Source organism: Podarcis filfolensis (genome assembly GCF_964270895.1).
Source record: "Podarcis filfolensis genome assembly, chromosome: 2".
In the NCBI taxonomy this organism is placed as follows: Eukaryota; Metazoa; Chordata; class Lepidosauria; order Squamata; family Lacertidae; genus Podarcis; species Podarcis filfolensis.
In genome coordinates this window covers 18,918,493-19,048,454 of record NC_139605.1, presented here as the reverse complement: position 1 = coordinate 19,048,454, position 129,962 = coordinate 18,918,493, and the positions used below count along the sequence as shown (strand labels likewise).

The 129,962-nt window shown below is 47.4% G+C and overlaps 6 protein-coding genes and 1 long non-coding RNA gene across 9 annotated transcripts; 5 read left to right on the top strand and 2 right to left on the bottom strand.

Moving 5' to 3' along the window:
* Positions 1–8,338: 8,338 nt before the first annotated feature.
* CCDC51 (coiled-coil domain containing 51) lies at positions 8,339–30,082 on the bottom strand. Of its 2 annotated transcripts, none has more exons than XM_083602099.1 (4): positions 29,914–30,082; positions 27,818–28,169; positions 25,062–25,226; positions 8,339–9,164 (listed from the first exon to the last, which is right to left on the bottom strand). In XM_083602099.1, the coding sequence occupies exons 2-4, from the start codon at positions 28,085–28,087 to the stop codon at positions 8,394–8,396; spliced, it is 1,206 nt and encodes a 401-aa protein (XP_083458225.1). In that variant the 5' UTR covers positions 28,088–28,169; positions 29,914–30,082; the 3' UTR covers positions 8,339–8,393. The 2 variants fall into 2 exon arrangements, with proteins under 2 accessions (XP_083458225.1, XP_083458224.1); XM_083602098.1 differs by lacking the exon at positions 29,914–30,082 and adding an exon at positions 29,683–29,766.
* Positions 29,986–34,506, top strand: LOC310758206 (uncharacterized protein; the record flags this gene model as incomplete). Its single annotated transcript, XM_083604134.1, has 5 exons — positions 29,986–30,033; positions 30,447–30,696; positions 32,087–32,142; positions 32,500–32,587; positions 34,310–34,506. The coding sequence occupies 5 exons, from the start codon at positions 29,986–29,988 to the stop codon at positions 34,342–34,344; spliced, it is 477 nt and encodes a 158-aa protein (XP_083460260.1). The 3' UTR covers positions 34,345–34,506.
* Positions 34,507–38,130: 3,624 nt separating this feature from the next.
* On the top strand, positions 38,131–44,978 carry LOC310757120 (uncharacterized protein). Of its 2 annotated transcripts, none has more exons than XM_083602314.1 (2): positions 38,131–38,597; positions 41,851–44,978. In XM_083602314.1, exon 2 carries the CDS (start codon positions 41,930–41,932, stop codon positions 42,884–42,886), a length of 957 nt encoding a protein of 318 aa, XP_083458440.1. In that variant the 5' UTR covers positions 38,131–38,597; positions 41,851–41,929; the 3' UTR covers positions 42,887–44,978. The 2 variants fall into 2 exon arrangements, with proteins under 2 accessions (XP_083458440.1, XP_083458439.1); XM_083602313.1 differs by having other exon boundaries at positions 38,131–38,764.
* Positions 44,979–51,519: 6,541 nt separating this feature from the next.
* On the top strand, positions 51,520–57,339 carry LOC310758205 (uncharacterized protein; the record flags this gene model as incomplete). Its single annotated transcript, XM_083604133.1, has 3 exons — positions 51,520–51,606; positions 51,810–52,463; positions 53,956–57,339. The coding sequence occupies 3 exons, from the start codon at positions 51,520–51,522 to the stop codon at positions 54,988–54,990; spliced, it is 1,776 nt and encodes a 591-aa protein (XP_083460259.1). The 3' UTR covers positions 54,991–57,339.
* An 8,906-nt stretch (positions 57,340–66,245) lies between these two features.
* LOC310757097 (uncharacterized protein) lies at positions 66,246–70,637 on the top strand. The gene is made up of 2 exons (XM_083602250.1): positions 66,246–66,713; positions 69,093–70,637. Exon 2 carries the CDS (start codon positions 69,149–69,151, stop codon positions 70,169–70,171), a length of 1,023 nt encoding a protein of 340 aa, XP_083458376.1. The 5' UTR covers positions 66,246–66,713; positions 69,093–69,148; the 3' UTR covers positions 70,172–70,637.
* Positions 70,638–76,313: 5,676 nt separating this feature from the next.
* LOC310756261 lies at positions 76,314–78,374 on the bottom strand. The gene is made up of 2 exons (XR_014544781.1): positions 77,647–78,374; positions 76,314–76,538 (listed from the first exon to the last, which is right to left on the bottom strand). It is a non-coding gene; the product is annotated as an uncharacterized lncRNA (long non-coding RNA).
* Positions 78,375–85,665: 7,291 nt separating this feature from the next.
* On the top strand, positions 85,666–129,213 carry LOC310758130 (lim and transglutaminase domain protein ltd-1-like). The gene is made up of 12 exons (XM_083604065.1): positions 85,666–85,736; positions 88,208–88,262; positions 89,320–89,438; positions 91,767–91,875; positions 92,403–92,520; positions 94,028–94,162; positions 96,082–96,221; positions 104,669–104,751; positions 105,586–105,674; positions 107,479–107,544; positions 127,273–127,458; positions 128,851–129,213. The coding sequence occupies exons 2-12, from the start codon at positions 88,217–88,219 to the stop codon at positions 128,927–128,929; spliced, it is 1,170 nt and encodes a 389-aa protein (XP_083460191.1). The 5' UTR covers positions 85,666–85,736; positions 88,208–88,216; the 3' UTR covers positions 128,930–129,213.
* The last annotated feature ends 749 nt before the right edge of the window (positions 129,214–129,962 follow it).

Genomic DNA, 129,962 nt, shown 5'->3' with positions numbered 1-129,962 from the left:
GCTGGGTTTCCCCAGCGACTCTGGGCGGCTTCCACAAAGACCAAAAATACACTAATATGTCATACATTAAAAACTTCCCTGAACAGGGCTGCCTTAAGATGTCTTCTGAATGTCAGGTAGTTGTTTATCGCTTTGACATCTGATGGGAGGGCGTTCCACAGGAAGGGTGCCACTACCGAGAAGGCCCTCTGCCTGGTTCCCTGTAACTTGGCCTCTCGCAGTGAGGGAACCGCCAGAAGGCCCTCGGCGCTGGACCTCAGCGTCCGGGCAGAATGATGGGGGTGGAGACGCTCCTTCAGGTATACTGGACCGAGGCCGTTTATGTCAGGTGACTTGTGTCAGGTGACAGGACATGGGCGAAGGGGCTTTCAATCCTAGCACATCTCTGGGTACCAACAGTGCAAGCTTTTCCTGCCTCCATTCTGAATCTCAGTTGCTCATTCTGACCCAGCCAAACGGCCCTTTCCTTCTCTCCATCCTGCCCTCTCTGCACCTCAGTGACTCAACCCAGCTTCCTGGAAAAGACACAGGAGGAGCTTAGCACACCCACTGCGAAGGTCTGTTGGCCCACAAGAAAAATCGGTTAGCTGCGAGAGCTGATAATGGTCTGAGCAACCCCGTCTCCCTTTGTCTCTGCTATAAGGGGGGGAACCCCAAGCTTCTGCTGCTGTTTGTGGTGGTGGAAGGGAAGCAGGGTGTTAGGCCGCCCTCTGCTCATTGCGGGAGAAAATGGCTGAGCTGCCTAATGTAAGTCCCTGGGGTTTAAGGGCTCGTAGCTGTAGGGCTGAACGTTGCCCAACCCCACAGCAGTGTCTAGGGCAGGACTACAGCCTAGCACGAGTGTACTTGTTAACGCCCTCTGAAAATCTTTATCCCAGGCAGCAGCAGGAGGACTCTTCAGAATAGCATTGTTATAAGTTTGGGTGGGGGGAGGTAAGCTGTATACTGGATCCTTCTAATCCCAGGATCCAACAAGTGTTAAAATATAAGCCAGGCTAGATTCCTGTGTTGAGGTGATCACCTGGGTAATGGGCCATTTCGTCTTCCAAAGCAAGTACAGTGGTACCTTGGTTCTTGAACTTAATCTGATCCGGGAGTCTGTTCGACTCCCAAAATTATTCAAAAACCAAGGCGCAGCTTCTGATTGGCTGCAGGAGCTTCCTGCACTCAATCGGAAGCAGTGTTAGACATTCAGCTTCCGAAAAATGTTCGCAAACCTGAACACTCACTTCCAGTTTTGTGGCGTTCGGGAGCCGATTTGTTTGACAACTAAGCCGTTTGAGAACCAATGTACCACTGCACAGTGGCACCTCGGGTTACAAACACCTCGGATTACAAACATTTCGGGTTGCAGACTCCACTAACCCGGAAGTTTGCATAAATCAAACCCTGCGTCCAGTCACGCTTCCCTTTGCGCAGCTCTGTTCAGAAGCTGACCTGGCAGGGAGCAGAGTAGCAGCGGTCCTGTCCGTGTGAGATGAGGGATAAATCAAGTCCAGAGACAGTTCGGTTCTTATCTCTAGAAGCGTTTATTTACAAGCCATAAATCAGTCTCCTCCATCGGAACTTGGAGGCATTCTCAGCCGTGCTTCCAAAAGCACACACTCGCAGCTTCTGTGCCAAGCTGCTGGTCAGCGAGAAGTGAAAGGAAGTCTGGAAGTCGTCACACACTGTGAGTCACTGCTCTGCGACAAGCTCCTCCTTCTACTCCCCCTCCTCCCCCTAGATACAGGACACTTCGGAGTTCTGACCCTGTCAGTTCCAAACTCCACACCCCCTCTTGTCCTGGATCTGGGGACAATAGCCAACAATGCTTTCCCCATACACAGACCCTCACAGAACTCCTCGTGCTTCTGGAAGGTCAATGGTTTTGTGAAACCATCAGCGAGGTTCTTTGTTGAGGGACAGTATTTCAGAGCAACTAGCCCCTCATGAACGCTCTGACACACATTTCGGAAGCGTATGTCCAAATGTTTGGTCCTCGCTTTGAATTGCCCTGTCTCAGCTAATTTAAGGCATGGTTGATTGTCCTCATGCACCACAACAGGCTGACAATCCTCTTCACAGATTTCCTCGACCAAACACACATAGAACTCCAGTTCTCTGCAAACCTCTGATAGCGCACTGAATTCAGCTTCAGTAGATGAAAGCGCTATGAGACTTTGCTTTCGGGACCTCCACCCAATCACTGAGTCCCCAAACTTCACCACTAGGCCTGACACTGATTTGCGGTCCTCAAGGTTAGCCCAATCCGAATCCACCCAGGCAGTCAGCTTGACATCACCCTCAGCTGACATCTTGAGGCAAAAGTCTTTGGTATCTTGCAGGTAACGTAGCACCCGCTTAACACCATTCCAGGCCTGCACACTAGGACTTGAAGCCTCTCTACTGAGCAGATTGACAGCAAACGCTATGTCTGGTCTGCTCCACTGTGACAGATACAACAGACTACCCAGAGCTGACTGAAAGAGTTCAGTGTTTTCGAACACCACGCGTTCTACTTGCTGACACTCCTTCACGTACCCAGTCTCCATGGGTGATCTGGCACCTGCACAATCAGACATCCTGAACTTCTCAAGCAACTGCTCAATCTTACCTTTCTGGCGAAGCAAAAAGCTTCCATCACTTGCTCTTGTGATCTCTACGCCTAGATAGGACTTGACATCTCCAAGTTGCTTCAGCTTGAACCGCTTACCAAGCTCCTTAGCAAACTTCTCTACCTGTTCACTTGTCCTCGTCATCAACAAAATGTCATCAACAAACACCTGTGCCACTTGCTGTTGCAAGCCTGAATCTCTAATGTAAAGACAACTGTCTGCAAGAGATCTCTTAAAACCTAGCTTTTCTAAGGCTTCATGTAGGCACATATTCCAATTCCTGGCAGATTGGCGTAACCCATAGATGGATTTGTGCAACCGCCACACAACGCCTGGCTCACTGACTTCGAACCCTGGAGGAGGACGCATGTACAACTCCTCCTGGAGATCTGAGTTCAGGTAGGCGACATCTACATCAAAATGGTTCACCTTCCAACCTCTCTGTGCTGCTATTGCCAAAAGCATTCTCAAAGTCTCCGCCCTTGAAGTCGGCGAATAGACCTCTGTGAAGTGGACTCCGCGTTTCTGCGTAAATCCACGCGCCACTAACCTCGCTCTGTACTGTGGCTCTCCCGCTTCTGTGGGTTTAAGACGGTAAACCCATCTGCAGCCTACAGCTTGCTGGTTAGCCGGCAGCTGTGTGAGTGAGAACACTCCTAGAGACTCCATTGAGTTCATCTCCTTCTGCATCGCCTCATGCCATTTGCTGGCTTCTTCCCGAGGCAACTTCTGAACATCCTCAAAGGATTCAGGTTCACACCTAGCCACACCAACTCAGACACTTGTGGCTTCATACCTTTCAGGTGGCTTCCCTTTGGTTGATCTTGCTGACCTCCTCAGCGTGAATTCTGGAACTGCGCCTGATTCACCTGGATCAACCCTCCTATCCTCTATGTCAGCATCATCCCCCTCTGACCTGCTGCGCCGTTTAGGGCGAACAGCTGGTTCTGCTGGCGAGGATGGTTCCCTTCTTGGCTCAGACTTGACAGAGACCTGTGGAGGGGTCCTGGGACTCCCCTTTGGAGAGATACGGAGCCTCTCCCTTGGAGATCCCGGCTCTGGACTCTGTGGCTGTGGACTGTGCTCATCAGCAACAGGTTCAGCCTCACCCTCTTCCTCTTCCTCATCTGATTCTATCAGGATTTCCGGATTTCCGTGAAGCCGCTTCCACCCACTCTGCTCGCAAAACTCAGCACTGCCACTAATAAGCAGCTTGGACTGGTTACCAGTAGCGTATGCGAAGCGCCACGCCTTTGAACCCGGCTCATAGCCTACAAAGATCATTTTCCTGGATCTTGGCTCACCTTTTCTGCGCATGGCCTTTGGAATCAGAACCCAAGCTGTTGACCCAAAAGTGCGCAGAAAATGTACTTTGGGATTTTTCCGATGCAGCAGAAAATATGGTGTGTCTCCTACACTGGAATTGAACACTCTATTCTGCAGGAAACATGCTGTCCTATAACTCTCAGCCCAAAAGCGCTGTGGCAGACCCGAGTCTGCCAGCATAGCATTCGCTGACTCCTGTAGCGTGCGAAACTTCCTCTCTGCAACCCCATTTTGTTGCGGAGAGTGGGGGGCCGTCAGTCGATGACTGATACCCTTCTGCCTGAAGAACGATTGCAGCGCAGAACCTGTAAACTCCCCCCCCCCCCGATCAGATTGAAAGGAAACTACTTTGGTAGAGAACCGTAGCTCTACTGCTGTGATCCAATCCCTGATCAGTGCAGCTGCCTCTGACTTCTGTTTCAGCGCAAACAGCCACGCATGTTTTGTAAAATCATCAACCAAAAGCAAAACCCACTTAGAACCAGCTAACGAAGGTGTCGGCATGGGGCCCGACAAATCTGCATGCACAAGTTCAAAGGGTTTACTGGTTTTCCTCTCAGACCTGGGGTATGAGCATGTTGTGACCTTTGATTGCTTACAGGCTTGACAATCTAGGTATTTGTCACATGCCTTGAACCTGCACCCAATAGTGTTGTCTGTGGCCTTCCTCACATATGACCACCCTGCGTGTCCAAACCTCCGGTGCCATAAGTGTATGCAATCATGGTGTGGTGGGACATTTGCACACTGCCCTTGGGCATCTTCCACTAGCCCCATTTTCCACCAGCCCCATTTTCCCACCAGCCCCATCTTCAATGGGCATCTCGACCAGAAAGAGCGTGCCTCTTCTCTGGACACTGTGAATCTTCTTCCCATTCCTGTAGAAGGAACACACATTGTTAGAAAACAAAACATCAAACCCAGCAGCCATAAGGGCTGGCACACTTAAAAGAGAGTGGGCAAGCTCTGGTACCAGAAAAGCTTCTACCCAATGATCTATGAAAGAGCAATAAAGAAGCCCAGTTTCAGTCAGTGGTCTTTGAGACCCATCTGCTAAAGTAACATAGCGTCCAGTTTTAACTGTCTTGCAGTTCCTCAACAGCCCTCTAGAGGTCACAAGACAATGCGACGCTCCGGAATCCACAACGAGAGATAAAGAGTGTCTCTGGCTGTTTTCCACAGATGCCATGCCGTTGCTCACGTTCCCATCGGTTGCCATGGCCACAGCCTCTCCCCGGCTAAGGCTCTTGTCTTTTCTCAGAGACGCAAGCGCAGCTGTGAGGTGATAAGACGCCTTGTCTTTGTTTTTCTCCTGGCCTGCTGCTTTCCCACGTCGTTGCTGGGAACCGGCCCTGGGAACCTGCTTTGTTGACATTCCACGCCGGCCAGTGTCCTTGCTGCCACCCTGCGCCTCTAGCGGACAATTGCGGACCAGATGTGTATTGCTACCACACCGATAGCAGCTTTTGGAAACAAAGGCTCTTACACAGTCCTCGCCACTCCTGGCTGCTGCCCCCCCACTCCTTCTTGGGGCGCAGCCTGCGGGCTCTTTCCCAGCCCTCTGCCTCTTCGATTCTTCGTCAATCAAGCGTCCGCTAATATATTCGATCGTAAGATCCTGCGGTGGCATCGTTTCCATCGTGAGAACCAAGTTCTCATAACTCCTGTCCAAAGAGCTTAAAAGCGTGTAAGCCTTAAGTTCATCTGGGAAGGGCACATTGAGCTGACGCAGCTTACTGAAGATAGTCAGCACCTGAGCAATGTGATCCCTTATCGATTCCCCTGGGGATAGCCTCTTCTCAAACAGAGAGCGTATCACATGGATCTTTGCCCCAGCTGTGGTCCTCTGATGAATCCTAGTCAGAGCAGACCAAATCTGATGACAGGTATGCAAGCCATCAATATGAGGGAGCTGTGATGCTTCGATCGCCATCACCACATGAGACATTGCTTTCTTGTCTTTCTTTGCCGCCGCTGCGGCCCTCTCTGCCTCTGCGGCTGATGGATTGGGTGGGGCCTGGGCTGGATCGGCCTGCGTGCATTCCCACAGCTGCTTTCCCTCCAGCCAATAATACATGCGCTTGCTCCAGTCCTCCCAATTGGCCCCATTCAGTCTTTCGAAGGGGATATTGAAGCTCTCATGGCCCTGCTGTGCGGCAGCCATCTTCCCCCCCCCCCCCGGGGCTTCAGCGTACTCACAAGTTTGCCAGCAAGCCGGACCTTTGAAGCAGCCGTTCCTTCTGGCTCTTGGCTCCTCTCTCCGGCATCTCCCACTGCCCTTCCCTGGCAGGATTACAGCAACACGTCGCTGGCAGCCTTCTCCCTTCTCACACTTATCAGGAAACGCGATACTTCCATAACCTTTGCATAAATCAAACCCTGCGTCCAGTCACGCTTCCCTTTGCGCAGCTCTGTTCAGAAGCTGACCTGGCAGGGAGCAGAGTAGCAGCGGTCCTGTCCGTGTGAGATGAGGGATAAATCAAGTCCAGAGACAGTTCGGTTCTTATCTCTAGAAGCGTTTATTTACAAGCCATAAATCAGTCTCCTCCATCGGAACTTGGAGGCATTCTCAGCCGTGCTTCCAAAAGCACACACTCGCAGCTTCTGTGCCAAGCTGCTGGTCAGCGAGAAGTGAAAGGAAGTCTGGAAGTCGTCACACACTGTGAGTCACTGCTCTGCGACAAGCTCCTCCTTCTACTCCCCCTCCTCCCCCTAGATACAGGACACTTCGGAGTTCTGACCCTGTCAGTTCCAAACTCCACAGGAAGTAGTACCTCGGGTTAAGAACTTTACCTCATGATGAGAACAGAAATCGCATGGCGGCAGCAGGAGGCCCCATTAGCTAAAGTGGTACCTCAGGTTAAGAACGGTTTCAGGTTAAGAACGGACCTCCGGAACGAATTAAGTTCGTAACCAGAGGTACCACTGTACTCTTTTCCAAACTTAAAAATGGTAAGCGTAATGCCGGTGGTCAACAAAAGAGGTTCAAAGACTCCCTCAAGGCAAATCTTAAAAAATGTAGTATAAACACTGACAACTGTGAAATACTGGCCTGCGAGCGCTCCAGTTGGAGGACAGCCTTTACCAAACGTGTCATGGACTTTGAAGACGCTCGAACGCAAGACGAAAGGGAGAAACGTGCTAAGAGGAAGGCACACTTGGCAAACCCTCACCGTGATCAGCTCCTGCCTGGAAACCTGTGTCCCCACTGTGGAAGGATGTGTGGAACCAGAATTGGCCTCAACAGTCACTTACGGACTCACTGTTAAGACCGTGTTCATGGAAGACAATCTTACTCGGCTACGAGTGATTGCCAAAGAAGAAAAGAATGGGCCATTAAGAGAACAGTGGAAAGGGGGCTTTGTGCAAGATTGCAAATGTCTCTCCGGTTTCAAAAGATGTGTGATAAGAAATCCCACAGGTGCGGTTTTCTTCATCACTTGCATTCCCATGTCAGGAAAAGGTGCACCTGGAGAATCCTGCTTGTGTGCTTGCTGTGAAGGGACGGGAGGAAGAAACTTCTTTTTTGAAAGGTGCAGGAGCCCCCAAGGTTTTAATACCTCCCTCAAATCAGAGAAAGAAGGACAAAGCTTGAGTTGAGAATTGCAGCGATGTGGCCTAGAAGTACAGCAGCAAGCTGGGGAGAGAATGAGTCAGGGCAGTGTTTGAGCACAATGTTTGATTTTTGTTTGAATCCAGGGCTGCGGCTATGGGATAATCAAGACCCTTTTGGGGTATTAATGCTGTGAACCTCTCCATCATAGGCTCAGGCCATCTATATGTGTGTAAATAAAACATATATCATAAAGACACCACAGTTTCTGCTGTCCCTCACTTCCAAGAGGAAACATGAACCCTGGGTAAATGCTTGCAACTGGAATCTGGCACCGCTTGGAGATTGAGTTGGTATGGAAAAGTATTTTATGGCACAGCTGGCACAGCTAGGAAGCATGTGTAGGCAGGTAACAGAAGATGCCTCCAGAGAAGATTAGAAAGAGGCATCATACACCTAGCAAAACCCAAAACATCCGACTAACCAGCTGGCACATTTCATTTTAGAAGATACCCACGTTAGGGTTTCAGAAGATACTGCAAGGCAGATTCTGGGAAATTGCAAAACCCGCATCCTTGCTAATTTGTTCTTTAAAAGTACGTCAAGTAAGGTTTTGCTAGCAGCCGTTAAAAAGGCTTATCCCGTTAGGATAACATAATATGGAAGCTGTTTTACCCTGCATCTGTCTCCCCACAAAAAGGAACTTGCAAACTTCATAAGCAGTCCGGAAAAGAACACGAGAAAGAGGTACAGATTGTATGTTTTACCACAATGCATTTGCACGCAGCTCTAGTCTGAGGTACAATTTCGGGAAATTGCCTTCAAACACAACCACACATTATCAAGAAGAAACCGCCAAGACTGAAGGGGAATGACTCTTTATTACTCCAACAAATTATTCTTCGCTGGGCTGCGGGCTAATTCCCCTTGAGCAGGACGTAGAGCATGGGGAATGTGATAGCAAAGACAGTACATGTGAAGGCCGTGCTGTAGATCGAGTTCCTCTTCATTTGCGCTTCCAGTCTCCTTTCCGTGTTGCACAGTTCCAGAACCACGTCTTCTGCCTCAAAGGTCTGGCTGCTCCCCTCCGTCGAAGGACCAAGCAGTGCTTTCCTCCCAGGTGTGGGCTGGGGTCCCCTTTTCACGTTCTGGACCTCGGCAGCCATTTGCCCTAAACTTTTTTCCAGGCTGCTAAGCTGCCGCTGCAAACTCTCGAGGAAGGAGCTCATCTGTTTGGAGTAGCTCAGCTGCTCCCTGACGGAAACTAAGAGAGGGTCTGTTTTTAGAGGAGTGCTTTTGGCTGAGGAATCCCCCGTCGCTTCCTGCGAGGTCATGGCCACCGCTTGTAGGATGTCCTTCAGGTTGGCAACGAGGTCACTCAGATCCCTCTGCTGGGAGTTGTAGGCGGAGGCCTGCTCCCTGATTGCTTCCTGAAGATTGATAGGTCCCTTTTGTGCCTCAAAAACTAAGGCTTTCAGCTCCTGCAGCCTAACTCGGTTGACGTAGGTAGAACCCAGGACCCCAATAATGGCCCCCAGCACTGAGCCAATGATAGACCAGTTCTTGGTTTTCTCCGCTCGCGTCCTCTCTTTCTCGTGGCTTTCCCTCACAGCGGCAGAGAAGAGGGAGAAGGCTTCCCGCTCAGACTCCTCCGCAGTTTGGTAGGTGCTCCGGTACCTCTTCTCTTCCTGCAAGGAAAACACACAGGCCTTGTTAAAAGAACAGCATGTTAGATGCCAGAACTACCTCGGAAGACTGGTATAATAATAATGTCAGGGAACTGTCATCGGAAGAACCGGTGGTGCGAGGGCTCCCAGAAGTTGAGAGAGACTTATCAGCGGAGGAGGGAACCAGCAGGGGGAGAGAAAGAGCTCCAAGGGAAAGTGAGTCGGAAGAATGGCTCAGAGACAATTCCAGCAAGAACAGTGGGGAGGTTTCAGGACCTCCTATAGGGACACCCACTCCTCGCCGGAAACTGTCACGCAGAGAGTCCAGAAGACGTGTTTCCGTTAAGGAGCTTTTATGCTGGAAGAAATTCCGTAAACGCCCACTGTCGGATTCTGCCAGCGACTGACGGAGCCATGCTTATGGAGCTCCGTTACAGACAGTGGTTTGTGGACTTAGCCAAACACTGAGGGACTAGGAACTTTACGCACAAGCAGCTCAACATCCCATCACAAACAACAACAACAACAACAACAACAACAACAACAATAATAATAATAATTTATACCCTGCCCTTCCCGGTTTAAAAAACCGGGCTCAGGGCGACTAACAATAAATTTAACACAATTGATGCAACAAAAACAACATAAAATACAGTATAAAACGTGAATAAAAATAAATTCGGAATTCAAAAATCAATTTAGGGGGGAAATGCATCCAATAAACATTAGATGATCACCAGGGCTAGCTGGCTGAATTAGTCCTATTTGGGGTAGCGAGGAGACCAGGGGAGAATTAGCTGTGGGATCCCAGAGCGGGTAATCTTCATAAAAAGGGGAGGGGGAGGGAAGGAAGGGGAATAAAAGATCAAGCTAAGTTCAAATTGAAAGCCAGGCAGAATAGCTCAGTCTTATAAGCCCTGTGGAAGGAAGTTAAATCCTGCAGGGGGGGAACCAGTATGTGGGGGAAAATATGGGCGAAACGTATGTAGAAAATGTTGTCTATAAGAATAAAAGAAAATTATTATAAATTAATTTGGAGATGGTATTTAACACCAGTCAGATTAAACCAAATAAGCAAGGAATATTCTGTGTTATGTTGGAGGGGATGCCAGGAAACAGGGAATTATGTTCACATGTGGTGGGGGTGTAAATATGTACGGTGGTACCTCGGGTTACAGACGCTTCAGGTTACAGACTCCGCTAACCCAGAAATAGTACCTTGGGTTAAGAACTTTGTTTCAGGATGAGAACAGAAATTGTGCAGCGGTGGCGCAGCGGCAGCAGGAGGTCCCATTAACTAAAGTGGTACCTCAGGCTAAGAACAGTTTCAGGTTAAGAATGGACCTCCGGAACAAATTAAGTTCTTAACCTGAGGTACCACTGTACAATTTTTTTTTTTTTGCAAAGGGTGTTTAAGGAGATAACAGAAATCACTGGGTTAAAGCTGACCGAAAGTCCAGAGGTAGCATTATTCTCAATTTACGATGAGGTGGAAGGTTTGCAGGCTATGAAGGACTTGCTCACAAATTTATTGACAGCTGCACGAATTATTATAGCTAGGAAGTGGAAGGGGCAAGCAGAATATAAAATGGAAGAATGGTATAAAGAGGTGTAGGGTACAGCTCTTAATGATAAATTAACACGTGCCATTAAGGTAAGACGGGGAATATGCAGGAGAAATGATTTCGAGGAGATATGGAAGGTGTTTGTAGAAGTTGTACTGTTAAAACGGAAAGGGGTCAAACCATCGCAAGAGGTGTTGAAATTTTGGAAGGTTGGATAGTTACAGTGGAATGGTCTCGGTGGTGGGGTGCACATTTTTATTCTTATTCATTTATGATTATTACTTTGTCAAAATATATAAATAAAGGAAGACTGTATGTGGCATAATCTGCCCCAGGATGGTACTGGGGTTGCCAGCTTTTCACCATTCCCTGCTTCTGTGCCTTTAACAAGAGCTTGATGTGTGCAAGAACGAACGCCACAGCGTTCTTGGTTTCATGCCAGGAACTGCTTCGCCTGTCAATTTCTCCCAATCAAGACTGCTGTCAAAGCTGTGGCTACAGGAGGTCAACTGCATGTGCATGTACAGGAAATAGCTGGCTTAGGTCTTTTTTTTATCTCTGGCAGAAAAGGGGCTAGCAAGATCCTCCTCTAGTGAATACTGGGGGATTACAAGGGAATATGACATCTTTGCCATCCTAGGCAGGAGCAATATAAAATGCACCATTTGTACCCTGTCTCTTTATCCTCAAGTCCACAAGCTCTGTTTGCACAAGCATTAATATGGCTCAGCATCACCCGTTTCATTCTCGAAGGGAATGTTCTCAAGATAAGGCTAAGCTAGACTGCGCGATGTTAGCGAAAACAGGGTGAAGTGGAGAGTCATCTTCTCTTTATTTCAGTGAAGCTCCAAAATGAAGAAATAAGCAAATGGAAAAACTAAACAAGTATTCCGTTATCAAAAGAATGTGGGATTCACAATATACAAAACACTGCTCCAAAGCCCCACAAACCCACCTGACACAATCAATAAACAATCGGAGGACGACACAGGCTACGAAATTAACCCCACCCAATGGACTAGAATGTGGTCTAAACCTTCATTTAAATCCATATCAGCAGAAAGAAAAGAAGAAGAAGAAGAGTTTGGTTTTAATATCCCACTTTATCATTACCCGAAGGAGTCTCAAAGCGGCTAACAATCTCCTTTCCCTTCCTCCCCCACAACAAACACTCTGTGGGGTGAGTGGGGCTGAGAGACTACAGAGAAGTGTGACTGGCCCAAGGTCACCCAGCAGCTGCATGTGGAGGAGCAGAGACGCAAACCCAGTTCCCCAGATTACGAGACTACCACTCTTAACCACTACACCACACTGGCTCTCAGAACTCACCCTGAAACTCACTTACAGATGGTACCTAACACCAGGGAAACTGGCGCTGATGCGCCCGGAAACCTCACCAAAATGCTGGAAAGGGTGCACCTCCACAGGCACATACCTCCACATGTGGTGTGAATGCCCTAAAACCCAACTCTTCTGGACAACAGTCGTACAAGAAATAAGCAAAATAACTAAATGGGGACTAGAAGTCACCCCAGAATTGGCCCTACTGAACATCTTCCAAGATAACAATGCCCATTCACGCTATAAAGAGCTCATAATCCACCTACTCTCAGCGGCCAGAAATATCATAGCCAGACACTGGAGGGACCTGTCAGGAATAAAACATGCAACATGGGTTTCAAGCGGTATGGGAAACTGTCTTACTAGAAAAGCTAACCAATAGATGGAAACTGACATGGGGAGAAATAGAAGAAGACAGCTTTACCTCCAGTATGGCTCCCCTTTACCACATACACAGCCCAACAAGACAACAACATGATCTCGATGTTAGAATTCCTGCTCCATGATTGCAGTCATGGGATTTTTGTCTATCACATAGAATCATAGAATCATAGTTGGAAGAGACCACAAGGGCCATCAAGTCCAACCCCCTGCCAAGCAGGAAACACCATCAGAGCACTCCTGACATATGGTTGTCAAGCCTCTGCTTAAAGACCTCCAAAGAAGGAGACTCCACCACACTCCTTGGCAGCAAATTCCACTGTCGAACAGCTCTTACTGTCAGGAAGTTCTTCCTAATGTTTAGGTGGAATTTTCTTTCTTGTAGTTTAGAGCCATTGCTCCGTGTCCGCTTCTCTGGAGCAGCAGAAAACAACCTTTCTCCCTCCTCTATGTGACATCCTTTTATATAATTGAACATGGCTATCATATCACCCCTTAACCTCCTCTTCTCCAGGCTAAACATGCCCAGCTCCCTTAGCCGTTCCTCATAAGGCATCGTTTCCAGGCCTTTGACCATTTTGGTTGCCTTCCTCTGGACACGTTCCAGTTTGTCAGTGTCCTTCTTGAACTGTGGTGCCCAGAACTGGACACAGTACTCCAGGTGAGGTCTGACCAGAGCAGAATACAGTGGCACTATTACTTCCCTTGATCTAGATGCTATACTCCTATTGATGCAGCCCAGAATTGCATCGGCTTTTTTAGCTGCCGCGTCACACTGTTGGCTCATGTCAAGTTTGTGGTCCACCAAGACTCCTAGATCCCTTTCACATGTAGTGCTCTCAAGCCAGGTGTCACCCATCTTGTATTTGTGCCTCTCATTTTTTTTGCCCAAGTGCAATACTTTACATTTCTCCCTGTTAAAATTCATCTTGTTTGTTTTGGCCCAGTTCTCTAATCTGTCAAGGTCGTTTTGAAGTGTGATCCTGTCCTCTGGGGTGTTAGCCACCCCTCCCAGTTTGGTGTCATCTGCAAATTTGATCAGGATGCCCTTGAGTCCATCATCCAAGTCGTTGATAAAGATGTTGAATAAGACCGGGCCCAAGACAGAACCCTGTGGCACCCCACTAGTCACTCTTCTCCAGGATAAAGAGGAACCATTGATGAGCACCCTTTGGGTTTGGTCAGTCAGCCAGTTACAAATCCACTGAGTGGTAGCATAGTCAAGACCACATTTTACCAGCTTCTTTACAAGAATATCATGGGGCACCTTGTCAAATGCCTTGCTGAAATCAAGGTAGGCTACATCCACTGCGTTCCCTTCATCTACCAGGCTTGTAATTCTGTCAAAAAACGAGATCAGGTTAGTCTGACATGACTTATTTTTCAGAAATCCATGCTGACTATTGGTGATCACAGCATTCCTTTCTAGGTGCTCACAGCCCTTTCTGTGTCCCCTGTTTGCATTTCACCATCTTCTCCTCTGAGTGCCCCCACTGTTTCTTTGTTCTTCCTTTTGCTACGAACATACCCATAAAAGCCTTTTTTGTTGCTTTTAACCTCTCTAGCAAGCCTGAGTTCATTCTGTGCTTTAGCTTTTCTGACTTTGTGTCTACACGTGCTGGCTATTTGTTTGAATTCCTCTTTGGTGGTTTCCCCCCTTTTCCATTTTTTGTACACATCCTTTTTTAATCTTAACTCAGTTAAAAGTTCTTTAGATAGCCACCCTGACTTCTTTAGGCACCTTCCATGTTTCCGTCTCATTGGTATTGCCTGAAGTTGTGCTTTTACTATCTCCCTCTTAACAAACTCCCAGCCATCATGAACTCCCTTTCCTTTTAGTATTACTGTCCATGGGATCTCACCCAGCACTTCCCTAAGTTTTATGAAGTCGGCTTTCTTAAAGTCAAGAAATTGAGTCCTAGTATGCTTGGCTGCTCCTTTCCGCTGTATAGTAAACTTCAGAAGAGCATGATCACTCTCGCCTAATGATCCTTCCACTTCTACCCCACTAACCAGGTCATCAACATTGGTTAGGACCAGATCTAAAATGGCTGTTCCTCTTGTTGCTTCTCCCACTTTCTGGACAATGAAGTTGTCTGCAAGGCCAGTGAGAAATCTGTTTAACCTTATGCTCTTGGCTGAGTTTGACATCCAACAAATATCCGGGTAATTGAAGTCCCCCATTACTACTATCTCCCTTCCTTTTGCATGCTTGGCCATCTGTTCCAGGAAGGCATCATCTATGTCCTCCGTTTGGCTTGGGGATCTATAGTAAACTCCCACAATGAGGTCACTGTTATTATTCTCTCCCTTAATTTTGACCCAAATGCTCTCACTTTGGCTTTGAGGTTCTAAATCTTGGATCTCTTCACAGGTATACACATCCCTGACATATAACGCCACTCCTCCTCCTTTCTTGTCTGGTCTGTTTTTCTGAAATAGATTGTTTCCCTCCATTATTGCATTCCAATCGTGGGACTTATCCCACCAGGTTTCAGTGATGCCTATTATGTCATATTTAGTTTGCTGTACCAAGAGCTCAAGCTCATCTTGTTTATTTCCCATGCTTTGCGCATTAGTGTACAGACATTGAAGTCCATTAATCATTCCCCCGTGTCTCTTATTTAAGGATTTTTTCCTCCCACCACTAGGTCTGCGTGCTGTTTGCTCCATTTGGTCTATGACATTTGGATGATCATCTTCATCAATCGATAGACTCCTACCTTCAGGAGCACTGTCTCCCTCCCCCACATTAGTCAGTTTAAAGCCCTCCTGATGAGGTTTCTGAGATTTTTGGCAAAAACATTCCTCCCAACCGTTGTGAGGTGCAGCCCATCGCTTGCCAGGAGTCCATCTTTAAGAAACTGCAGTCCGTGATCTAAGAATCCAAACCGTTCCTGTTTACACCATTTGCGAAGCCAGTTGTTCACTTCCACTATTTTTCCCTCTCTCCCTGGGCCACGTCGTTCAACTGGGAGGACAGATGAGATGACAATTTGTGCATTTAATTGCTTCAATTTCCTGCCCAGAGCCTCGTAGTCTCTTTTGATCTTCTGGAGGCTATTGCTTGCAGTGTCATTGGTTCCCACATGAACCAAGAGGAAGGGGTATTTGTCAGTGGGTTTTATGATTCCTTGTAGTCGTTCAGTTACATCTTGGATCTTAGCCCCGGGGAGACAGCACACTTCCCGAGACATCTTGTCAGGCCCACAGATCACTGCTTCTGTTCCCCTCAGTAGGGAATCCCCTATCACCACTACACGCCTCCTCTTAGGTCTGGTCGGGGTTCTTCCGTGAGCTGTCCGTTCCAAGGTCGCCTGCACATTCCCTGAGGACTGACTTTGCTGCTCGTCTTCATATACCTGATCGACTGTAATGAGGGAGAGATCCTCAAATGGAGTCTGCTTTTTGTCTTCCATGCTAGGGGAGAGGACCTCAAAGGTATATGTTTTGACTCTACAGAGTGGGAAGTGACAGAGACAGGATGTTTGTGTTACTGTGTTCCGTGAAGTGGGACTATTGTCCTTTGTTTTTTCTCTTTGCTGTCTGATGCTAGAGAGAGAGAGAGGGAGCCATGTTGCGGGGCTCCGTGTATGTTTATATGTAAATAAAGCAGATTAGCCAAAATAATAATTTATTATTATTTATACCCCGCCCATCTGGCTCGGTTTCCCAAAATGCTGAGTTGCTGAGGTCTGTTACCCAACTGTGCAAACTCTGCGGATCCCTATGTGTGCCGGTGTCGGTTGGCATCAGTCGCTGTGATGTTCGGGCAGAAGAAAGCTTTTGAAACTCCCAAGTGACCAGGAGGGAGAGAATATGCCAGTCGGGCATGTGTCTCTACCAGGGTCCTACTCGAGTGTAGGCCGAGCTCCTGACACCCACCAACAGCATACGATTCAATATGGCTAACTTAACCCAACAACCCCACGCACAAACAAATCCCACTATGGCCAACCAAAGACAATCACCCTTGGCCGCCCCAGCCTCTCTCACCACAAAGGAAACACAACAAGCGAACAGAATGAGAACCTACCCAAGTGACGCAGACACAAAGACCCCACGCATACACTAAGTAAAAGAACATAAGCTTTACCACCCCACCCCTTCTCTCCCGTCCCCCCTCTTTTCTTTCCAACCCTATACTGCATATACCACCAATGTCTCACAACAAATGTAACTGATCAGTAGAAAACACATCCTGAAGAAAGAGAAAGAGACGATGCGTGTGCTTTTGTAAATGAGGAGAATCTTTAATACAGTGGTAGCTCAGGTTACATACACTTCACGTTACATACGCTTCAGGTTACAGACTCTGCTAACCCAGGAATAGTGCTTCAGGTTAAGAACTTTGCTTCAGGATAAGAACAGAAATCGTGCTCCAGCGGCGCGGCGGCAGCAGGAGGCCCCATTAGTTAAAGTGGTGCTTCAGGTTAAGAACAGTTTCAGGTTAAGAGCGGACCACCAGAACGAATTAAGTTCTTAACTAGAGGTACTACTGTAAATAAAAATAAAATAAAAAAGAATGTGGGATTAAAAACAGGAAAGTAATCCCCAGATAAATTATACTCCCTTCCCCCTTTTTTAGACCAGGGGTGTGGATATTTTTGCTGTAGAGAAGCATGTGGTGGTGGGTGGGTGGTCAGGAGACAATGGCAGTGACGTGGCAAAGGTGTTTTTTCCTCGCTCTGTCTCTTTCTGTCGCTCTCCGTCCCTCTCTCTCTCGGTCTCTCTCTCTCTCACACACACACACCCCTGGCTGTGATGGGAAGGCACAATGTCATCCCTGAATGCCTTCCTCCTCATTGCAACCACGCTTCTTCCAGCCTGCCAAACGCCTCTTCTGACTTGCGATACTGGCGTACAAGGCAGCCTTGGAAATTACGAAGTTGTCCAAGTCTTTCAATAGACTGTGCATTGTGCTGTTGATTTCGGAGAGCTTGGTCTTTGGTTCTCAAACGGGATCCCCCCTACCTGACAATAATCTCAAGGATTATGGGAAAAACGAGAGAACACGCAGACTGTCCCCAACCTGATGAAGACACGGAGGGCAAGCTCAGGCAGGGAAGGAGGAAGGGCACAGAGCTGAGAAAAATACCCTAAAACTGCTGTGTGTGGTAAGTGGTTATTATGAAAGGAGGAGGTAATGGCGGGGCAGAGGAAAGACCTGCCTAGATTTGAGAGAATCCTTGTAATAGTACCTGGAAGAGCGGGGATAGGGCTCTCTCTTACTAGGTCCCAATGACAGCTTCTTTCCATTGCCCCATAGAGTTCAAAGGGAGCCACTAACAATGAAATCTGCCCCTACCTGCACAGCCCCCACCCTGTAGTCCCATGCCTTGGTCACACATAAGAGTGACCAAGAGACAGGTCCCAGGAACCTTGTTTTTCTGCTATAAATTATTATTATTTTTTATAAAATATTTATTGAGATTTTACAAAAACATAGGTTTACAGAATACAAAAAAGACATATAAAAAGAAAAAGATAAAAAAAGAAAACATACAAAAATACATAAAAAATAAAAAATAAAAATACAAAATATAAATTATTTCCAAACAATGGATGCATCCTCCACCCCGAGTTTAGCCCGTTATAGCAATGACCGTTTCACAAACCAGCTTCATGTTGGTACTTTCAGACCCTGCATTTAGGACTAATGCCTGCAAAAAATAGATCTGCGCAGCTGGGGAGGAACTCGCATCTGCTTGACTAGAAAGAAATGTCAACTAGACTATCGGGATCCCAGCTCTTCCCTCTTTTCTCATGACTACTCTTTTCCCCAGGGAGAACAGCACAGCCCTGGGCTTTTTAAAGAACAAGCTCAACGCACAGATGGAAGCGAAGGAGAGGTTGGAACGGCTCCACCACAAACATAAATGACACAGAAGCAAGGCAGGCCGCAGTCCTGGGCAGACCACTGGTCCATGCCCTCTTGAAGTTTCCTCTGTAGTTTTCCCTGGCAACATCAGGACATGAGGGAACCATTTACCGAAACCCGTATAGCCTGGTGGCTTGCTGGCTCAGGCCACAGGGTCGCACTTGAGTATTCCCAGACAGGGCTGGAAGAGACATTTGCCCGAAATCCTGCAGGGCCACTGCTAGTCAGTGGACACAGTGCTGAGCTTAGATGGACCAAGAGTTCTGACTTGGCAGGCCATTCCTCCCTAGAAGTTAAGTCACACTGGGCGGCATTCAGAGGAGACCCACAATGGAATTCATTAACATGACTAAGTTGTTGTTGTTTAGTCGTGTCCGACTCTTCGTGACCCCATGGACCAGAGCACGCCAGGCACTCCTGTCTTCCACTGCCTCCCGCAGTTTGGTCAAACTCATGCTGGTAGCTTCGAGAACACTGTCCAACCATCTCGTCCTCTGTCGTCCCCTTCTCCTTGTGCCCTCCATCTTTCCCAACATCAGGGCCTTTTCCAGGGAGTCTTCTCTTCTCATGAGGTGGCCAAAGTATTGGAGCCTCAGCTTCAGGATCTGTCCTTCTAGTGAGCACTCAGGGCTGATTTCCTTCAGAATGGAGAGGCTTGATCTTCTTGCAGTCCATGGGACTCTCAAGAGTCTCCTCCAGCACCATAATTCAAAAGCATCAATTCTTCGGCGATCAGCCTTCTTTATGGTCCAGCTTTCAGTTCCATACCTCACTACTGGGAAAACCATAGCTTTTACTATACGGACCTTTGTTGGCAAGGTGATGTCTTTGCTTTTTAAGATGCTGTCTAGGTTTGTCATTGCATGATGGCTAAGTTAGGTCCGTTAATTTCAATGGGTTTACTGTGACCAGTCTGCAAAGGGACTCAACACCTACTGAGGATCGCAGCCTCAGAACGATGACCAATTCTTGGTGGTTATGGTTCACCAGGATGGCCAAGCGGAATTGCCACATCTATCAGCAACACACCTCTTCACACACCAATCGCTGGGCAGACAGAGGTAAAACTGGGAGAATTCTGGTGCCTTCATGTCTTGCTTGTCCCAGAAGTACCCAGCAGGACATGGCAAGAAACAGGATTCTGGTCTCAACGGAGCCCTTAGTCGGATCCAGCAGAGCTTTATTTCAGAAAGAGACACGCCGCTTATCCTCTTTCAGAAGGGAGAGATTAAATTTCCTAATCATTATTATGGCATGTGTGTATTTATAGTGAAAAGGGTTATGTAACCGAACCTGTGTAGCAAGTCCTGGCCAGCCGTCAACTATGATGTAAAGAGAGGCTCATTCTGGAATTATGCGAGCACAAAAAGAAGAAAGGGAATTTTTTAACAGTATTGCATTCTTTTCGCCTTGCTGCAGGGCACGAAGGGATGAAAAGATCTTGTTCAAACTACCCCTCTGCCTGCACATCAGCAGAGCTAAAACAAACAGACTCTGGGAAGGGAAGGAATGTCAGGCCCACTGAAAACGTTTCTTCCAAAAAAAGAAGAGTTTTGTTGTCGAAGGCTGGCAAGCTGGCAGGAAGGCAGGGCACAGGAATCAGGGGAGAGGGGGAACCCACATTTTTAGCATTTTAAGACAAGCCAATAACAAATCATTTTAAATACATCCGAAGTAGGAAACCAGCCAAGGAAACAGGCAGATCATTAGATGACAACAGGTTTGCTGGAGCTGGGATGAAGGACCCTGCCGCTGTTGCTGGACTGCAAGTCCCATCATCCTTGACCAATGGCCAGGCTGGCTGGGTCTAAAGGGAGCTAGAGTTTGCCTGGAGGACTGCAAGAAGTTTCCCCATGCCTGTACTAAAGGAAGAAGCTTAATCGTTTCCTTCAGTAGTCGCTGTGCAATATGCTAGAAAGATACTCGCCCCTGAAGCCTAATCCCACCAGCCCAGCCTAAGTGACTAAGTCAAATGGAAGTGAGAAGACATGAAGTACAGTGGTACCTCGGGTTAAGAACTTAATTCGTTCTGGAGGTCTGTTCTTAACCTGAAACTGTCCTTAACCTGAGGTACCACTTTAGCTAATAGGGCATCCCGCCGCTGCCGCACAATTTTGTTCTCATCCTGAAGCAAAGTTCTTAACCTGAGGTAATATTTCTGGGTTTGCGGAGTCTGTAACCTGAAGCGTCTGTAACCTGAAGTGTCTGTAACCCAAGGTACCACTGTACTAGGGCAAATCGGCAAGGTAAAAATTAACAGCCTGCTGCATGTGATGGCATACACTCAAGAACTCTTAACAGAAACGTGTGAAATGGCCCATTGCCTGAGGAAAAAAACGTGCAGCTAGTCCCTAAAACCAGCTTCCTCCAGGACTGAAAAGTGCTTGACATAATGCAAGTTTTAAAGAAGAACAGTGGGTGGAGTCAGAGACCAAAAAAATGTTACCTTTGTACAAGAGGCTCGTTTCTTCACACATTTGCCCATTCCTCTATCTGCTGCCCATCCAGGCAAAAAAGAAGCAGTAGCAGAGTTCAAGGACAGGGCAAAAAACACTCAAGGAGGGCTGGTGAAGGGGAGGGTCTGGGGAGAGCCCCATGGGTCAGATGGAGAGATATGGAGGGTCACTTTTAGCCCCTTGAAGAGGAGTTTGGATTTGATATCCCGCATTATCACTACCCGATGGAGTCTCAAAGCGGCTAACCATCTCCTTTCCCTTCCTCCCCCACAACAAACACTCTGTGAGGTGAGTGGGGCTGAGAAACCTCATGGAAGTGTGACTGGCCCAAGGTCACCCTGCAGCTGCATGTGGAGGAGCGGGGAAGCGAACCCGGTTCACCAGATTACGAGTCCACTGTTTGGCCTCAGGTTCCCCACCCCTGGTTTCAAGATTAGAAACATACTGGAAACTGAATGCTGGGGTTTTCGGAATTGCCATTTCACCAATTTCTATCCAAATGAGATTTTGGTTTTAAACGCAGTGTAAGGTAGTCTCTATGGGAGTATATTGTATTTAATTATGGGGTATTAGGTTTTAAGGGGGCTAACCCGGCTGGACAGCAGGCTTGTTGGTTTTTGAATGTCTGACGTAGATTTTTTCAATTTTGTTGTTCTGTATGGGACAATGACAATAAAGATTATCGTATCGTATCATAATTTCTGCTCTTGCACAATGTAGTCAGGGGAATGGGAAATGAAACACCAGCAAGCCTCAATAGGCTTTCAGAATCCCTACAAAATGGTTTACATAGTTATCCCAGTCTAGTTTCTGCATTAAATAGCTTGAGAGAGCCTCCGCACTCTTAACATTCACAGCTTCTCCTCTAAGGAAGCGCTCAGGTTTTGTCCTCCAATGGGCCAAATCGGCTGCCTAGGATCTGCACGGTTAACGCTTTTGCTCTCCTGGTGATCAAAGCCATTCTTTGACCAGAAAGGATGTCCTCTTCTACTTTGTAAAGCAGACAGCTGGTGCTACATATATAACAATGTGATAAACGACCATGCCAACCCTTGCCAAAATATTCCATACCCTACGAACCGAAGGGGCTCACTGTCCTGGGACTGCAGAGCTGAATTAAAAGAGAAGCATGCTTTGTTTTTTTTTTTTTAAATAATATTTATTAAAATTTTTCAAAAATACAAAAAATATCACTTTACGGGACTCCCCCCTTCCCCCACCCCTACCATATTCCCCTTTCATATTGTTGGCCAAACAAGTTCCCCATTCAAATTGAAACTTAATTTGTTTTACAGTAAAAAAAAAAAAAAAAAAAAAAAAAACCCAGTGTTCTTTCCCCAAGACCCACCCCATGTCATTCCACAATTTCCATTTTTTAATAAAAGAAGCACCCCAGATAATAGAAACAGAAAAGGTAGAGAATAAAAAAAATATAATGAATAATAGACCAATTCAGCAAAAAATAACCAAGTTGGCAAGCCTTTGGAGTTTTAGTTCTCCCCCCCCTGTCCCCGGTTTAATTTCCCCCTGACCATCAACCCCTGGTGTCTGCCTGGAATTCTTAAGACCATAAATCACAACTTTTCCCCAGCTCCTTGCTGGCTTTTTCTTTTTTTAAAATTAAAAATAAATTTTTTTGAAAATCAAAATTATTATTATTATCATTATTTTTCAAAACTTTAACTTCAGTCTTTAATAAAACTGTAATAAAACTCCCTCCATTGTTCTTTCCAGGTTGTAGTCTGATTTCCCTTTGTTCCGCTGCTAAAACGTTGTAGTTCGAAAGTTTGGTAAGTCTGCAGGGATGGTTGTTATTCAGGGGCAAAACCTTACGTTCAGTCCCTTCCTTTCTTCAATAGAAAAATCTATTGTCTCCTTTAAAAAAAACAAAAAAGAAAACACCCTGAAGACGAGATGTTATTTCCGTTTTGCAGCTTTCCCAGAAGATAACCAGTCCTGTAAAGTTCCATTGGTGTTTTTCCACTTTCCCAATCCTTGTAATGTCCCGAAACTCCTCAAGGGGGATTGTTGTATCTTTGTTTCCTCTAATCCAAAAGTCAATTTGTTATCCATATTCGCCATTTTGTATCCAAATTTTAACAAGTTGTAGCAAATTGTATCAAATTTAACCAGCCAAGTTCTCATAATAAAATCCACTCCGCTTTTCGACTTTGACAGCTATTTTGACAGCTGTCAAGATCTCCGACTCCTTTCACCAGGCTCTCTCTTCAGTCACCCCGGTTCCCAGGGGGGGGGGTTGCGTTTCCCTTCTCCAGTTCCTCCTCCAGCACAGTTCTTGTAGTTCCCCATCGTGAAATTTTGGATTTTTATCAGCAATGCAAGCCTTTTTGGGTCTTGGTTTCCCCGTCCTTGTTTTGGAAAGTTTACAATAGGGAGGGGACTGACTTCCTTTTTGGATCCCCCCCGCTCGTATCCAATTCGAAAAAAAAATTTTTTTTTTTTCCTCCTTTTGAACCCGATTTCCAAATTTACTCACGGGTTGTTGTTGAAAAGTCCGAATTTTCAATGGAAGAAGTCAGCGCTCTCCGCCGAATGGCATGCGGCTTCGCTCAGCAGGGGAAGCAGAGAACTCAAGGCACCACGCTTCTCCCCGGCACCCGATCCGTAGCCTTTAAAAAGGCTCCTTCACGAGTCGGGAGGGCGCTAACGGTGCAAGCCGAGTCTCCATGTCCACGGCCTCCGTGGCCGTGGTTTCTAAGGGTCCCCGCATCGCCGGTGCGGTAGAACCCAGCCCCTGCCGAGCAGACTCCCTCCGGAGCTCGGAGGGAGTCCGCCATTCGGCGATGGCGCCAACCCGGAAGTCCAAAAGAGAAGCATGCTTTGGCCCCAACCACTGGCCAAGGAAATAAGGGCCACAGAGTGTTGCATCCTCGGCCTCCCATGAAAAAACAACACGGCAAGGGGAAGGCCACTGTGGCGCCATCCGCTGGCCAAGCAAGGAGCAGCTACAGGGAACTTGCTTCCCTACTCCACACCAGTCCTGGGACTACAAAACTGAAGGGAAGTTCGCTGTTGTCTCATCCATGCCCCAGTGGCGCTCTTGCATCTGGCTGTTAACCAGAAGGTTGGTGGTTCAAGGCCACCCAGGGACAGCTGTGGGCAGGATCCGTGCATTGCAGGGGTTCGGATTAGATCAGTGGTTCCCAATTAGGGGTCCGGGGAACACACCCAGGGGGTCCACGGCACCATCTCTTGCTGGGGGACTCACTTGCCTTGTTAAATGTACCACCTCAGATTACAAGTAAGGAATAGCGATAGGCCTATAGGTTTATAAATCACTGAATGTGTTAATACAAATGGATGCCATTAATACCACAGTTGTTATATAAGGGATTGTTATTTTGACTGGAGTGCAATTGAGATGAATAAGATTTTGGAATGCAGAAATAAAGGACTGTATTTTTCCATGTATAACACGCCCTGTGTATAAGACAACCCCTATTTTGGGGTACTCAAAATTAAGAAAATGGGGGGAGATTGCCCAGAGTAGTTAAGATTTTTTTTGGGGGGGTGGGCACCACATGACCGACGGTGCCAATCCTTTTGAATGTGGTGATAAGGAATCCAGTGTGGTGTAGTGGTTAAAGAGTGGTAGTCTCGTAATCTGGTGAACCGGGTTCGCGTCTCCGCTCCTCCACATGCAGCTGCTGGGTGACCTTGGGCCAGTCACACTTCTTTGAAGTCTCTCAGCCCCACTCTCCTCACAGAGTGTTTGTTGTCGGGGAGGAAGGGAAAGGAGAATGTTAGCCGCTTGGAGACTCCTTAGGGTAGTGATAAAGCGGGATATCAAATCCAAACTCTTCTCTTCTTCTTCTGAATGTGGAGATGTACAACTAACAAATCTATCTGCAGAAAAGCGGAATGCCCAGTGTTCAGCTGAAACACGCTTCATTGCAAATGAACAGATAAAAAGAAAATAACGCCACCGGAACCTATTTCTAAAATCCTATTGTTAGATTCCTGCCATTCTGCATGCAGAGTTTTAATATGCCTGTGGTGATTTGCTGATCACCCAAACTCTTGGCAGGCCTTTCAAAAAACAGTACCATCAGAAAACGGTTTTAGCCCCTTATTGAAAAAAAAACAAAGTAGTTCAACAACCATCAGCATCGTTGCACCTGCTGTTTTAGCAACGTTTAGTGCTTTTACATTTTCAAGTTGCGTTGAGGCGGTTCCAAAAGGAAGGCCAAAAAGTACCTTTGATAAATAAATGAAATGAACAAGGAGAATCCCAACCCTTTCACTCCGCTCCTGGACTCTGATACACTCTTACCTGCAGTAATTTGTGCTCCAGAGTTGCCAGTTCCAGATACTGAATGTCATCACGCGAGACTCGGTCTAAACGGTCCCGGATTTCCTTCAGCTTGAGCTGCTGGGCCTCCCAGGTTTCCCGAGATTCTCGTACAATCCCACGAGCGACCATGAACCTTTTTTCGGCCTAGAATAGGATGGGTGGGCAAGGGAAAGATGAGCTTGCCATTTACAAGTTGGGTAGCCTAACTCACTGAAGCTGGAGCGCTTGCATTAAACCATCGTTATCCACTCTGCGCCAGAGTGAAAGACAGAAAGGAGGGGAGTCGATAAGGTAAAAAAAGGACATGCTTTCTTATTTAATTAAAATGTGTTTATTTAAAGCAGCCTTTCTCAACCTGTGGGTCCCCAGATGTTGTTGGACTACAACTCCCATCACCCCTAGCTAGCAAGGCCAGAGCGCAGGGATGATGGGAGTTGTAGTCCAACAACATCTGGGGACCCACAGGTTGAGAACCACTGATTTAAAGTCTCCAAGGTCTCTGATGAAACACAATTTTTTTCTGGCCACATGGTGGCAGTTTTTGTGTTTTTTTAACTTTATACTCATACAATGGACTGCCTCGTTCCAACCAAATCTGATTACTCAATTTATTTGGCCCTTTTCCTCTTCCTTGTGCCCTTTGGACTTTTTCATTTCTTTTTTTTTTTTTTTTTGCTGTCCAACTAGGATTAGTTGTTGGTACCTTTATAGTAGTCTTTTTCAAATTGATTTTATATTTTATGTTTTGTACAGCTCCCCGCCTCCGGGTTTATCTTCTTGTCCTGATGCCCTTTTTGTATGTACTGCTATAAAATTTGTTTATTTAAAACATTATTAGGAATTATAGGTACCGACACCCCAAAAGATCAGAAAAGACTTGTTATGTATGGGAAAACAGCTGCTCGGGTGATATTAGCCAGCGTGGATAAAAATAAATGATTTTTTAAAATAAAGATAAAAATACTGGATTTTTTTTATTTAAATCAGATTTTTTTAATTTAAATCAGATTTTAAAAATAAAATGCTTTCGGAGGAAAAATCTTTGTAAAGATAGTTTTCTATCTGCAACATTATAGTCCAAAGGCTATTCATCAGGAAATAAGGATTTGTTTAAAGTTTTTCATGTGTGCTAAAACCCAGTCCAAGTTTTTTTTAAAATTGTTTAACCACATGGGTTAATAAACATGGATACATATGCTATAACGTTATTGTTTTAGTTAAATAAATTGTTTAAATTGTTATGAAGGAAATGGTTATTTTTCTCCTTCCAATAAAGTACAGCAGAAAAGTTGTCCACATATAAACAATAATTTCATAATTATCTGCCTATGTATTTCTGATAGTATAACCAAATCAGTCATTTTTGATGTAACTGTAAAAAACTGCTCTGGAAATTTATTATTCCAAAAATGAAACCTTCCTCTGGTTGTAAATATTAAGAGGATGCCAGCAAGGTTGAACCTTTCTGTAAAAAATGATTTAAATCAAGCCTTACAGACTAGTGATTTAAATGGATTTGATTTAAACCAAATACACCCTGCTATATTAGCCCAGAGATGGAAAGAAGACAAAGTCCCTCCCGGGAAGGAATGGCAAGCTATGCTGATGGACTATGCCAAAATGGCAAAGCTGATTGGAAAGCTCAGGAACCAAGAGGGCAAAAACTTTTAAAAAGAATGGGAAAATTTATAATCTATTTAGGAGACCCCCGCAAGCAGATGAAAACATTAGCAGGATTTTAATCCCACTTGTAATGTAACAAATACCATGGATAATATGGATTGATACAAAATATAGATTATGGAATTATATGCGGTTCTTAATGTTGATAATAAGACCCAGGGAGGGGGTGGGGCGAAGTCGTGAGATTCAGAGTAATCTGTATATATGAATATGTATTTGGCGTGTTTTAATTCTACATTTGTAAAATCAATAAAAAATAATTTCCAAAAAACATTATCTTCTCATCTTTCCTCAGAAAGTCTGCTAACAATCCATCAGATCAATTAACACTAGACAAATTAAGAGCGGTAGGCTTAAACAGCAATAAAAAGAGGTACTCACTAAATACTTTAAGTCAACTAACAACAATCAAAGAAATCAGGGATGGGTAAACGTCTCAGATATTGCTGGACTACAACTCCCATCATTCTTGAGCACTGGTCATGCTGGCTGGAGTCAGTGGGAGCTGTAGTCTCACAATATTTGCAAGGACTACATGTTCCCCATTCCTGAATCAAAACAACAGAAGAGGAGTGAAAATGCAGTTTATAAAAAGCTAGGGCGGGAAACAAGAGCACAGGGTTAACACTGGAATCAAAATGCACCCAATAAAACAGGCATAGGTAAACTCGGCCCTCCAGATGTTTTGGGACTACAACTCCCATCATCCCTAGCTAATAGGACCAGTGGTCAGGAATGATGGGAGTTGTAGTCCCAAAACATCTGGAGGGCCGAGTTTGCCTATGCCTGCAATAAAACAACTGAAAATTTAAAAATTTAACCAGAAGCCTTAAAAAGGAAGGCAAAAGGCCATTAAGCAGGTAGCGAGATGACTATTCTAGAAAAGGAACGAAAAAGCAGGGTGCACAGGTACTGAGAGGGGCCTCTCCTTAGTCCCAGCCAGATGTATTTCAGAGAACTTGCTAAATCTAAATAAGCAGGCAAGTCTGTACAGCAGCAAGCAGACCTTCAGATACATTTTATCCAATATGTACCAACGATGTTGTCATTACCTCCGTCACGTTTCCCTGGGCCTCTCGGACTTCGTTAAGTCCGACAAATTCTTCGTACTTGTCCCACCAGCTCTGGGAGGTTGCAGAGATTCTCTGAATGGCGTTTCTTCCCAAAACTTTCCCAGCTTCTGATAAGCGATAAAGAACATTTGTAGCCACTTCCACAGCTGTGTTGGCTTCAGGCCTCTTGGGAGCTGGAGAGCAGTAGGCTCTCACTATATGTAGCCGCATTTTGTGATTCCTCAGAGCTATCAAATTGTGATGTTGCATGTTGTTGGCTCATGGGTAGCAACAGACACCATATGACACGTCATCAAAACTGACCATAGATTCCAAGCATGGTGGAAAATATCTGCAAGGATACAGGTGCAAAGAAGAAGGAGAAAAACAATCACTCAGAGCCATAAACAGACCTCTTAAAACAATGTCCCTTCGATGCAGAATGGCCATTTAAGTAAGTATTTAAATTGACTTTGCAATATTTAATTGTCGCTTTCACTTCCAGGATCAGCAAATGTTTTCCTTGAACACAGAGAATTACATGGATCCACAGCATGCTTTGAAGGTACCAAAGCAAAAACAGTCTTGCATCATAATTTTTTCTTTTGCAATTGTCCAAATGAACACCTAAACAAGGGATGGGGAACCTCATCTTTTCCAGATGTTTACTGGACTCCCAACACATATCAGTCCTGGCCATCCTTGCCAATGATCAGGAATGACCAGATTGTAATCCAGCAACAGCTGGAGGGTACTAGGTTCCCCATCCCTGCCCTAAAGATTTAAACGTCAATTCCTGGTTAATAATGCTGAATAAATTGGACGGGGTATAGTTTAGAGTGTTTTGTTGGGAGAGGGGTTTGCTGCTGGTATTGATATTACTTTTTTGTACCTTTGTTTTAGATCTTATGTATATGTACAGTTTGGTTGTGGGGGGTTCATTAAACTGCTCCGATAAGGTACGGGCAACTGTGTGGCCCTCAGCGCAGTGGTTTAAAGGAGCTGCTCACACTTTTGGAGAAAGAGGTGATCCCATGCCCGCCTGTGAAGGAGGAGGGAGCCCTGCGAACGGAGTCTGTGGCAGGAACAAGCTGCCTTGTCTCTGACACCTCGTGGTCCAGGGACGAGGCAGCTTCTTCCTCCCTTTCAACGTCGCAATGTATCACCAGACTGCGACGCTGAAAACCTGACATGGCCCTGCCCTACTGGCTACTCCTGCAGCCAAGGTGTTGCGCAACATATTGCCCTGCTTTCCTTTGGACCACATCAGTAGGGCCAAGTGGTCTTCTCGTCTGGGCAGCTCAGGACCTCCAGACACACTGCCCAAGGTTGTACCTCGCGGAAGTCACTTTGGTCTGCTAAGTCAGCGGTTAGACTTCACCCTGGAGGTGCACTCCATTGTCAAGAACAACAACTGCTGTAGGCCACATTGGAAACCTGAAATTTAATCGAAACAAAACAAAACAAATTAAATAATTAAAAAATTCCTTCCAGTAGCACCTTAGAGACTAACTAAGTTAGTTATTGGTATGAGCTTTCGTGAGCATGCACTCTGTTAGCCGCTTTGAGACTCCTTAAAGGGAGTGAAAGGCGGGATATCAAATCCAAACTCCTCTTCTTCTTCTTCTTCACTCATGAGCACACGAAAGCTCATACCAATTCTTTCTTTTTATATGATCTTTTAAATTCATGTCTTTGTAAAACTCCAATAAATATCTTTTAAAAAAACAAAAAAACCCCCAAAAAACCCGAAAGCTCATACCAATAACTAACTTAGTTGGTCTCTAAGGTGCTACTGGAAGGATTTATTTTATTTTATTTATTTTATTTTGTTTCAACTACGGCAGACCAACATGGCTACCTACCTGTAACTGAAATTTAATGAAAGCATTTAAAAAAGTGGCCGTCCCTGTTCCCACTTTTGGGTGCTGGTCGGATTTCCAGCCCACTCGGCACCCCCAGCAGTTCAGGGCTCTGTTCCTGCCCCGCCTTTTCCTTGGGGGCGCTGCTCCCCTCCTCTCCCCTCCCCCCATTCTCGCCCCACTTTTGCTGTATGGCAACAGCAGCAGCGCAGGGTTTTCCTCCCGCTCCCCAACCCCCCGCACCTCTCTCGTTCTTTCCCTCTTCTTCTTCCAACTCCAGCTCACAGTCTACCATAGGACTTGCAAATGCCGGGCAAAGAGAAGCTAGAACACCATGACAAAGTCCGGGCGGATGTAATGTATGGGGGTCGCTGAAAATAGACGTAGAAGATCCGCGTATGTAGAGATAGGAAAAATAGAGTGACACGCATCGCGAAAAACGGGTAACCGGAAGTCGTCATAGGCCGTGAGTCGAGGACGCAGAGCGGTGCCACTCTACCCCCTTGATATCTCTATGGTGAGAGGTAAATGTATGGAAAGCAGGCGACTGGATCGTGCGGGAGGCCGAAACCTTCTAGAGGTGTTCTCTGTGGGGAATTCCATCTTTCAATCTGAACCAGTTATTCACGCTCAACTCTCCGAACGGACCGTATGATTTTTTTTAGGCGTCGCTCTAACCCTTTCCCCTTCTATCTCTATGGTCTCTCACTATATCCTTCTACACGTCGCTCTAACCCTTTCCCCTTATATCTCTATGGTCCCGCTAGCATTCTGGGCGTCGCTCTAGCCCTTTCCTCGTCTATCTCCATGGTCTCTCTAGCCCTTTCCGCCTCTATGGCAGAAGTGGTGTTTCCGGGCCGGGCGGAAGTGATTCCTTTGCGTCATACCTGCGACTGATTGGTGCTGCCCCTTTTCCTTTCCTCCCCGGCGTCAGGGCCTTCGGGTGTCGGAGCGAGCGGAGGGTCGGGGAGAAGCGAGCCAGCAAGCGAGGAGGCAGCATCATGTCGGGACGCGACGGTAATGAATCTCGGTGAAGGGGCAGTGATGGCGGGAAGGCTGCGGGCGGCCGTTGGCAGGGATTTGCTGGTGGGAAGGCAGTGGGAGGGGGCGCCTCATGGGTTGTGGGGCTAAGCAGGGAAAAGGTCTCGTTGGGAGGGACCGCGGCTTCGGGTCCCACTGCAGCTGCGCGCCTTCTTCAACAACCCGGCCTTAAATAACAGCAGCCACATCTCCTGGGAGCAGAGGGACACACACGGCAAGGGGATGGTGTTGGGGTCCGCTAATCGGGCCCAAGCTGCTTTGGTCACTGAAAAGCCAATAAATGCCATAGACAGAGAAGATTCCCCACCATCACTCGTTTATTCAGCTGCGTAAAACAGAGTGGAAGGTCTGTATAGTTAAATCCATGGTTTTCCCAGTGGTGATGTATGGAAGTGAGAGCTGGACCATAAAGAAGACTGATCGCTGAAGTATTGATGCTTTTGAATTATGGTGCTGGAAGAGACTCTTGAGAGTCCCATGGACTGCAAGAAGATCAAACCTCTCCATTCTGAAGGAAATCAGCACTGAGTGCTCACTGAAAGGACAGATCCTGAAGCTGAGGCTCCTGGCCACCTCATGGGAAGAGAAGACTCCCTGGAAAAGACCCCGATGTTGGGAAAGATGGAGGGCACAAGGAGAAGGGGACGACAGAGGACGAGATGTTTGGACAGTGTTCTTGAAGCTACCAGCATGAGTTTGACCAAACTGCGGGAGGCAGTGGAAGGCAGGAGTGCCTGGCGTGCTCTGGTCCATGGGGTCACAAAGAGTCGGACACAACTAAACGACTAAACAACAACAACAAAACAGATTGGAGGAGCCACACTCACCAGTGTGATGGTGAAGCCTCCCCAAACAGCATTTGTTCATACTTTTTATAGACATGGTCCTCCCTTTCCCCTTTTCATGGTTCCTTGCGCTGATCGAAACAGGATACCCTGCCTGGAGCTCTTGAAGGGGAGAATTGCCCGGCAGAGGGAGGTTTTCCTGAAAATCGCCTAGCAACATTACAAGGTCTTGACATATTTGTGGTTCACCCTCCTAAATTTCAAAGCAGGCAGTTTTATTACAGAAGCAAAATGGCATCAGTTAGGCTAACAAACAAAACAAAACAAAACAAAACAACAGGACAAGAACAGGCCTCTGTGGCTTTTCCTGAGACCCCACAATGGCATCTGCAATATCCAAAATACTCATATCCAAAACCCCGCGATCCTGCTCGCTTCAAGCAAAGAACAGTGGGAGCATTGCATAGGTTATGAAACAGGTGGCTCTCTTAAGATGCCACAAGACTCTCTTCTAATCGCCTGCCATTGCCCCACAGTCTGTCTCTTACTACCTCCCACCCCCTCTCTCCCTTCTCCCGCAGGTGGCAAGAAGAAACCTTTGAAACAGCCCAAGAAGCAAGCAAAGGAAATGGATGAGGTGAGAAACGTGTAAGGGGGTGTAGAGTGAAGGAAGGGTGGTGGTGCTGTGGAGAAACTGTGATTTGGGAATACAGGGAGGGGAGATTGTTGGTGAGACAGCATCTTACTATGAGTATTGTGGGCTCCACATAACTGCTCTTCCAATCCCTAATAGCATTATCCGTGGTCACTCCAGAATAAGCTGGCTAGGCTACTGTGTGTTTTGTGCCGACAGCTGCTTTTTGAAAGGAGTGCCCTTCTCCCCTTTTGGAAGGAAAGAAGGTGGAGTCCATTTTGACATCGTTCCGTTGTCATTGTGGGTTTATAATTCCAGTTCGTTGGTGTTTCACGCTCTTGCTAACAAATGTCCCAACAGGAAGACAAAGCATTCAAGCAAAAACAGAAGGAGGAGCAGAAGAAACTTGAAGAGTTGAAGGCAAAAGCAGCTGGCAAGGGTCCACTTAGTAAGTGGCTTTCTCTGTGTGCAAATGAAGAATTATCTTGAGCGATCTGACTGCTGGGCAGACGTAGACGCTGGGAGGAGCTCAAGGTTAGGGACATAGGGCTAACGTGCCAAGTCTAACAGATCCAACATGGTAGGTTGTTCACTGCTTTTAGAAACTTGTGCTTACACTTGCCTGGGGAACCTGCAGTCTTTCCTGTTTAATTTTATTCTCTTCTGTGCCCTTCTCCCCAAAATGTCTGAAGGCGCCGTTGATAGTAAATAGCAAAACATGTCGCTTGCCTCATAACTCGAGTCTTGGGTATCTCAATTAACAACATGTCTCATGCTAGTCCTACTTAGAGTAGAACCATTGAAATTAATGGACACAACTAATTCAAATCCATTAATTTCAATAGGTCTGTGCTGACTAGGACTAGCATTCGATTCAGCCAGGATTAGACAGATTCATGGAGGTAAATGGTTGCTAGCAATGTTGGTTATACTTTGTCTCCACAACTGGAGGCAGGAATGCTTCTGAATTCTGCTTGCTGGAAACTGCAGGCTGGGAGAGTGCTGTTGAACTCAGGTCCTGCTTTATGGGCTTTGAGAGGCAACTGGTTGGCTACTGTGAAGACAGGATGCTGTGCTAGATAGACCATTGGCCTCATCCAGCAGGCTGCCCTCATGTTCTTAATGTACTTTTGGGGGCAGTGTTCAGACAGAAGAACAAGACCACGTGCATATACAAGATGTCTCGCTGCCATTCACCACCTTGTGCCTTACAGTTTATATCATGCTGCTGATGCTGAATAAATGTGTGGATTTATCGTAGCCTTGGTGGAACCCTGCTGCTGCTCTCACCCCCACCATAGAATACCTTTCCCTTTGCAATAACTATGCTATTAGCCATCGCTGTTGTGTAATTTAAACACAGTGTTAAAAACAGTTTAAAATAAACTGCAGATGCTGGAGCATTAATTGAAACACACTCGGTGACCCATCCCAGCAGATGGCCACTGAACTGTCCAGAGAGACATCAAGGGCTGCCCAATATACTGTGTGTTGGGGTAGTCTATTATTATTATTATTATTATTATTATTATTATTATTATTATTATTAACATTATTGCTATTTGTTTAATTTATATACTGCCCTATACCTGGAGGTCTCAGGGCAGTTCACAGAACAAAATCAAAATATAAAACCACAAAATATATAATCAAAATAAAAACAACTCAATACCCCCCCAAAAAACCGCATTTTAAAAGGGCACAGGATGTCAATCAAATCAACCAACGACCTGGTTAAAAAGGGAACTTCCCTGGGGAGAGCATTCCACAGATGGCGAGCCACTGCAGAGAAGACCCATTCTCAGGTTGCCACCCTCCGGACCTCTCAAGGTCCAGCCTTCTGGTTCCAAGACATGAAGAGTAGTTGGCAAGTCCTGGTTAGATAGATAGGGCTTCAGTTAAATGTTAATGAGACAAGTGCCTTGCAGAGCTCCTAGAATCTTTTCTGGGAGTTCTTGCATACTGGACAGCTACCTGATTTTTCAGAGTTTAGACTGCCTTATGACGGTTTATTTCTATGTATATGCATTGGATGAGGAGAAAAGCAATTTATCCAGTGTGGTCCTTAGTAAGTCCAGGATGAGAGATGGACTTCTGGATTTTGCTTCTAGTACCACATGTTAACTCTCTTTCTTTCCTAAGCCTGATAGTAATGTATTTCCTTTTGCAGCTGGAGGTGGGATTAAGAAATCTGGTAAAAAGTAGAAGATTTGATGCGACTACGCGGCAAGAAAAGCATTCACTCTCCCTGGATGCTTGGCACTAGGATGGATTTCCAGGCTGATGTTGTGGGAAACATTAATTTGAGCACCTTTGTACATTTCGTTCAGACAAAATAAATGGCGCTTTTTTGGTTTGTTTGTTTAATGTCCGCTGAGTTTCTTTACTTGTGTTCTTTGGTTCCTGTGGTGGGTGACCAGGAGATAAGGCAGAAGTCCTCCAGATATTAATGGACTACGGCTCTCATCATTCTGCTTCAGAGACTGCAGAGTATTTATATTGAGCAGCAGAATAAAGAGATATTTAATGAAGGGGCATGCAAAACAGAAAAAGAGAGGATCTATTAAGGTCCTTAACTGTTTGTTAGAAGTGAGTGAGCTTGCACAAGTCTGGTTGGCTTCTCTGATAACGTAAGAACATAGGAAGTTGTGTTATACTCATTGAGACCACTGGCCCATCTACTTCATTACCGTTGACCCTGACTGACGCTGAGCTATGGCCCTTCATATCAAGCGAAGCCCCAGCTCTCTAAAGTCTCTGTGAAGATGACCAAGCGCAGGAGAACCAAAGCTGCAGGCTTCATATCCAGCTCCGCAGGCTGCCTGAAAAAGAAAAACTTGGTGACATCGTGGATGTCTTCATCCAGTGAATTTCAGAGAGAAGGCTCATGGATCAGTGCAAACTGGGCAGGACCACCAACAGGGCCTCCCCCTACCATTTAGAGCAGGCATGGCCAAACCTGGCCCTCTAGCTGTTTTGGGGTTACAATTCCCATCATCCCTGACCACTGGTCCTGTTAGCCAGGGATGGTGGGAGTTGTAGTCCCAAAACAGCTGGAGGGCCAAGTTTGGCCATCACAGATATCGAGGGTCTGAGATGGTTGATATTAGAGGAGACACTATTTCAGGTCCTCTTTGGTGATCACTTGTAGCTGAGTAAGATTGTCTTCCATGAACACAGTCTTGACAGTGAGTCCATCAAGTGACTCTGGTGGCGAATTCTGGATCCACACATCCTTCTACACAGGACTTAGGATTCCGGGCAGGAGTTGATCACGGTGAGGGTTTGCCAAACGTGCCTTCCTCTTAACACGTTTCTCCCTTTCATCCTGAGTTCGAGCGTACTATTTCAAGTACTTGAGTCCAAAACCCTTTAGAGTTTTCTCCACTATTACTAGCACCTTGAATTGGGCCTCATAGCTCACTGACCCCATAATTCTGATGGATTCCCTCCATCCCAGCCTGTAGGTCATATTTCGTTGGTCCCAGCAAGGCTGTGAGAGGGCATAACCATCCCAGATCTGTTCAGCGCGACCCCACTCCCCGCTGCATGCCTGTTGTTTGACCTCTGTGTCTTTCCCATCAATGGAGAAGACTACATCGGAGGGCATCTCAGTGGTGCAGACGGTGCTAATTTTCCTAGGGAAATGTCTGCAAGTGGTCTTGATGCTTCTGGCCTGGCCAGAAATCCATGCAAACCTCCATATTGGAGGGCTCAGCCAGGCTAGATGCTCTTTGCCCTTCATCCTACTGCATCTGTACTTTTTATGATGGATGTGCCGTGTTTTAGAAAAACAGGACATACAGCAATCCTACCAGCATGGGTTTAGCCAGTGGCATAGCTACCTGCTCCGGCACCCAGAGCAGCGATCCGCCCACGGGGGCAGGGTGATCCATGCAGGGGGGGGGGCGCCATGGCGATCCACCCAGGGGGCACCACGGCAAGCCACCCACAGAGTCCGCCTAGCGGACGCAAGTCCCATGCTGCCATCCCAGGAGAGACACGTGGCTTGGACACACTGCAGGCCAGCCCCCACGGTAAGTGCCGCCCCCCGCAGTGTGCCATTTTGTCACCCCCTCAGCGATGACACCCGAGGTGGACCGCACCACCTCCCTTCCTACGCCTGTCGGCGTAGCCAGGATTTTTATTAGGGGGCAGGCTTTATGGGGGGGAGCAGAACCTCAAAATTTGTATTGATTTTGATCGATTGGCTACGCCCATGCTTAACAAAAGCAGCACCCACAAGCTAGAAGGAAGCGTAAGTTCCAGGCTCAGGGAGAGGGAGGGGCGGGACTGTGGGTTCGAGGGGGAGGACCAGCAGCGTTGGAGCACGAGAACGGCACGAGTTGGGGGGCGCTGGGCAGGTTCCCCCATTCACACACACCCCGGTCAATGCATCTCTGCACTGTGTGGGCCAAAAGAACAGACATGTTGTAACAACCAGAAGACTATATGGGGAAGACTCTGCAGGGAGTTGGACTAGATGACTCGGGGGGGAGGGGTCCCTTCCAATCTATCATCCTTCGATTCTGATCTTTATTATTCCAAGGGGGAGACAGTCAGTTTCTTTCTAGATGAAGTTCATCAAGAATAGTACAGTGGTACCTCGGGTTACATACGCTTCAGGTTACATACGTTTCAGGTTACAGACTCCGCTAACCCAGAAATAGTACCTCGGGTTAAGCACTTTGCTTCAGGATGAGAACAGAAATCGGGCTCGGGCGGCTGGTGGCAGCAGGAGGCCCCATTAGCTAAAGTGGTGCTTCAGGTTAAGAACAGTTTCAGGTTAAGAACGGACCTCCGAAACGAAGTAAGTATGTAACCAGAGGTACCACTGTACTCTTCTCCCACCCCCCACTCCCGTAACATTAAACCTCAAGATAACATTCATTAATTTATGGCCTCGTTATTTGCCTCCTTTTTTCTGTTTTTCCTTGCTCTCCCAGTACTGGGTGAAATTTGTATGCTGCATTTTCAATTGGGTGAGCAGAGGCAGGAGTGCTCTCATATGTGCTCTTCTTGCTAAAAACACAACAGTCCAAATTGAGCCAGAGATGCCTGCGGTGGGTGGATGAGGTTATATTTGGAGCAACGCAAGTCCCCTTTCCCCTTCCGGCTGCCTTTAAGAGGAGATTAGATTCTATTGATGCCACCTTATTTCGCTTTAGCTCAGCATTTTAAGAGAAGCCTTCACCAGAGGTGAAGGGAAAAAACTTTGGAAATCTGGTTATTCCAAATTCTTATACTTTTTGTTTTTACTGCCCCCCACCCCCACCAGCAACTTGCCGCTTCAAAGGCTGCAAAGTTTCTCAGCTACGTTTTTTGTGATCTGTCTTTTGTTTTGTAAAGTACTGTTTTGTTTTCCAGAATATGGTTGTATTCTCAGGCACAAGCGTTTGAAAGCGGGGATTTCAAAACATTTATGTTTTCGGTTCTGATACCAACATTTACTACTATAAATTAGTAGAAATTTAGAAAACATCTGAAGGGAAGTTCAGGGAAGTTTTTAATGTGTGACATTTTGATGTATTTTTAATCTTTGTTGGAAGCCGCCCAGAGTGGCTGGGGAAACCCAGTCAGATGGGCGGGGTACAAATAAATTATTATTATTATTATTATTATTATACAATAAAGATTTTTTTAAAAAAAATGTTTTGTCAAAACTGAGAAAGGACAAAGGGACAGGATACCCTCCATTTCTCCAGCATGGTGAGGACAGAGTACACAACAGCATATTGCAAGACGTGAATGCATCTGTGAACGTATGTCATGGGAAGCGAATTTTCTGTCATTTTCTTTGAAGGCCAGACTATCATGAGATTCTGGGGCTGAGTGACAGCTGCTGCTTTTCCCTCCAGCCCGGAGCCCGTACCCTCCAACATTTCTCCATGAAAATAGGGACGTCCTACCATGCCCTCCTACATTTCTCCGATGAAAATAGCGACGCCCAGAGGAAAAGTGGGACATTCCAGAATCAAATCAGAAAGCAGGATGGCTTCTGTAAATCTGGTACTGTCCCTGGAAAACAGAGACACTTGGAGGGTCTGCAAAACGTTTCCCTTGAGCATGCCAAGAGCGCCTTTCCCGCCCTCGCGTGCCTTAGGCGCCCTCTCCTCTGGGATTAGCAAAGCCCGAGCTCCAGGCCTCTAATTTTAGAAATTAAACCGGGAACGGGCGGAGTGGAGGCGGTGGAGGAAGCGGAGGCGGTGGCGGCCCGACGGGGACGCACAGACGGGCGGAGGTGGCTGCTTGCTCTGCGGCCGCCAGAGGGCTCTTGCGGCGGCTGCTCGGCTCTCCTCGTCGGCTCAGGCCTGGGTTGCGCTTCCTAGGTCAGGGTCTGCAGCTGCTTCCTCCATTGCGAGCCCGGAGAAGTCGGTGCGCCTTTTGGAGAGGGAAGGTGCCTTTTGCGCACGCGGCTCTCCGGAGAAGCCACCCGGGGACCCCCAGAGCCGCGCCTGGTGGGCGCTGGGGGGTGACCCCCACCCGTGCGGTGGAGGCAAGCCGGGGAGCCTCCCTCCGAGGGGGCTCCCGCGCGTGTGACCCCCGAAGGCGACGCGGTTTGTTGCTGCCACTCCGGACCCCCTTTGACTTGGGCACCCAAGGAAGGAGAGTCTCCCACTGGCAGGTTAGCGGCCACGGCAGTGGGTGCGCGGGTGGGTTCAAAAGGGGTGTCAGCGAGGGGGGGGGGGCGGCGGGAGAAGGAAGGGGACAAACGCCGGTGTCGATGCAGCGAGGGCGGCTAGCTTGCAAAGCGGAGTCCACTCCGAAGTCAAGTCTCCGTCCGAGGGCCTCGCGCCCAGGTAACGCTTGCTTTCAACATCGCAGTGCGATTTTGCGCACGTCGCCTGTTAAAAAGAAGAGACGCGACGGCCAGATCAGCGTACTTGAGCGCGATTCTCTGCTTGTCTGCACAGGCTTGGCAAATGTGGCGCAGATAAGCCTAGTGGCCCCTTGGGGCATATGCTGTCGAGATGGTTTCATAGAATTGTGGAGTTGGAAGGGTCATCTATTGCAACCCCTTGCCATCCAGGAAACTCAGCTAAAGCATCCACGACAGATGGCTATCCAACCTCTGCTTAAAATCCTCCAAGGAAGGAGAGGGAGGGAGACCGCTTCACTGTCGCGTCAGAAAGTTATTTCTGATGTTTAGTCGGGATCCTAGTACTCCCTATACCAGCCTCCCTCTTCACTCCCTCTTCAGGGGTGGTCTTCTAGTCCCATTATGGGAGGAGATGCCTCAGGTGGTCTTCCCTGGAGGAGTGCCCCCCTCCATTTATTGAAGGCCCACCCCTCTCAGGTACGATTGGGCTGACTTCGCATTGTGGTCCCAACCTGAAAACATTCCCACTTTACCCATGTTCAGTAAGGGAGCTTACTGAAACAATAAGCTGAATTGTTAAGTTGTGATACTGCCTGCAGGTTTCTTTCAAGGCGGTTTTGGAATCCTGAGTGGCGCGTTTGTGTCAGTTCCGATATTTCCGCCTGCTCTCATTGTTTCGTGAATTGTATTGTTTGGTGGTTTTCTACACAACTCACCCTGGGATTGTTACTGGATGACAGGAAGGATAGAAAAATTGGTAAAGGAATCTGGAGCCGTGTTCAGGCATTATACTCACGGGTAGGTACAGAATGAAGGGACGCGGGTGGCGCTGTGGGTTAAACCACAGAGCCTAGGACTTGCCGATCAGAAGGTCGGCGGTTCGAATCCCCGCGACGGGGTGAGCTCCTGTTGCTCGGTCCCTGCTCCTGCCAACCTAGCAGTTCGAAAGCACGTCAAAGTGCAAGTAGATAAATAGGTACCGTTCTGGCGGGAAGGTAAACGGCGTTTCCGTGCGCTGCTCTGGTTCGCCAGAAGCGGCTTAGTCATGCTGGCCACATGACCCGGCAGCTGTACGCCGGCTCCCTCGGCCAATAAAGCAAGATGAGTGCCGCAACCCCAGAGTCAGCCACGACTGGACCTAATGGTCAGGGGTCCCTTTACCTTTACCTTTAGGTACAAAATAGCCCCCTTGTCGTGGATGCTGTGCACATCAAGGCGTCCCATCTTCTGGTATTCGCAGTATGCAAACATCTGCATATACCAAAGCCCTGCATATGCTGTGCTGTGTGCATGGATGCTGGGGAGAGAGGGGTTAATCAGCATGCATGGTGTCAGAACTATGGCTACACAGAGTAACTCCTGCACGCTGCTTGTGTTGTTGACTTATTTGTGAGCATAACTCCTGGAATAGGACTAGGGAGTAGTAGTTATTCTGGCTTAGTTAACCTGGAATAGAAAAGTGTCGTGCATCTGGCTTCATATGAGTGAATTTGTGTATGCATTTCATGCTGCAAGTCTGAGTATGTTTAGTTTTATTATTGGAGCATTTATTTTTCCGCCGCTTGAATGCAATAAAACTTCAACGTGGTTTGCAGAAAGAGAAAACGATAAAATTGCCAGTACGAAACAGTTAGAAACAGACAATTTAAAACATTAAAAATATTATTGAAATTAACAATAAGCTAAAAACATGTGTCTTTTACTTGGAAATGAAGCTGCGTATACACACACACACACACACACACATATGCTACCTGTAAGGAATATTCTTTGCCTCAGTGAATTCTGGGTGCGGTAGTTTACCCCTCGCAGAGTTACAATGCTCAGTGACCCTTAACAAACTACAGTGCCCAGAATTCATTGGCAGGGGAAATATCATTTGTAATTTAAAGGTATAGTGTATATGCAACCATACTTGGTCCTCAGTGTTATAGATGCATCACAGTGTGGGGAATATGTCCTTGTGGTGCTATGGACTCTGTGATCATCATCTGAAGACCTTCTTTATGTGCCTGCTCCACATGAGGTTTGGATGGTGGCAACACACAACCCTTTTTTGCAGCGACTTCCTGTTTGTGGAATTCTCTCCCCGGGGAGGTTCGGCTGGTGCCTTCATTACAGATATTTAGGTACCTGGCGGAAATATTCCTCCTCAACCAGGCCTTTGGCTGATTCATATTCTACAGCCTTTTAAATTCATTTAAAAATGAATGAATGATTGGATGTATATTTTTTTTACTGTTTTGTTTTTATTTTATGCTTTTACCCTGTATCTTGCGAACCATCCTGAGATCTTTCAAGCAAAGGGCAGTAAATAAATTTAATTAATTAAATAATTAATAATAATAATAATAATAATAATAATAATTTATACCCCGCCCATCTGGCAGAGTTTCCCCAGCCACTCTGGGCAGCTTCCAATTGAGTGTTAAAAACAATACAGCATTAAATATTAAAAACTTCCCTAAACAGGACTGCCTTCAGGTGTCTTTTAAAGAGAAGATAGCTGCTTATTTCCTTCACATCTGAAGGGAGGGTGTTCCACAGGGCGGGGGCCACTACCGAGAAGGCCCTCTGTCTGGTTCCCTGTAACCTCACTTCTCGCAATGAGGGAACTGCCAGAAGGCCCTGGGCACTGGACCTCAGTGTCCGGGCTGTACGATGGGGGTGGAGACGCTCCTTCAGGTATACTGGACCGAGGCTGTTTAGGGAAAACCCACCTGATTTGACTCTTCCTGCGTTGCAAAGGCGTGGGATCACATCTCGGTGGAGCAGCTCCCATACCGATCTGGGCATGAGTAGAGAAGGTCTCTAAATCTGTGTCAATATGCATAACATGAGCATTCAACGTAAGTGACTCTGACTGATCTGTTATTATGATGCTTCTGCAGGTACAGGGAGCCACACAGAGGAGGCTACAGTGCCATGGAAGGTGTTTTGCAAAGCCCGTTCCTCTGAAAGCCCTGCAAGATGCTGACCCCCAATCCTGAGTGCAGCCAGCCCCGCGAGAGCAACAACAAGACTAGAGGAGGGGAAGAGGTGATGCCTCGCGCCCGGCCCGCCGCGAAAGCCGTCCAAGGCATCCGCAAACGCAAGGACTTTGTGGTGTGCCAGCAGGGCGCTCCGGCAGAGGAGAAGCCCAACATCTGCATCGAGTGCGGGAAGACCTTCAGCCAGAACTCCAGCCTGGTCAACCACCGGCGCACGCACTCCGACGAAAAGCCGTACAAATGCCCCGACTGCGGGAAAAGCTTTGGGGTGAGCTCCAGCCTCAACCGGCACCAGCGGATCCACACGGGCGAGAAGCCCTACAAGTGCGGCGAGTGCGGCAAGCGGTTCAACGACAAGTCCAACCTGACGCAGCACCAGCGCATCCACACGGGCGAGAAGCCCTACAAATGCATCGACTGCGGCAAGAGCTTCAGCCGCAGCTCCCATAAAAAGCACCACCTGCGCCACCCGCCGGGGAAGAAGCTGGGCAAGGGGGGTGCCGCCGTGCAGGCGGACGGGGCCTGCGCAGCCAGTGCCAAGCCCAAGCCCAGGAGGAAGGTGGAGGTGCTGAACACCTGCACCGAGTGCTGGCAGAGCTTCAGCCAGAACGCCGACCTCATCAAACACATGCGCATCCACACCGGCGAGAAGCCCTACCAGTGCAGCGTCTGCGAGAAGAGCTTCAGCGTCAGCTCCAACCTCTTCCGGCACCAGCGGATCCACACGGGCGAGAAGCCCTACGTGTGCTCCAGCTGCGGGAAGAGGTTCACCGACAAATCTACCTTGGTGCAGCACCAGAGGATCCACACTGGGGAGAAACCGTATGCTTGCCGGTTTTGCGGCAAGAGCTTCAGCCACAGCTCTCACCACAAGAGACACGAGAAGATCCACAAGGCGGACTACCCCATACTGGCCTATTCAACCCCACTGAGCTAGCAGGTTGCCAGAGGGCAGAGCTTTCCAAACCGCACGTTAAGTGTGTCGGCCGCGGTGCGCAGGCGTTTCGCTGCGAACGCTCCTCCCAGGGATGGAAATCAGGTCCGTTTAACTTCCGGTTTGCTAGTGGAACTGAATTGCCATGTCGCGAAATGACGCCTGTCTGGAAAGCGTGTCACCGATGTTGAAAGTTTGGAAAGCTCTGTCGTAGGGGGGAAAGGGGGTTCCCTGCTGGGGAGTCTTTTTCAGAAGCACACAAGCCCCTTTGGAAGCTAGCGGGCGAAAAAGCCTGGTGGGGTGGGAATGGGACGGAAGGGGAGGGGAGCCCGCTGGACATCTCACCAATTGCCAGCTTACCAGCACATCAGCTGGTGATTTTCGGATCAATTCCGCTTTTTGAGATCTAGATACAGTGGTACCTCGGGTTACAGACACTTCAGGTTACATACGCTTCAGGTTACAGTCTCCGCTAACGCAGAAATGGTACCTCGGGTTAAGAACTTTGCTTCAGGATGAGAACAGAAATCGTGCTCCGGCGGCACGGCGGCAGCAGGAGGCCCCATTAGCTAAAGTGGTGCTTCAGGTTAAGAACAGTTTCAGGTTAAGAACGGACCTCCAGAATGAATTAAGTTCTTAACCCGAGGTACCACTGTACGTCTAGCCTTCCATCCCAAAGGGGACATATCTGGGCTAAACGGCAAAAGTGTATGGCAATGATTTTTCTCGATGGTACTGCTCCAGACTGCAAGTGGGTGTGGGGTGTTGTATTTTAAAGACCTCCCCATTGATCAAACGCCTTACTCATTTTTTTATTATTTAAAAAAGCACATTAGGAACACAAGGCGAGGTTGCTGGATCAGGCCAATGGCCCATCTAGTCCAGCGTCCTGTTCTCACTGTGGTCAGCCAGATGCCTGTGAGCAAACAGGACTTGAGATTAACAGCCACTCTCCAATCCTGGGTTCCCCAGCAGCTATTATTCAGCGGCACAATGCCCCTCTGAGAGTGGAGGTGGAGCCTGGGCATTTTGGCCAGTAGCCAAAGAGTATCAGCGACAACCTTTTCCTCTGATGTGCTAGTTTTCTGCAAATGGAAGGGTTTCAAAGGAATGCGGGAGGGTATGCAAAAATGTGACAAACCCCCACCACCTGCAGTCTGAAGTGGTCCAGTCTGTTTGGCGTGGGTTTGCTGGACATAGATCAACTCTTGGTCTCAGCACAGAGTCTCCCGACGTTTTCCTCCAGAACCGGTTCTGGCGGTGAAACAGCCTCACTTAAAAAACAGAGCTCTTACAGTGAGCGTCTCTGCTGAAGCCTTTGCTGCTTTTGGCTAAGCACAAAAGCTCCCTGCTATATACATTAAAAAGAACATCTCTTCTTAGAGTGATGCAGAGACTGTGATTCTGCTTTTCAGACTTTGAAACGGCTGCGCCCGTTTTTTCTTGCCACTTTGTGTAGTTTTCAAAGTAGGGAGGGGGCCCTTTGATCCCAACCAATAATAATAATAATAATAAAATTTTTTATTTATATCCCGCCCTCCCCAGCCGAAGCCGGGCTCAGGGCGGCTAACAACAATAAAACAGTACAACAGTACAACACAACACAACACTCTAAAAACATTCATTATAAAATTAATTCAAATCAAACCAATGGCAACCATTGGGCCAGAGCTCCGCGAAGATTGCCGAAGGAGGGAGTCAGGCTGTGCCCTGGCCAAAGGCCTGGTGGAACAGCTCTGTCTTGCAGGCCCTGCGGAAAGATGCCAGGTCCCGCAGGGCCCTAGTCTCTTGTGACAGAGTGTTCCACCAGATCGGAGCCACAGCTGAAAAAGCCCTGGCTCTAGTTGAGGCCAGCCTAAGCTCTCTGTGGCCTGGGACCTTCAAGATGTTTTTATTTGAAGACCGTAAGTTTCTCTGTGGGACAATCCAAGACTTACTCACCCGATGAGGAGGACTGAAACTATACTCCGGAAAGCTTCCCTGAAAAGGCAAGGTTTTGATCTACCTTTGGAGACTATCATTAGTTATATCAGGACATTGTGTGCTCTGCATTACCTTTCTGTAAGTCATATTTTATAAATGTTTGTCATTCAAAGGCTATCAGGTGTGGTGAAGCTGACCCTTTTGCTCTCCACAGAATAGAGCGCTACTAAGAGTGTACGGGTTAGTAGTATCTTGTCTCCTGGTTCCCATTCGTGTCCTTTCCACAAATATGCACCATACCTCAGTTATTTCGCCACCCCCTTTCTTCAAAAGCGTAGTTGGACAGTTTTTCCAGCTCCAGTGAACATAGGGTATAATAGGGCTGGAGGATATAGGGCAGGGTATAATAGGGCTGGAGGAACTTTGTCTCTCTGCATATTTAATTTGCATGCAATTAACACAATGTGCATAAAAACAACAAGCAGAGGATGCTCATTAATAGATTTAGCTTCCCTTGTGCTGCTGATTAAGTTTCTGGTGTTTGGCCTCTGAGATTCTTTGCAGACAATCAGTAGTTAGCGGTGGTCTCAGTTTTTACATTGCCACTTGGTTTAGTGTTAGGTTTATTAAATTTTACATATTGTGGCCCTCTTACAAAAAGTCCCAAAGTGATTTAAGGTAAAGGTAAAGGGACCCCTGACCATTAGGTCCAGTCGTGACCGACTCTGGGGTTGCGGTGCTCATCTCGCTTTATTGGTCGAGGGAGCTGGCGTTTGTCCGCAGACAGCTTCTGGGTCATGTGACCAGCATAACTAAGGCGCTTCTGGCGAACCAGAGCAGCACATGGAAATGCTGTTTACCTTCATGCTGGAGCGGTACCTATTTATCTACTTGCACTTTGTGCTTTCGAACTGCTAGGTTGGCAGGAGCTGGGACCGAGCAACAGGAGCTCACCCTGTCGTGGGGATTCGAACCGCGGACCTTCCGATCGGCAAGTCCTAGGCTCTGTGGTTTAACCCACTGCGCCACCCATGTCCCTTTATCACTGTAAAGTGATTTACAACCTAGTAAAAAGTGCCACGATAAAATCACACGATAAATGTAATTAGAAGCAGGTTTAACAAATAGGGCATCATGATATCATTGGCTTGGCCCAAATGTCTGGGAAAACAAAAATCCTCTTACCTGCTGCTGAAACGATGGCAAGGTTGGCAGTGAAAGGGCCCGTTCCCTCATCGTCACCCTCTGGACCTCCCTTGGAAATGATGTGCAGAATAACCTCAGATTATGATCTCAGGGTCTGGGCAGGTTCATATAGGAAAGGAGGTCCTTTAGATATAGGCGACATGAGCTTTAGAGGTCAAAACCAGCACTTTGAACTGAGCCTGGAAACAGTGAGCCTTGATGAAAAGTGAAAATAGGAAGAATGCACGGTGGATTACTTCCCCTGTTTTAGGCTGACTGAAGCTGCAGGAGTCATGGATGGGACACCCAATATTGTTGGGCTCAGACTCCCATCAGCCCCAGCCAACATGGCCAAGTGTCAGGGGTGATGGGAGGTGATGCCCAGGAACATCTGGGGGAGCCACATCTTCCTTATCCCTGCTGGAAGTATTGCAGCAAGGAGAATTCTTGCAAGCAAAACCCCTACGCTCCATCTGCAGCCGTGCTTTGCAATTCAGCATCCCCAAAGGACAAGTGGCCAGTAAGTAATGTTGTCTATAGGCTTTAAACTTGAAGATTTTTTTTTTTTAAAAAAAGCTATTCTACTGCCCTGTCTACAAATCTTTGTTTCTTAAGACTTGTATTCCACCTTGTGTTTTAATGTACTGGAGTATAGATGCTTGGGTGCAAACACTGCCATCAAGTACGAGGGCTGTGAACGAACAGTGGGCGGTGTTAGTGGTATACTCACAGGGACCACAAGGTGGCGCTGTGGAGGGGGCTTGACCATTTTTGTGTGGGAAACTACAGTTCTGTTGTTTTGCCTCCTCAATGGAGTTGCCGCTCGTGGTAAACTCTATGGCAGGAATGTATTTATTTGGGTTTGTTCCACCGGGCCTGATCAATGGTTTTCTTTAACTATTTCTCATTCTTCCATAATTAGCCGGTGCGTATATGTTATACTCAGGCATTCATATAGGAATTTCTACAAGAAGAGACCCTTCTGTGGCATAAAACTTCCAATAAATTACCTTTGACCTTTTTTTGGTTCATGCCTTGTGCCCATATGTAGCAACCAAGCAGTTGGCATTCTCCATGCAGCATCAAAAATAAAAATAAAAAATGGCTTGATGCATTTTGGGTTTTAGACCAGCTGTCAGAAAATCAACGACAAGTCCAACACCCCCCTGCCGCTCTTTGGCGTTTTTAAATTTAGCTGTACATTTTAGATTCAGAGACTGCTACGAATTAGCCGTTTGACACGATGAAATAATTTCTCTAAAATTATGAAGGAAGTATGAAACTGTTTTTTAAAAAGGAGACCCCTCTATTCCCCTCAGAGCTGCAGTTCCCAACGCTCCCTAGGAAGGGGGATTGGCCCATAAACCTCTGGGAACTGTAGCGCTGTCTTAGCACCCTGAACAAACTAGCACCCCCAGGAACTTTAGGGGAAACCATGACTGCTGCAAATGGTATGATGCTGGTTTAAATGTATAGTGCAAATGGGCCCTTACTTTTAGTAACCAACACTATGCGTCGGACAAATTTTCCTCTGAGCTGTTTTCTCCACGAGTATGCTTATTTATTAGAAGGTGGAAACTTAAAAAAAACCCAAGAACTGTAAAATACATGGAGTTGGTTTATTTTCCAATCTAGCTCAGATTTCTAAGAAACCAATGTGAGGAGCTTTAGGTTTCATCATAAATCGAATAGGTATTTAAAAAAATAAACAATCTTTTGATCCTTGGAGAATGTCCTTGTCATACTTTTTGCGACTTGTTGAACTCCATCTTTCACTCTGGATATTGACAAGCTAGAGTGTGGTCCAGAAGAGGTTGACCAGAATTAGGAGAGAGGTCTGGAGACCAAGTTCTATGACAAAGGGTCGAAAGAGCTGCGGATGTGCAGCTTGGAGGAGATTGAGGGGATACCGGATAGTTGTCTTTAAATATCTGAAGGGGGTGGTATATGCAGAAGATGGAGAAGACTTGTGCCTTGTTGTGTTGCCAGAGGACAAGACTGGAACCACTTGAGGGGAGGGGACAATAGAAAGGCAAAGTTGTTGTTGTTGTTGTTTGGATTTGATATCCCGCTTTATCACTACCCGAAGGAGTCGCAAAGTGGCTAACATTCTCCTTTCCCTTCTTCCCCCACAACAAACACTCTGTGAAGTGAGTGGGGCTGAGAGACTTCAGAGAAGTGTGACTGGCCCAAGGTCACTCAGCAGCTGCATGTGGAGGAGCAGAGACGCGAACCCAGTTCACCAGATTACGAGTCTTCTGCTCTTAACACTACACCACATTGGCAATACACACTGTGTGTATTACTACTTCCTGATAGGAGGCAGGGTGCCAGGAAATCCCAGTTGCAGTTGCTGAAGGAAGTGACTGAATAGCGATGTTGAGAAAGTCATGAGGCCTAGGCTGGCATGCACATCATGGCCTGGATTCAGCTAGCTTGGTGTGCCAGTTGAAGCCAATGCAAGGGCACACGATTAGACAGTGGAGCTTCCCCCCATGCGTCTCTGCACCTCACCCAAATATGCTCTGGGGGGGGGGGTCAGGATAACCATGTGCCCCTGTCAGACAAGCAGAAATGTGCAGGCGAAAAGAAAATCAGAATGTTTAGGGAAGTTTTCAATGACTGATGTTTTAATGTATTTTAAATCTTTTGTTGGAAGCCGCCCAGAGTGGCTGGGAAACCCAGCCAGATGGGTGGGGTAGAAGTAATAAATTATTATTATTATTATTATTATTATTATTATTATTATTCGTATTGAATTCCTCCCCATACACATTCTTGCCTCCAAAGGTTCCTGGGAACGATAGTTTAAGAAGGCTGGGAATTCTAGTTTTGTGAGGGGAAAACTATGGGGATAGTTAAATTCTCCAAGTATCTAACATGGCTTGCTTGGGACAGAGTGGGGGACAAACCTTCCTTAATCTAACAAACAAGAGTGGATTTTGCCTGGCCCAGGGAAAGCAGAAAGCTTCTGGATAAACCTAGAAATTGTAATTTGCTGTTAAGGGTTTTACACCCCAAACCACATCCAGATGCTTTTCTCCCCACAAGGGAATGAGAGAGCATGATTTTGAGTGTGTGTGTGTGTGTGGGGAGCCATTATGAGTTTGATTTTCAAAACAAGCCTCATGTAAATGGTACCTGCAGCTACATGTCTTGTGAAATTCTCGGCCTGTGAAGAACTCAAAACCTACAGTGGAAGCTGCAGCCCATTGGCACAGCAAACTTGCAGTAAACAGATTTAGTAAACACTCCTTTGTTTTTGGAATCCTCTTGAGGAATAAAAGGGACCGGGGGCCCTGAGGGAAGGCAATTTTTAGTGGACAATTGGCCTGTTCCAATATTGCTCTTCCATTCAAAATCTCCCAATGTGGCATTCATTCGTTCCCCACTTTCTTCACTAGGGTAGGGGAATCTGTGGCCCCTGAAAGTTGTTGGACTCTCGCTCCCATCATCCCTGACCACTGGGCCATATTCGAGGACCACCAGGTTCCCCATCCCATATCTGTTGTATTCAAGGCAGCTGGCAGCTATACAAAAGGATAAACAACACAAGGAATATAAATAAATGGCAAAGTCCTTTAAAAGACTAAAATGCACACTGTTCACTGACAAAGCAACCAATCGCACCTTTATTGAGATGCTTTTTAGATTTTGAGTGTGCCACTACTGAAAAGGCCCTGTCACAAGTATCCACCCTCCATACATCTGGTACACGTTTCTGCAAGTAACATAAAGTTTGAATTGAAATTGAAATACTTTATTGTCACTTGTACAACTTGTATACAGTGAGATTACACAAGCACCCCCCACTCAGCTCTCTCTGTCTTAATTCCCCTCGTTTACTGACGCACACCCACCAAACCCAAAAGTCAGTTACCCTGTTATCTTTTCATTCAGCAGCCTAAACAGCCCATGGATAGAAGCTGTTTTCTACCCTGTTGGTGCGACTAATCATGCTTCTATATCTTCTGCCTGAGGGCAGGAGATCAAGAAAGTTCCAGCCAGGGCGTGAATCATCCCTCAGAATATTCCTCACTCTCCTGAGGCAACGTTCTTCCACAATGCCATCCAGCAGATTCACTGGACAGCCCATAATATCTTGTGCTGTATTCACCACCCTCTGTAGGCACTTCCTATCAGTTGATGTCAAACCAGCATACCACACCGTGATGCAGTATGAAAGGACACTTTCTATCGTGAACTGGTAGAAGGAGATCATCAAATGTTGATTGACATCGTTCTTTCGCAATACTCTGAGGAGATGGAGTCTCTGTTGGGCTTTCTTAACCACCTGGGTTAAGAGAAGTTGACCTGTGGAGAGAATCGATCAACCTCTCGCTAATTTGTCATTTGAGTGGCAGATGCCAAAAATGTATAAGAACCCAGTGGCCCATCTAGTCCAGCATCCAGTTTTCACAGTGGCCAACCAGATGCCTTTGGGGAACCATCAAGCAGGTTCTGAGCAGAAGAAGAAGAAGAGTTTGGATTTGATATCCCGCTTTATCACTACCCGAAGGAGTCTCCAAGCGGCTAACATTCTCCTTTCCCTTCCTCCCCCACAACAAACACTCTGTGAGGTGAGTGGGGCTGAGAGACTTCAGAGAAGTGTGACTGGCCCAAGGTCACCCAGCAGCTGCATGTGGAGGAGCAGGGAAGCGAACCCAGTTCACCAGACTACGAGTCTACCGCTCTTAACCGCTACACCACACTGGCTCCCCACAAGAGCACTTTCCCTTCTTGTGGTTTTCCAGCAACTGATATTCAGAACCATTGCTTCCTCTGACCTTTGAGGCAGAGCATGGACCATTGATAGCCCACTCTTCCTGTTAATTTTTCTAGTCCTCTTTTGAAGCCATCCAAATTGGCGGTCATCGCCGCCTCCTGGGGCAATGAGTTCTGCAGTTTAACTATGCGCCGTGTGAAGAAGTACTTTATTTTATCTTCCAGCCATAGACATCACAGACTTGTAGACTTGGAAGGGACTCTGAGGATCATCTTAGTCCAGCCCTCTGCTGTCCCTTAGGAGGATCGAACCTGCAACCTGGGAATTATCAGCACCACGCAGTAACTAGCTGAGCTATCCTGCCATTGGACGTTCAAGAGTTCCAGTGTGATGAGAGAGTGAGAGAAACATTTCTCTCTCCACTTTCCCCAGCCACGCGTGTCATCTTATAAGCTTCTACCCTGGGTGAGCAGATAGCATCAGGAGTAATGAAAGCAGCCAGAGCTGGAGGCCTCTGGCGTCTTGAACGGAAGGTGGGGAGAAGGAGAGGAGAAATGTAAGGAGATCCTTGGTGCTAAGGAGACTAGGTGAAAAAGAAGGCACCCTTAATAGTTGTGTCCTGCTGCTTTTTGTATCTGTGCGCCCTGAGGGACCCCCGTGCTCTTGAGCTCACGTTCAGCTCCTTGGCTTCCTGCTGGCATCTGGTTTGTGAGGCCAGGGTGCCGGACTATAGATGGACCACTGGCCTGATCCAGACGCCGGCATCCCAGCCAGCCCTTGGCCTTCTTCCTCAAGCCACGCGATGGCAGCTGAGCGCAAAGAGAGGCTTGCATTCACCTTTCCAAAAAGCAGCCGGGCACTCACGCCCCAGCAGCTACTGCGGGACAATGTCTGCAGGGAGCGCCGAGGCAGGGAAATGAGCGTGGCGCAATAGCCGCCGCGTCCCCTACGCGGAAAAGCAAACCACGGCGCCACGGACCATCGCTGCCAAGGCTGCGCCCACTAGGGGGCTCTGGCATCGCCGGCGCCAGGCTCCTTTCTTTGTCTGGTCGGGTCAGCCTTCCAGCATTGAGTTTCCTGGGTCAGAGGTAGCTGCTGGCGGTGCTGCTGCTGCTGCTGCTGCTGGAAGCGGCCTCCTCCTGCTCCTGCTCGCTCCCGCGCCTCCTCCTCTCCGCCTCTTCCATTGTGGACGCGGAGCCCGCGCTCGGCTGCAGCCGCTCCTGGGGGGGGGGGGGCGCGGGTGGGACCCCCGTCCGCGATGCTCCTGCAGGCGCCTTAGGCGAAGCGGGGAGAGGCGAGGCGCACCCGGCGCGGGCAGGATCTGGAGCAGACGTCTCAGCCATCGCGCCCCGAGCCCGGGAGCCCATTGAATTGGCCGCACAAAAGGCGCCCTCTCCGTTTCTGGCCGACGTGGGGCAGGGGGTTTGGGGGTGGGGGTCCCGCCGCCGTCGCCGCCACCTTTGCCGATCCCCCACCGCCGCCGCCAGCATGAGCTCTGGCTTCCTTGATCGCAAGGTAGGGATGAGCAAAACCCGCCACCCCACCCCAGAAATTAAAGCAGGGCGACGTGGTGTGTATAGGGGGCCCCCCCGGATCGCCCGGGTCTGCTTCTCGCCTCGCGCCTCCTCGGGCAGCAGCAGCTGCGGGCCGGACAGAGGGGTTGATCTGGACCGCTGGGCTGGAAACCAGCCCCCCACTGCCCGCTCTCCTGCAGCCGCCTCCGGCCTGGCTACCGGCGCACGGACGGTGAGCTGCAGCTCGAATTCGCATGGGGTCGGGGCGGCTGATCTCTTGGGTGGCGGTGGTAGCGGGGAGTCGAGGGGCGAGAGTAGGCCTGAGCATGTGCAGAGTGCGCTTCCGCCACGCATTGTGCTCGTCGTGTTCCCAGGAACACCCCGGTTCCTGCTCCGCCGCGCGCAAAATACAGGCAAACGGTGGAATTGTTGCGGGTGGCAAGGCTGCCTGCGGCTTGAGCTTGGAAGATGACATGCACGTGCGAGGGGCAGCGTGTGTGTGTTTATAAATGGCTTCAACTTTCACAAACAATGATGCTGTTTGCGTTTATTTTGTGCTGAGGAGTCTCTTCCCCGAGAACAGATGGCAGCATATGGAGGGGCCCCGAGTAACGCATCCTCTCTCTCTCTCTCTCTCTCTCTCTCTCTCTCTCTCTCTCTCCTGTGTTTGGGATTAGAGGACTTGGAGAAGGCTGCCGGCATCTCCTGAGACATTAACTGCTTTGGGGAAAGGTTGAGGAATAATGCAAATGATGGTTGCTAGTGGAAGATTGCTCTGTGGAGCTAAGGGCAGGCTAAGCCTTTTCTCCTATTAAGGGCCACCCAAGATTCCAAAATCAAAATGCCACGAATAAGGCTGGCTCTGGAAGTGTGGCGCGTAGCTTAAAGCCCAATTCAGAAGCTGGCAGCCTGGGAGCTGTGTCCTGCCTCTTTGCCCAAGCTGCCTCCAGGGTCTGCTGCTTCCGCTGTCTGTCTTCCCCCTCTCTCTTCAGAGATCAGCAAGGCAGAGCGTGCAACACCGAAATGCGCCCTGTGTCCTTTGTGCCATTGCAGTCAGCTCCACTGTATGGAGTAATCCCGCTAGGCTAGGCAGTTGGGTCAGAAGTGCCGAGTGATGCTGGCATGCAATGGTTTTGGTCTGCACAGCACCCCGATTCGTGTGCCATTTCCAGGAGTTTTCTGAGCCTTTTCAATGGCACAAATGACTTGGGGGTTGGAGACGGAGGGTTCCAATTTAGCGTGCCTCTCCTTCCTGGCCCTAAGCACTAGAAATTTGCTTTCGAAAGGAATTCAGAATTCCAAAAGCGAAGCCTGCAGCTTTTCTATACTTCTGTGTCATCGTGGCACGCAGAGGTCCTACAGCTGTACACAAGGAGTTGGCATACGATGATCTTCAGAACCCGTTTTGGGGTCCTATAGTTTACCTGCTTCGCTAAATTCCTGATCTGCCTCCCCCTGTGAAGTCACCAGCAATTGTCCAAAGTAGGTTTTTGCCCACCTGCAGTTGAGAGTCAGTTCCTGCATTACTCTTTGATTATGGCATATTTTAAGAATTGGTGGAGGAAACAAGCCTTAATGCAAACGATACATATAACGTATATTGGAACCACCTGCTCTGGGTTTACATTTGGATTACTGGGGGTGGGATAAACAGGGTTGATGCTTTGCTGCTGTGAGCGTTGCCTCCCGTCCTTAAAAGAGCAACACGTTTGGTTTTCTGCTAGGTGAGAGGAAGCGACGCTATGAGCCACATGGAGGAGAACTTCAGCCCCGAGGAGGCTCGGTCGCAGCTGGTGACGAAGCGTAAGCTCCTTAAAATGCTGAGTTTAAGCCCCGGGCGCAGCCAAGCGTGTGGAACGGAAGTGCGGGAGAAGAAAATCCCTTCGATGACGTGGCCGGTGAAGCCGGTCCATACCATCAAGAAACGCAAGGTCTTCCTGGTGCACCGGGGGACCCAGACGGAGGAGATTCCCGACATTTGCATCGAGTGCGGGAAGGTCTTCATCCAGAACTCGAGCCTGATTGACCCTTGGCCGGTCCAGCCCGACGACAAGCCCCACAAGTGCTCCGAATGTGGGAAGAGCTTTGCCGTCCGCTCCAGCCTGAACCGGCACCAGCGGATCCACACGGGGGAGAAGCCCTACATCTGCCTCGACTGCGGCAAGCGGTTCAACGACAAGTCCAACCTGACGCAGCACCAGAGGATCCACACGGGCGAGAAGCCTTATGAGTGCATCGACTGCGGCAAGAGCTACAGTCGCAGCTCCCACAAGAAAAAGCACTTGCGGGACTCAGCTGAGGAGCAGCAGCAGCAGGAGCCTTGCGCCCTGCAGGCGGACGGCGCAGACTCGGCCAGCGAGAAGCCCAAGGCAAAGCAGAAGCCGGAGGTGCTGAACACCTGCAGCGAGTGCCTGCGCAGTTTCAACCACAACGCCGACCTCATCAAGCACATGCGCATCCACACCGGGGAGAAGCCCTACAAGTGCAACATCTGCGAGAAGAGCTTCAACGTCAGCTCTAACCTCTTCCGGCACCAGCGGATCCACACGGGCGAGAAGCCCTACGTGTGCTCCGAGTGCGGGAATTGCTTCACCGACAAGTCCACCCTGGTGCAGCACCACCGCATCCACACCGGCGAGAAGCCCTACGCCTGCCGCTTCTGCGGCAAGTGCTTCAGCCACAGCTCCCACCACAAGAGACACGAGAAGATCCACAACAGAGAGAACCCCTTGTTCGCCTACCCCATCCCGCTCTTTTAACAGGGTCGCTCTCGCAGCTGGAGCGGGTAGATAGGGAACTCTGTGCCTCGGGAAGCTGAACTAGTGGGTTTTTGTTGTCGTTCGAAGAAAGAACGCAGGAGCCGTCTTAAAAGATTGCGCCAGTCTGGCTTCAAACGCCATCGCAAGGTTTGCCGCTTGTGGCAGGTACTGGATATCAATGCCTTATTCTATAGGAACTGTGGTAAGATCCATATGTGGTTAGAGGCTACAATGAACGCTCAAAATCTGGTTGGCTCCGGTGCAAACGTCGATAATCCCAGATAAATTTTGTGCTTTTCTGAAAACATCCCAGCTTTGGGGATATAAATCGTTGAAGAGCAGGCAGATTTATGTGGCTGTCGGCACTAGCGGCTGTTCTGTCGGGCTGTCAGAAAATGCACTGGGTCGTCAGCGTTCAGTATCAACAAGCAGGAATATTGTGAGTTCTTAGGAATATTGTATGTGACGCTCCTGCAGCTCTTGCTAAGGTGCCTTCAAGATGTTTTGAGCGACTTGCGTGGAAGCTGTCCGAAAACATCTGGAGGGCAGCAATTTGGCAAAGTCTGCGTTTTAGTTTTATTAAAGGCACTGTAGGACTATTGATATCCAGTAACTGTGAGCGAACCTTCAGGTGGTTTTGTTGCTTTGGCTCACTGGGCCGAAAGCTTTCGTTTTTGTGGCTCTTCTAACTACCTACACAAACCAGGCCGCAGGTCCTTTTGAAGAGAAGACTCCTAGTCTCTATGCAAAGACTCTTTGAGTGATGGAGAATCTGCCCTTAGGAAGGTAATGCTGGTCGCAAATTAACCTCAGTAGCCTTTTGCTTCAGGGCTTCACTTTCCCAGCCACTGGATCACACTGTATTTTTGTCCACTGAGTCAGGAGGGCCCAAAAGTTGGTAGGAATCGCATAGCTTTCTACAGAGGATCCATTTTACAGTTGACTCTTTGGTAAGCTTGAATAGGTTTGAAGTTCTCTTGAGGCCTCTGTAACAAGGCACATTTTCCAGGCCTCGGGGGTTTTTCCCTGCCCTTTGCTGCTCATTCTCCACAGTGTGGCTGCGACAAATGGACATCTGGCAGCAGAAGAGCCACGTTATAGGAAGACAAATTTGTGCTGTGGCACTTTAAGAGACTAAGCAGTTTGTTGTGGCCTGCTACTAAGGCAGCAGACACCATCGGAGGCTCACACAGTGGGCTGTAAAAGGTGGAGGTGGTGTGTTTATCTGTGTGTGTTTTTTTGCATGTGTATGTATATATTATATTTATATATATTATATAGGTACACATGCACATGCACACACAAGTTGAAAAACCAAATTAATCAAGGAGAGGACTGGAAGTAGCGCAACGTGCTTGGATTAGTGGACCACCGAAAGGTATGAACGCAACACCGAATGAAAGGGAAGGCCGTCTTGCTTCCTTAGAGAGCTAGCCGCCTATAATCCTTATTCAAGCCCTGAGAAATCTCAAATCAGGTTTGTTGACGGATTCCAGGTCCTGTTTGGTTTTAGTGTATCGCAGCCCGACGGACAGAGATGGAGGGGTCCAGGACGGCTGCAGTGGTCACCCCATTGGTTTCCCTGTATGTTCCCATTTTGTCATGTCCTGAACGGTGTTCCTGCCTGTCCAGCCAGTGGTCCCCCGCTCCCCCTACCCAGGTGGGAGAAGAAATTGTTTGAATCTCAGCTCATCCATGGACCAAGTGGGCAGAGTCGCCACCTCTGTGCCTCTGCTCCTCCTCTGTTTTAAAAGGAAAGGAAAACGAAACACACAAAAGTTGAGAATTTAGGGAATCTCCTTCAACTGGGTAGTTGCGATGGCTAACTATTCGAGAAGAAAGGCAAATGTCGCGATCCGCCCTGCGCTTTAAAGAGAAAGTGGGGCTGTCAAATCTAGATCTAACAGAGGTAGCCTGATGCGAAACTGTAAAAGTAACACAAGGGGGAAAGTTTGGAATTAGCTGTCCATAGAAGACTGTTTGCTATATCCAAGTAATTTTTGTGGTTAGCTTTTATCCTTTCTGTAGGTGAACCTTTATGAAAATGTTTGTTATTTAATCGAGTGTCTGATAGGAAACCTAACCTTTGACCTATTGTAGCAGTTGATTCTACAGGTTAATTAAACACTTTGTACAATTGGTGCTTTTTTTTGCCATCCTGAATGAGATGGAGAAGGGACAGTTGTCGATGTGTCCCCAAAATACAGGGAAAAACAAAAACAAGTCAGCATTTCTCAATCACCCGTAAGTGCTGCATTCTGTCTGAATCCATTATTTGTTTCTACTGTATGAGTTTTTGTATCCCAGAAGGCAAACTCTTGGTTAATATAGAGGCGTTTAGAAAATTCCCACTATTATGTGTAGGGTTTTTTTTGCGGGGTGTGTGTGTGTATGTCCCTTCGTAAGAAGAGCTTTGCTGAATCAGACCAATGGCTTCTCTAGTCCAGCATCCTGTTCTCAGATTGGCCAACCCAGACGTCTATGAGAAGCCTATGAGAAGCAGGGCCTGAGCATAATAACTCTTCACCACCTGGGATTCCTGGCATACTGCCTCTGACAGAGCAGGGAGAAAAAGGTAGGAGACAGTGACTAGCAGCCTTAGCAATGAATTTGTCCATCAGTTAACTCTGTGCCGTGTCTTTCATCTCTCCTGAATCTGCCAATATCAGCTTCATTTAATGTCCGTACGTTCTGGCATCACGAGAGAAAGAGAAACTCCATCCACTTTCTCTGCACCGTGCATCATCTTACAAACTTCTATCGTGGCTCCTCTTACTCGTCTCTGAAACAGGCTTCGGTTTTGTTCAGTTTTCCTCCATCCTCTTGATCATTTGTGTTTCCGTTTTCTGAGCCTTTTCCAACACTACAAAATCCCTTTGGAGGCGAGGCGCCCAGAACGGTACACAGTATTCTAAGTGCAGTTGAATACAGTCATACCTCATGTTGCGTTCCGCTCTTCTTACGGACTTTTAGCTTACGAACGTGGCAAACCTAGAAGTGTTTACTTCTGGGTGCGCCACCTGTGCATGTGCAGAAGCGATCCGCGTGCTTTGTGCAAGTCACTCTAGTTGCGGACTTTTCTGGGTGCGAATGGCACCCCAAAACGGATTAAGTGCGCAACTAGAGGTACCGCTGTAGTCATATCATCATATTGGCAATTTTCTTTTTTCTTTTTGCAGTGATCCCTAGCATGGAATTCATGTTTTTCACTGCTGTCACACGCTGGATTGACATCATTGAACTTTCCGCTACAACCCCAAAGTCTCACTCTTTGTTAGTCACTGACAGTTCAGACCCTATGAGGATTTATGTTTAATTTGGACTTGTTGCCCCAATGTATATCACTTGTTTACATCAAATTGCATTTGTCATTTTTCTGCCCATTTCCTCAGCTTGGAGAGATCTTTTCGGAGCTGTTCACCATTAATCTGATACTATTAGCCAGCTTAGCTACCACATGCCTAACTAAATTATCAACAAGTTAAAAAGCTGAGGTCCCAGTACCAATCCTTGGGAGACTTTCTACGTAATATTTTTGAAATTCTTTTTAAATGATTTATAGGCCACTCATCTGACTGCGTTGCCCCAGCCACTCTGGGTGGCTCCCAACAAAATATTGAAAACACAATTAAAAAAAACCTTCCCTGTACTGGGCTGCCTTCAGATGTCTTCTAAAAGTCAGTCAGTCATTTATCTGTTTGCCATCTGATGGGAGGATGTTCCACAGGGCAGGCACCACTACCTAGAAGGCCCTCTGCCTGGTTCCCTGTAACTTCACTTCTTGCAGGGGGGGAACCGCCAGAAGACCCTTGGAGCTGGACCTTAGTGTCTGGGCTGAACGATGGGGGTGGAGAAGCTCCTTCAGGTATACAAGTCCCATTTAGGGCTTTAAAGGTCAGCACCAACACTTTTAATTGTGCTCAGAAACATACATCCTTCACTGGGAGAACTCGCATTTATTCAGACTTCCAGTTTTCCAACCTGTTACTGATCTCACCAGGGGTCGTCGTCCTCTTTCCCATGACTGCTAAGCTCACTTGGTGCCAGGAGTCTTTGGTGAGGTACAGTGGTACCTCGAGTTACAAACGCCTCAGGTTACAAACGCTGCAGGTTACAAACTCTGCTAACCTGGAAGAGTTACCTCGAGTTGAGAACTTTGGCTCAGGATGAGAACGGAAATTGTGTGCCGGCGGTGCAGCAGCAGCAAGAGGCTCCATTAGTGAAAGCATGCTTCTAGTTAAGAACAGTTTCAGGTTAAGAATGGACCTCCTAAACGAATTAAGTTTGTAACTAGAGGTACCACTGTACTTTGTCAAAAGCTTTTCCAAAGCCTTAAGTGCAAAATGTCAACTAGATGACCCATATGCATATGCTTGTTGACTCCATCAAAGAATTCATGTAAGTCCGTGTGGCAGGGCTTGCTCTTGCAGAAGCCATGCTGGTTGTGCTTCAGCAAGACTTGTCCTATATTCTTGGCAGTTTTTTAACAATACTGTCCACCAGTTTTCCTGGGTGTGTGGTTATAAGCAGCCGTTGCACAACTCCCCTATTGAAAGCATTTCTCGAAAACAATCCCTGCAGAGTTGTGTTAGTACATGACGCATTTCAGAATCAGGCCACAGTAATCCTATCAAGGTTTTGATCTTGCATTCACCCAAAAGTTCATTTGCAAGTTACAGTAACTGTGCAAGAGTCCTGATTCATTCACTCCTTCAGGCTGATCGTGGCCACTAAAGTGTAGATTGCTTTCTGTTTTTTAAGGGGTTTAGATAAATTAATGGAGGATAGTTCTGTCAAGGGCTATTAGCCACTAACTTCCATATACTGAGGTCATGTAGACCTTGGAGCACCAAACAAGCAGAAGGATGGCCATAGCTATTGGATGCTATAGTTGTGATCCCTGCATCGCAGGGGGGTTGGACTAGATGACCCTTGGTGTCCCTTCCAACTCTACAATTCTATGATAATGAACTCAATGGGGGCCTCTGGGAGGGCATGATGGCAGAGGAGTATTGGATTAGATGAGCTTTTTCGTCTGAACCAGCAAGGCAATCCTTTATGCCAGGCTTCCTCAACCTCGGCCCTCCAGATGTTTTGAGACTACAATTCCCATCATCCCTGACCACTGGTCTTGCTAGCAAGGGATCATGGGAGTTGTAGGCCAAAAACAGCTGGAGGGCCGAGGGTGAAGAAACCTGTTTTATGCTTTTATGTTCAGCCAAGTTGGGACTGTGGATTAGATTCCCACAAAGTGCAGACCTGGTCTTTCAAAGCTTTTAGTGATGAATATGGGCGAAATAGGTTGCCCAGGCTCCCATTATGTTTCATTGCTATTCTGTGCCTGTGTTCCTGCCCACTTTCATCAAGAGTATATCTACCAATAGACAGAGCACCCTCTGCCCTGTTTCTAAATGCAAGGATTTCCCCATTTTTTGATGATGGGCACAGCTCAACACACCAAAAATCTCCCCCTTAATGAATTGGGATGTTGCTCAGACAGGATCTCACAAGTATGCTTTGTGGACGATCTGGGGCTCTGGATTAGGATGTGTGTGTGTGAAATTTCACCCCCTCCACCCATCCTGTTACAGCATTTTATTTAGAGCACAGCAATGTGTATATGTAATTCACAACCCCCCCTTTTTAAAAAAAATAAATAGGTGATGTGGTGTAACGATTTTAAAGCAAGCCTCGCTGTTGGAAGTGAGTGGAGAGTTCTAATAACTTAATCGACATAGTATCTAAGCATTTCCCTGGTGAATGAAATTTTCATTAAAAAATAAACAAACTAAGGTTTGCTATTGTGCAATCTGCCTTTTTGTACCCATTTTATCATTTTTGTGTGTGTGAATCCCTCGGTCAGTCGTGTTGTTAATGGCTTACTTCTCCATTTATTTTAAACATGGTTGAAATAGGAAGTATCAACTCTCCTTTTAAAGAGGAACGTGAAATCCCACTTCTTGTCTGAGTATGTAGATGTTACTTGTCTTCTCCCTGGAGGTCTGGGTTGTTGTGTTTTTTAAAAAGCTTTACATTTAATTTTGCTGCAGCGGGAGATTGGCCTCCATGCCTCCTTTCTTGCTAGGTCCTTCTGTTTGCTTCCTTTCCCTGTCCGCTTTGGGGCATGGTGGAAGCCCTGATGGCTATAGCAGCAGGACGAAGCAAGAAAGCAGGCTGTTCTGGTGGCCTCATCTGCTACACCCGGTGTGGAGAACCTGTGGCCCTCCGGATGTTGCTGGACTACAACTCCCATCATCCTACGCTTGCTGAGGCTGACGGCACTTGTCATTCAGCTGCATCTGAAGGGCCAGAGGTTCCATACACCTGTAGTATAGCAACACCTCCACATTTGCAAGCCAACAGTTCTTCCAAGGCATCTCTTTCCACTGTGATGATGAGATGGGATACTTTTGCCAGAGCGTTTGGGGTTATGTTTTCATACAACATGTGAGGCGACTCTTCTCCTATAAATGAAGCATACACTGAACAATATGAAGTAGAAGCACATCTGAATAACTTTTTGCAGGAGCATCTCTTAATTGTTTGCCTTTGTCCGTGAGGGTGCCATCCATGATAATAGAAGCTAAATGGAAATAAGAGAGTTACAGATAGGTAGCCGTGTTGGTCTGCCATAGTCAAAACAAAAAATTTTTTTTCCTTCCAGTAGCACCTTAAAGACCAACTAAGTTAGTTCTTGGTATGAGCTTTTGTGTGCATGCACACTTCTTCAGATACACAGAAATAAGAGAGTTATGTGTACATAGCCTGAATAATAATAATAATAATAACAATAATAATAATAATTTATTATTTATACCCCGCCAGGCTGGCTGGGTTTCCCCAGCCACTCTGGGTGGCTCCCAGCAGAATATTAAAAGCATAATAAAACATCAAACATTAAAAACTTCCCTAAACAGGGCTGCCTTCAGATATCTCCTAAAAGTCAGATAGTTGTTTATTTCCTTGACATCTGATGGGAGGGCTTTCCACAGGCTGGGCGCCACCACTGAGAAGGCCCTCTGCCTGGTTCCCTGTCACCTCATTTCTCGCAGTGAGGGAACCGCCAGAAGGCCCTCAGAGCTGGACCTCAGGGTCCATGCTGAACGATGGGGGTGGAGACGCTCCTTCAGGTATACCAATCTCTTTCCTGACAAGATCCTTAACAAGATAGGCTCCAGCACTCAATGCCTCTGTTGTCAGAAGGACCGACATCTCAAAGACATAATGGTTTGTGCACATGTCTGCATCTGTACAAGTTCTCCTTCCCGTGTGTTGTGCGGCTCATATGCAGTAAAAAAAATAATCCTGGGTCCCCTGCAATAGCAAACGGGTTGGCCTTTGTGCATGCAACCCTTGACAAGAGGTGGCTAGTGTTTGGCTGGAACAAGCTCCTGTTCCTCCAAGGCAGATGGGAGCAGCTTGTGTCTCGCATGTCACCAGCTGTGTAGTGTGGCCTGCCGAGTGCTTGGGGAGCTGGCTGGTGGGCTGTGTGGGTCATAGTAAGTTTTGCAAGCTTTCCCAAGGGTTGCTGTTTCAGTCTTGAGCAAAGAGGTCTGGCACTCCGGCTGCCTGAGTTAGGTGAGCCAGAATCTGTCAGGTTTGGTCACGTACTGTAGAGCCCAGGGGTGGGGTGGGGGAACTTGTGGCCCTCCAGATGTTGGGACTTCAAATCCCATCAGCCCTATCCAGCACAGCCAATGGTCAGTGGTGATGGGGGGGTTAAAGTCCAGCAATGTATGGAAGGCCGCAGGTTCCCTACAGAGCTAAAGTGTGTCAACAAAACTATAGCTTATCTAAGAACTGTGACGTATGGAATTTTTCGCATGTTTTGAGATGATTTCCAAACCAAGCACATTTCTAATGGAGTGACGAAGTTGCTACGTTTGGGTGGTATCTAGCTAACATGTCCTATCAACGCAAGGATTTAAGGCCCCCCATTTTATCAGAATATATTATTTTACTTTTATAAACAAATTGCTTTTCCAGATTAGAATTTACATTCACATAACAACATAATATACTGTATATAAAAGCAAGATTCCAAATAATCTCCTGGACTTCCCTTTTCCCCTTTGTGGGGTCTTACTGTTAATCCTTTCCTTCTGCATCTTTTATAATAATATAACCTTTTATATCTCCATTATGTTCAAAGTTCATTGCTACACTACAAGTGTTATTCCAACCCCACTAACGATTTTAACTGTTTACAGTGGTTTTTAAGGTAAACTATAAATTTTCCCCATTCCTTATTAAAGTTTTGGTCCAGTCAGAATATCTTAAGGACTTAAGGAAATCATTGCTGGATCAGGCCAAAGGTTCACCTTGCCAGAATCCTGTACTGTATTTCACAGTGGCCAATCCAGGGCTTCTGTGGAACACACAAACACCCACTTAGTCTATTAATGTTACCTCTGCTAATCTTAGGAGGGCCAGGAAAGTAAACAGGGCTAGAGGAGAGAGTCTGAGGATGGAGTCTAGGTGCCTCTGAAGGAAACAAAAATGAGATGGATGGTATTTATTTTGAGCCAGACAGTGGTTGTGTGTACACACCTCATTTATTTAAAGCACACAGCCACCTCACAAAACCTGGTAGCGGTAGTTCACGCCTCACAGAGCTATAATTCCCAGGACCTTTAACAAACCATAGTCCCCATGAATATTTTTGGGGTGCGGTGACATGCTTTAAAAGTACGGCATGTATGCAGCCTGAGTTTGTATAACAGCGCAGCTCCTTACAGTTCACAGCTCAGGCCTGCTTTCAGTGCAAACTCTGGCATGGTTTTTTTAAAATAAACAAATGAAATAAAAAACCCGTCTTCCTTGCGTTCTCATCAGCGCATATGGCTGCACCTCCAGCATAGCGTATCCTCAGCATTCAGGCCCCTGCATGATATTACTGTCCAAACAGAAAACCAGTGACCCTGTTTAAATGTGATACGAAGCATGTGGATCCCAGAAGAGGTGCCTTAAAACACACAGAGAGGCCGTGCTTGACGTTGTGTGTTGTAAACCAGGCCTCATTCGGGCCTCTTGGTTTGGGCCTGTTAAGCTGCTGTAGCTTCTAGCCTCTGCCACAGATCCCCAGCATTTCCTTGCTCCATCCAGAGCTCAGCTGAGATTCTGCTTCTGTTGTTTTCCCCCCAAGGTTGAATTTACTTTGGGGGAGGTGGTCGCAAAAAAGGGAGGGGAGAGAATAATTCCTTCTTTGCCACCAGAGGGCCTTGGCTATCACTGAGGGAGGGCTTTGCTCTCTCACTCTCTCCTTAATGTCTTCTCAAAGATTTGAGCTTCCTGGGTCAGAAGAAGCTGCTGCAGCTGCTTCCTTCACGAAATCATAGAATTGTAGAGTTGGAAGGGCAGGATCATCTGGTCCATGGGTAGGCAAACTAAGACCCGGGGGCCGGATCTGGACCAAACGCCTTCTAAATCCAGCCCGCGGACGGTCCAGGAAACAATGTGTTTTTACATGTGTAGAATGTGTCCTTTTATTTAAAATGCATCTCTGGGTTATTTGTGGGGCCTGCCTGGTGTTTTTACATGAGTAGAAAGTGTGTTTTTCTTTAAAATGCATCGCTGGGTTATTTGTGGGGCGTAGGAATTTGTTCATCCCCCCCCAATATAGTCCGCCCCCCCACAAGGTCTGAGGGACAGTGGACTGGCCCCCTGCTGAAAATGTTTGCTGATCTAGTCCAACCCAATGCAATGCAGTCATCCCAGATGGGGATCAAACCAGCAACCTTGGTGTTATCAGCACCATGCTCTAACCAACTGAGCTATCTATTTCCTCAGTAGTTTCTTCCTGGGTCAGTGTAGGCCCTTGATCAAAGCCACACACAGTGGAGGTGGGGGAGGTGGTTGTATGCCCTTAGCTGGAACAAGGCAGCCATGAATTCCTGAGCGAGAGAATATGGGTAATCCACCACTAAACAAATACTTGGGGTTAGGTCAGGGTGCAAGCAGCATTTCCTTAGGGAAGGGGACCTAGCTCAGCAGTCCTACCATCATGTAGTCTTCAACTGGTGGGTTGGGACCTGCTAGTGGGTGGCAGTGGCCTTACCCAAGCTGGTTTGCAACAGCAGCACTATCCAGCATGCAGAACATACGCCAAATGATTAAAGGAAGGGGTCCCCGAATGCATGTTTGGTGGGTCTGAAAGCACTGAAGATACGTGCAACAGGACTGCCTCTTCAAGAGAGGGAGACGCTCAGGTATGGATTGCACCACTCTACCTTCTTGGGGGTGCTATAGTTTTCCCAGTAGTGATGTATGGAAGTGAGAGCTGGACCATAAAGAAGGCTGTTCACCGAAGAATTGATGCTTTTGAATTATGTTGCTGGAGGAGACTCTTGAGAGTCCCATGGACTGCAAGAAGATCAAACCTCTGCATTCTGAAGGAAATCAGCCCTGAGTGCTCACTGGAAGGACAGATCCTGAAGCTGAGGCTCCAGTACTTTGGCCACCTCATGAGAAGAGAAGACTCCCTGGAAAAGACCCTGATGTTGGGAAAGATGGAGGGCACAAGGAAAAGGGGATGACAGAGGACAAGATGGTTGGACAGTGTTCTCGAAGCTATCAGCATGAGTTTGACCAAACTGCGGGAGGAAGTGGAAGACAGGAGTGCCTGGCGTGCTCTGGTCCATGGGGTCACGAAGAGTCGGACACGACTAAACAACAACAACAACCACCTTCTTGGGGGTAAGAAACTGGGCTGTGTGTGTGCACTGTTTGGAAGCATCTGCGGCTGCATACACATGCCATACGTTCAAATCCCATCTCCCCACAAAAAACCCTGAGAGCCAGTGTGGTGTAGTGGTTAAGAGCGGTAGTCTCGTAATCTGGGGAACCGGGTTCGATTCCCCGCTCCTCCACATGCAGCTGCTGGGTGACCTCGGGCCAGTCACACTTCTTTGAAGTCTCTCAGCCCCACTCACCTCACAGAGTGTTTGTTGTGGGGGAGGAAGGGAAAGGAGAATGTTAGTCGCTTTGAGACTCCTTAAAGGGAGTGAAAGGCGGGATATCAAATCCAAACTCTTCTTCGTCTTCTTCTACTACACTACAATTCCCAGTACTATAGTTCCCAGGCTTCTTGAGGAGACGCGGGGAGCGCGCTTCAGACGTCGCGGCGTGCCCGCAGCAGCTGAATGAACGGGGCGAGGTATCCACGGCTGCTGCCACCAGATGGCTCTCGCTATTGCAGGCGCCCGCCGTCCCGCTCTCCTTCCTTGCTTTCTCCACTCTCGCTTTTGAGGTGGGGCTTCCCAGGTTAGGCGATTATGCTGTTTCCTGTCACCACTCCTCTGCCACACGGCGACCCCCAAACCCGGGCAGCGCAGCCCATCGACGGCTGCGCCTCCGCCTCGGATGGAAGCGATCGTGCGCGCAGGAGAGGAGGAGGAGGAGAAGCCTTGATCTCGCCGCCGCACCTGCGCTGCTGCGCTCCTGGATGCCCGGGCCAAGGAGCAAGGCGCCGCCCCGATCGCCTGCCTTCCTCCACCCCAGCCCTCTGCGGGATCGATGCCTGGAGGATCGCCGCCTCTGCAGGGCTCTCGCCCGGAGGTTTCCTTCCGCGAGCTCCAGGCACCGATCCGCTGACGGCGCCGGCGAAAGGGGCCCGCCCACAGCAGGACGGGAGAAAGGGAAAGGCATCGCAGAAAAGCGAAAGCCACGCCTTGTCCCTTTCGACCGGTTCGAGTCCTCTCTCTCCCTTCGCGGAGGCTGTCAGAGTAAGCGCGGCTTCTCTCTCCCCATCTGGGCTGCGTCTCATTCACAACAGTGTGCTGAATGCAGAGGGAAAGGGCACCTCTCTGCGCAGCGTCAAGTTCAGGCCCTGAGAGGGTCGCTGTGCCTTTAAGAGTTGCACGGAAGGCAGAATTCCGTCAGGTGCAGCTCTCTCCACCCCCCACCCCGCACGCGGGAGCAGCTGCTGCATCTGGTGGAATTATCCCTTCTGCAGGGCTGTTAAAGGGGCAGGAGCCTTTTCCCGGCTTGGGTACCCTGCACAGAAGTGGCAGCCCTGGCAGTGACAGTGGCTTGGACCAGATGGCATGGGGTCAGGGTCAAAGGAGGGGAAAGAGTTGGTTGATTGCAGAGTACAGCTGCCACCAGTTTTATTTAGGCTGGCCTCAACCAGAGCCAGGGCTTTTTTGGCTGTGGCTCCAATCTGGTGGAACGCTCTGTCACAAGAGACTAGGGCCCTGCGGGACTTGACATCTTTCCGCAGGGCCTGCAAGACAGAGCTGTTCCACCAGGCCTTTGGCCAAGGCACAGCCTGACCCCCTCTCTCCTTCAGTAATCTTCATAGAACTCTAGCCCAATGGTTGCCATTAATTTGATTTGAACTGATTTTATAATGAACTGATTTTAGAATGTTGTATTCTTTTACTTTTGTTAGCCGCTCTGAGCCCAGCTTTGGCTGGGGAGGGCGGGATATAAATAAAATATTATTATTATTATTATTATTATTATTATTATTATTATTATATTTGTCCCTTCCAAAACCCCTCTGTCTTTTACAGTTCCTGTGATGGGCAGATGTCAAAGCAGATGAATGCCAATGGCTAGGGCCATAGCTCAGAACACATACTTGCATGCAGATGGCCCCAGCTTCAGTCCCTAAGTAGGGCTGGGAAAGACTGGGAGACTCTGGAGAGCCGCCTGCCAGTCAGAGTAGACAATACGGAGCTAGAATGGAGCAATGGAATAAGATAGTTTCCTACTATGTGGCAGAAAATTGTGCCCATTGGATTCCTGCCTGACATGCGACTGCAGAATGCGCAGGAGCTGGATTTTGTGTGTGTGCTCTTTTAAATAAAAGGGGTAACCTTCCTATAAATGCCCAGTAAGGTCAAAGTGGGAAAGGCTTTGCTGAAGAAATGGGCTCGAGAAAAAGACAGTTTTAAGGTGCAGATGTGAGATTGAGATGGAGAACATTGTGGCCCGCTCAATGCTATGGGACCTCAACTCTCATCATTCCTTTTCCCCCTTCATTTCTTTCTTTATACTTTTCAAGTTTATACATTTCACTAATTTTATACATTTCACTAATTTTATGGATTTCACTAATTTAACCATCATTTTGACATTTCAAAACTTCACTTCCTTCCCCCTCTTTCTGCGGTTCCCTAAATTTGTTTCTAATATCTTCTGTCTATCCAAGTTAACTTAATTCACCCATTTATTCATCTTCCTTAAATATATACTCTTATGAAACGGCAGGTTATTACAACAATCCTGTCAATGTTTTTATCTGTTTACAATTTATCTGTAAATATTTCAATAAATCATTTCCATTCTTTTGCAAAACCAAAAAAAAGAAAAAAAGAATAAAATTGTTACCTTGATTTCTTATTCTTCCGTTAAGTTTCACCATTTCTGCCTATTGCATAAGTTTCCGTATCCATTCTTCCTTTTGCTGGGACTTCTGCTTCTTTCCATTTTGGGGCGAGTAACATTCTTGCCGCGGTAGTAGCATACATGAATAAGTTTCTATACATTTTAGGTAGTGCTGTTCCTATAGCTCCCATTACCCCTAACACCATTGATAACTGCTGGCTGATGGGAGATGGGGTCCCAGAACATCTAGAGGGGAGTAGGTTCTCAATAATAACAATAATAATAATAATAATACAGTGGTACCTCTGGTTAAGTACTTAATTCGTTCCGGAGGTCCATTCTTAACCTGAAACTGTTCTTAATCTGAAGCACCACTTTAGCTAATGGGGCCTCCAGCTGCCGCCACGCTGCCGGAGCACAATTTCTATTCTCATCCTGAAGCAAAGTTCTTAACCTGAAGCACTATTTCTGGGTTAGCGGAGTCTGTAACCTGAAGTGCATGTAACCTGAAGCGTCTGTAACCAGAGGTACCACAATAATAATAATAATAATAATAATAATAATAATAATAATAATAATAATAATAATTTTATTATTTATACCTTGCCCATCTGGCTGGGTTTCCCCAGCCACTCTTAGTGGCTTCCAACAAAGTATTAAAATACAGTGGTCTGTTAAACATTAAAAGCATCCCTAAAGCTCCATCCCTGATGCGAGCCGTAGGCAACATGTGAACAGCTCTCTCTCTCGCTCTCTGTTTATCTGAACAGGTGATGGGACTACAAGAGGGACTCTAGGGGGACTGTTGCAGTGAAACCTAAGTGAGATGCCTCCCAAAAGATCAAAAGGGAAAACGCCTCAGACCTCAGGTCAGAATAGGCGGCCGAAGGGTCGTCGGGCGTCGGATGACCAGGAGCACAGCCGCCTCCTGTTGGAGGGAAAGGGGGCTGGCCCCCCTGATAAGAAGGCGAGGAAGCGCAAAGGCCTCGCTGCCCCGCAGAGGACCTGCTCCGGAGAGAACCCCAACATCTGCACCGAGTGCGGGCAGACCTTTGCGCAGAGCTCGGACCTGCTCAACCACCAGAGGATCCACACGGGGGAGAAGCCCTTCAGGTGCCTGGACTGCGGGAAGATGTTCAGCGTGAGCTCCAACCTGAGCCGCCACCAGAGGATCCACACGGGCGAGAAGCCCTACCTGTGCTCCGAGTGCGGGAAGAGCTTCACCGACAAGTCGACTTTGGTCCAGCACGTCCGGACGCACACCGGCGAGAAGCCCTACCAGTGCATCGACTGCGGGAAGACCTTCAGCCGCAGCTCCCACCACAAGCGCCACCTGAAGAGCCCGCCGGGCAAGCAGCCGGGCAAATGTAGCCACCCTGAGAGCTCCCCCACTGACAAGGCCTCGCCTCCGGGCAAAGCCAAGAAGGCCCGGGCCTCGAAGAAGCAGAACTCCCCCTTCGAGATCCCCCACACGTGCGCAGAGTGCTGGCAGAGCTTCAACCAGACCTCGGACCTGGTCAAGCACATGCGCATCCACACCGGGGAGAAGCCCTTTGAGTGCAACCACTGTGGGAAGTGCTTCAACGTCAGCTCCAACCTGATCCGGCACAAGAGGATCCACACGGGCGAGAAGCCCTACACCTGCTCCGACTGCGGGAAGAGCTTCACCGACAAGTCCACCCTCACGCAGCACAACCGCATCCACACGGGAGAGAAGCCCTACACCTGCTCCGACTGCGGGAAAAGCTTCAGCCGCAGCTCCCATCACAAGAGGCACCAGCGGATTCACGCCGGAGAGAACCCCGTCTCTTTCCTGCCCCTGTGGCCTTACCCTAACCAAATGTACTGATGGTGACTCTTATCTATGCCGGCGTGTCGTTTGGCGGACAATATTTTTTTTGGGGGGGATCTCTGGCCCGGCTGCACCCCAAACGTGACCTTGCAGCACCAAACACTTCCCTGTTTTTTGTTATCACCTGCACTTGCTCCTGCAGCGGCAGATCACCAGATCCACCCTGGCCGGCCAAGCAGATCCCTGACATTCCACAACAGAACAGAGAGCGAACTTGAACCCCCAGCTCTCCCAACTCAGAAATCTGTCTTGAGTAATTTGGTGGATGTGATCGGAGCTCGTTCATAAGGGCTTTTCTTTCCTACTTCTCTTCTCTAAAGGACCACCTGCTATTGGGTCCTTCCTTTAAAGTACCCTCTTTTATTTAATATCATCTAAGATGTGCAGGTTATAGGTTTTTTAAAATATAAAAAACTCAGTTAATAGCAATATTATTGCAATGTAATAAACAAGTCACGATGCATGTGGTTTTCGTATTTATAATCAGCATTACAGTCCCGAGCAGGAAGCGTCTTGTCGGTGAGCTTGTTAAGAGTGTAGGAAGTAGATGAAGAATTTCTGCAAAGCGATTCACTTACAGTGCCCTCTTACACATGTCTTTCCCCCCACCCCAATAGAGCTCAATGGGACTTACTCTGCGCAAAGTGTGTGTTAACGTTGCTGCTTTAATGCTTAAGTGGCTTTGAGTTGCTGGCATCCATCTGTCTCGAGAAGCAATGGAGTGCACCTCCGAGGTATGTGTGTATGTGAAGTCAAACAGCTGTCGTAGCAGCACCAAAGTGGCTGCCCGGTGGCGCAAGCCTGAGCAGTGTGTCTGGAGGTCCTGGGCTGCCCAGATAACAAGACTCCCAGTCTCTCGGCCCCGCTGATGTTCTCCAAAGGAAAGCAGAGCAATATGTTGGGCAACAGCTTGGCCGCAGGCAGCGGTGGAGCAAGCCAATTGGGGGACTGGGGTGGAGGGTGTGTCCTGTGCCCTGGGGCGGGGCCAGCCGCCCGAGGGGGTGGGGCCAGCCAGGGCAGGACGTTCTGTGGGGCCTCCGAGGAGTCTGCCTGCCTCCTTCCGCTCAGTCGCCCTACAGCTGAGGAAGAGGTGGCAGCTGGACCATTTGGGGCAGCGCAGAGCCTCCGGGCGCCCAAGTCACTGCGTCACTCCCCAGAGAGACGCGTGGCTCGGGCATGCTGAAGACCCTACGGTGAGTGCCGCCCGGAATTTTGTCACCCCCCTCAGTGGTGACACCCAGGGTGGCCCGCCCCCACCGCACCCCCCTTCCTCTGCCCTTGGCTGCAGGAGTTGCCGGAAGGAAGGCTCCATCCAGTCTCTCCACTCTGGATTTGTTCAGGGTTTACTCCTTAGCCTTTTCTTCTGAAGATGTCCCACAAGGCAGCGGAGGTTTAGGATTAAGAGTTTTCCTTCCCCTAGGAGGGCTACCTTCTTGGGTTGACGAGCCCCATGTGCTCCTCACTTCCCTTTGCAGCGGTTCTCAACCTGTGGGTCCCCAGATGTTGTTGGACTACAACTCCCGTCATCCCTGAGCTCTGGCCTTGCTAGCTAGGGGTGATGGGAGTTGTAGTTCAACAACATCTGGGGAGCCACAGGTTAAGAAAGGCTGCTTTACAGCATGTGCAGAAACCGCCTTCTTGACCGTGGGACCCACTCTTAGTCTCGTCCGCTCAATCTGCCACAGCCTTGTCTTCACCCGCAGGGGAAGTCCCTCACTCATCAGTCTTGGGGACAACCCAACGACTCGGCCTGAGGGCTGTCTTGCTGGTGGGGCAGACACAGGGTGCGGCTCATGCCAGAGCTGGTGCTCTTGCCTTCCAATATCTGCAGCTGCCTCCATCTGCCTACTGTAGGCTTGGCCTGTTCTGTTCTTATGTGGACAGAGGCGGCAGGGAGAGATGTATTGGGGTGTGTAAGTGTAGGAAACTGCTGTTTGCATGGCTGAAATGCAGCCTGTTATGAATTTACTTCCCCATCCACTCTTGTCTCTGCTCCTGCCTCTGGGGAGATGGCCGTGGGGGAATGCCACCCTCAGGTTGAAAAAGCCCCCTCCCCACCTACCACCTGCGCAGGAACAAAAGGGATTGAGAAGAAATGGCTGCATGTGGGGGGAACACTTTGGAGTGGAACCGAAAGCGGATAATAGTTTCAGTTTTGTGCCACCATCAAACTGTTGAGGAAAGTTTGTTCCTTCTAATCCTGTCTTTGCAGAGCATTTGTTATTGTGGAAATAGCACCGTGTTCCTCAGCTATAGCAACAGCGGGTGCCCCGCAACAATAAGGTGAGCTGACGGGGAGTGGGCGAGGGGGTAGGAAATAGGTTATAAAAAAAACCTTCCTTTTGCAAAGTTTCATGAGTATGGGAATTCGCCTCAATTGGAGACAAAGGCCTGGCTGAGAGATTCTCCCTCTGAAAGGTTCAGGCGACACACCTTCCCAAGCGAGAATTGCTTTATTAAGATTTCCTGGACAAACATCAGACTGACAGAAAAAAATCACAGATGATTGTGATCTGAATATCTGTTGTCCCCTTGGGATCCGACATTTCCTTATTTATTTTTACCTTCATTATTGGAGCACAAACTTGCATCATCATTATTTTTTAAAGACTCTGCAAACCAAATGCAGATACCACTGATGGAGCTCTCCTCCAGGAGTGTTTCTGGCTTCCTACCCTATCTATAATCCCATTACTGTTTTAAGGGTAGGATTTGCCCGGCCACTGGCCAGTTCTCCATTGGAGCATATTGAAAGGGCCTTGGAAATGCAAGTTGTCCCTTGGTTCCCTCTGCCACCAGCAGGGTCATATTCATGTCATTGTTCATTGCATTTCTATTCCACCTTTCTGCTAAGGAGCTCAAAGCAGTGGACGTAGTTCTCCTCCCCACTGTATCCTTACAACAACCCTGTAAGGTAGGTTAGGCTGAGAGGCAGTGACTGGTCCAAGGTCACCCTGAGAGCTTCATGGCAGAGTGGGGATTTGAACCCCAGTCTCCCAGGTCCTAGTCCGACACCCTAACCATTACCCCACACTGGCTTTCATAATCACCTTGTCGCCCATATACATGGTACAATCTCTGGTTACCAGAATGCTCTCACCTACACGCAAAGAGCAGAATTCATTATTGCTTGTCTCGTTGAGTAACCCTTGGTAAGCTTCCAGTTAAACACCATTTAAAAGGGGCTACAAACATCTTCTTTTTCAAATTAAAACAAATGAAGAAAAAGTGAAGAGTCTCCAAAAATGGAAAGATGCAGCACACCGGATAGGGTGATTAAACCTGTGTTTAACCTGGGTGTCTCTTGTGTTTATGGAACTACTTAAAAGGTGAAGGGACCCCTGACTGTTAGGTCCAGTCACGGACGACTCGGGGGTTGCGGCGCTCATCTTGCTTTACTGGCCGAGGGAGCCGGTGTACAGCTTCTGGGTCATGTGGCCAGCATGACTAAGCCACTTCTGGCGAACCAGAGCAGCGCACGAATCCCCGCAACGGGGTGAGCTCCCATTGTTCGGTCCCTGCTCCTGCCAACCTAGCAGTTCGAAAGCACGTCAAAGTGCAAGTCGATAAATAGGTACCACTCCGGCGGGAAGGTAAACGGCGTTTCCATGTGCTGCTCTGGTTTGCCAGAAGCATGCGGGCCACATGACCCGGAAAAACTGTCTGCAGACAAATGCTGGCTCCCTCGGCCAGTAAAGCGAGATGAGCGCCGCAACCCCAGAGTCGGCCACGACTGGACCTAATGGTCAGGGGTCCCTTTACCTTTTTCAGACTTGAGCTCCTGCAGAAGCTCTTCCCACACTCAAGGCTTTTCTCTCTTGTGAGTTCTTATGTGTTTAGTCAGATTGGAACACTTTGAGAAGCTTTTCCTGCATTCGGTGCCAACGTTGGGCTGCTGTTTGCTGTAGGCCTTCTGAGGCATGGTGGGAATCTCCTGTTTATTTACCCTGTTGCCATAGTTCTGTCGCTGCACTTCCACTTTATTCTTCAAGGACTTCCTCAGCACAGGTGTCTGAGAGATGCTCCTCTGGGCCCTTCTTGGAGACATCTCTGGTGGCTTCCCTCAGTGTCAAGGTGCTTATTGTTTGCAGGCTTCTTCACTGAACTGGAGATGATGGCGCTCACTGCCCATATTTGGAAGATGAACCACAGGAAACGGATACAGCTGGCCCAAGAACAACAGATACAAGTCATTATTTAGCTGTTGTGGGACTCTGGCTCCCATCAGTCATTGGTCAAGGGTGATGGAGACATGGAATGTCCAACTACATTCTAAATTTGACTGCGGCTCCCATCATCCCTGACCACTGGCCGTGCTGGCTGGGGCTGATGGGAGCATGGAGTCTAACAACATCTGGATGGCCACTCAGGTCACCCATCCCTGTAATTAACAAAATGGGACCCGCTCAACAACGTTAAGAGTTGTGAGGTGTTAAAAACAAACAGACAGTCTGTGCCACATAGGACTGCAGCCTGAAGATTAAATTTTGGGAAGCTCCCTGTGCAAAAATCTCCTTGTGAGCAGAAATCTATCACGACAGCAGGGGGCCTTCTCAGTGGTGGCCTGTGGAATGCCCTCCCATCAGATGTCAAGGAAATAAACAACTACAGTGGTACCTCGGGTTAAGTTACAGGGAACCAGGCAGAGGGCTTTCTTGGTGGTGGTGCCTGCCCTGTGGAACGCCCTCCCTTCAGATGTCAAGGAAATAAACAACTATCTGACTTACAGTGGTATCTCGCGTTAAGAACTTAATTCGTTCCGGAGGTCCATTCTTAACCTGAAACTGTTCTTAACCTGAAGCACCACTTTAGCTAATGGGGCCTCCCGCTGCCACTGTACGATTTCTGTTCTCATCCTGAAGCAAAGTTCTTAACCCGAGGTACTATTTCTGGGTTAGCGGAGTCTGTAACCTGAAGTGTCTGTAACCCGAGGTACCACTGTATCTGACTTTTAGAAGACACCTGAAGGCAGCCCTGTTTAGGGAAGTTTTTAATGTTTGATGTTTTATTCTGTTTTTAATCTGTTGGGAGCCTCCCAGAGTAGCTGGGGAAACGCAGCTGGATGGGCAGGGTATGTATGTATAAATCATCATCATCATCATCTTAATAATCTTTCTCCATTTTGACCTGCAGGGGCAGCATTCAAGTGCCCCCCCACCTGCAGCGAGAAGTAGTAGAGTCTGCTCTAGTACTAGTCCCATCTCCTTCTGTTTCATAGGCCGGCCGGCCTGGTTTGTGGCCACTTTTTGGCTGCTGGTGTCAGGGGACTGCCATCGGAACAGGGAAGGGAGGCAGAGGGGCAGTTGGGTTACAGGGAACCTCCGAAAATCTTGAGAAGCAGTTCCTCTTCCTGTGGTGGGGAAAGCCACACCTCCAGTGGGGAAGAGGGAGAGGGACCAGAGGATGCTGCTGGGAGCCCCAGCGCTGCACCTCGTCAGTCTGAGGGTGGGGAAAGCCACACCTCCCGAGTAAAGGAGGGGAAAGGGCTAGAGGATGCTGCTGGGAGCCTCGGCACCACTCCTTGCCAAGCCCACCTTGCACAGAGGTGTAAAACACAAAGAAGGAAGGAAAAGGCTGAGGGTGACTAAGCTCTTATGTTTGGGGGAGGACCCGGAAATGACCACTCCCGGATTCTGCTAGCGTTTGAGGCAGCCATGAACTGATGGCTCTGCACTGTAAATAGTTTTTCACCAAAATAAAACCTGTTAAAGACAGGTCGGAGTCCTGCCTGGTTACTCACGAGCAACCACCACTGACATCTGGCCTGGCGGATGTGATGGATCACAGTTGCGTTAGCCTCTCAATATCTGTTTCTATTTGCTACCAGGCCCTGCAACCCACCCCCCCGCTTCCCGCCATAATACAGGGCTTGCAAGGCATAAGGGGTTTAGCCTAAGGTTCAGCAGGAAGAGTCTCCCCTTCCTAAGTAATTTTTTAAAAAAAGAGAGCTTCCTTTCCTGTTGCTGTCGCTTCCTTTGAGGACTCATGGAGGAGAAGACTATCAATGGTTACTGTGGTGATCATACAGGGCCCCCTGGACGTTTGACGGTCTATTGACCTTGTGCCACCCCTGCGATTGCTTTTTCCGCTGCCACCACCCTGTATCTCACGGGGACACACGGAGTCCAGTCAGTTGTTAACATTAACAAATAATCAAGTTTATTTTTTAAATGCAGGAACAAGCTTATGGTTACAGTTAATTTTTCTTGGCAGTTTCTTAATCTTAGTTCCTAACAACTTCAGACTGATTATCCCCAACTATCTATTTGACTCCACCCAACAATTCCTCTCACTCTCTCACAATACACTGCCTATTCCTCCCTCTTCCTTCTCCAATTCCCAAACCTCAACTGACTTTCAAAACCTCCCACTCTAGGTGGCGCATCGGAAGATGGCTGGCAATAACATCTCTCCGACCCACACAAGGTAATTTGGAGGCTATGTTGGGGTAATTAGCCTCCTTAACCCCCCCAGGATTGTGGGGGGGACGGCCCTTGCCTGCTGTGCCCTATACCACCCCCGAATTTGTGGGGGTGGGGGCACTAGGCACAAAGCCCTCCTGTGGGATTCTGGCACTCCTGGACGCCGTCCCTGATTCGCGCCGCTAGTTGCAAGCATCTTCGAAAGAAACAATTTGGACGAGATAAATTGCACATGCTTCAAGGAAAAAGGGGAGTAAAGACTGCTGACAGAAGAGATCTCTGATAACAAGACAAGAATAAAATATGAGAAGATACGTCAAGATACGGTATGACTGAGGGGGGGAAAAACCTGCCTTCCTTTTTCTTATGTGATTTAACAAGAATCCCCTCCCCGAATGAGTCAGAAACTAAGGACTTAAGCTGTGGATTTAAGGCTGTGTGGAGATAAACTTTCGAACCAAAGCAATGTTTCAAGATGAAGCTGGAAAGCTAAGAGTTTTGGAATGACGCAGTTAAAAATGCCGTCGCCATTTTGGGAGGCATTGTTGGAGCTCTTGGGTCTGGGAGGAGAAAGAGAGAAATAGAGTTGTTTACATATCGTGGATCAACTTCTCGGTGGGACTTAAGAGCGACAAATGCCAAATTTATGATGGAAAGAGCGATGTTATCTACGAAGGAGATATATGGAAACCATCTGGACTTAGTGGAGGAACGGGAAATCCACACAGGATTATTATTTTGCTTATCAACTTAAGGAGACTAACAGAAGAGATCGTAAAGGAAAAATAGAAATTATATGAACAAGATATGATGTGGAAACACCAAGATAAGACTGGATAGAATTATGAATTTTGTTTGGACTGATTGGGACTGATTTGGACATTAACGCAGTAATAAGAAGATGATCTGAATCCCCCTTTGGATCTTGAAGTATGGGTTCCCCCAACAAAATTTAAAAATTTTGCTTTGTAATTTGGAATTTATGTGATGTGATTTAATTTGATGTGATTGGCCAGTTAATAAAAATTATTAAAACAAAAAACAAAAAACCTCCCACTCTAACTTTTACTCCCCCCTTGCATTCCCACTGGCCAATCACATTCTCACTCATTTAACCCTTTCCTAATGACCCACCTAGGAGGCAAACGCCACAGTTACATTAATCCGAAAGCATAGCTCCGCATTCCAGTGGCTGGATATCGCAGGAATCCTGGAATTGTAAAGTTGGAAGGGAACCCGCACGTCAACTAGTCCAATCCCTGGGAATGCAGGAATCTCAACACGCGGTCCCCCGTCCAGTTTGAAACCATACCAGACCCTGCTTAGCGTTGCAAATGCGCTAGTGGTTTTATCGCTGCACCAGGAGAGAGTTCCCTTGGCCTCAGGTCCTGCTTGCAGCATCCCCTCCGGAATCTGGCTGGCCACTGGGAGAGCAGGATGCTGGACTAGACGAGCCACTGGCCTGATCCAGCGTTGCTCTTCTTACCTCCTTATTCCCCTTTATCATTTGCTATCTCAGCCACTTCTTCTGCTGCTGCTGTTCCCCAACCTGCAACGGCAGGCAGGGAGACTCTGAGCCTCAGCACCATTTCAGCAGGCAGGGCAAACAGCTGTATGATGGGAGAGAAGATTCATTCGCTTGCTTAGCCCCAGATCCCTTACAGCCTTTCCTGCGCAGTTTAGAGCACATTTGAGAGAAACCCTAGTTTTGCAAGTTCCCTCCTTCCCTCCTCACACCCACTTCGGGACCTCTCCAGCAAAAGTCACTTCTTGAAGCGGACATAGAAAGGTGGGGGACTTCTTGACTCAGGAAGTTCAATTCTTGATATCCTGGTCAAGGGAAAAGGAGAGAGAGAGGCGGGGGACATAGAGAGTGGTCTCCCCCCTTTTCCCTTCCATCATCAGTAACCAGAGACCTCTAGTGGTCACACAGTTGGGAAAAACCATTTCTCGCCATCCGACAGCACCACAGACAACTCTTTCCACCAGCATAGACCAATGATTGTCTTATACGAAGTTATTTATCTTTATTTTATTTTTACATTGACTGGCAGTGGCCCTCCAAGGTTTATTCCACCTCTACCTGAAGATGCCATTGGGATTTCAACTTGGGATCTAACCATCTGACTTTTGGAAGGTCATCTGAAGGCAGCCCTGTTTAGGGAAGCTTTTAATATTTGATGAATAACTGTATTTTAATATTTTGCTGGAAGCCGCCCAGAGTGGCTGGGGAAACCCAGCCAGGTGGGTGGGGAATGAATGAATGAATAAATAAATATTTTTATTCTGCAGGCCAAGCAGATGTGGAATCTGGGGCTTAATCTAGCCCACGTTTCAATGCTCTCCAACTTAACATTCTATGCCAGTGTTCAGTCTGGCAAGTTGCGAAGGAAAAATGTGTGCCTCTGAGCATGTGCAGATGGTTCTTGGGGTATCCACAAACGCGACTTCATATAAGAATGGCAGCACTTCTCAGCAGGCTTAAGCGTGGACACTATTTACCCCCCCAAATAAACCATGGGGTGAACCACCTTTACCCGTTGCTCTCGGTGCCGAAGAATTCTGTGTAACAGGAAAGTGTGCATATTCCGAGAGAACCTGCCCTAGTAAAAGAAATGTATGCCTTTGATCCAGTTATAATAATAATAATAAGACAGGGGCAGGAATGTGATTAGGGTCAGGTAGAGTCACTCAAAATTTTCCTCATTTAATGGAATCTGTGAACTCAGAAATGAAGATGTGGGTAAAGGCTGAATTCAGTGGAGATTGTTCTTTCCGCAAAAGCATGCATAACTCGTGAGATCGGCAGCATTATTCGCTGAATGAAGGATTTTGGCACACAGCAGAAATGGGAATCTTATGGTCCTCTTATGGCTGGGGATTTGGAGCCTAACAACAACTGTAGGCCTGCATAGTCCCCATCCCTGCAGAATACAAAATTCAGGATAAGCAGATCAAGAAAAAAAAGGCAGCATCTGTCGCCTGAGTTTGTTCAGATGATAACCATATTGCGGTTTTGGTTTATTTATATATTGCTTTTAGGTCCAAAGTCCCCTGAAGTGGTGAAGAGCATACCAACAGAAAAGAAGTATACAGTCAAACCTTGGTTGTCAAACGTAATCCGTTCCAGAAGCCCGTTCAGCTTCTGAAATGTTCAACAACCGAGCCTCGGCTTCCGATTGGCTGCAGGAGCTTAATGCACTCAAGCGGAAGCCACGTCGGATGTTCGGCTTCCAAAAAATGTTCAGAAATTGGAACACTTACTTCCGTGTTTTCAGCATTCGGGAGCCGAAACATTCCAAAATGGAGGCGTTTGGGAACTGAGGTTTGACTGTACAGTGGTACCTCGGTTTAAGAACAGTCTTGTTCAAGAATGATTCGGTTTACGAACTCCGCAAAACTGTAAGTAGTGTCCCGGTTTGCAAACTTTACCTCAGTCTAAGAACGGAATCTGAACGGTGGAAGGGCACCGGCAATGGGAGGCCTCATTAGGGAAAGTGCGCCTTGGTTTAAGAATGGTTTCGGTTTAAGAACGGACTTCCGGAATGGATTAAGTTCGTAAACCGAGGTACCACTGTACAACAAAAGTACAACAGATACAAGAAATCACTCAAGGCAATACAAAATAGCACAATCACAAAATACCCACCAATCATTCTGGACACGTGCTCGTGAATTGCGTTTAGGCTCTCCTCAGCATTCCAACTCTCACTTGGAAGAGAGGTTCATTTTTTTCTTTCTCTCTCTTTCACTGCTGATTATCACCCAGGAGCAAATCCGTCCACAACCCACGAGAAGGGCCCTCTTCCTGGCCTTTTCCCTAATGGGGTACCCAAGAGCCCATATAGAGTCCTTTTGTAGGTTCTCTATCGGTAGGAGAAAATAACAGAGGCCAACCAGAGAATATTGAGAAGCAAAACAGCTAGTAAGCCTGATCTTTATTAACTGTTGCAACAGGGTGCTCACAAACCACACGCTGGGGGCAGGAGGGACCCCGAACCATGTGTGTATGCCCTTATATAGACTTTTGAACTGCCTACCCTGTAGCCCAAGACCACCCCTCCATACAGCATACATACATCAGAGAAGGAGTGTAGCCCAAGACCACCCCTCCATACAGCATACATACATCAGAGAAGGGGCGGACTACAACAGAAATCTGAGTGTGTTGTTTTTATCTGTCTGCCAGGTTTCCTGACTGGATTACCTGGGCATCCTGGCCACTCTTTTGTTATGATAACTACTCAGTTTCTGAATCCAGGTCACAGGTCACAGGCTCACCCTATTCATATCTTAAATTTGCCCTTAAGACAGGATTTGTAAGCAGAGAGACAATGGGGAGTCTCCCCATTTCCTTAAACCTTACAGAGAAATATTTGAGATCATTTGGGAGAGACAAAATGGTTTCAGGACTTTTTCCTGTACAGTGGTACCTCTGGATATGAACTGGATCCGTTTCGGAGCCCCGTTCGCATCCTGAAGTAAACGCAACTCACGTCTGCATGTGCGCGGGTTGCGATTCGCCACTTCCGCGCATGTGCGTGATGTCATTTTGACCGTCTGTGCATGCATGAGCGGCGAAACCCGGAAGTAACATGTTCCGTTACTTCCGGGTCGCCGCGGAGCGCAACCCAAAAGCGCTCAGCCTGAAGCAACTTCAACCTGAGATATGACTGTACTGTTTCAGACATGCGGTTTATATATTTATGTATGTGTTTGCTTGGTACGTTTATTTTATATCTTAGACCTTATAATTCTCATAACAGGAGAAAACCAAAGGGGTTACTCCCCTTTGGTGTCTCTCCTTTCAGGACTGCCCAGTTGTGGCTGACACACCATCAATTGTGGCCTCCAAATACCGTATTTTTTGCTCTATAAGACGCACCAGACCACAAGACGCATCTAGTTTTTGGAGGAGGAAAACAAGTAAAAAAATATTCTGAATCTCAGAAGCCAGAACAGCAAGAGCGATCGCTGCGCAGTGAAAGCAGCAATCCCTCTTGCTGTTCTGGTTTCTGTGATAGCTGTGCAGCCTGCATTCACTCCATAAGACGCACACACATTTCCCCTTACTATTTAGAAGGGAAAAATACGGTAAATAGCTTTCCCTGCTGCTGTGTTGTGGATACGTATGCCATCAAAACCTGGAAATTCTGTGGACCTCCCAACATTTTACAGCCCATTTGCATTGCCTTCATTCACGCTAGCTAAGGAAAGGCAGGTTATTGTGGGAGAAGGACAGGATCATGGAGTTACGGGGAAGAGAAGCTGACAAGGCCGTCCTTGTGGTGCCGGCAGATGGCTCGCTATTATCTTCCACGAAATGCTGCAACCTTGGGATTGTTTTCTATCCTCTAGTACAGATTCTCAGAAGATGCCTTAATTGCCATCACAGTTCCCAGAAGGGGCACCCTGTAATTTCTGACACCCTAGTAGAACACCCTCTAATTTTAAAGCACGGCATCATTTGTTCTGCCAGTGAGTTATACACAGTCTTACACCCCCAATATTCATAGCTACAGCCCCCTATTCCAATTATCCTGTTTTGTTTAATTAACCTAATGACTTGAACGCTGAGCCGATTAACTGGGCGTTCACCATACAAGTTTGCTAAACGGGCTTCATTAACTTCTTCAGTAAGACACTTTCGCAGACTCAAAACAACAGGTTAACCACACATCCATAAATGAGAATGAAGGTGACCACCAGAACAAGCTCAAGGGTGGAATCTTAGCTCCAGCCCATAATATCTGGAGATAATCTATAGTAGTCAACTAAGTTTTACTCAGAGTAGACCTGTTGAAATCGGTAAGACCCAATTTAGCCATGCTCATTCATTTCAACGGATCTGCTCTGAGTAAAAGCTGGGCCCCACCTGGACTATACATTTAAAGCAGTGTTATACCACTTTAGGGACGCGGGTGGTGCTGTGGGTTAAACCACAGAGCCTAGGACTTGCTGATCAGAAGGTCGGCGGTTCGAATCCCCGCGACGGGGTGAGCTCCCGTTGCTCAGTCCCTGCTCCTGCCAACCTAGCAGTTCGAAAGCACATCACAGTGCAAATAGATAAATAGGTACTGCTCTGGTGGGAAGGTAAACAGCATTTCTGTGCGCTGCTCTGGTTTGCCAGAAGCGGCTTAGTCATGCTGGCCACATGGCCCGGAAGCTGTACGCCGGCTCCCTCGGCCAAGAAAGCGAGATGAGCGTCGCAACCCCAGAGTCGGCCACGACTGGACCTAATGGTCAGGGGTCCCTTTACCTTTACCTTTATACCACTTTAAACAGTCATGGTGTCCCCCAAAGTACTGTTGCACGGCACCCCAATCTCTGAGCGGCACAGAATTCCAGGGGCTCCAGATGCTTATCCAGGGTTTGGTTTCCTTGGAATGAGGGACAGTGAAGAGTGCGGTGCCTTAATGATTCATGGTTTATTTTAAGGTTACCAGATTTTTTTTCAAAGAATTAAAAAAATTGTTAAAAATAAAAGAAGTAATACCTTCTCTTCTGTGGTCTCCTCTATCGCACAGCCTTCCTCTGGGCCCTGGCCTGCTCTCTTGGAGCGCTAGCCGCCATGGAGTAGCCTCGGGTTGGGCCTGGGTTCGGTCACATGTCCTTGCCCTCCTGGTGCACTCCTACCTCTCCTCCTCAGCGGCGGCGGCAGCGGCGCAACAAGGTCGGGGCTCCCCTCTTTTTTCTCCTTCCTCTTTCTCTCTCTTCCTTCTCCTTCTCCTCTCCTCCTTCTCCCTGCATTGGCTCCGGGGTTTTTCCTGATCCCGGAGCGCCACTGGGCAGTCGGCCAGGTGGCCAGGCGCTCTCGCTCCCGGCTCAATTTGGGTCACGGACGGGAGTCAGCAGTTCCCCCAGTTGACGCGCTGGGCGTCCCCGGTTCCCCCTTGGCAGTGGCAGTGGCAGTCTCAGCAGCTCGGATCCAGCCTGGTAGCACAGTTGGCTATGGCTGGCTTCAGGAGCTGATCGTTGCTGTGGTGCCCGCCAATTTGTCTCACTGGAAGTCCCCATATGATGCGTCTTGTGCTGTTGAACCAATCACGCAACATTCATTCCCTTCTAATAAATCTACAACACTTAAAATATAAATCCGGGGACATTAAATGAAATCCGGGGACATTCCAGGGACGGATTTTGTCCAGGGACAGATTTGTAAATCTCGGGACCGTCCCCGGGAAACAGGGACGTCCGGTAACCATAGTTTATTTACACATATACAGTGGTACCTCGGGTTACATACGCTTCAGGTTACATACGCTTCAGGTTACAGACTCCGCTAACCCAGAAATAGTACCTCGGGTTAAGAACTTTGCTTTAGGATGAGAACAGAAATCATGCTCCAGTGGCGCAGTGGCAGCAGGAGGCCCCATTAGCTAAAGTGGTGCTTCAGGTTAAGAACAGTTTCAGGTTAAGAACGGAACAAATGAAGTACTTAACCCGAGGTACCACTGTATATAGGATGCGAGTGGCGCTGTGGGTTAAACCACAGAGCCTAGGACTTGCCGATCAGAAGGTTGGCGGTTCAAATCCCTGCGACAGGGTGAGCTCCCGTTGCTCCTGCCAACCTAGCAGCTTGAAAGTACATCAAAGTGCAATTAGATAAATAGGTACTGCTCTGGCAGGAAGGTAAATATAAGGGCAGGCACACCTTTGTTTGGGGTCCTCCTCCTTTCCTGCATGTGAGGGGAGCACCCTGTTGCAAGAGATCAATAAAGATCAGGCTTACTACCTGCTTTGCTTCTCAATATTCTCTGGTTGGCCTCTGTTATTTTCTCCTACCAATAGGGAACCCACGTAAGGACTCTATATGGGCTCTTGGATACCCCATAAGGGAAGAAGCGCAGATTTTGTTTACAACAAAGCAAAACAAGCTAGAGCTTCAGGCCCCACTATATTGGGCCCCCCAAAAAAATTTAAAGGGAAAAAAACCTGGATGTACATTTCCAAAATATAAGATAAAAAACAAATGAAATAAAACCAGCAGACAGCAACAGTGTTTTGTGTTGTGTAGGCTCCTATTTGTTATGTGCAGATGGCTTTAGATAACCTATTAGGTTCATAAATTACCATACAGTGGTACCTCAGGTTAAGTACTTAATTCGTTCTGGAGGTCCGTTCTGAACCTGAATCTGTTCTTAACCTGAAGCACCACTTTAGCTAATGGGGCCTCCTGCTGCTGCCACACCGCCGGAGCCCGATTTCTGTTCTTATCCAGAAGCAAAGTTCTTAACCTGAAACACTATTTCTGGGTTAGCGGAGTGTGTAACCTGAAGCGTATGTAACCTGAAGCGTATGTAACCTGAGGTACCACTGTATAGCATTTATTCAACACAAAAAACAGTGGCAATTTGTTGTTGACAAAGGACAGCTGGACATATAAAGGGCCCCATTTCCTTCAGTAGCTTTAGGGCCTCATCAAACCTAAATCCGGCCCTGCATACCCCCCCACCCCCTTATGTAAAAAGAAAACAAGGACACACGAATGTAGACTATGAACGACAACAATCCAGCTGGGAGAAGTTTATAATATTATGCCTTCATGCAGAAAAGCGGACAGAGGAAAGTTTTTCTGCCCCTCTCTTAACACTTGTGAACTTGTGAACACCAACGAAGCTGGAAGATGGATTCAAAGTTAACAGAAGATTCTGTTGGAAGATTTGGGACACATAAAAGAAAATACTTATTTATGTAGTGTACAGTTTACTATGGAACTTGCTCCACAGGAGCCACCAATTTGGATGACTTTAAAAGAGGATGAGACATATTCAGGGAGGAGAGGGCTTTTGGGGGCTTTGAGCCAGGATGGCTAGGCTTTGCCTTCACATTTGAGACACTTGCTGTATCTGTTGTTCCCCCCGCAGGGAACTTGGATGCACTCCAGCACTGCTCTGCTCAAACACCTTCTGTTTTGACTTCATGAGTGGATTTGCTGCTAACGCTTATCCTCTAACGCCAAGGTCTCAAGGAGGGGTTGGTGGTGATGGTAAGCTGAGATCAAGCCACGCTCCTCCCTCCTCTCTTCACTTTCGCTCTTCATTCCTGGCTGGAAGCACTGAACTGCTGCGTTGGTGCTTTTTCTCCGGAGTAGAAAAACAACCACCTGGACGTCTCCGCTGAGCATCTACTACGAAGAGGTAAGCAGAGCATCTTTCATTCGTTTCTGTTCCTTAGAAAGAGGGTTTGGGAAAAGAAAGAACCAGCTGGGTCCAGGAACTAAGTTTTGCAGGCTGAAATTCTAAGATAGTTAGCAGGCAGGAGCTCGTTCCAGCAATGATCCCTGGAGGTAACTTGGCAGGCCGTAGAGCAACAGTTTAGCACACCTCTCTATTTCATGAGGTCAATGTGAGCAAGTGAAATGTTGAGGGCTAGTAACTTGCAGGCTTTTTTTTTTTTTTTTTGCTAAGCTACAGTAGACACGAGACCAGGGTGGATTTGATTTAAATCATGATTTAAATCACTAGTCAGTAAGACTTGATTTAAAATCAGAGGCTCACTATGTCAGGTTCCTACTGGAAGACCGGACAAATGCTAGAACATTAGCAGTGGCAAAGTTTTTATCGGTGGTTGCAAGAACAAATGATCCCTATATTCTAAACAAAATGCTTGTTTAACCTGGAGGTAGGCTGTATGAATTGTGTATTGCTTTGTAATGATTTGTTGGGTCTCTGGACCGTAATAAAGATTGATGGTGATGATGATTGATGATGATGATTTAAATCATTTTTTTTTTTTTTACAGAAAGACTCATTCTTGCTGGTATAATCTTAACATTTACAACCAGATGAAGGTTTCATTTTTGGAATAATAAATTTTCAGAGTAGTTTTTACAGTTATATCAAAAATTAGTGATTTGGTTATGCAGTGGTACCTCGGGTTACATACGCTTCAGGTTATATACGCTTCAGGTTACAGACTCTGCTAACCCAGAAATAGTACCTCGGGTTAAGAAATTTGCTTCAGGATGAGAACAGAAATTGTGCTCCGGCGGCATGGCAGCAGCAGAAGGCCCCATTAGCTAAAGTGGTGCTTCAGGTTAAGAACAGTTTCATGTTAAGAACGGACCCCCAGAACAAATTAAGTACTTAACCTGAGGTACCACTGTACTATTAGAAATACAAAGACAGGTAATTATGAAATTATTGTTTATATTTGGACAACTTTTCTGCTGTACTTTATTGGAAGGAGAAAAAAATCATTTCCTTAATAAGAATTTAAAAAATTTAACTAAAACAATAACATTATAGCATATGTATCTATGTTTGTTAACAGATGTGGTTAAATGATTAAAAAGAAAAAACTTAGACTGAGTTTTAGCACACATGAAGAACTTAAAATAAATCCTTATTTCCTGACGAATAGCCTTTGGACTATGCAGTGGTACCTCAGGTTACAGACGCTTCAGGTTACAGACTCCGCTAACCCAGAAATAGTCCCTCGGGCTAAGAACTTTGCTTCAGGAGGGGAACAGAAATTGTGCAGTTGCATCGTGGCGGCAGCAGGAGGCCCCATTAGCTAAAGTGGTACCTCAGGTTAAGAATAGTTTCAGGTAAAGAACGGACCTCCAGAACGAATTAAGTTCTTAACCCGAGGTACCACTGTAATGTAATTTAAATAGAAAACTATCTTTAGAAAGATTTTTCCTCCAAAAGCATTTTATTTTAAAAATCCGATTTAAATAAAAAAAAATCCGATTTAAATAAAAAAACCCGATTTAAATTTTTTAAAATATCATTGAATTTTATCCACCCTGCACCAGACAGTGGCTGAATGCATCTCAATGCATAGAGAACACACAGACAGACAGGCAAACCGCTTTCCTAACTATATAGCAGATACATACATGGGATGTGCTTCAAGAGGTGCTGTTTTCACCTCAGTGAATGTGGATGCTGGATGTGAGCCCATGTATAGAATCATAGAACTGCAGAGTCCAACCCTCTACAGTGCAAGAATATGCAGCTGTCGCGTATGTGGATCGGACCTGTGACCTTGGTGTCATCAGCACGACGCTCGAACCAACTGAGCTGCAAGGTTTCCCTGAAGCATCAGTTAAAAGTCTTATGAAATAAATAAAATAAAGAAATTAAGGGCAGTTATGAATGTCACACTGGTGTAAGAGCAACATATCGGGGATGGGGAATGTGTAGCTATATAGAGATCGTTTCCCCGTCAGTCCCAGTCAGCATGGCCAATATATGCTTTAGTAAGGTAAAGGGACCCCTGACCATTAGGTTCAGTTGTGGCCGACTCTGGGGTTGCGGCGCTCATCTCGCTTTATTGGCCGAGGGAGCCGGCGTACAGCTTCTAGGTCATGTGGCCAGCATGACTAAGCCACTTCTGGCGAACCAGAGCAGCGCACGAAAATGCCGTTTATCTTCCCGCCGGAGCAGTACCTATTTATCTACTTGCACTTTGAGGTGCTTTCGAACTGCTAGGTTGGCAGGAGCAGGGACCGAACAACAAGAGCTCACCCCGTCGCGGGGATTCGAACCGCCGACCTTCTGATGCGCAAGCCCTAGGCTCTGTGGTTTAACCCACAGCGCCACCCGCGTCCCTGTTAATATATGCTTTAATGTACATCTATTATCTCATCCCAATTCTGTAGGTTTCCAAGATGGGAGAAGGACAAGGATCAACGCAGCCTCCAGAAAATCTGAATCGTAAATATCAGTTCTTTCGCAGAACCACGGAATTGTAGAGTTGGAAGGGGTCCTGAGGGTCATCTAGTCCAACCCCCTGCAACGGCAGGAATCTCAACTAAACCATCCATGACAGAGGACCATCCAACCTCTGCTTAAAAACCTCCGAGGAAGGAGGACTTTCTGAGGGAGTCGGTTCCACTGTTGAACAGATGTTGCCATCAGAGTGTTATTCCTGATGTTTAGTCAGAATATCCTTTGTTATGGTTATATGTGGCCACTGACCTGTATTTCAAATGTAGGGAACTTTGGGCCCTCCAGATATTGTTGGGCGGCAATTCCCATCAGCTCCAGCAAGCAAAGCCAGGGGCAAAGGATTATGGGACTTGTGGTTCAGTAGCATCTGGAGGCCCAAAGATCCCACAAACTTGCTGTATATCAAAGTTAGCCTGCTCTCCTCTGGTGTTCTGCAGGACTCTGTCCTATCACCAGTGTTAGGGGAATGGAGACAGTTTCCCCCTCACCTATCAGCCAGTTTCCATCACTTGTTACGTTGCCATTATCGTTCTTGAAATAAGCCTACAGTTTATGTTCGGATGACTGGATATTGGAGGGGGGCGCAATGGCCTTAGCTGCTGGGGTGGAGCTTCCCTAAAGAGGTAGCAACTATTGCAGGAGGATGTGAAAACCATGCCACTCCCATCACAAGTTCTGTCTACATGTGTCCAGGAGTACAGCGGTACCTCGGAAGTTGAACAGAATCCGTTCTGGAAGTCCGTTCGACTTCCAAAACGTTTGGAAACAAAGGCCCGGCTTCCGATTGGCTGCAGGAAGCTCCTGCAGCCAATCAGAAGTCACAGAAGTCGCCTCAGATGTCTGGGTTCCAAAGAACATTCACAAACTGGAACACTCACTTCCGGGGTTGTGGTGTCCAGGAGCCAAAATGTTTGACTCGCAAGGCGTTTGGGATCCAAGGTACAATTGTATTCTTGTTAGATCAGATCAAAATCCTGTTTGCTCCGGCACTGTCTCACTGTCTCCTTCTCTCCCTTCTTCCCTTTTTCTGCTGGACCTGTAGGACTTTCTCGACTGAATATTTCATGTTTGTTCATACTTTGTCCATGGGTTGAACGCGATAAGAAATCAATGCCGATAGACTTGGCAGAGTTTAAGGAACTGGATGCCTACGCACAGAAGGTTTGCTTTCTCTTATTGTGATATATTCAGTGTGGAATAATAGTCCAGCAAATAATCTGCTAGGATGCTCAGGTTTTCAATGGGCATTTGGAATTTGAGAGTACTTTCAAGTAATCACTCCTGATAGGAGGCAACTTATTCTGTCCACATCGAATAACAATCATTGTAAGTCACAATACGGTGCTCCCATTTTCTGCATGGTTAACATAAAAAGTGCCTATACACGAAGGCTGCAAACACGCCCCCCCCAGAATCCCGCAACTGTTGTTTATCCCTCATAGAGCTAAGATTCGCAGCACCCCTTAACTATTGTTCACAGGATTATTTGAGGGCGGGGCTTGTGCATTAATTGTACAGTATGGTGTGGAGTACGCAGTTATACAGTGGTACCTCAGGTTACATACGCTTCAGGTTACATACGCTTCAGGTTACAGACTCCACTAACCCAGAAATAGTACATCAAGTTAAGAAATTTACCTCAGAATGAGAACGGAAATCATGCTCTGGCAGTGCAGCAGCAGCGGGAGGCCCCATTAGCTAAAATGGTGCTTCAGGTTAAGAACAGTTTCAGGTTAAGAACAGACCTCCGGAACGAATTAAGTACTTAACCTGAGGTACCACTGTACTTAGATATTTGCCAATAACATTACTTTGGCAGCTGCTTTGCTTTTAAAATTAAGGTGATAACCAGTGCTATTTTTCTAGAAAAAGAGGTGCCAGAATTTACCAGGAACACCTTCCTTGTTCTCTTAAAATGACAATGGCACCCACTTGAGAGGTGCTGGAACTGAATTCCTGTGAGTTCTGGCTGAAAAAAGACTCAAAAGTCAGGTGAGAATCAACAACCGTGGTTGTGACTCAGTGCTGATTCCCCAATCCTGCCAGGGCTGACTAAGTAGCCAGGGCAGTGCCGGATTTACATATAAGCTAAACAAGCTATAGCTTAGGGCCCCACTTTCTTAGGGGCCTCCAAAACATTTAAAAGAAAAAAACACACACCTGGATACACATTTCCAAAATATAAGATAAAAAAACAAATAAAATAAATCCTACATACAGCAACAGTGTTTTGTGTTGTGTTGTGCAAATAATGGGCCCCGCCTGCTAGCCTGCTCCCTAAAATATCACTGGTTTGCTCATTTCTATATATAGGGGACAGTGGTACCTCGGGTTACATACGCTTCAGGTTACAGACTCCGCTAACCCAGAATTAGTACCTCGGGTTAAGAACTTTGCTTCAGGATGAGAACAGAAATCGTGCTGCGGCGGCAGCAGGAGGCCCCATTAGCTAAAGTGGTCTTTCAGGTTAAGAACGGACCTCCGGAACAAATTAAGTACTTAACCCGAGGTACCACTGTACCTACATTCTGCATGGACTGGTTGCATGACAACATGTGCAAATGGCTTTAGATACCCATTAAAAAGGTAAAGGTAAAGGTATCCCTGCCCGTACGGGCCAGTCTTGACAGACTCTAGGGTTGTGCGCTCATCTCACTCTAGAGGCCGGGAGCCAGCGCTGTCTGCAGACACTTCCGGGTCATGTGGCCAGCATGACAAGCTGCATCTGGCGAGCCAGCGCAGCACACAGAACGCCGTTTACCTTCCCGCTGGTAAGCGGTCCCTATTTATCTACTTGCACCCGGGGGTGCTTTCGAACTGCTAGGTTGGCAGGCGCTGGGACCGAGCAACGGGAGCGCACCCCGCCGTGGGGATTCGAACCGCCGACCATGCGATCGGCAAGTCCTAGGCGCTGAGGTTTTACCCACAGGACCACCCGCGTCCCTAGATACCCATTAGGTCCATAAATTACCCTATAGCATATATTCAACACAAAAAACAGCGGCAATTTGTTGTAAACAAAGGACAGCTGGACATATAAAGGGCCCCATTACAGGGCTGGCTGGCTGGCTGGCTGGCTGAATGCTTCCCCAGAACCCTACACATGTACAACCCAGACATCACAAAGGGGATTTGGATCGTAGCTGAAGATTGTGGACATTGTATGCAGACTGGAAAATTGAAAGGTTAATCATGCTTCTCCCTTCAGAACTACTTTTACCGAGGGCTAAGTTTTTGGCAAATTTAATAACTGATTGATTGATTGTTCAGCTCAAACACATACACTTAATCGTCTGTGCAATCCTGCACATTTTGACTCAGAAGGAAGCTCCACTGAATTCAATAGCACCGAGAGTCTTGTAAGTGCCTGTACAATTGCACCCTAAATTTTCTTTAAACAAGTGGAAGCCTTAGATAGAAGGAAGGAACTGAAGGAAGGAACTCCTCCATATTAACTGCTACCAAATCTATTTACCTTTTGTGAAACAGGTGAATGTCAAGGATAGCGTGGAAAACCTGGTGAGCGTCTTGCTCCAAAAAGCCCACAGTGACCTGGAGAAAGTCCGAGCCATTTGGGTGTGGATTTGCCATCATATTGGTAGGTGGAGGTTCCATCCTTTGCATTCTGGCGTTCTTTTGCCTCTGACAACTGCCCACAAGTCCCCATCCCTTACCTTAGTGTAGATAAAATCAGTGCTCTACAACACAAGCAGCAAAGCTGTGTGTTGGTGGCTGCTTCTTTTATTTGGATAATCTGCAGTTAGGCTTGTATACACCATGCCTTTAAAGCACATTCAAAGCACATTCTTTCCCCTCAAAAGAATTATGGGCACTGTGGTTTGTTAAGGATAGCTGGGAACTCTGTGAGGGGTAAACTATAGCACCCAGAATGCTTTGAGGGAAAGAATGTGCTTCAGATGTGCTTTAAAGGTATTGCGTGCGCATAGATGAAGACACAATGAAATAGCTTTTCAATAACTCCCTGCCTGGACCACGTTGCTTCAGCTGTTTTTTAAAACCTGGTGTCTCTGCCACACTCACACCACGTGTGACTGTTGCAGCTCCTTTTTCATTGTGCGTTGCAAACTTTGGGGTGACATTTCACAAATGTCTTTATTTCTCCAGAATATGATGAGGAAGGCTGCCGTGACAGAGAGAAGCTGGCTTTAAAGCCAACCGATGTCCTTCGGTCAGGAAAGACTATTTGTTCTGGATATTCTCTACTCTTTGCAAAGATGTGCAGGTAACTCTTTTGGCCTCAGCCATCATGGCAAACAGCTGTTACTTGGCAGGGACGACGGGAGACCTGCAGAGCCACAGGTTCCCCACCCCAGCACCAAACTACGAATGCTCCTGAAACAAACTTTGATATATAACTTGATAGCTCAGTTGGTTAGAGCTTTGTGCTGATAACGCCAAGATTGCAGGTTTGATCGTTGTATGGTAGGGCTGCCATATGTTTGGAATTTCCCGGATATTGCCAGCATTCATCCATCGAAAATGGCGTCTGGGTGAATTTTTGGGAAGTCGCTTTAAAATGTCTGGGGAAACCCTGTTGCATGGCAGCCCATAGTGTTGATTATTTGGAGATTTTCCCAAAAAAGCTGAACAACTTTGCCCCCCAAAAAGCTCAACAACCCTACCACATGGGACAACTGCATATTCCCGGACTAGAAGAAGGCATATACAGTGGTACCTCAGGTTACATATGCTTCAGGTTACATACGCTTCAGGTTACAGACTCAGCTAACCCAGAAATAGTGCTTCAGGTTAAGAACTTTGCTTCAGGATGAGAACAGAAATTGTGCTCTGGCAGCGCGGTGGCAGCAGGAGGCCCTATTAGCTAAAGTGATGCTTCAGGTTAAGAACAGTTTCAGGTTAAGAACGGACCTCCAGAACGAATTAAGTTCTTAACCTGAGGTACCACTGTATTCACTGGAAATCCTGCTTGGTCCCTCCCCACCAAACACTGTGTGTACATTTTAAAACCCCTTCTTGCTGCCTGAAAAGCATCAGCTAGATTCCTCTCTCCTTCTTTTCAAAATATAAGCCGATTCTGCTTATAACATGATAAAAATTTTATTAAAAAAAAGATTCTGCTTATAACATGAATTTATACACCAGTGCAACATACAAACTACCATGCCTTTATAGCAGGAGTGAGGACCTGGGCCTTCCAGGTGTTGCTTAGCTACAAGTCCCATCAGCCCTAGCAAGCTTGACCAATGGCAACGTCCGGAGAGCCAAAGATTCCCCCTACCTGTGATACGCAAATGAACGAGACAGGCTGCAGCCACGATTGGGCCTGTTAGCACTTACTGGCTTTTCTGCAAAGGAAAGTACAGTGGTACCTCGGGTTACATATGCTTCAGGTTACACACACCGCTAACCTAGAAATTGTGCTTTAGGTTAAGAACTTTGCTTCAGGATGAGAACAGAAATCGTGCTCTGGCGGTGCGGCGGCAGCAGGAGGCCCCCATTAGCTAAAGTGGTGCTTCAGGTTAAGAACAGTTTCAGGTTAAGTACGGACCTCCGGAACGAATTAAGTACTTAACCTGAGGTACCACTGTAGTGGTCTCATGCGGAACTTCTGTTTTCTCCATAAAAATCCCACTCTCCTTATCTCTGTTGTGGAACAAAATGAAGGATGGCCATTCCAGTCCAATAAAACAAAACAAAATAAAAGCAATGAAAGGAGCCAGTCCCCTTGGCAACAAGGGTGTTCCTGAATACCTTTCTTTCCCCCTCAGTCTTGCAGGGATACGGTGTAGGTATTTGGTTGGCAGAACAAGGAACATGAAGAGGCACGCCTGGAATGCTGTTTATCTTGATGGAAAGTGGCATCTTCTGGACTGCACATGGGGAAGATGCGGGATCCTCGGCAGGTACGTTGCGGGGAAATAGAAAACCAATCATAGTGTGGGGCACCATGATGTACAGTGGTACCTCGGGTTACATACGCTTCAGGTTACAAACTCTGCTAACCCAGAAATAGTGCTTCAGGTTAAGAACTTTGCTTCAGGATGAGAACAGAAATTGTGCTCCGGCGGCACGGCAGCAGCGGGAGGCCCCATTAGCTAAAGTGGTGCTTCAGGTTAAGAACAGTTTCAGGTTCAGAACGGACCTCCGGAACAAATTAAGTTCTTAACCCGAGGTACCACTGTAACCTGGTTGACTTCCTTTGTTTCCCTGGGTTTTCTGTTTGGCTTGGTCCACTTCTTGGGCTTTGAGATTGGATGGCCCCAGGGCTGAGCATTATAAGCTGGTGGAATAAGAATCACTGTATTTTTCGCTCTATAAGACGCACCCAACCATAAGACGCACCTAGTTTTTAGAGGAGGAAAACCAGGGAAAAAAATATTTTGAATCAAATGTTGTTGAAGTGGAAGGAGGAGGGAGGATCAGGCTAAGGATCAAGCCGGTCCATCCGCCCCTTTGGGGAAGCTGGATCTGCTGGCCGCCTAGCAGCGTTGTCCCTGCTGGGGGGATCGGAGGAGGCAGGCGAGACGAAGCAACACTCTTCAGCGAAGCAGGACCGGGAAAGGAAGGGAGCCCTTATGGAACCCCTTCTATTCCTCCTCCCACTTCGCTGAAGAGGTGCTGCGCTGCTCTGCTGAAGCCAGCAGAGCAAGAGGGAGAGCTGCGCAGTGCCTCTTGGTCTGCTGGCTTCCCAGCGAAGCAGAATGAGGGACGGAAGGGGCTCCGTAAGCGCTCCGTTCCGTCCCTCCTCCCGCTTCGCTGGGAAGGCAGCACAGCAAGATGCGCTGCGCAGCTCTTGCTCTTGCTCTGCTGGCTTCAGCGACAGCTGCGCAGCCTGCATTCGCCCCATAAGCCGCACACACATTTCCCCTTACTTTTTAGGAGGGAAAAAGTGCGTCTTATAGAGCGAAAAATACGGTAAGCCATTGGCATGGAGCATCACAGTGGCGGGGGAAACAAGGGAACTCCATCACCCTCTATCCTCTCAAATGGTTCATTTGAGTATGTTTGACTATGCGTGCAAGATTTAGGGGTTCTGGAGGTGGGTCATTCATTGCAACGCAGCAGACTTCCTCAACCTAGTGCCCTGCAGCTGTTTTCAACTCCCATCGCGCAGTCCCGGATTTATATATGAGCTAAACAAGCTATAGTTTAGGGCCCCGCTCTCTTGGGGGCCTCCCAAAAATGTAAAGGAAACAAAAACTGGACGTACATTTCCAAGATAAAAGATAAAAAACAAATAAAATAAAACCTACATACAGCAACAGTGTTGTGTTTTGTGTTGTGTGGGTGCCCATGATCTAAGTAACGGGCCCCCCCTGCTAGCCTGCTCCCTAAAATATCACTGGTTTGCTCATTTCTATATACAGCTGGACATATAAAGGGCCCCATAACCTTCAGTAGCTTAGGGCCTCATCAAACCTAAATCTGGCCCTGCCATCACCCCTGACCATTGGACATGCTATCTGGGATTGATGGGATACAGAGTTCAGTATCATCTGGAAGGAATCAGAAGGCTAGTTTAGAATCTCCCCCAAAGCCTAAACTGTGGCTAATGTTGACTATGGTTTTTTTTAACAAGCTAGCTTGATACGCTATGGTTTGAATTTGTCAGTCCATCCGATGTGGGCGAGAAGAGAAGTTGTAGGTGCTTGAAACCAGGAGCTAGTTTCCAAACCTTTCATAGCCAAGAGAGGGAGGAGGTGGGGGAAAGTGGGAGCCTGGGGCTCACGTTGGTTCATTCTCAGCATGCTAAACTGTGGTTTCACTTGCCATCTGAACTGTGCCTGTAAGCGTTCTAACACTGCTCCTTGTCCTTTTGCAGATGCAACGACTACTACTTCCTTACGCATCCTGTTCTGTTTGTTGAGAATCACCTCCCGGATGACCCCAAGTGGCTACTTCTCAAACAGATAATGATGTGTGCAGCAGTTGCATTTATTTCCAAAAGAAAGGCGCAAACTTAAGTACAGTGGACGCTTGGGTTGCGGACGTGATCTGTGCAGGATGCACGTTCGCAACCCGCATCACTCGCAACCCGCCTCTGCGCATGCACAGGTTGCGATTTAGCACTTCTGTGCATGTGCAAAGCGCGATTTGGCACTTCTGCGCATGCGCAAAGCACAATTTAGCTCTTCTGTGCATGCGCGACCGCCGACACCCAGAAGTAACCCGTTCTGGTACTTCTGGGTTTCGGCGGTCCGCAACCGAAAAAACGCAACCTGAAGCGTCTGTAACCTGAGGTATGACTGTATGTTGGAAATCCTCATGTAAATTTCTGATGCTCTTGAAGAAAAGCCCTGCACTTCGCTGGATCATAGGTCAACGAATAGGTGACAGAAGAAACATTCTAGGCTTTTGATGGGGATCCTTTTACTCTTTAAAATTTATTATTATTATTATTATTACTCTTTAAAATCAAGGTGTGTTTGTACTGTCTGATTTGCTGCTCTCTTATACTTGTAAATCTTACTGTCTGAAAATATAATCCTTTCATTTTCATTTCATGCAATAAACCAATTTTTCTTTCTTCCTCCTGTGTGTGAACTTATTGAGACATAACATTAAGCATGAATTCATAACAGACACGTGTTTAACTCCAGTAAAAGATCCTAAAACTCTTGGGAGTATGCATAGAAATATGTGTGCGTGATCGACATGCGTACAGGTCCAGACACACATTTCGTAGCAGTATGTTTTCCTGAAGTTATTATGAGCCTTTTAGTATGAGGGTGAAATTTTCTGCACCGGACCCACTCCCAAACTGCTTTCTGTTGCATGAAGAAAACATGACATTTTCCAGGCACTACATTGGCTCCCGGTACGTTTCCGAGCACAATTCAAAGTGTTGGTGCTGATCTTTAAAGCCCTAAATGGCCTCAGCACAGTATAACTGATGGAGTGTCTCCACCCCCATCCTTCAGCCCAGACACTGAGGTCCAGCTCTGAGGGCCTTCTGGCGGTTCCCTCACTGCGAGAAGTTACAGGGAACCAGGCAGAGGGCCCTCTTGGTAGTGGTGCCTGCCCTGTGGAACACCCTCCCACCAGATGTCAAGGAAATAAACAACTACCTGACATTTAGAAGACACCTGAAGGCAGCCCTGTTTAAGAAAGTTTTTTAATGTTTGATGTTTTATCATGTTTTTAATATTCTGTTGGGAGCTGTCCAGAGTGGCTGGGGAAACCCAGCCAGATGGACGGGGTATAAATAATAAATCATGATGATGATGAAGTAGTCAGAAGGGGAATATCCACCCCTCCTCACATTTTTTAAACAGCTTCTGTATTTGGCTAATTTTCTTACCTTTTAAAAAAACAATTATTTTTCGCTCTTTCTTACCTTCAGGAGCTTCCCCCCCCCAAAAGGAAATTGAGCAAGATAAAAAATTTCTTCTTTTAAGAGATCAAAGGTGCTTAAATTTTCCCAAAGAAGGTTTATTTTGTTAAATAAAGATCCACATGAAAGTTTTTGAATTTTGCTTGAATGGCAAACTCACGTGGAGAGACCTTGATAGAACACGGTTGTTTACAAAGGCACATTTCAGCAGTATTGGGTGCCTGTTTCCTGCGGCAAGGCAAGAAACCTTCAGCTCCTAAGGTCACATTTTGTATCTTTAGAGCAGGGATGGGGAACGTCCGACCCCTGGGAAAATCTTGCCCCCACTTCAACATTTGGGCCATGTGACCATTCTTGGCAAACCATGGCCAACCCCCTCTACACCTGCTATTATGCAGGTATGGGTGGGGCTTGACTGAGAGGGTGTGGCTTTCCAAAGCTGCTTTGTGCAGCTCCCAAAACATCTGCCAGCCTGTTGGTTGTTAGGGGCCTCTGAAGCAATGCAGAAAGCAGGGACCCATTGCTAAGCAGGATTGGTCCCCCCTTCATATCAGCTGATCTAAAGGGAGAATGAGCCTGGTGTGTTCGGCTGAGCCATGGCGCTCCTGGCAGAGAGCTCTCTGGTGTGCCGAAACTCAGCACTAAGCAAGATTGTGCCCACGCCCCTCCTTAGGAAAGGGGGAGATCCTTCTTAGTGCTAATTCAGCAGAGAGATTGGGCATGCCAGGCTCCCTGCAGGGAGCTCACAGGCACTCCTGAACTGAGCCCTAAAAAGGAAGGGGAGAGAAGTCGCTTCTCTTTCCCTTGAAGCTCAATCTTGCTGTGCTCTTAAAGAGAGAGGTGGAGGCTCCCAAAGGCTTCTCCCCCACTCCTGTTATGCCTGATCTAATTGCAATGCTAAAATCGGTCCTTGTAGTCCTTTTCCCTCTTCCCTTTTAGATCTTAAGGAACGCGGGTGGTACTGTGGTGTAAACCACTGAGCCTCTTGGGCTTGCTGATCAAAAGGTCGGCAGTTCGAATCCCTGCGATGGGGTGAGCTCCTGTTGCTCTGTCCCAGCTCCTGCCAACCCAGCAGCTCGAAAGCACGCCAGTGCAAGTAGATAAATAGGTACCGCTGTGGCGGGAAGGTAAACGGCTTTTCCGTGCACTCTGGTTTCCGTCATGGTGTTCCATTGCGCCAGAAGTGGTTTAGTCCTGCTGGCCACATGACCCATAAAGCTGTCTGTGGACAAACGCTGGCTCCCTTGGCCTGAAACTGAGATGAGCGCTGCAACCCCATAGTTACCTTTTACTGGACCATCCAGGGGTCCTTTACCTTTACCTTTTACCTTATGGAAGTGAAAGGGATTTTGACCCACAGACAGATGCTGATAAGGATCTAGAACATAGAACCAAAAAGATCCCCCATCCCTGCTGTAATTAATTCAGCTTATAAGGTATCTAATTACTAAATATATCAGCTTATAATTATCATAAGTGTTATTGGCCTAAGCCATGGGTAGGCAAACTAAGGCCAAGGGCTGGATCCGGCCCAATCGCCTTCTAAATCTGGCCCACGGACGGTCCGGGAATCAGCGTGTTTTTACATGAGTAGAATGTGTCCTTTTTATTTAAAATGCATCCCTGGGTTATTTGTGGGGCGTAGAAATTTGTTCCATTTTTTTTTGTTCAAAATATAGTCCGGCTCCCCACAAGGTCTGGGGGACAGTGGACCAGCCCCCCGCTGAAAAAGTTTGCTGACCCCTGGAAGCGGACCCCTGAGTTTGTTCATAACCTAACCTAACCTATTGTGATGGCCTCCAATTTGGATGGTATTAATAGAGGGTTTTGGGACGTGGGTGACACTGTGGGTCAAACCACTGAGCCTAGGACTTGCCGATCAGAAGGTCGGCAGTTCGAATCCCCACGACGGGGTGAACTCCCATTGCTCGGTCCCTGCTCCTGCCCACCTAGCAGTTCAAAAGCACGTCAAAGTGCAAGTAGATAAATAGGTACCGCTCTGACAGGAAGGTAAACGGCGTTTCTGTGCGCTGCTCTGGTTCGCCAGAAGCGCCTTAGTCATGCTGGCCACATGACCCGGAAGCTGTACGCCGGCTCCCTTGGCCAATAAAGCGAGATGAGCACTGCAACCCCAGAGTCAGTCATGACTGGACCTAATGGTTAGGGCTCCCTTTACCTTTAATAGAGGGTTAGGCAAATTCATGGAGAAGTGAGCTATCCATGGCTATAAGCCAAGGAGGCAGCAAGGCTTCTGAATACCAGCTGCTGGAGATCACAGGAAGGGAGAGGGCTCTTGTGCACGGATCCTGCTTGCAGTTGCTGCTATCCCACGGGCCACTGTGAGAACAAGATGCTGTTCTTATGGAGGAGAGGAAATGAGCAACAGAGACACCTGCCGTATCTTTGTTCCCCCACGCAGGAGCTTGGACACACTCCAGCTAAAAACATCTAATGATTTCTGTTTGTTTTCACTTCGCAGGTGCCATTCCTGCTACTCCTCTGTCCTAATTGCCAAGGTCTCAAGGAGGGGGGTGGTGTTGGCAGCTTCAGATCAAACCATGCTCTGCCCTCACCTTCACCCTCACTTTGGCACTTCGTTCCTGGATGAAAGCGCTTAATTGTTCAACCTGCAGCAATACGTTTTCCTCCAAAGAAGAAAAATAATCACTCGGACGTCTTCTACATCAAAAAGGTAACCAAGGCATCTTAATTTGCTTCCGTTTCTTTGAAAGAGGGTTTGGGAAACTCAACAACTGACTGGGGTTGGGAACTGTCTAATTACTAGTAACTAGTGAAATTTGAAGACTGGGATTCTAGGCAGGAGCTGATTTTAGGCACAGTCCCTGCAAGGTAAGCAACCCAGTGGAAAAGGCGTTGACGCTTACACAGTTAAATAAAAAAGCAGACTTCTGACTGTAAAGAAAACAAATCCCTTGTCTTATTAGCGTACAAAACGTAATAGGATCATTAAATTATATTTGAGTGTACGGTGTAGAACGTATACTGATGTTATCTAGAAAATGTAATTCATGGGAATTCATACAAAATAAAATATTTGAAAGTAAGGCACCTTAAAAGGTAAAGGGACCCCTGGCCATTAGGTCCAGTCGTGACCGACTCTGGGGTTGCGGCGCTCATCTCGCTTTATTGGCCAAGTGAGCCGGCGTAAAGCTTCCGGGTCATGTGGCCAGCATGACTAAGCCGCTTCTGGCGAACCAGAGCAGCGCACAGAAATGCCGTCTACCTTCCCGCCAGAGCGGTACTTATTTATCTATTTGCACTTGATGTGCTTTCGAACTGCTAGGTTGGCAGGAGCAGGGACCGAGCAACGGGAGCTCACCCCGTCATGGGGATTCGAACCGCCGACCTTCTGATTGGCAAGTCCTAGGCTCTGTGGTTTAACCCACAGCGCCACCCGCGTCCCTCTAAGGCCCCTTACACATGATTAAATTCAAAGGTGATTTTACATTTCTTCATGACATAGACTAGCAAAACCATCATTTTCAAGACACAAGCCTAGCAGATCTGGAACTAATACCTGATGATCTGATAAAATCGAGCGTCTTTACTTGGACTTTGTTACTTTAACTCACGTGCAACTACTCATTCTACATGCCTATTTTATATTTGTGTTTTTCACCTTTTGATTTCCTCCTGTTACAACTGTCCTGTCTGTTTGGGACTGAACCAGGGATCTTCTGCTCTGCCACTAAGCTACAAACCTTTCCCTAAAGGCAGAATTCAGTGCAGTGGCTGAAGCTCAAACGACAACATGATCCTCAGGCAATTGCCTTGCCCTCTACAACATCCTTTTTTGTGTTCCCACTCCTAGGGATAGTGCCGTAAGGTTTCAGACCATCTTCCATTGCCATCTTGTGGGCAGTAGGAATTAAAATAGGTGTTTGGGTGTTGTTTTGTTTAAAAAGAAGTACAGTGGTACCTTGGTTCTCAAACACCTTAGGACTCAAACAACTTGGAACCCAAACACTGCAAACCCTGAAGTAAGTGTTCCGGTTTGCGAATTTTCTTCAGAAGCTGAATGAGCTCTGTTTTGAGTGTTACGCTTCCGTTTTGAGTGTTACGCTGAGGTCTGTCTGTTTTTGCTATTTATTTTACGTTTTTGTTTTGGAGGCTCTTTTTGTTTTTGTTTTTGTGACTGTGCGGAACCCAGTTCAGCTACTGATGGATTGACTGTGTGACTGCAGTACATTGTTTATTGCTTTCATTTTATGGCTCGATGGTCTCGTTAGATAGTAAAATTCATGTTAAATTGCTGTTTTAGGGGTTGTTTTTAGAAGTCTGGAACGGATTAATCCATTCTGCATTACTTTCTATGGGAAAGCATGCCTTGGTTTTGGAACACTTTGGTTTTGTAACGGACTTCCAGAACGGATTAAGTTTGAGAACCAAGGTACCACTGTATTCATTCCTTTTTGTAAATGGCTTTGGTATTTACCTTTAAGGTCAAGTGGTATATAAACTTTATAAACCTAATTACAGTGGTACCTCGGGTTACAGGCGCTTCAGGTTACAGACTCCGCTAACCCAGAAATAGTACCTCAGGTTAAGAACTTTGCTTCAGGATGAGGACAGAAATTGCGTGGCGGCAGCAGGAGGCCCCATTAGCTAAAGTGGTACCTCAGGTTAAGAAAAGTTTCAGGTTAAGAACATACCTCCGGAATGAATTAAGTACTTAACCTGAGGTAGAAGATAAAGGTAAAGGTCCAGTCGTGGCCGACTCTGGGGTTGCAGCGCTCATCTCGTTTTATTGGCTGAGGGAGCCGGCATACAGCTTCTGGGTCATGTGGCCAGCATGACTGAGCCGCTTCTGGAGAACCAGAGCAGCACACGGAAACGCCGTTTACCTTCCGGCCAGAGCAGTATCTATTTATCTACTTGCACTTTGACATGCTTTCGAACTGCTAGGTTGGCAGGAGCAGGGACCGAGCAACGGGAGCTCACCCCGTCACGGGGATTCGAACCGCCGACCTTCTGATTGGCAAGTCTTAGGCTCTGTGGTTTAACCCTCAGCACCACCCGCATCCCTCTTAACCTGAGGTACCACTGTAATAAAAATGGATATGCTCCGGGGGGGTGGGTGTCAGGGTGAGGAGATGCCTGGCCAAAACATCAAGCTTGCAGGTTGTCTGGTTAAAAAAATCTCCCTACTGTTAGCATTTGGAGCTAAATGTTGGCAGAAGCTGAATGGAAGCAGAATCCCTTTTGGAGGAAAGCACTTGACCCTGGCTACAATCAAGAAAATGAGAGACCTAATATTTATTATTGGAAATATCTGTGTGATAGGGAAGATTCTAGATCTGTCTGGCTAAGGTGGAGGTGCGATAAGCATATGTTTGGTCTTGCAACTCAAACAAAGTGTGCTCCCATTATGTATCGCATCATGGAGGAGGAAGGGAAGGAATAAGGAGGTGAGATCAGCAGCCTTGTGATTGTCAGTGTAACATCGAGGGCTTATCCACACTTCCATTTCCTCTGCTCCTTCCAGGTATGGTCCGTGCTTTATAGCTCTGTGAGTGCTCTTTTTTTGCCCCAGAACATTCCCCTAAAAACCCGCTCTTTGGTGCTAATTCAGAGCAAATGTCAATCTGCAGAAAACCCAAACTGACGTTTGTGCAAGTTTAACCTGGCCAGTCTTTACAATACAGTGGTACCTCAGGTTAAGTAAGGTACTTAATTGGTTCCGGAGGTCCGTTCTTAACCTGAAACTGTTCTTAACCTGAAGCACCACTTTAGCTAATGGGGGCCTCCCGCTGCCGCCGCGCCGCCGGAGCACGATTTCTGTTCTCATCCTGAAGCAAAGTTCTTAACCTGAAGCACTATTTCTGGGTTAGCGAAGTCTGTAACCTGAAGCGTATGTAACCTGAAGCGTATGTAACCTGAGGTACCACTGTACAATGTCCCAGAAAGCATTTGCAACTCAATGAAGCATCAGATGTCTCCCAAACCAGTGCTCTGTCTCACCTGGCCAAGCACAGCTCCACTGCCAGGATGATGGAAATTGCGATATATGCTTTCATGTGCATCTTGTCTCATCCCAACAGTAGCGATTTTGTAGGCTTTCCAGGAGGAGGAAGATCAATGGCGTTTGAGAAAAAAGATCTGTACGGTAAATATAACTTCTTTGTTATGGCTATAAAGGACCCCTGACCATTAGGTCCAGTCATGGCCGACTCTGGGGTTGTGGCGCTCATCTCGCTTTATTGGCCGAGGGAGCCGGCGTACAGCTTCCGGGTCACGTGGCCAGCATGACTAAGCCACTTCTGGCGAAGCAGAGCAGCGCACGGAAACGCCGTTTACCTTCCCGCCGGAGCGGTACCTATTTATCTACTTGCATCTTGATGTGCTTTCAAACTGCTAGGTTGGCAGGAGCAGGGACTGAGCAACGGGAGCTCACCCCGTCGTGGGGATTCGAACCGTGACCTTCTGATCAGCAAGGTTTAACCCACAGCGCCACCTGCGTCCCTTTGTTATGGCTATATTTTAGTTGTGGGGAACGTTTGGCCCTCCAGATGTTGTTGGACTACAACTGCCAACAGCCTCAGCAAGCATGGTCAGTCGCGAGGAATAATGGGAGTTGTATATCATAGTAGCAGAGAAAGCAGTTTTCATGAGAGCCCGTCCACACCTCTTGAGATGTTCTGGGAACAAGGCTTGCATGGTAAAGATTAGATACACCATACATTTAATGCCAAGGCCAGCCCTAACATTAGGCAGTGAGAGGGCCATTTTGGGCTTCAGATACTCCTGGGTGGGTGGAGGGAAGAGAAGACACATCCCTGCATTCTATTATGTTTGCCCTACGTCCACTAGGTTAGCCTGCTCTCAGGTATGGTAAAGGATTTTGTCCCATCACCACCGTTTGGTTTTTGCAAGTGGAATGGGGTTTCTGTATGTGGCATGTGGGTGGGTACATTTTATCCATCACCTCAAGCAGCCCTGTTTGTGTCACCATCATAGTTCCCGAAATGAACCTACAGTTAACGTCCCGGTGAATGAATACTGTAGATAGGTCTGAGAACAGATCAAAATCCACGTCTTCCATGTTTCTTCCTAGATTATCCTTGGGATGAATGCAATGAGAAGTCGATAGAAATAGACTTGACGCAGTTTGAGGAAATCGATGCCTATGCACAGAAGGTATGCTGTCTCTTATTGTGATATATTTACAAGTGGAGTAATAGTCCTGCCTATCAGGGTTTTCTTTAAACGTGGATTTGGATTCTAAGAGTACCTTCAAATGTGCTCTCCTGAAAAGAGGCAGCTTCTTATGTCCACGTTGAAGGTCACAATGGGAAGCATCATGAGTCACAAGACTCTGTTTTGCGCATGATGAACACAACAAAGGGACTGTTCACATAGGCTGAAGACTAATAATAATAATAATAATAATAAATTTATTATTTATATTCCGCCCATCTGACTGGGTTTCCCCAGCCACTCTGGGCGGCTTCCAACAAAAGATTAAAAATACATTAAAACACAAGTCATTAAAAACCAGGGAACCAGGCAGAGGGCCTTCTTGGTGGTGGCGCCTGCCCTGTGGAACGCCCTCCTATCAGATGTCAAGGAAATAAGCAACTATCTGACTTTTAGAAGACATCTGAAGGCAACCTTGTTTTAATGTTTGATGTTTTATTTTTTAATTATTATTATTCATATTCTGTTGGGAGCCACCCAGAATGGCTGGGGAAACCCAGCCAGATAGACAGCATATAAATTTATAATGATGATGATGATGATGATGATGATGATGATGAATCCAGGAGTACCCCCAACTATTACCTGGCTCCTTCCAGGGGGAGTGCAACCACATCCAGAACAGGAAACCTGTCAATTTCTAGAACACCCACCAAGATACTCCATCGCCCCAGGATTCAAACACAGTTTATTGTCCTCCATCTAGTCCACCACTGCATCCCGACACTGACCCATTCTAACTGCTACCAAATCTATTTACCTTTTGTGAAACAGGTGAATGTCAAGGATAGCGTGGAAAACCTGGTGAGCGTCTTGCTCCAAAAAGCCCACAGTGACCTGGAGAAAGTCCGAGCCATTTGGATGTGGATTTGCCATCATATAGGTGATTTGTCACACAATAAACTTTTGTTATTTCATTAAGGGAAAAAGACATATGTTCATTGAACTGATTGCTCACTCGCATCTTCTGAACGTTTGTAACCCACACGTGACTCTAGCAGACCCTTGTTCACTATGCATTTCATGCTTTGGGGTGATATTTCATAAATGTGTTTATTTCTCTAGAATATGATATGGAAGCCTTCTATGATGAAGCCAAGAGGACCTCAGAGGCAGCAGATGTCCTGCAGTCAGGGAAAGGAATTTGTACAGGATATTGTGGACTCTTTGAAGAAATGTGCAGGTGACTTCTTTCAGCCCCAGTTATCGGGTCAAGCAGTGGTTTCGTGGCAGGGATGATGGGAGCCACAGGTTCCCCAACCCTCCTCAATGGTTTGAATGTTCCTGAAGCAAATTTGCATATATAGGGTTGTGTTGAATTAAGCTTTGAGCAGATCCACTGAAATCAATGGACTGTTTCTTGGGAGAGGGGGCGGGCAGGTGTGGTGGACACCCTGGTCCTGAATGGGATAACTGGACCAGGTGCAAAGGACCGCCATGCTTATATAGCAGGCATGCAGAACCTTTGGCCCTCCAGACATTGCTCAGCTGCAACTCCCATCAAGCCAAGCAAGCTTAGCCAATGGCCAGAAATGACGGGAGGTATATTTCAGCAACATCTGGATGGCCAAAGATTTCCTACATCTGTAATATGAAACAAAACAAAATAAATAAAATTATATTAAAAAATTAAGAAATTCCTTCCAGTAGCACCTTAGAGACCAACTAAGTTAGCTATTGGTATGAGCTTTCGTGTGCATGCACACTTCTTCAGATACCACACAAAAGTTCATACCAATAACTAACTTAAAGGGACCCCTGACCATTTGGTCCAGTCGTGACCAACTCTGGGGTTGTGGCACTCATCTTGCTTTATTGGTCGAGGGAGCGTACAGCTTCCGGCTCATGTAGCCAGCATGACTAAGCCGCTTCTGGTGAATCAGAGCAGCGCACGGAAATGCCGTTTACCTTCCCACCGGAGCGGTACCTATTTATCTACTTGCACTTTGACGTGCTTTCGAACTGCTAGGTTGGCAGGAGCAGGGACTGAGCAACGGGAGCTCACCTTGTCACGGGGATTCGAACCGCCGACCTTCTGATTGGCAAGTCCTAGGCTCTGTGGTTTAACCCACAGCGCCACCCGCGTCCCTAATAACTAACTTAGTTGGTTTCTAGGGTGCTACTGGAAGGAATTTTTTAATTTTTTAATTTAATTTAGTTTGTTTTGTTTTGTTTCGACTACGGCAGACCCACACGGCTACCTACCTGTAACTTGTCATATGAAAGAAAGAAATGAGGCAGGCTGTGGTCACAGTCGGGTCTGTTAGCACTACTGAGCCATGGCTTTTCTGAAAAGGAAAGTAGTGGTCCCAGGTGACACTCATAATAATTCTATTTTCTCCATCAAAATCCCACAATGCACATCCCTAATGAGGCAGACTGGACAGGACAAGAACAAGTGTGAAATGCAATGAGCTGGGAAGGCTGTTGTTTGGCTTCTGAAAACAGCAAAGTGAAGGATGATCTTGTTCAAAAAGAAAATCAGTGAAAGCAGCCGCAGTCCCTTGATCACAATGGTGTTCCTGAATACCTTTCTTCCCTTCTCAGTATTGCAGGGATACAGTGCAAGACCTTGTCAGGCTACTGCATAGGGTATGGATACAAAGCAGAACAGGTCATTGAGGAATATAGCAGTCATGTCTGGAGCACTGTTCATCTCGATGGAAGGTGGCACCTTTTGGACAGTACGTGGGGAAGTGGCTGCGTGGATGAGAAGGGCAACTTCACTTTCAGGTATGTTGTTAGGCAGAAAGAAGAAGAAGAAGAAGAGTTTGGATTTGATATCCGGCTTTATCACTACCTGAAGGAGTCTCCAAGCGGCTAACATTCTCCTTTCCTTCCTCCCCCACAACAAACACTCTGTGAGGTGAGTGGGGCTGAGAGACTTCAAAGAAGTGTGACTGGCCCAAGGTCACCCAGCAGCTGCATGTGGAGGAGCGGAGACGCGAACCCAGTTCCCCAGATTACAAGTCTATCGCTCTTAACCACTACACCACACTGGCTCTCACCAGTGTGGGACACAACAAAGGCATAGCTCAATTCCGTTGCTTCTAGATAACTTTCCCCACCCCCCTTAGACTACATCTCAGAGTTGGTGATTTGACAGCCACAGGGTTGACTATTATATTCCAGCTAGAATTATTATGAATTATTATATGCATCTAGAATTAAGCCATTGGCATGGCGTGTCACGGTGGCAGGGAGATTATGTAAACTCCTCCAACCATCCATTTATCCTCTTGAGTGGTTCTAGAGTGTTACATTTACCCTGGTGATCCTGGAAGCTGGGTTGTTGTTTGTCAACCTAGTGCTGTGTTGGACTACAACTCCCACTGTCCCTAGCTGGGTTTGATGGGATTTAGAGTTTGGCAACATCTAGAGCAGCGGTTCTCAACCTGTGGGTCCCCAGATGTTGTTGGACTACAACTCCCATTATCTCTGAGCTTTAGGGGTGATGGGAGTTGTAGTTCAACAACATCTGGGGACCCACAGGTTGAGAACCGCTGCTCTAGAGGGAATCAGATCAAGGAAGGGCCATGATGTTGTTGTTGTTTAGTCATGTCCGACTCTTCGTGACCCCATGGACCAAAGCACGCCAGGCACTCCTGTCTTCCACTGCCTCCTGCAGTTTGGTCAAACTCATGTTAGTAGCTTCAAGAACACTGTCCAACCATCTCATCCTCTGTTGTCCCCTTCTCCTTGTGCCCTCAATGCAGACCTTTAAATGTGGCTAATGTTAGCCATGGTTTGTTTAAACAAGCTAGCTAGATAAACGATAGTTCGAAGACGGCTTGTCAAACCATAGTTAACATAAAGTGCTGTTTGCCGGATTTGGGTGAGACAACAAACTTTGGTTAATCTAAACCAGGAGGTCGTTTCCAAACCCTTTGCAGGTGGGCAGGGATGGAGGGGGGCGGGAAGAGTGTGAGCCTGAGGCCCGCTATGGCTCATTCTCAACATGCTAAATTATAGTTCTACTTGAAATCTGAATTGGGCGTGTAAATATTCCACACTCATTCTTCAACAGCTTTGCCTGCTTCACCCTGGTTCTGATTTCAGAAACGTTATGAAAGACTGCATGATTCCGCGGTCTTCTTTTGCAGATACAGTGAGTTTTACTTTCTTACCCATCCTGCTCTGTTTATTGAGGATCACTTCCCAGATGACCCCAGGTGGCAGCTTCTGAAACAGACATTAAGGCTGGAGATGGACGGATGTGACGGCTAAAATATGCCTGAGTTTTATTCTGTAGGACTGACTGACTGGAAGATCCACAGAAACATCACCTGCTGACACATGTAAAATCGATTAGAAGCATCTATCCAGAACACAGTTGCATTGGCAATCAGTCTCATGTTTTTCAAAAGGGAAGGACTGCGTCACATAAGCCAATACCCAAACAAAGCAGAAGCACTGGGGGAAATCTGCGTATTTGGCAAGTTAATGTTTTTAGAGACAATTGCGCTTCTGACACACACACACACACACACACACACACACACAATTTATATACCGCATTTCTCGCTATATAAGACGCACCAGACCACAAGACGCACCTAGGTTTTGGAGGAGGAAAACAAGAAACAAAATTTTCTGAATCTCAGAAGCCAGAACAGCAAGAGGGATGGCTGCGCAGTGAAAGAAGCAATCCCTCTTGCAGTTCTGGCTTCTGGAATAGCTGCGCAGCCTGCATTCGCCCCATAAGACGCACACACATTTCCCCTTACTTTTAAGGAGGGAAAAAGTGAGTCTTATAGAGCAAAAAATACGGTAATTGTGCTCTCTCTCTATATATATATATATCACCTCTGTTTCTTTATTAGTAACCTTGATGTCAAACCAAAGTGACCTTAGCAGCCGCTTGCCAACTAGAACAGAATAATTACATTAGTGAACATGTTTTTATGTTGCTTAGAGAGGGCTAAGAAGCAATCAAGATGGCTTGTGGCAATTCACATTCACCACTAATGTGGACTTTTGCTACTTGAATATGTCGAAACTTTGAGCCTGTGCAAGTGATGGATGTCCCCATATATGTGAAGAGGACAGTATTGAGGACAAACTTTGTTTTGGGACAATGTTCTAAGATCCTGTGTGAGAGATAGTCTCTTGGAAAAGATTAAAAATAAGCAAAAACAGGAGTTCATTGGTAACTGGGAACCTCTAAGAGTTACTTTAAAAAATTAGTGTTGCAATCTGAATTTGGTAGCAGCCTTTGAATAAGCTCTGTAAATAAAGGTTAAATGGGTCAAAATAGATATATATACATAGATGCATATTAATATTTTATTATGATTTTGCTGTTAAATTTAGGTAATAGGTTTATTAGAGTGAAAAGATTTTGAGAAGGACAGGAAGTCAAATTTATGAAGATATATGCTTCTTTGTTGGAATTTTTATTTTGATGAGTTTGATTTACAGACTATAAAATGTCTTTGATGTATGGATGTAACTACAGTTAAGAAAGCATCATCAACATCATCATATTTTTTAAAAAAGATCCTGTGTGATAGAGCTTTATTTTTCATTCCATGTGTCGTATTAAGGCCCATTTTTGGAGAAGGAATTTGGGGAGAAGAAGGCAATTTGAAGGAGAAGGCCCATGGGAAGGGGAGACCAATTTGGAGAAGGGTCGCAGTGTGAAGAAAGGGCAGCAATCCAGGGAAGACTTAAACAGCAAAAATCCAAAGAGGCACCTCCTTCTCTAGGGCATTCCCAATTTTTGCTTGTTATATTGTAAGGATCCACAGCCCAGTTCTTTTGTGTGAGTTCACCCCCTGCCCCTAGTGTGTTTCGTGTGGATTGGGCTAAGTAGGGGAATTCCATCCCCCCCTTTTCAGGGTTTCTCCTCACAAGGAAGAAAACATCCTAAGTTGTGCAACATTTGGTTAGGAAATAAAGATTTGAACTTGTATTTTTTGTCTGCTTGGTTATCCTGGTGTCCTGAAATTCACTTTGGGTACGGAAAATAGCATGCTGACGCATTTGGGTCACTTATAAAAAACAGTGTTTGCGAAACAAAGCAGCGACTGGGTCCAGGATCCTTCTGGTTACTGGTAACTGGCGAGTTTTGCGGGCTGGGGTCCTAGGAAAGTTAGCTGGTAGAAGCTCATTTTAGGAGGGAATCTTGCAGGAGGAGGTCACAGAATAACCATTCAATGTACTTCTCTGCTTAATGAGGTCAGGGTGAGAAAGTGAATTGATGAGGGCTAATAACTTGTAGGGTTATTTGCAAAGCAACAGTGGGCCCTGAAGTGTAGGTGGGTTTCTGTGAGGCAAGACACAGCGATGGCAGCAAAAACCTTTACTGAACTAAGAGAACTGGACAACAGGGTCAAAGCAACTGCTTATAGACATTTCTGAAGGCCTGGGCCACTCCCACTCCCAACGTGATTGGCTGTCTAAACTTCCAAGCTGCGAGTCATGACTCAGAGTTTAAGGGCCAATGGCAGAGGCCCAAATCCTGAAATGTTCTGTGATTGGATACCATGTATCGAATCAGAACACAGGAGCTCAGAATCCTTAGTCCAGACTTAATCTCAGGGAAAACACAGACCACTGAATACATAACAGGCCCCATGGCAGTTTCAGGAGACTGGCTGACTATTGATTTTATTAAGTTGTGGGTGGACATAGCAGTCAACACAGAGATTTCTCCAAGTAGTTCTTAAAAAGTAAGCTGGAACTGAACTGACCTGCAAACAGCTCAGCCGGCCTGCTTTTATAGGCAGCCGTCTGTCAACATAGTAACAACAACAACCCAGGGTTTCCCACCTAAATTAACTTACGTGGACCTGAATGAAAACTATATACACAATACCCCTGGTGGCCAGGGTGAGAACTTCAATACATAACAAATTTGTAACCACAAATCTCAAGAACTGTCCCACTTGCTGGATTTGAGCTGAGGGATCCCCTTGTACCCTTGGAGATCTTTCGAAAAGCAAAGACACGTAGGATTTTGCCTTGATAAGAAAAGAAACAAGAACCAATGATGAGGGAGAAATTTGTTCTGGGACTGAGCCCCTGTACTTCCTCCTACTGCTAGCACTCAGGCATGTGCTAAGTACAAAGATCATGCCCTTTTGGACTTCCAAAGGATGGAAAAACCCTGCATTTAAAGGGGTAAAGACACAGGACAACAATGGGATGGGGAGGATTTCATGCGGACACCAATATGTTACAGTCAGACCTCAGCTCCCGAATGCCTCTCTTTGAAGAAGAAGAAGAGTTTGGATTTGATATCCCGCATTATCACTACCCGACGGAGTCTCAAAGCGGCTAACCATCTCCTTTCCCTTCCTCCCCACAACAAACACTCTGTGAGGTGAGTGGGGCTGAGAGGCTGAGAGAAGTGTGACTAGCCCAAGGTCACCCAGCAGCTGCATGTGGAAGAGCGGGGAAGCGAATGCGGTTCACCAGATTATGAGTCAACCGCTCTTAACCACTACATCACGCTGGCTCTCAAGGTGTCTTAGGGACTCCACTCCAGATTTGGGTAGGGTTTAACCCCCTAGCCATTTCTTCTCCCAAAGATGTCTCTCAAGGCAGTGGAGATGGAGGACCAGAGTTTTCCTTCTCTCTTACTCAGAGTAGGCGCATGGAAATTAATGGACCTACGTTAGTCATGGCCATTCATTGCAATGTGTCCGCTCAGAGTAAAAGTTAGTTGTGTGTGAGTAATGCAATGCATACATGTTTTATGAACTGCCCTGTGATCTTTGGATGAAGGGCAGTTTGTTTGTTTGTTTGTTTGTTTGTTTGTTTATTTATTTGATCGATCGATCAATCTTAAGATTTCAGGGCATTCACAAGATAAAAATACAAGGTAGAAGCCCAAATAAATAGTTAAAACAAAAACAAAACAAATCAATCAATCAATTAACAATAAATGAAATAAATGGTGGAAATTGGCCTTTAAAGGTGTGCTGGATTTCTGCAGACCCTGCCTCGTTTGTTTAATTGGTTGTATAATCTGATGGACGGCGGCCTTGTGATTTGCTGCTGTTCCATTATCTTGCAGTTCTGTAAGGGAAATGGGATTCTTGGATTTTGCTTCGTTCTAAGCTATGTTTCAAACTGTTACCCAAAGACACCGCCTGCAGGTGCACATGCTGCTTTTGCTGTGGGTTGCAAGAAGAAGAGGAGGAGTTTGTGAAATATACTCAGAGTCGCAAAGTGATTTCATGCTCTTTATTCAGCTCATAGTGGTGAGGAGGAATGAATGAATGTCCCCTCAAGGTATCTGCTTTATATACATTATTTACACAATGGGCTGCACATGATTGGCTAATTCCGGAATTCTACTGTAAGCCAATCAGGTTGTGGATTCACTTCTATCTGGAGCATGATTGGGTGGTTCCTGCCAACCAATCATATTGCTGCATTGTTCTAGGACCAATCAGACTGCTGCCTTTTGGATCCTATTGTTCTAGGACCAATCAGACTGCTGCAGTTTGGATCCTATTCAACTCAGTACATAACACCCCTCCCCTCTAAGTTCCAGTCCTGCCCGGGAGGTCGCATTCATAGTCCTTGAGGTACGCCGGTGGCCTACGTGTGCGTTGCGGCCTGGGGTGTTCCCTGGTCCGGGGTTCAGGTTCTGGCTCATGTTCCAAGGATGCTGGCTGTGATGGGCCTGTTTGGTCTGGTGCAACCGGCTCGCTCAGTCGTGGTTCTGGTTCCGGTGTCCTTTCGGCCTCGCGGGTCCTCTCTGTATTTACTGATTCTGCCTCTCCTGCTGGCCCCTCCTGCTCTATGGGCCTCACTGCCCCTCTGTTCCCTTGGGACTCCTCTGACCTTTCCTGGTTTTCTCCCGGGAATCGTCGCCGTATCTGGTCGCAGTGGCGGCGCCAGCATTGCCCCCCATCCGTTAGCACCTCGTACGACACGGGACCAGTGACCCTGGTGACTGTGGCGGGTACCCATGCTGGGCCTGCCCCAAAATTCTTTGCGTACACTGGGTCCTGGGCCTCGAAGGTCCGGGGGTTCCTGCCTTCCCCCACCACTACCTCATCCTGAGCTCTATCGGGGTGAAGGCGGTCCAATCTGATTGCAAGGCGCCGACCCATTAGTAGTTCAGCGGGGCTCCGGCCAGTCGTTGAGCTGGGGGTGCTGTGTTGTGCTAGGAGGAATGTGGCAAGGCGGTACTCCCAATCCCCTTGCGTCATGCGGCGAAGGGTGTCCTTGGTGGTCCGCACCATGCGTTCTGCTTGGCCATTGGTGGCAGGGTGGAATGGCGCCGAACGGATGTGGCGGATGGCGTTCTGCGCTGTGAAGGTTTGGAATTCTCCTGACGTAAATGCAGTCCCGTTGTCTGAGACGAGAGTGTCAGGGAGCCCGTGGGTTGCAAACAGCCTGCGTAGTACCCGGATGGCTGCGGACGTAGAAGTGGACGGTACCAGTGCGACTTCCAGCCATTTGGTGTAGGAGTCCACCACTATGAAGAATGTTTTCCCCTGAAAGGGGCCAGCGAAGTCCACATGCAGGCGTGACCATGGTGCTCGGGCGGACTCCCAGGACTGGACTGGGGCCCTTGGGGGATCTGGGCGGGATTCTTGGCAGGCCTGGCAGTGTTTGACCCAGGCCTCTATCTCTCCGTCAATCCCCGGCCACCACACATAACTCCTGGCAAGGGCCTTCATTCTTACTATCCCTGGGTGTGTCTCGTGTAGGGCTGTGAGGACCCTTTTGCGGAGGGGCTGGGGAACAACGACCCTGCTTCCCCATAACAGGCACCCCTTGTGGGCCGACAGTTCATGTTTGCGGGTTGTGTAGCCGGCAAATTCTGGCCCGGGGCTGCTGCTGGGCCATCCCCTCCACACCCAGTCCAGGACCCGGGAGATGACCCTATCTTTCTTGGAATGGTGTGCAACTTCTTGTGCCTGAATGGGGCGGTCGGGAAGCAGCTCCAGGCTCATAACCTCTTGTGCAGGTGCTGGGTCAGGGCCTGTTTCCGGTAGTGGTAGCCTGCTGAGGGCGTCCGCATGGCCCATCGCCTTCCCAGGGCGGTGAATCAGTGCATACTGGTAGCTGGCAAGGAAAATTGACCACCTGAGGACACGAGGAGACAGCACTTGGGGGGTCTGCTTTTCGGAGGCAAACAAGCCAAGCAAGGGCTTGTGGTCAGTCACCACGGTGAAGGGCCGCCCGTACAAGAAATCATGGAATTTTTTTACTCCCTTCACGATTGCCAGACCCTCCTTGTCGATTTGCGAGTAGTTCCGCTCGGTTGCGTTGAGTGTCTGGGAAAAGTACAGCGGGATCCCATCCTCGTCGCCAGTGAAATATACTCAGAGTCGCAAAGTGATTTCATGCTCTTTATTCAGCTCATAGTGGTGAGGAGGAATGAATGAATGTCCCCTCAAGGTATCTGCTTTATATACATTATTTACACAATGGGCTGCACATGATTGGCTAATTCCGGAATTCTACTGTAAGCCAATCAGGTTGTGGATTCACTTCTATCTGGAGCATGATTGGGTGGTTCCTGCCAACCAATCATATTGCTGCATTGTTCTAGGACCAATCAGACTGCTGCCTTTTGGATCCTATTGTTCTAGGACCAATCAGACTGCTGCAGTTTGGATCCTATTCAACTCAGTACATAACAGTTTGGATTTGATATTCCGCTTTATCACTCCCCTAAGGAGTCTCAAAGCGGCTAACATTCTCCTTTCCCTTCCTCCCCCACAACAAACACTCTGTGAGGTGAGTGGGGCTGAGAGACTTCAAAGAAGTGTGACTGGCCCAAGGTCACCCAGCAGCTGCAGGTGGAGGGGCGGGGAAGCGAACCCAGTTCACCAGATTACGAGCCCACCGCTCTTAACCACTACACCACACTGGCTCTCTTTGGAATGTTTCGGTTCCCGGACGTCGAAAACCCGGCACATTTCAAAACTATTGTGAGGCAAAGTAAGAGTTCATCAGTTCCTGAGGTGAAATTTTGGGGTGGGGAATGTCTGACCTCTGAGCACATCTTGCCCCCTCCCCAAGTCTTCCCCCATTTGGTCCATGAGGCCATTCTCACATGCAGGTAAGGGGTGAGGCTTGACTGATAGGAAATGGCTTTCCAAAGCTGCTTTGCACAGCCCTCAAAGCACGGGACAAGTTGTCAGGATCCTCTGAAGAAATGCAGAAACCAGGGACCCATTGCTAAGCAGGATGGCTGCCCCTTCATATCAACACAGAACATCCCGTTCAGTTGGGCTGAGCCATGGCACTCCTGGCAGAGAGCTCTTTGGTGAGCCAAAACTCAGTACAGTGGTACCTCAGGTTAAGTACTTAATTCATTCCGGAGGTCTGTTCTTAACCTGAAACTGTTCTTAACCTGAAGCACCACTTTAGCTAATGGGGCCTTCTGCTGCCGCCACGCTGCTGGAGCACGATTTCTGTTCTCATCCTGAAGCAAAGTTCTTAACCTGAAGCACTATTTCTGGGTTAGCGGAGTCTGTAACCTGAAGCGTATGTAACCTGAAGCGTATGTAACCTGAGGTACCACTGTACTAAGTAGAATTGCCCATCCCTTCAGGAGAGGGGGCGATCCTTCTGAGCACTAAAAAAGGAGGGAGAAGTTTCTTTCCTTCCCTGTGAAGCCCAAGCTTGCTGAGTTCTTAAAGAGAGAGGTGGGGGTTCCCAAGGGCTTCCCCTCTTCCTGTTAAGCCTGATCTCACTGCAGTCCTAAATAAACGGGGGAGACTCTCCAAGACCATAACTGTCAACTTTTCCCTTTTCTTGCTAGGAATCCTATTCGGAATAAGGGAATTTCCCTTAAAAAAAGGGAAAAGTTGACAGCTATGTCCAAGACTGAAGTGATATTAGGCTTTATAGTCCTCTTTCCCTCCTCACTTTTAGGCCTGTTGTCTCTTTGTTGGTAGTGAAAGGGATTTTGACAAGGGCAGCCCTGTCAAAAGAGCAAACCAGTGATATTTTAGGGAGCCGGCTAGCAGGCGGGGCCCATGACTTACATCATAGGAGCCTACACAACACAAAACACTGTTGCTGTATGTAGGTTTTATTTTATTTGTTTTTTATCTTATATTTTGGAAATGTACATCGAGTTTTTTTCCCCTTTAAATTTTTTTTTGGGGGGGGCAAGAGAGTGGGGCCCTAAGCTATAGCTTGTTTAAGGTAAAGGTAAAGGGATCCCTGACCATTAGGTCCTGTCGCAGACAACTCTGGGGTTGCGGCGCTCATCTTGCTCTATAGGCCGAGGGAGCCGGTGTACAGCTTCCAGGTCATGTGGCCAGCATGACTAAGCCGCTTCTGGCGAACCAGAGCAGTGCACGGAAACGCCGTTTACCTTCCCGCCGGAGCGGTACCTATTTATCCACTTGCACTTTGACGTGCTTTCAAACTGCTAGGTTGGCAGGAGCAGGGACCGAGCAACGGGAGCTCACCCCGTCGTGGGGATTCGAACCACCAACCTTCTGATCAGCAAGTCCTAGGCTCTGTGGTTTAACCCACAGCGCCACCCGTGCCACCCACATTTAGTTTATACCTAAATCCAGCACTGCTCCCGCCCCATATAACACTAGATTCAAGGAAGACAGAAGATAGTACTTTTTCATGGAGCACATTGTTAAACTATGGAACATGTTCCCACAAGAGACAGCGAAGGCCTCGAAACTTTGATGGCTTTAAAAGAGCATTAGACAGGTCCTTGGAGGAGAGGGCTATCGATGGTTACTAGCAGCTGGAGGCAGAAATGCTTCTGATTACCAGTTGCTGGAAACCACAGGAGGGGAGAGGAACTGAGCAATGGGGACACCTTCTGTATCTGCGCTTCCCCACGCAGGGAACTTTGACGCACTCCAGCGCTGCTTTGCTAAAACATGTTATGCTCTCCCTTTTGTTTTGACTTCATGGATGCTCTTCCAGCTCTTCTTATCCGAATGCCAAGGTCTCCAAGCAAGAGTTTGATAAACCCAGATCAAGCCACGCTCTTCCCTCACCCCTCCAGCTGGGCATTTCATTCCTGGCTCAAAGCAGGAGAGCCTCGCGAGAATTAGTCTCTACAGCAGCAGAACTTTTTCTCCAAAGCAGAAGAAAATAATCTCCTGGACGTCTCCGCTGAGCACCTGTGCCAAAAAAAAGGTAACCAAAGTATCTTAATTTGATTGCGTTTCTTAGAAAGAGGTTTATAGGAACTGTCTCATGAGTAACTGGTGAAGTCTTGCAGGCTGGAATTCTAGGAGAATTTGCAGGCAAGATCTCATTCCATGAACTTTGCAGGTCCGAGTAACAATTTAGCACACTCCTCCATTTCATGAGGTCAGTGTGAGGCTGCAAGTGGAAATGTTGTGGGCTAGTAACTTGTGGGCTTATTTGCTAAGTTACAGTAAATTGCTAAGTTTGCTAAGTTACAGTGGCTTTAAACACAATATGCAAGAATTCTCCCAGTTGCTCAATTGAGCTGTGAGGTGCTTTTATACCCCCCGAGGTCTCTCCAAAAGAAAAGACGTGTGTGGTTGCGTTGCTCTTTTATAAGAAAAAGAAACATTTTTTTTTTTAAAGAAAGAATATTTTGTTAATTATTGTCCCAAGTACGATGTGGGAATTTTGTTCTTGTGCCCTCCTTGCACTGGAACTCAGCCCTGTGCCAAGCACAAAGAAGCTTTTCCATTATGTCCATTTTGGACTTCCCACAGATAGAAAAACCCGGTATTTAAAGGGTGGAGGTCCAGGACAACACTGGGATGGGGAGGATATCGTGTGGATGCCACTTTAGGCTGCAATCAGGGAAAGCAGAGAAAGCTATTTTAGGCTGCAAGACTAACCCCACTTGCCTGGGAGTAAGCAAAACTGAATTCAATGGGACTTATTTCTAAATAGACATAGTTAGGATTGCATCCTTAGAAGGCAGTCTCAAGCTACATAGGGGGGGCTGTTCTCCATAGTAAAACTGTTGCGATTCCATTTAGTGGAGCCGGATTTAGAGTGGTGCCAGTAGTTCCCCTGCATATGTATATATATGGACGCAGGTGGCGCTGTGGTCTAAACCACTGAGCCTCTTGGGCTTGCCGACTGGAAGGTTGGCGGTTTGAATCACCACAATGGAGTGAGCTCCCGTTGCTCTGTCCCAGCTCCTGCCAGCCTAGCAGTTCAAAAGCACACCAGTGCAAGAAGATAAACAGGTACCGCTGCGGTGGGGAGGTAAACGGCATTTCTGTGCGCTCTGGCTTCCATCACAGTGTTCCGTTGCACCAGAAGTGGTTTAGTCCTGCTGGCCACATGACCTGGAAACCTGTCTTTGGACAAACGCCAGCTCCCTCTGCCTGAAATTGACATGAGCACCGCAACCCCAGAGTCGCCTTTGACTGGACTTAACCGTCCAGGGTTCCTTTCCCTTTCCCTTTACAGTGGTACCTCGGGTTACATACGCTTCAGGTTTGCTTCAGGATGAGAACAGAATTCGTGCTCCGGCGGCACGGCAGCAGCAGGAGGCCCCATTAGCTAAAGTGGTGCTTCAGGTTAAGAACAGTTTCAGGTTAACAACAGACCGCCAGAACGAATTAAGTACTTAACCTGAGGTACCACTGTATATATAAGTTGGTTGCTGATGGTTTAGTCACTGAATCACTTAGTAATTCTTTGAAGGAGACAAGATGCCAAACCACAATTCCCATGATTCACCAAGAAAGGATGGGGAACCTGAGGACCCCCAGGAGTTGCTGGCCTGCATCTCCCATCATCCAACACCATTGGCTCCATTAAAAGGTAAAGGTAAAGGGACCCCTGGCCATTAGGTCCAGTCGTGGCCGACTCTGGGGTTGCGGTGCTCATATCGCTTTATTGGCCGAGGGAGCCGGCGTACAGCTTCTGGGTCATGTGGCCAGCATGACTAAGCCGCTTATGGCGAACCAGAGCAGCGCACGGAAACACCGTTTACCTTCCTGCCGGAGCGGTACCTATTTATCTACTAGCACTTGGACGTGCTTTTGAACTGCTAGGTTGGCAGGAGCAGGGACCGAACAACGGGAGCTCACCCCATCGCAGGGATTTGAACCGCCAACCTTTTGATCGGCAAGTCCTAGGCTCTGTGGTTTAACCCACAGCGCCACCCATGTCCCTCGTATTGGCTCCATTAGCTGGGGCTGAATGGGGGTTGTGGATCTGGCTGCCTCTGAGAAGCCACAGGTTCTGTTGTTACATTTAAGGGCAGCTATGAAAGTCAGGCTGACATAAGGGCAACAGATTGGGGATGGGTTCTCTGGGGCGGTGCAGAGCTGTTTCCCACCAGTCCCAGCCAGCATGGCCGGTGATCAGGGACGATGGGAGTTGCAATATATGCTTTAATGCACATCTCGTCTCATCCCAACACAAACATTTTGTAGGCTTTCAAGATGGGAGGAGCACAAGCATCAATGCTGCCTCGGGAAGAAGATCTGTATGGTAAAGAGAAGTTCTTTCTTATACTTATGTACGGCTATTGATCTGGATCCTCTGTGTCAGCTGCCGGGAACCTTTGGCCCTCCAGATGTTGTTGGATGACAACACCTGTTAGTCCCAGCAAGCATGGCCAGGGATTATGGGAGTTGTAGTTCCCCAGCATCTGGCAGGCCAAAGATCCCCTACACCTGCTGTGCATATTAAAAGTACTTCTCTTAGTACTTAGCAGTGCTGCGTATCTTGTTGTTGTTGTTGTTGTTGTTGTTGTTGTTGTTGTTGTTTAGTCGTGACCGACTCTTCATGACCCCATGGACCAGAGCACGCCAGGCACTCCTGTCTTTCACTGCCTCCTGCAGTTTGGTCAAACTCATGTTGGTAGTTTCGAGAACACTGTCCAACCATCTCGTCCTCTGTCGTCTCCTTCTCCTTGTGCCCTCCATCTTTCCCAACATCAGGGTCTTTTCCAGGGAGTCTTCTCTCCTCATGAGGTGGCCAAAGTATTGGAGCCTCAGCTTCACGATCTGTCCTTCCAGTGAGCACTCAGGGCTGAGTTCCTTCAGAATGGAGAGGTTTGATCTTCTTTCAGTCCAGGGGACTCTCAAGAGTCTCCTCCAGCACCATAATTCAAAAGCGCCAATTCTTTGGCAATCAGCCTCCTTGATGGTCCAGCTCTCACTTCCATACATCACTACTGGGCTGCGTATCTTAGGAAATCATTTTATGAGCCCGTCACTCAAGCACCCGGTGGCGTAGCTAGCTGTTCAGGCGCCCAAGCCACCACGTCACTCCCAGGAGAGATGTGTGGCTCGGGCGCACTGCAGGCCCGGCGGGAAGTGCTGCTCCCTGCGGTGTGGCGCCCAGTGCCCCCCCCCAGCTACACCTCTGCACCCACCTCTTGAGATATCCCGGGAACAAGGCTTGAATGGTAAAAATTAAGTGCGCTCAGTGTTATTTTTCTAGACAAAGAGGTGCCAGAACTCACCACGAACGCTTCGCTTGTTCTTTTACAATGGCACCTACCCTGAGAGGTGGCGGAACTCAGTTACAGTGAGTTCTGGCTGGGGGAATAGCTGCACTATATTTTTTCCCTCTAAGGCTGGAGCTACTGTTAGGCCAAGTGAGGTGGCTCAGATGCTCCAGGGGGGCAGGCGGCAGTGAAGTGTCAGAGAACAGATCGTTGCATCCTATGCAGTCTGCCCTTCACCCTCAAAGTAAGCCTGTTCTACTCAGGCGTGCTGGAGAAAATCTGTCCCATCACCTGTGTTTGGGTTTCTGTAAGTGGAACGGGGCTTCAGAATGTGGCATGTGGGTGGGTGGGTACATTTTCTCCCTCACCTCAAGCAGCCCTGTTTGTGTTATTGTTATGCTACTATTGTAGTTCCTGAAATGAGCTTGCAGTTGACCGTTCTGTTGAATGCATATTGCAGATGGATGCAGTGAAATTTGAAGCCGGGGGTCAAGGGATGCCAGGCATTCTGACCAAAGCCAGATGTTTGGTGCGAAGAGGGCTTCTCTAAGGAGGTACCAGCTGTTCCAGTGGGAAGTGCAAACCATGCCATACAGCTTGTGTACTGTACTCAAAATGGTCTTGCAAGATCAGATCAAAATTCTACCTTTTAAATAGAGCAACGTTGGTCACAGCTGAAGCGCCTCTACTCCCTGCTGCTGTATTTCACTTGGGGAGAAACAGAAAAGGCTCCCTATCTCTATTCCCTGTTGGTTCCCTGTATTCCAACCCTTTAAATCACATTATAGGTCATCCTTTGCTCCCCCTCCCTTTCCCCACTGTTTCTAGAATGACTTTTCCATTTTTGTTCCTAGATTATCCATGGGATAAATCCAATGAGAAATCAATACAAATAGACTTGGCAAAGTTTAAGGAACTGGATGCCTATGCACAGAAGGTATGCTGTCTCTTATTGCGATATAGGCAGCGAGGAATTTGCTAGGGTGCTGAGGTTTTTATGTACTTTTGGAATTTGAGAGTGTCCTCTCCTGATAGGAGGCAATTACTTCTGTTCAGATGGAAGGTCCGAACTGGGAACATCATGAGTCACAAGACCCTGCTCCTGTTTTTCAGAAAACTAACACAGTGGAGCACCTATTCACATGGGCTGCACACACCATGCATTTAAAGAACACCAACTCCCCAAAAGAACTATGGGAGCTGTAGTTTTCCCCTCACAGAGCTACAAATCCTAGAACCCTTAACAAACTACAGGATTCTCTTTCTCTGTGTGTGTGTGTGTGAATTAAATGCATGTATATACATCCATAGGGACGTGGGTGGCGCTGTGGGTTAAACCACAGAGCCTAAGGCTTGCTGATCAGAAGGTCAGCGGTTCGAATCCCCGCGACAGGGTGAGCTCCCATTGCTCGGTCCCAGCTCCTGCCCACCTAGCAGTTCGAAAGCACGTCAAGTGCAAGTAGATAAATAGGTACCGCTCCGGCGGGAAGGTAAACGGCGTTTCCGTGCGCTGCTCTGGTTCGCCAGAAGCTGCTTAGTCATGCTGGCCACATGACCCAGAAGCTGTACGCCAGCTCCCTCGGCCAATAAAGCAAGATGAGCGCCGCAACCCCAGAGTCGGCCACGACTGGACCTAATGGTCCAGTACCCCCTCCTCCATATTAACTGCTTCCATTTACCTTCTGTGAAACAGGTGGATTTCAGGAATAGTGTGAAAAGCCAGGTGAGAGTCTTGCTCAAAAAAGCCCACAGTGACCTGGAGAAAGTGCGAGCCATTTGGATTTGGATCTGCTATCATATAGGTAGGTGGGACTGCCAACTTCCTGCGTACTTGAGTCCCCTTGCCTTTGACAACTTCCGGTATTAAAAGACCAGCCTTTGTCACTGCCCTGCGCCCATGAATCCAGCTCTGTAGCAGAGTTCTTTAGCAGACACCCAGTCCAGTGATTGCCGGCCAAGGAAGATGGACACATAGGGTCATATCAAACCAAGTTATATTCAGAGTAGACCGGCTGAAATCAATGGATGTAAGTAACTCATGGACATTAAATTCAGTGGGTCTACTCTGAGCATGGCTTATTTGCAGGTGACTTGGGCCTTTTCACCATTTCATAGCCAGTCATGTCAGTTCCATTTGCACAAAGGATTCTGGATTGTAACCTGTGTGGATCAGTGATTTGGTGTTTGGCTCTCGCAGAGCTTGTTTGGGATTTCTCTTCAGCCATGAAACTCAGAAGGGATCAGGAGGTGCTCACTGATAACAGAAATCACTGGGTTAAAGCTGGCTGAAAGTCCAGAGGTAGCATTATTATCAATTTATGATGGGGTGGAAGGTTCGCAGGCTATGAAGGACTTGCTCACAAATTTATTGACAGCTGAACGAATTATGATAGCTAGGAAGTGGAAGGGGCAAGCAGAATATAAAATGAGAAAATGGTATAAAGAGGTGTGGGATAAAGCTATTAATGATAAATTAACATGTGCCATTAAGGTAAGACGGGGAATATGCAGGAGAAATGATTTTGAGGAGACATGGAGGGTGTTTGTAGAATTTGTACTGTTAAAACGGAAAGGGGTCAAACCATCGCAAGAGGTGTTGAAATTTTGGGAGGTTGGATAGATACAATGGAATGGTCTCGGTGGTGGGATGCACATTTTTATTCTTATTTATTTATTCTTATTATTTTGTCAAAATAAAATAAAGGTCACAGCACGGGGTAGGGGGAGAGGAGGCGCTCGTTCAGGCCCCTGTCTCCAGACTCCTAACCCTTGCACCAGTGTGCATTTTTATTTGGCAACAAGACCCTGGATCTACACAAAGCACCTCTCTGGCAGATTTACGAGTTCTTCCAGACTTTCTCTTTTGAGGTGTGATTCAATCACATACAGGCAAATTCATGTTGTGCAATTAAAAGTTCATTTGGAGCTCTTGCAAGACAAGCCACCCCCCCCCCCCCATCAGATTTTGGCAAAAAGGAAAGAGATTGAGAAACACGCCGGAAAGTGTTGCCACCCCACAAGCAAATCAGAATGGGTGCTCATTGTCTTTATTTCTACAGAATATGATGTGGAAGGCTGCTATAACCTGGACAAGCTGTGTTTTAAGCCAGCTGATATCCTTCACTCAGGAAAGGCTATTTGCGGTGGATATGCTCGACTCTTTCAAGCAATGTGCAGGTAACATCTACAGTGGTACCTCGGGTTACATACGCTTCAGGTTACACACTCCGCTAGCCCATAAATAGTGCTTCAGGTTAAGAACTTAGCTTCAGGATAAGAACAGAAATTGGGCTCTGGCAGCACGGCGGCCGCAGGAGGCCCCATTAGCTAAAGTGGTGTTTCAGGTTAAGAACAGTTTCAGGTTAAGAACGGACCTCCGGAACGAATTAAGTACTTAACCCGAGGTACCACTGTATTGGCTCCAGCCATTGTGGCAAGTGGTTGTTACTTGGCTGTAGTGATAGGGGATCTGGAGAGCCACAGGTTCTCCACCCCTTACCCTAGGCAGCTATCTCCACACTTTGGCGTGATCAACTCGCACGTGACAGCAGTCGGAAATAAGTAAATCAATAGATTCTAAGCAGGAAATGGCGGGAGAGAACTGGAGAGTCCTCATTGCTCACGAGGAGAACCTCCCCAGAACCCAAAGAGGACTTTAGTGGGAGCGGAGGAAGCCCCAAAGAGAATGGAGGCACAGTGGGGCTTTGTTTAGGCTGCTCAGCCTCCCCACGTAGTAGCTGACACACATCACAGCATGGCAGCTGCTGCTGCTTTTCCACAGGTCCTCCAGCCAGCTCCAGAGCTTCAACTCTAGTTGAAAAGAATGTTGTGTGGAGACAGAGCAGGAAAAAATGAGCGTTTTTTAGTGTGTGCTCCCTACTTACACAGGGACGCGGGTGGCGCTGTGGTCTAAACCACTGAGCCTCTTGGGCTTGCCGATCAGAAGGTTGGCGGCTCGAATCCCCGTGATGGGGTGAGCTCCCGTTGCTCAGTCCCAGCTCCTGCCAACCTAGCAGTTTGAAAGCACGTCAAAGTGCAAGTAGATAAATAGGTACCACTCCGGCGGGAAGGTAAATGGTGTTTCCGTGCACTGCTCTGGTTTTGGTGTTCCGTTGCACCAGAAGTGGCTTAGTCATGCTGGCCACATGACCGGAAAAACCGTCTGTGGACAACTGCCAGCTCCCTTGGCCTGTAAAGTGAGATGAGCACCGCAACCCCAGAGTCGTTTGCCACTGGACTTAACTTTTAGGGGTCTTTTACCTTTACCTTTACCCTACTTACACAATTTTTGCTTATGTGCATGGGGTTCCGGAACATGACCCACAACATAAGTGGGAGAATGCCTGCCCTGTGAATGGTCCTGAAGCAAACTTGCATATATAGGGTTGCATTGACTTGAGTAGATCCACTGGAATCAGTAGACTTAAAAACTACTTGAATTTAATGGGTCTCTTCCCTGTGTGACTTAGTTCCTCATCCACACTTACCTTTGCTCTGTGCTTTATAGGCACAGATCCTTGCTTTCCAGGTCCGTGTCCAAATCTTGTTGTTATTGTTTCATCCCAGGAAACCTTGTGTTTTCCTGCCAAATTGGAGCAAATGACAATCTGTGGAGAACCTGATTGCTGTTTTCTCTGATCCAGCAAAATGAAGGAAAGCCACTCCAGCCTATCAAGGCAGTGAAAGCAACCACTTGTCCTCTTGATAGCAACGGTGTTCCTGAATACCTTCCTTCCCCTCTCAGTATTGCAGGGATACAGTGCGAGTACGTGAGAGGCAGCTGCAGCGAAACGGGGAAGAGCAACCATGCCTGGAATGCTGTCCGCATTGGTGGAAGGTGGCATCTCCTAGACTGCACCTGGGGAAGTGGCACTGTGGATCCTGCTTTTAGCAAGTTCACTTTCAGGTACGTTGTTAGGCAGTAGAAAGACCAGGCAGAGTGTGGGACACACTGAGGGTATAGCAGAAGAAGAGGAGTTTGGATTTGATATCCCACTTTATCACTACCCTAAGGAGTCTCAAAGCAGCTAACATTCTCCTTTCCCTTCCTCCCCCACAACAAACACTCTGTGAGGTGAGTGAGGCTGAGAGACTTCAGAAAAGTGTGACTAGCCCAAGGTCACCCAGCAGCTGCATGTGGAGGAGCGGGGAAGCGAACCCGGTTCACCAGATTACGAGTCCGCCGCTCTTAACCACTACACCACACTGGCTCTCACAGTTAACTTCATTTGTTTTTAGGTGGTTTTGTTTTGCTTCCACCACTTGTCAGAGTTTGCGATTTGATGGCCGTGGGGCTGATTAATGTAAGCAAGTGCATTAAGAATGAGGCAGCTAGACTGGTGACTGCGAGCAGCCACCAAGACCATATATCACCGGTCCTGAAAGACCTACATTGGCTCCCAGTACATTTCCAAGCACAATTCAAAGTGTTGGTGCTGACCTCTAAAGCCCTAAACGGCCTCGGCCCAGTATACCTGAAGGAGTGTCTCCACCCCCATCCTTCAGCCTGAGGTCCAGCTCTGAGGGCCTTCTGGCAGTTCCCTCACTGTGAGAAGTAAGGTTACAGGGAACCAGGCACAGGGCCTTCTCGGTAGTGGCGCCCGTCCTGTAGAACGCCCTCCCATCAGATGTCAAGGAAATACAACAACTATCTGACTTTTAGAAGACCTCTGAAGGCAGCCCTATTTAGGGAAGTTTTTAATGTTTGAAGTTTTATTCTGTTTTTAATGTTCTGTTGGAAACTGTGCAGAGTGGCTGTGGAGGCCGGGCCAGATGGGCGGAGAATAAGTAATATTATTATTATTATTATTATTATTATTATTATTATTATTATTATTATTAAGCCATGGGCATGGAGTGTCCTGATGGCAGGGATAGACACCATCTATCTATCCTCTTTGAACAGTTCTGGAGTGTTATGCTTATTCTGGGCTACATGTGTAAAATCTGGGGATTCTGGAGGCTGGATTGTTGCAACACAGCACCTTCCTCAACCAGGTGCCCTCCAGCTGCTCTGGACCACCACTCTGTTTGCCTGTCTGGCCCTGGTGCTGATTTAGGCGTTATTATGAAATACTGCACTATTGCACCTTCTCCTTTTGCAGTTACGATGAGTTTTACTTCCTCACCCACCCGGCTCTGTTTATTGAGAAGCACTTCCCTGATGACCCCAAGTGGCAGCTTCTGAAACAGACAGTGACACTGGAGGAATTTGAAGATCACCAGGATCCTGACTTAAATACAGAAGGAGAGACCGTCGCAGTCATAAGAATACCAACCACTGAAAATGGGTAAAGTCAATTAGAAGCATCTGTCTTGTTCCCTTCGATTATCACAGTTACATTCACAATCAGCCTCATGTATTTAAAAGGGGAAATTCCGCATAGCACTTATGCAGAATGCGGTAGCTAGACTGGTGACTGGCAGCGGCCGCCAAGACCACATAACTCCGGTCTTGAAAGACCTACGTTGGCTCCCAGTACGTTTCCGAGCACAATTCAAAGTGTTGGTGCTGACCTTTAAAGCCCTAAATGCCTTCTTGTGGTTCCCTCACTGCGAGAAGCGAGGTTACAGGGAACCAGGCAGAGGGCCTTCTCAGTAGTAGCACCTGCCCTGTGGAATGTCCTCCCATCAGATGTCAAGGAAATAAACAACTATCTGACATTTAGAAGACATCTGAAGGCAGCCCTGTATAGGGAAGTTTTTTAATGACGGATGTTTTAATGTATTTTTAATCTCCTGTTGGAAGCCACCCAGAGTGGTTGAGGAGACCTGGCTGGATGTGCAGGGTATAAGTAATAAATTATTATTATTATTATTATTATTATTATTATTATTATTATTATTATTATTATTTTCCATCATCCCTGACTATCATGTGGTTGATGGGACATAAGAAATCAGCAACATCTGGAGGAAATCAGATTGGCAAAGGCTGGTTTAGCACACCACCCCAGACTCTCAACGGTGGTTAATGTTATGAAGTTATAGAGTTATTATAGAGTTGGAAGGGACCACAAGTTTCATTTAGCCTAACCCCCAGCAATCCAGGATTATTATTTTTGCCCCGTGTGAGGCTCAAACCCATGACCCTGAGATTAAGAGTTTAAACAAGCTAGCTGGATGAGCCATGGTTTAAAGATGGCTTATCAAACCAAGCAACCATGGTTAACAGTAAGCATATTTCATCAGATTTGGGTGAGGCAACAAGCTGTGGTTAAGCCTAACCAGGATGTAGTTTCCAAACTCTTCACCGCTTGTGTAGAGGGAGGAGGTGGGGAATGTGTGAGCCCAAGGCTTGCATTGGCTCATTCCCAGCATGCTAAACCATGGTTTCACTTGACATCTGAACTGGGTCTGTAAGTATTCCATGCTCAGCCTTAGAAACCTTGGTTTGCCCCTATTGCTGATTTAGATAAATACAGTGGTACCTCGGGTTAAGTTCGGTACTTAATTCGTTCCGGAGGTTCATTCTTAACCTGAAACTGTTCTTAACCTGAAGCACCACTTCAGCTAATGGGGCCTCCTGCTGCTGCCATGCCGCCGGAGCACGATTTCTGTTCTCATCCTGAAGCAAAGTTCTTAACCTGAGGTACTATTTCTGGGTTAGCGGAGTCTGTAACCTGAAACGTCTGTAACCTGAGGTACCACTGTACTAAATACTATTGACCTTTCTTTTTCAGGTACTATGTGGTTTACTTCCTCAACCATCCTGTTCTGATTATTAGAATTTCCCAGAGGATCCCAAATGGCAGCTTCTGAAGCAGACATCTGCACCTCCAGCAGCTTGAATGTAATCCGCCTGCCGTGTTATTTGATATCCTTCAAAGATAGTCACTTGTCTTTGACATCACTGCTAAACTGACCACGGTTTTGATGCATAGGGTTTTTAGCTTGACACAAAGTTCTAAAAAATGAATATATATATATAACACATATGACATGATACTTGTTTCAATGAGCTCTGAAATATATGCTAAAATTGATTGCAGTGTCTATTTACAAATTTACAGTACAACAAAGAAATCGGGGAATTGTTCCAGGATTTCTTTATAAAGGCCATATCAAAAAATAAGTAAAGTGGGAAACCCTAGATTGATTTTGAAAAGCAGATAATGAAAGGGTACAATTAATGTTTAGGCATAAACTTGTCCATGTTAAAATATCCCCCCCAATCATTCAATTTCCAGACTTTCAGAACATATATCCTTTACAGTACAGCAGCACAAATCATTAACATTTTATCCACCATATCCTTGAGACACCCTGATGTGGTCCTATCCATTCACTTAAAGTAGTAGCAGATTTTTTTTATATATAGCAAACAGTAAATAAAAAGAGTACAATCCATAAATTGGTGCAGACTTTTGGGGCTTGCCTTTGATTTCCCAGTGTGTTTGTAAATGCAATAAAGTTTCACTGTTCTCCGGCAAATGTGTCCTTGTGTTTTGTTCCTCTTGCTGAATTCAGTTGTTTAATATGTGGCAATCTAATAAAATTACAGCCGTACCTTGGATCCCGAACACCTTGCAAGTCGAACGTTTTGGCTTCCAAACCTGGAAGTGAGTGTTCCAGTTTGAGAACGTTCTTTGGAACCCAAATGTCCGATGCGGCTTCCGCGGTTTCCGATTGGCTGTAGGAGCTTCCTGCAGCCAATCAGAAGCCGCGCCTTGGTTCCCAAACGTTTTGGAAGATGAACGGAGTTCCAGAACGGATTCCGTTTGACTTCCGAGGTATGACTGTACCTACAGCATGATCACATCTTACGCACAGAGGCATATCTAGGGGTTATCTA

Excerpts from the sequence above, each read along its gene's own strand:
- CCDC51 (XM_083602099.1), bottom strand. The coding sequence starts at position 28,087 with ATGCAACATCACAATTTGATAGCTCTGAGGAATCACAAAATGCGGCTA. Across the intron at positions 25,227-27,817 it reads CCCAGGGAAACGTGACGGAG|GCCGAAAAAAGGTTCATGGT; the intron begins GTAATGACAACA and ends ATCCTATTCTAG. Across the intron at positions 9,165-25,061 it reads TGGAGCACAAATTACTGCAG|GAAGAGAAGAGGTACCGGAG; the intron begins GTAAGAGTGTAT and ends TTTTCCTTGCAG.
- LOC310757120 (XM_083602314.1), top strand. The coding sequence starts at position 41,930 with ATGCTGACCCCCAATCCTGAGTGCAGCCAGCCCCGCGAGAGCAACAAC.
- LOC310757097 (XM_083602250.1), top strand. The coding sequence starts at position 69,149 with ATGCCTCCCAAAAGATCAAAAGGGAAAACGCCTCAGACCTCAGGTCAG.
- LOC310758130 (XM_083604065.1), top strand. The coding sequence starts at position 88,217 with ATGGGAGAAGGACAAGGATCAACGCAGCCTCCAGAAAATCTGAATC. Across the intron at positions 88,263-89,319 it reads GCCTCCAGAAAATCTGAATC|GACTTTCTCGACTGAATATT; the intron begins GTAAATATCAGT and ends CTGGACCTGTAG. Across the intron at positions 92,521-94,027 it reads CTCTTTGCAAAGATGTGCAG|TCTTGCAGGGATACGGTGTA; the intron begins GTAACTCTTTTG and ends TTTCCCCCTCAG.